Source organism: Bos mutus, chromosome 5 (assembly GCF_027580195.1).
Source record: "Bos mutus isolate GX-2022 chromosome 5, NWIPB_WYAK_1.1, whole genome shotgun sequence".
NCBI lineage: Eukaryota > Metazoa > Chordata > Mammalia > Artiodactyla > Bovidae > Bos > Bos mutus.
In genome coordinates, this window is record NC_091621.1 from 8,038,912 (window position 1) to 8,183,090 (window position 144,179).

Genomic DNA, 144,179 nt, shown 5'->3' on the forward strand with positions numbered 1-144,179 from the left:
TCAAGAAATGAAATGTGGGCTATATCCACATTCTAAAAAGATCACTATGACCACATCTTGGTAGATGATTTTAAAAGTAGCAAGACTGGAGACAGGGAGAGCATTTAGGATTTGTTGTTGCTATGATCTTGATGAGAAATTATGATCTTTTCTATTATTATTCAATGGCTCCAACTAAGAGAAATGGGAATTTTGTACCTCTTCCCCAACTCCCTGCCAAAGGCTAAACCATTTCATCTGGGCAGTCTATTCTGAATGTGGCTGCCTGTCACTGATTAAATTGAGCAATTAGCTGATTAATCCTCTTCTCCACCGAGAGGCTGAGAAAACAGAAGAAACATCAATGGTTCAGCAGTTTCATGGGGGCAAATTAGTTCCTCTATCCCACCCTACCCTAGTTCCTCTATCCCTATCCCACAGAAACAGCACCAGTTCCTCAAAATGAAGACTTATGTTAATTAGACATTTCTGTGACATGGCACAGCCCAGCCAAATATTGAGACATTCGAGTGCCACTAAGGACTGACTTCCCTGCCCAAGAGTATCAGGACCACTCAAAAGATTTTCCCAAAGATGATAACATTTCTGCTGGCAGTGTATTATCAAGAATATCTAGTCTGGTTTGGGCCATAACTTATTTGTTGTTTGCGTTTGTCTTAAAAACATTCATCAACCACCATTTCTTTGGTTCCCAGGAATGCAGAGACCTGTGAAAAATGCAACAGAAAAATAACGCCTGGTTAAGTCACTTTTATGATGGTATTGAAATGAAATCATACCAACATGAGAACATCTAAGAGCCCCAGAAAATTACTGGAATCCTTTGAGATTCAATTCCCTTGAGATTAGAAAGGGAATGGAGGTAGGCGAAGAGGTTTCTATTTTATTAACTACTATCTACACACACATACACACACAACTACAAGTTGCTTGAAAATTTAATTTCTTAAAATATGTTCTAGATGAACATATTTAAAAATTAGACAGTGAGTGCATGTTTCGTGCTAAGTTGCTTCAGTCATGTTCGACAATTTGCAACCCTATGGACTGTATGTAGCCTGCCAGGCTCCTCTGTCCATGGGATTCTCCATGCAAGAATACTGGAGCGGATTGCCATGCCCTCCTCCAAGGGATCTTCCCAACCTAAGGATCAAACCCGAGTCTCGTATGTCTCCTGCATTGGCAGGTAGGTTCTTTACCACTAGTGCCACCTGGGAAGCCCAGACAATACAAAAGATTATAGTAAAAGGAAAAAAAAAAAATATATATATATATATACACATTTCCCTTTCACCTTGTCTGCCTTTTCTTTCATCCCAAATTTCCATGCCAGAGGAATCACTGTTCCAATTTCTTCTTCACCCTCCCAATGGTACTTTCTGCACACATAAGTATATATATTTCTTAGACCCACATCTCAAATCACTTGCCCTCAAATCTTTGTCTCAGAGTTGACTTGCTGGGAAACTCCCTTAAAAGGTACCCTCTACAAAGGTTGTGATAGTTTTCACTTCCACCAACAATTTGTTTCCCGTCCTCACCTCAATCCCACCCCCACTCCAACTCACCAGTAGTTTTGTTGTTTATTTAATCACCTGTTCATTCATTTAGTAGACGCTTGTTGAGCATTTTCTGTGCCAGGCCCACCTGAGAAAATGCTCAACAAGCCTCTACTAAATGGATGCAATACAGAGCCCTGGAGATCAGACATCTCATCTCCATCACCTGCACCCCTCCTCTTTTAAAGTGACATCTAAACATCTTTTTTTTAAAGTTAAGTCCAATATTCTTCTACAACTGGAGCAAAAGCATTGAATGTGCATAATCTTGACTAAAGCAACACGCAAAGTGAAGGGATCCAACAATCTGCAAAGGGCAACAAGCAGAGTGATGATCACATCCTTTCCAGGTTTGCTAGGGGATGGAGTTGAAGAGAATAGGAGATGTCAGACCCTTGAATTAGGTCAAGGGGACCTAGGACAGAGGATATTTTTCAGAGATTTCACATGTTGATCTAGACAAGGGTCTGGTCCAGGACAAAAAGAAGCTGTGTACTGAGCAATTTTGTCATAAGGCTACAAATGTTCTGCCTTTGTGATTTATGGACATGTTTTTGTTTTTCAGGCTGCCTGTTTTCATAGTAAAGAGCTTTATTCCCGGAGCACAAATTAATGGAGGTATTATTGTTTTTAAAAGAACAAGAAGGAAAGTCACCCCTATCCTGGATGAATGCCACAGTCTGCCTCGTCTGCTCCTAAACCAGGGCTGCCAAGCTCTGCTGGGAAGTCCCTCTGTTCTATGATCATGGACTCCAACCACAGCTGGGCCCCTGATGCTCTGAATAAAACTTCTACTTGTCCACAGTCGACTTTTTCTCATTTTTCCCAACAGTTCTTTTAAATCTTCTCCTTCCTCTTTAAACTTCCCGTTCTACTTTTCTCCTTGCTCTAAGCACATTAACCTCTTTTCTATTTTAGAAGGAAAACGAGGCAATCCAAACAGGGATCCTACATCCACAAACCTCTCCACGTCTGCTTCCATCCCCTTTCCTCAGTTACTAGCCTCTCCACCTGAGGACCCCAGCTGTTTCCTCTGGTCCTCTCCAATTCATCACTCTAGGGTTCCCTCCCTGTATCTTCAGCTTGTCCAGGCTTCATTATAACCCTTTGTCCTCAGCAGATAAACACGCCTAAATATCTCCTGTCTTTAAATAAAGAGGCTTTCCCAGCCACTCTCTCTAGCTGTTCCCTTCTCTCATTGCTTTAATAATTTAATGCCTTGAAAAAAACCATCTACTTCACTGCTTCCACTCCTTGCAATCCTAATTCCCCTCACCTTCTAGTGCCTGCCACAATGCAGACACAGTGTTTTCCTTTCCCCTTATCAAATCTTGCCTTATTCAAAATCTCTATAGCAGTGTTATTCAAAGGCGGTCCCTAGACCAGCAAAAGAAATTACCTAGGAACTTGTTAAAGGCTTGAACTCTTGGGCCCCACACAGACTTTATTGAATTAGAAACTCGGGGGTGGTGTTCAGCAATCTGTGCTTTAACAAGCCCTCTATGTGACTCTAGTGTATATGCTGAGTTTGAGCTCAATACTGCTAACGTCTTGTCTTCCTTAAAATTCTTTATTTGGTTTCTGTGAACTTAATACTGCTCTGACATTTCTTTTTAGCCTCCTTCTTCTGTTCACCCATAAATAAGGTGTTTTCAGTGCTCTGTTCTCACACTATCTATTCTGTCCATGTGATGTCATCTATTTACAACACTTCAGTTACAACCTGTATTCATCAGGACTCTTGGTTATAAGTGGCAGAAAATGCAATTCAACTTAAGCAAATCTGAACAAAATCAAACAAAAGATTGAATGTCTAGTCTCAGTGTAATGTGCTTGTCTTGACCCAGGATCTTAAGGAATGTCATCATTTTGCCTCTTAGCACTGCTTCCTTCTGAGTTGACTTTGTAGTCCAGGTTCTTCTGTGAAGCCCCTTGAAGCTCCAAAAGCACACGCTTACAGTTCTGGGGCCATGGTGGTTTATGTGTCCATTCTAAACTAGTCGTTGTCACCAATGAAGTAGAATATGACAACTTTTCTTAAGCTTTAGCTACATCACCACCCCTGAAGGTAGAAGTCAGGTCAACCTTGACCAAATTGGCACTGATTTATTTAACATACATGAAGCACTTACTACTTGCCAAGTGCTGCTCATGGTTCTGGGAATGCAACAGTGGACAACAAAGTCAATAGGCTCATGGAGTTTATATTCCGTAAGAAGACATAAGCAATAAACAAATAAAACAAACAAACAGAGATAAGCATGGGAAGATGAAAGACATGGAGAATGATGAGGCTCCTGGGGTGGGAAAGGGGTAACTTTTCAGAGAAAATCAGAATGCTCTTAATGAATTCTAGGTGGGCAAAAACAATAGATACAACAGCTAGGTCTACATCTTTAATTATTATATCCAGTTACCTATTAACTCTGTCACTTAATAGGGAAATTGAAATGTTCCAAACTGGAAGTAGCATATTCTCTAACTTCCTACTTAGTTTTATTTGAATTGATTTTCTTTCTAAATAAATAATTTTTTAACTAATAGAGGTTAATATCATCTCTCCACCCCTCACACTGAAGACAGTAAATAGTAAAGTGTAGTAGGATAAAAGCGACAAAAATAGGAGTAGAGAGAAGCTACAAAGGCCATTTTTGAGAAGTCTGAAGTAGGATGCTTGTAGAAAGATGGTTAGGGAAGAAAGAAGTGAATGGCCATATTAAAAGTTCCCTTCAATTCCCCAGTGAAGCACTCTGAATAAAGTTCTTAAATTTAAAATGACTTCATTTGTGCATTGCTTCTAATTTCTACCCAATGACTCACGATGTGAACAAAGCTGATTACCTAACTGCCCAAGTTCAGTTTCACTCACCAAATCATGCCAGTTCTACCTCCTAAATATTTCTGGAGAGTATGCTCTGACCTCCATGCCTGTGACCACCTCCTTAGCCCACAGCCCATCATCTCTTCTGAATCTCTCATCCAAATTCTACCCAGTTTTTTGCATGTAGTATTCTCCACATCATTTCTGGAAATGTCATGGATTTCCAGGCAGTTCAGTTCTGAAGGTTGATTTGATGTTTGAGGTCAAAAAAATCTAAGTGAGGCTATTCACCTGATTATGTGTTTTCTTTGGCCACATTCAGCTGCCCAGGTGCAGGTATGGTGCAGTTGACAGAGATTTGGAGTTAGTATTTTGCCAGACAAGTACAATGGGAGGAGAGATGGACAAAGTATATGAACACAAGAGAACGGATTCAAGTGATGTGTCGTGGAATTTAAGTTGCATAAAGAGGGAAGCAAAGGCATGAGGAGACAATAGACAGGAAAGCATGGTAGAATGAAAGGGCTAGAGATCCCAACGGGAGAAACAATGGTTAGAGTAAGAGGACTAAAATAAGTGAGCTGGAAAGGCAGAAAATGTTTCATAGGGAGTGAGGTACTTGGAATGAAGATTTTGGAGACGAATCTTTTTTTCTTCCCTGAGACCATGCTTATCTAGTGTATTCCAAAAATCAATGTAAAATTGAAGTGAACTTTGGGTTAAGGTAGAAGCAAGCACACTTCAGCATTGAGATTTTTATGAGATAATATTTGGTAACCTAAGTAAGGGGCAAAACCACAACTGACTGCCAAACCAGGACTTGAACCCTGGGCCCTCAGATTGAAAGTCTAACATTCTACGGACTGAGTTATCCAGGCTAGAAGAAATTCAGTTAACAATGACTAAGGTATGAACCTGGAGGAAAAGATGATTGGGTGCAAGGAAGTCAAAGACTTCAGAGGCCAAGTTGTCAAATAGTCTGTGCATATGAATGCTGAAGTCCTCAAGAATGGCGTCAGAACAATGGTGGAAAGGAACTCAACAATATAGAGAATAAATCTTCAGCAAAAGAAAGGGAATGATCAGGAAGACTGGATAATAGCAACAAGGTGGGAAAGAAGGTGGCATATTCTGATAGCTTGTGGTCCAGAGGAACTGGAAGTGGAATAGCTTAGGGAAGAGACAGCAAAAATGAAGTATCCATGTTGTGCTGTGCTAAGTCACTCCAGTCATGTCTGACTCTTTGAGACCCTATGGACTGTAGCCCTCCAGTATCCTCTGTCCCTGGGACTTTCCAAGCGATAATACTGGAGTGGGTTGCCATGCCCTCCTCCAGGGCATCTTCCCAACCCTGGGACTGAATCTGAGTCTCATGTCTCCTGCACTGGCGGGCAGGGTCTTCACCACTAGTGCTGCCTGGGAAGCCCAAGGGACACCCAATCCATCACATTGTGTCCCTGTTGTTCATGAAATACATGAAAAAAAGAAAATGGTCCCAAGAGAAGGCTAGGGAAAAAAAAAACACTGTCCTGGTGAGGCAGGTTGGAGTCTGTTAGAACAAAAAGCGGAAGCAGAAGATGATGAAGAAATGGGGGATTTTACTGATGACATGTCATGAGTTTCAGAGGAAACAGCAGAAAAGGCATAGAAGAGTAGTCACATTAAGAGATGTATAGAGAAGTATAGAGACTCCCCATGGTGACACGAGACCTGGAATCAAAAGCATAAGGAAGTCAGTCCGTGTGGTCTTTTAGAAGAAAGTTAGTAGCCTTCTTTCTGACACTGGTCTCTGAAGCAGGTTTCAGTGATGACTTGGGAAGTGTTGAAAAGCAACACTTGTTCTTGCCAAAAAGTATGAGGACCTGCATTAGCCTTATTTGGAACACCAAAGCAATTCCTATTAAGCTCTGGGTAAATGGTAATCTTTCCACGGTTGTTTGTATTTTCAAGGGAAGTTGTTTTCCTCTAGCAGATGAAAAAAAGAGGTTTTGAGCCTCTGCACCTTGACTCCTCTGACCAACCTTTATGCATGCTCCCCACTTCACCTCAGCTAATTGTCTAGAGAGGTAATATGGCAGAACAAAGGTTATAACTGCAACTCTCCCATCATTAAACCACGAAAATCAGATAAATACTTATATCTGATGTCATGTCTCTCGAATTCACAGCTGGTAGATATGACAGAAAGATCAATGTAATTACTTGTAGTTTGAATACACTTTCAGAGTCAGAAATTCTTCTGGGTAGCTATTTAGGTTGAGTTTTTAGATTTGGTTTCCACTATGGCTTGATGAAAGAGGTGGTAAATTTCATAGTAGGTGATACTTCCTAAGAACTTTGCATTATTCATGTTAGCTGGATTATTCCTCAAGTCTTAAATAAATTTGGGACTACCCAAAGCAGTTTGAAACAGGTCACCTTGACCTTGACCCAACTTTTCTTCCAAGGAGAGGTCATTAGACAAACTCTGTATGCAGATAACACAAAATATTTTCCAAGTTGGACAATTTTACAAGCCAATTGTTAATAGTAAATATGTACAAACATCCTCGCACTGATAACATCTAGTCTATTGGCACTTTCTGTGTGCTCAATCTGGGAAGTAGGTATTCATATACCAATTTTATAAGTAAGTAGTAGGCCAAAGAATGAATAATTTGCCCAAGGTCACACATACAATCAGTGATGCTTCTAGGATTCACATCCCAGTCTGTCTCATCCTGGGATTGTAGAAAGGGATGCTCAGGGAGGATGAATAACTTGCCAAGGCCATAGAATTATTCAGTGATATTCCTATGATTTAAACCCAGGTCTTGTCTCAACTTTGGTGACACTTACTTTGGGGGATGTTTATTTACTCTTTCTCACATGATGCTTCTACTCCCCATCTAGACCATCTTTAAGCTTGGCCTATCCATCCAAAAATATGTTTCTAAGCTTCCTTTCTTTTAGTGTTTCCTTTCTTTTCTGAGGCACACAAATCCAGAAGAAATGCTTTTTCCAGGCAGGTGCCCATCGATATGTCCAAGAAGCCTTTCTGTTTACCCTTTGACTTTTCTACAAAGTGCCATATTAGTGAACATGTTTGTTGTTGGTCAGTCACTCAGTCATGTCTGACTCTGTGACCCCATGGGCTGCAGCACGCCAGGCTTCCATGTGCATCTCCAACCCCTGGAGCTGCTCAAACTCACGCCCATCGAGTCGGTGATACCCTCCAACCACCCTGTCCTCTGTCAGCCCCTTCTCCTCCTGCCTTCAATCTTTAGAAAAGACTGATGCCAGCACAAGGGTCTTTTCTAATGAGTCAGCTCTTCACATCAGGTGGCCAACATATTGGAGCTTCAGCTTCAGCATCAGTTCTTCCAATGAGTATTCAGGGTTGATCTCCTTTAGGATGGACTAGTTTGATCTTGCAGTCCAGGGGATTCCCAACAGTCTTCTCCAACACCACAATTCAAAAGCATCAATTCTTCAGTGGTCAGCCTTCTTTATTGTCCAACTCTCACACCCATACATGACTACTTGTGACAGTTGGACATACTAGTGAACATATGTAGCAAAAATACACATTTTTTCATTCTTGTTCTCTTGCCCAGTTTGGATCACTGTACCTCATCATTCTGTACACTATCCCCCCTCAGATCTTACTTTCATTTCAATGAGATATTAAATGAATAAGCAGTTGGACCTGAGATGGTCCCTAAGGTCCCTCCCAATTCTAAAGTTCCATGAGTCTATCAATACTGTACTCCTGATTCTTCTCTTGAAACATGGAACATAAAGCTCTAATGTTCTTGTTGCTCCTCTCCTATCCCTCCCAGCAAAAATATGCATAGTGATTATTTTAAATGTTGGATTTTCATTTCTGTAGTTTCTTCTTTTATGACAAGTAACAAGGTTTGATCTTGAAGGGAGAAGATGGTCATGGTTTTCTGTCGCTGGCCCTTAGAAGTTCTAAGTACTCAGTAGTAAGATGAAAAGATGACATTGATTGCCTTTGTCTTGGAGGCTGATGATAGATATATATTTATCAAGTAGTTCATGTTCATTTAATGTTTACAGATCAACTGTTTTAAAAAATCATCTTGACAGTTTACTAGTTGACCTTTGTCTACTGCAGCTTCTGATTTTCCATGAGTTTTCTTGAATAGCTACCTACCTACATCTACCATAATTTTGGTTCAGTTCTACAGCATAAATTATTCCCTAAAAATAGACTAAAATTATTGTTATAAATCAGTTTCATAGGCACAGTACCTAATTCACCAATAATTTGTGTTCTCAATGTTCATCCACTCCAAGAAGTCTGAGCTGAATGAAGAAATTGAAGTTTAGGGACACTAATCTATTTGCTAGACTATTGGCTATGATGTCTCATTGTGGTACACAAGTCATTGATTTTATCTCAATTTTCCTTTTACTCTACCTAATTTTAAGAGCTGTCTTCTTTTTCCCTAAATGTTTTATTTCTATCCAGTTGGAACCAGACCTTTAGGAATCCTGAGTGCTAATAAACTGTGATTTCCCCTGCTCTCCATGACAATAATTTTTAAAAATTAAGTGGGAAAAAGTTCAACAAAATAATGCTTGTGGTAAAAAGAAGGAGAGAAATGAGGTGGCAACTAGATGGGGAAGTAGAATCAAGATGGGAGAAGGGCCAGAATATTTATGTGCTGATGAGAAGGAGGCAGGAGAGAGAGAGAGAGAAGAAATACAGGAGGGGGCAGGGATTTCTAGAGTGAGGTCCTTGCACAGGCAAGAGGGAATGCAAGCAGAGGTTGGCCTCAACTATAAGCATGGAACTTTATGTCTACTAACAGGAAAGAGAAGAGTATATGACCATGGAACTTTATGTCTACTAACAGGAAAGAAAGGAGTATATGACCATGGAACTTTATGTCTACTAACAGGAAAGAGAAGAGTATATGACCAAAAAAAAAAGAATAGATATTATGGGATGAGCTTGCCAAAATCTCTTATAATTGTTCCTATGTCTTTGATGAAACATGAAGTAAGGTCTTCAACTAAGAGTGAGGAGGTTGTAGAGAATTAGGGTAAGGAGAGACGATCTGACACAGTTACCTACAAAAGGAGGTGAAGGAACAGACAAGAGAAATGGAGTAAGCTCACCAGGGAAGGTCCAGGGTCCATTTTCCTCTCTCTGCCCACCACAGTAACACACATGTAACCATAATCACATAATTTAGAAATTGATCATGTGTTTAACACTTCATGGCCATATCATCTTTGATTTGTGTGTGTGTTTACTGTCTCTAAAGTAAGATAGCAAGCTCCTCAAAGTCATTGATCATATCATGTATTTGTGTCTTTATAGTGACTCCCAAGGGAGTGGGCACAGAGCAGAGGTTTCATGAATACTCACCACATTCAATTAGAACCACATCTGCTACCTATATAGGATCAGAAACTGACATGGTGTGGTAAAGCTTACAATCCTGATGCTAACACAGAAAGGGAATGTGTTTTAGGATGCTTGATTTTGAGCTCCTTGACCTTTATAACATAAGAGATTTTGACTTGGGGTGGTCATTAACTAGGAGGGCATCAACTGGGATACAAATATCCACACTGGAGAGCTGTCTGCTCCACGTGGACTTCAGACCACAGAGGTCGCTTTGGAAGACTTACTTGTGTTTATTATAATGTTGCCAGGCAAGCATGATGAAACCTTAACTGGCTCAAGGCAAATACAGTAAAATCTTTATCTGTAGCATTTAGATGAGTTAACTGAGGTTTATTCTTAATCCATTTGCTTGCTCATTTTTCAAGAACATTTGGATATTTGTTTCCTACCTCTGTGCTTTCAATTTATAGAAACTACAGTTTCAAATGAGGAGAACATTTGATTCAGCTTATAACACTAAGCTTATTCTGCCAGCTAAGAGATTTGAAGCAACTTGAGATGTTAGTTTTTATTATTGCTGCTTTAAACCATGATTGCTGTAACAGGTAATTTTTGCATGCTCATTTTTTTTAAAAAAAGAACAGCCTCTAGATTCTTATATTTCTAGTCTTAGTTCAACATTAAATTAACTACCATCTCTCAAGTCACCCTGCATTAAAAAATTTATTTTGGGCTCATGTTGTTTAGTTAAAGCCCACAATTAGCGCCCACAATACACTCACTTTTTGTGTTTCTAAGAGGCATTTTTTTCAAAGTGGGTCAAGGTCACAATCAATTAATCCAGGTGCTGGGTAGAAGAATACATGTAGAAAATCCATGTAGAAAAACATAGATTGTATTTTTAGATCTTAGCCCGTTGCGTATTATGCTCAGTAACTATTTCATGAATGAAGGAGTAAATATATGAATAAAAATCTTCATATGACAAGTGCATATAAGAGAAAAAAAGATATGGGACAAAAAGATATGGAAGTTAATGGGATGAATCATTACCTCTAGCTGGTGCAGGAGTGGAGGTGCGAAGAGATGGCAGAAAGATTGAGAAAGACGAATGTGCTGAAATTTTCAACTTAAAGAGCTAGCATTGAGGTGAGGGTGAAGATACTTTATCAGGAACTAAAGGTTCAAATGGGGCAAAGCATGTGTAGTAAGAAGGTCTCAATTTGGCCAGAGGGGCAGACGAAGTTACGTGATGATGAGGTACATTTGTTCACAAAGATCAGTTCAAGCTGGATTGTAAAGGGCTTGGGAATTGTACTGACTCCATAATAACTTCAGCCAAAAAGTTAGTGTGATTCAATACACTACCCTCCAGGATAAAGCACACTGTGAGGCAGATAGCTCTGGTCTAAAAGTCTGAACACTTTTTTAAGAGGATGCAGTAGAGCTTGCTTAGAACGAATTCCTTCTGGAGGAGATTCGGACCATGCAGGACACTGAACGGTCTGATTCTTCAAAGGTCAGTTACTCAGTGATCCATTCAAGCTGATCGACATCTGCATCCACTTTCCGTACCCCCTGGACCTTTCCAGCGAAGGCTGTTTGACAGTAGAAATGAGCATAGCCCTGTGAGGCTAACCGAGAAAAGACAGACCTCAGATGGAAAGGTCCTATAGAATTGCCTTGGCTTGCTATTTTTCTTGTTCTCTTTCTTCCCACTCTATTTTACATGTTTGTTTTGTTTTGCACACTTCCATCTATCCAACTGGAACTTGGGATTTAGCCTTATAATTCCAAATGTATCAGATTTCCAGTGTGTCTCTCTCTTAATTACTAAAATCAGACTTCCTGAGCAAGGAGAAAGCCTCTACTTTGCTCCTAGCGAATGATTAGGACATAATGAACATCTGGAATGTATACTTGGCTTCTTTACATGATTACTGATAGACCCAATCCTGTCGCATTCTTCCAGGACTATAAAAACGTGTTAACACGGTTACATCACACACTTCAGCTGGTTTGTATAAGGCAAGATTTTGCCACATGATATGTATTTAAGAAAGTAAATAATAGACCCATTTAAGGTCATGCTTTAGCTCAGGGCACCCATGTTAGCCCAGCCCTGGCATTTCCTGCCCATTTTCTGGACTTAACCAAATTGCTTGACACTGAGCTGTGTAAACTTACTCCCCAGGCAGCGATTTAGTAGTTCTAAGAGAATGATGTTTCCTCTGGTCGAAAGTGACCCCAGGTTTAGCATGGGTAGTTGGACTGCCCCAACTCATGAATTGTATCTTTCAGTCTTGTGTTTCAGGAATGGCTTCCCTTCCTTCACAGAGAAAATTCTCTCTTATGTAGGATCACACAGTCTGGGTTTGGCCTGTTTGGGACATGGTTGCTGCTGAAATTTTTCAAAGGACTCAGTGAAGATCCTGTGGAATTGTTATTTATAAAGCATAAAAGTGCAGATTTATCAGCACTGGTGCTAACTGCTGATGATTGCTATTGTCTGGTTATTCCTGACTGCACTTACTGTCTGTTCTTGGTTCTTCTCTCCCACTGAACAGATTCCTTTCATTCTGCCAGGAGTTTGGGGGTTTATGTTTTGTCTGTTTTGTGTCTGGTTCTTGAGAGTCACTTGGGTTTAGATCACAAGATCCCTGCCCCAACGAGGCTGTCCAGAGGGGCAACACCTGGCAAATTGCCTGCAGTTTGAAAATCTTTGTTTTATTTTCAAAATCCATAAAAGATAGTAGGTCAGAGAAGTTCAGATAGTGGAAGACTTGACCTCTATAGCCCCTTGGGAACAACAGATATCCTCATTTAACAGTCCCAGTCTCTCTCCAAACTTTACAGATGCTATAATTGCCTCTGGATTATCTCTTGCTCTCCAAAGCAGTGGAGTGAGTTTAACAAATTTGGCACCTTGCAGAGAAGTTAGGCAGTCCAGAATGTGGGATTGCTACCTTGATGGGAACCCAAGCTGAAAAGGAGCCTGCCAGTTGAGTTGGCAGTGCTCTAGCCCCAGCAAGGTCCAAATCTGAAGTCACCATTTTCCTTGTGAAGAATCTTGGATGTAAAGCCAGAGAGCAGTTGATTAAAAGGAATTAGTTCAGCAAGCATCCAATAGCCAGGGAAAGAAGGGAGCAGTAAAACAAAACGAATGCAAAGGATGACTGAGAGCAAAAGGCTAAAATACTAGTCAGTGAGAATATAATCTGGTCAAACCATCCTATCTTGAATTGGAGCAAAGTCAGTAAGACTTTAGGAACTGTCCCCAGTCTATCATAGTTCCATTTGGGAATTGCCAGACAGGCAAAGCAATAGCTTTTGAGAACCCCCAAGCTGTACAAGTTCTAAGGCAAATTGAGAGTGGATTTATATGGCATTTCTTCCACAACAACCTGTAGAGTCTTCCCTAACCTGAGGAAGTATAGACACCAAAGACTGAGCTTGCCCTAGCCTCCAGGACTCTAAGAAGTAGAGCATAAATTGTCACAGAGTGGGAAAGGTCAAAGTCTTTATGTCTCATCAGAACAAAGTTTATCTAAATCACAGTGCGGTTCAGTTGATTGATGTTTGCAAAGTGTGAATTGATTTTACTGCCATTGCCCACATCGCAAACTCTAGGAACACTACACCCCAGAAAATCTGTCCTTTGTTCTCACTGTGATTGAAGAGGATAAGTGGCTTTCTGCTTATGAAACAGGCTCTGCCTGCTTCTGGCTTAGACTCTTGTATATCTTGTTTCTGGAGAGTAACTGTCTCTTCCTGCAGCTTTGGTTGCTTACTTTGCTTTATTAAAAGCAGCAAGGTACAGAGAAAAATCTGCAGGGGCTTGATTTCCTCTCTATGTATTCTGAGGTAGTAGTGAAGGCTAGAAATGGTAGGAATGAGGACCAGTAAGTATAGTCTCTCATTGATAGTTCCCCCTAAAATGTTCCTAACATAGCTGCAACCCTAAAATGCTCCAAACATGGCTGTAACCAGACTCCATCCTAAGTGCTCATCTCTGAAATTTTCAGGTTGCCTGTTTTGAAAGTGAACTTCACAATTATTCTAAGCTCATGTTTAGAATTAATCATCCCCTTAGTGAATACAGGTGGAAGTCCAACATTGTACTGTGGGGAATGTTGGAGGGAGTACAACAAAATATTGAAAGAGATTACCCATCTACCATGCAGTGATGTGTATTAGACCAAACTGAATTTGAATCCTGGCTCTGTAATTTACTAACCATCAGACATCAGGTAAATCATTTAACTTTTCCCAGCTCAATTTTCTCTTCATTCACCCAACAAATATTTTTGAGAATCTGACATGCTTCCAAAACAGCAGCAGGCGCTTTAAAACAAAAGTGGAAATTGAGGTATGTGAGAATTAAGTGAAATCATTAAATAATATAAAATAAAGAATTGAATATAATATATACTCAATAATTTGTTGTTGTTCTTCAGTTTCTCAGAGGGGTTTGACTTTTGGGACCCCAGAGACTACAGAACACCAGGCTTCCCTGTCCTTCACCATCTCCCAGAGTTTGTTCAAGCTCATGTCCATTGAGTCAGTGATGCCATCCAACCATCTCATCCTCTGTTGCCCACTTCTCTTCCTGCCCTCAATCTTTCCCAGGATCAGGGTCTTTTCAAATGAGTCGGCTCTTCGCATCAGGTAGCCAAAGTATTGGAGCTTCAGCATCAGTCCTTCCAATGAATATTCAGGACTGATTTCCTTTAGGATTGATTGATTTGATCTCCTTGCAGTCCAAGGCACTCTCAAGTCTTCTCTAGGACCACAATTCGATAGCATCAATTCTTCAGCACTCAGCCTTCTTTATGGTCCAACTTTCACATCCATACATGACTACTGGAAAAATCATAGCTTTAGCTAGATATATCTTTGTCAGCAAAGTGATGTCTTTTCTTTTTAATATGCTGTCTAGGTCTGTCATAGCTTTTCTTCCAAGTAGCAAGTGTCTTTCAATGTCGTGGCTGCAGTCAATGTCTGCAGTAATTTTGGAGCCTAAGAAAATACAGCCTGTCACTGTTTCCATTTATCATTATTAATTAACAAATATTTAGTAAGAACCAGTTAAAGACCAAACACTAGGCTGGGGCAAGGGATGTACAGGTGAACAATCACAGGGCTGTGAAGAAGCCATGATAGGTATTAGCAAGAGAGAAGACTGCTGAGTAAGAATGGCTGAGTTTTGACTGGCAGGAGGGGACTTAGATGTGACCAAGGGACTCTCGGGAGGTGTAACATGAAAGTGGTGTTTGAAGAAGATGATTCTAGCTAACTGAATTGGCTAGATTTCGTCGGTGGCTCAGATGGTAAAGAATCTGCCTACAATGCAGGAGACCAGGGTTCAATTCCTGGGTTGGGAAGATCCCCTGGAGAAGGGAGTGGCAACCCACTCCAGTATTCTTGCCTGGAGAATCCCATGGACAGAGGAGCCTGTCCACAGGGTTGCAAAGAGTAGGACACGACTAAGAGACTATCACTTTCACTTTCTTTCAATGAGGGAAGGCTGGTTAGAAGCCCATGCAATAATCCAGGGATTCATCAATCCAATCTAGAACAATGCTGGGCAAATTGAGAGGAAGAGCTGAACTTCAAAGACAAAGATATGACAAAGGAAAGTGGGGGAAATGAGGGTGAGGTTTGATGAGCAAGTGTGTGCGGATGCCACATAAACAAGCCAAGTCAGAGCTGTTAAGCATAGAGGTTTAAGCTTTGAAGAATAAAGAGGTAACTAAGTCACTAAACATACATCCACATAAACATACATGTATAAGCTACATTTTCAGTTAATACTAAGGACAGATAGCACTATTCAATGATGTTTTTAACAACTGTCGACTATAAAAGTAATACCTGCTAAATAGAAATAATAACTAGAAAATGCAGAAAAGTATGAAATAAAAAGTTAAAATCACTTGTCATCCTGCTACTCAAAGGGTCATGGGACCCCCATTAGACCAGGCATAGAATGGGTCTCTCAGGACAAAAGCATGTGGGAAAGAAACTTCTTCCGTTTGCCAAAAAGCAGGACATCACCCTACTTCAAACACCACCTTATGCCTGAAACTTCTTTCTGTTGATCAAAACTGCAATTTTTCAAGTAAGGGAATGAACACACTTTTTATTATCTGGAGAAGTTAAGCGCAGATGTTCACATGTGTGACTATGCATGTGTTTGAGTGGCAGGAGTGTGGATGTGCACGAGCGTCACGTGCACACTTGTTCCCTAGCGGGAGGGAAAAACAAAACTTGTCACCAATGAACAGGGTCCTCATAAAATATTAATGATATAGTCAAGGCAAGATTGCTGTGACTTCTTTTTGGCAACCACCAAAGAACAGTAAGCTCAAGATCTGAAGTTTAATGTATGGGAGGAAAACTGAGGATTGGGAGATGAAATTGATTGAGTTTTCTTTTCTGTAACTATCCTGATTGCTCAATTTTTGTGAGGGAGGGCTAGTGAGTATACATTTTGAGAACCACTTATGTGATGGTTAACTATATGGGTCTATTTGGCCAGCCCACAGTACCCAGATGTGTGAGCAAACATTCTAGATGTTTCTGTGAAGATGTTTTTAGATAAGATTAACATTTAAATCAGTAGACTTTGAGTAAAGCAAATTATCTTCCATAAAGATGGGCCTCATCTAGTTAGTCACTTTATTAATAGAAAAAGACCAATCACCCTGAAAGAAGAGAGAATTCTGCCAGCAGACCACCTTAGGACTCAAACTGGAATTCTTTCCTGAGTCTCAAGCCTTCTGGCCTATCCTTAAGAGTTTGGACTTGCTAAACCTCCTCAATCACATGAGCCAATTCCTTAAAATATATTGATCAAGAGAAGGGTTAATAAATACACACTATTATACATAAAACAGATAATCAACAAGGACCTACTCTATAGCACAGGAAACTCTATTCAGTATTCCATAATAACCTAAATGGGAAAATAATCTGAAAAACAATGGATATATGTATAACTGAGTCACTTTGCTGTACACCTGGAACTAACACAACTTTGTAAATCAACTCTGTGCTGTGCGGTGCCAAGTTGCTTCAGTTGCGTCTCTTTGCGACCCCATGGACCGTATCCCGGGCCGGGCTCCTTTTGTCCATGGGATTCTCCAGGTAAGAATACTGGAGTGGGTTGCCATACCCTTCTCCAGGGGATCTTCCCAACCCAGGGATCAAACCTGCGTCTCTTATGTCTCCTGCATGGGCAGGCAGGTTCTTTACCATTAGCATCAATAAAAATTAAATTTAAAAAGAGAGAGGAGACAGATAGATATGTAGATAGATCCTATTTATTCTGTTGTTCTGGAGAACTCTGACAAATGTAACTGGGTTTAAAGATTTATTCTGAGCTCTGGAAGAAGCTGAGGGCTTTACCAAGGTGTTATAAAAAGGAGTAAAGTGTGCATTTCTACGGCACTGAACCCTCAAGGGTCTGTGTTGGGCAGAGGATGAGGTACAGTCTCCAAGGATATATGCTCCCCAAATGGGTCATTTCCAAGGGTTCCCCTGGATTCTGTGTCTCCTCCTCAATTGATTACTCACACTTCTGTTTACTCAGGAACACTCACAGAAAGCAATCTGAAACATTTCTCAGCAGCCACCTTCAAGTGAAGAATCGAGGCTGGAGGCTGTGTGGCCTGCTCTCAAAGGGGATGATAAAACTGCCTTAATTGACCCAAAGAGTGGGATGCTCTAATGAACCAGCTTTTCCATGAAGTTCAGGGTTCACCAGAAATAAGATCTTTTTGCCTCAACCTTTCTTGTGGAGAATCTTTATCAAGTGTAATCATTTCATTTTTTCCATTAAAATCTGCTTATCAAAGATAAACACCGCAGTTAAACCATTCAAAATGGAATCTCTGGCAAGACTATTGGGTGATCAGTCTCCACCTTCGTTCCCCTTTACCCAGCACTACTCAGATTGACCTGGGTTATAATGTAACCCGGGTCTGCTGGTGCGTATTTACTTTGAGGCACTGTGCCATTCCCAGAATTAATCACAGATTCAGTTACATACAGATCTTTGTTTACAAGGGAATCATGAGGGAATTAGACTGTTTTCTATTCTTGCGGGTCTGTGAAGGCTACTGATGGGGAAAGGAGAGACCAAAAAGGCCTCCACAACGCAGGAGTCTGAGAGCATACCCTCAGCCTTAGCTCCCACATCACAACACTAGGAGGGTTGTCACTCACGGTCCAGTGACTAATATTTTGCATTCCCAATGCAGGGGGCCCAGGTTCAATCCCTGGTCAGGGAGCTAGAGCCCACATACTGCAGCTAAGAGTTCTCAGGCTGCAACCAAGACCCAGTGCAGTCAAATAAATAAATACATATTTACAACAACACTGAGAATCTCCTCACTTCCATGGAACATGTTTCCTCTGCCTGAAAGAGACTTTACTGTTTTTATTACCTTGGACATGAACTCATACCTCAGGAAACATAATTAATACATTTATAGGGTGGCATGTTTGATATACAGGGTTTCTGTTCCCTGCTTTTTTCACTGTGGCTATGTTGCTTTTTGTTTTTTCCTAATACATAGCACGTTACACAACAATGATGCCCAAACATCAGAATTCAAACACCAAGTACACCATTTTTTATCGTAACTGTCTGCCATTTGTAACATAATTTACTTACTTTAAAAATATCTTTTCTTAACTTGACTTTTTAAGACTTAGAAATACATATTTTAAAACTAAGCTTTAAAATACCTACTTCAAAACCAGCACCACTAGTCCTAAATAGAAAGTATTATTGAAAAGGAATAACATAAAACAAAACAGTATTATTAAATTCTGAATAACACCACTGCATGCAAAGACTTGTGACTTAAGATTCTTTTTTTTGTTTGTTTGTTTTGTCTGTTTGTTGTTTTGTCAAAAAAAAAAAAAAAAAAAGTGATTCGTAACTGTCAGGCACTGAAGACAGATACCTACCAAACTGAGACTTTTCCCTCAGCAAATTCAGGCTAGAAAGAGAACTAAAAAAGGAACCACTTCCACTCTTACGTGATTCTTTAACGCCATGTCTTTAACCATCAGTGTTAAACCCACATTTTGAACTCTGCTTGGAAGAAACAGCGGAGGACAGACTAAGGGGCTGGATTTGAGCTCAGCGTGCAATCTAAATTTGTTACAAGTCTCTTTTCTATTCACCACTCCCCCACCCCTCATTTTTCTTATTTATAAAATGGAGAAATTGGTTATTTCGCTCTCAGAGAGTTTATTGCCTGTTTATGTGAAATAGTTTACCTTCATTATCATTATTTTCCAGACTTGGATTCAACCAACAAATCTTATTTGGAGCCCAAGAGTAAGCACCGGGAGTAGAGTCAAGGAGATGGCATCCGTGCTCTCATAAAGTTTATCATCTTTTCTTCTTCTCTTAGTACCCTTATCTTTTAAAAAACTAGAGTGAATTAAATACCTAGCTTATTTGTTTCAAAAGATTAGTGCAATTTAAAGTATATTTGAACCCAGAACTTTTCAAAACGCCCCAGCCTACCAAACTCCACGCATCAACGGTTAAGATTGCGGTAGCAGTTTCCCCACAGTCCACTAGAGGGCGCGCACATTTTTCGATTCCAAAAGAAAGCGCTCTTTGGGTACTTGCCCCAGAAATTTGGAACTGGTGTCTCCTTTCCTTACTTTCTTTTCAACTTGGGGCAGTTGTGGTGAGCCCTTGGTTCTCTCCCTCCACCAGGCCATCCTCGCCCCATGCAGTGACTCCTCGTCTGCCATTACGGAGAATTCTTTTGCTCCCCAAACCACAGAAGTTTTGCTTCTGACTGTTCTCAGCATTTGCCCTTTTGACATTTTAGAAGAAATAAGATCCAAGTTTGATGTTGAAAAGAAAGCATTGATTTCTCTAGTGGGAGGATTTCTTCTCCCTATTACTGTTTTCCCTAGCTGTGGGGGAAAAGCGCCTCTAAGGATTTAAAGCAGTTCCTTTGAGCTGAAGATTTTTCTGCGGGCTCACAGAGCTGCTTCTGAGCAGTTCTGGTGCTGACATTAGTCCCCTTGTTCAGCAGCATGTTGTATTTTTGAGGCCCAGCCTTTTCCTCGGAGTTTTACATTCTGAATTGACAAGATCTTGATCTCAGAAACTGGACCATACACTCCCAGACCAACCTGCCACACAATCCGTGAGCCAAGAGATAGGTCCAGCAGTTGACCCCAAGTTCTCTGCCTGCTGGATGGCCCCAGAACCTTACACCTCACCCTTTATTTGGTTCCAAAGTCCTCTTACCTCCAGATACCCATCCTGAGCTTTTCTCAGGAGTCAGCACAGACATCCATGAAAAAAGCTGTAAGTCTTCCCCATTGCACGTGGATAGGAGATTACTTTTTGAATGGGCAGCTCTGCAGATGACATGGGGAAGACTGGAAACGTGGCTCAAGCAAAAAGTGTGGAGGGTCCAGCACCTCCCATTTCTGTGAATCTCAGTCAGCCTATGCTTTAAGGAGATGAACAACTTTTTTTTTTTTTAAAGAAAGGTGTCAGAAGTCTTCTGAGATTGCAGCTTTATGCAAATATACTACTCAAGAAGAAGGCTTTAGGGGAGAGTTATTTATAGCCCACAGGCATTGCACAATGCAAAAGGTGAAGCTGTGAATCTCTGCATTTCCAGGAGTGGATGTTCTCATGATATGAGCACATCCTTGCTATTTTGGTGGCACACCATTCCCATATCTAACTGTCAGGTTGTTCCAGGCGGGAGACGACATAATCATTCAGTAATTTTAGAACAACCCTGTATGTTTCTCTCCAGTAGGGCCTCTTGATCTGAACTCTTCCTGAGGATTAGATTTACTCCCGCTTTGGACCCTCTGGTAATAGGTGCCTTCATCTCTTTTTCTCCTAAACAGGTGCAGACTCAGTCGTTAAAGAGTCATCACGTGGCACATTTATTGCCCTTTGGCTTTCAGGTTGACTCCTGGAATTAGCCAAGAAAATGGTCATTTCCTTAGGAATGATTGCTCTGTTGCTGGCTCACCCTACCCAGAAATCTAGACCATTCTCTGCACTGAAGTGTACAATAATCACTTCAGGAAATTGCTTTCCCTATTGGAAACTGAGAGCTCACATCGGAATGTTTCCACAGTACAGCTGATGATAATTACGACTCACTGAAATTTCAGTTTTCTTTTGATTGTGACATAAAAACTAGGACATAAATTAAAACCCAATTATCCTTTAAGGGTAATTGGGGTTATAAAACCAAGAGACTGTGAGTCAGTGTGTCGGTAGTGCAGGAGACCTGTGTCAGATGGAACGGCGTGTGTTCTGTCTCCCGAAGCAGCCTTTCCCACGAAATGGTTGGGGATAAGGTGATCTGTGCACACGGCATTCCAGGATAGCACATCAGACCAGGGGGAAGCCTTGGAGAGGGCAGTGAGCTCCCAGGACACCTTGGAATGATTCAAACAAGTGAAAACTAAATGGGAACGCCATGGCCTTCTACAGGTGAAGATGCCCAGCAGTGGAGCGAGGCACTCGTTGCCAAGACTCTGCAGGCATGGAAATCGGAGATCTTTCAACCTGTGAGGCAATCTGCATCTTCAAAGTCTATGAGAGGAGGCTGGGCTTTTTTCACAAAAGGTGTGATGTGCTAAAGGTGAAGGAAATTAAAAAAATAACCCAAACCCCAGATTTTTAGTGAGCAATTCCTAAGTTAAATGCATGAAGCGGGGCTCATTAAAGGAGGTCTTGGATTCTTCTCAAAGTACAGGACTTGCCCCCACACCTGAAGATTCTCCCCAGCCTACCTCTTGATGATGCATATCTGTAGACTCTTCAGGTCAAAACACATCCCCTGAAACTTCCCAACTTTGCATTTCAAAGCCTCTCATGACACACCCCTCCTCCCCCATCCTGGATCCTCAGTAGTTTCACTTCCCTGTCTTTCCAGAGAGAGTGTGCACTTTTCATATTTTTAAAAGCACACATCCCACCACATGACAGTGCTGTTTTCCTCTCTGTCTCTGCCACTTGGTTGAAAGCCCCTGTGATGTGTGTAACTGGGCACACAGTAGGAACGTACTCACTGAGTGCTGAATATAGTGCATTGAAACGGCATCACTTCTCATGTCTAACTTGTCTTTCTCAAAGGTACACACTGCCCCACGTTTAATCACAGAGAAGGCTTGAGTAAACTCAACCCCCTTTCAAAACCAATCAGGTTTTCCTTTGAGGGCACCCACCTCTGCAAACAACTTCCTGGCCATGGCTATAAAGACCCAGACAAGAGTTTCAAGCAAACCTTTGTTTTTAGTCGAAGTGTCAGGATCACTGTGTCCCCTGAGAATCAAGAGGGAGAAATACAACATCCAGGCTATTCCCACCATTCCAGAAAACCATGCCCCAATAGGCCCCAGGAAAAGTGGGATGTCTAACCTGGGCTTTTGCAATCTTATTTCATAATCCACTTTCTTATCTCCTCCTTCACAAAACTGATGAGAAATTGGTACAAACTCTATCGACAAAAGATCACAACTTGATCCTCAATGGCAAAGGCAAATATACATTATAAATAGCAAAACAGCTGGCTTGGACCATGTTGCTGGCCACTCATCCAGCTGAGAGATTTGAATGACATCATAACCCTTGAGAGGGTATTGCTAGCCAGCTGGTGTTATTTAGAATACACAAAAATGGGGGAAAGAAAATGCACTCATGTGCACACACACACAAATACACACACACACACACACACACACACACACACAGGTTCAAGTTATGCAGAAAAATATGAACAATGGAAAAATCATTTGCCCCTCAGATGCCCTTCCCCTGGGGTGGGGTGGGGGTCGGGGTGGGGGCCAAGCAGCAGAGTAGAAGGAAGGAAGAAAAAGATTTGATTTTATTTTTTCAGTTGGCTTTACAGCTCAGCAAAATCTTTGCCCTGTCGTGGGCAAAAAGCATGAGACAGTGTCCTGAGGGGAGCCAATTACAAAGCTGCCTGCCCCTTTCCAGGTTCTAGGAAATGAGATCATTCCCCTCACTTGGCAACCAGGACGAGGGGTCATCCCAGCGCTGTCTTCCATTCTAGTTTACCCCAGTCGTTTGAGGGTTAAAATCATAGAGTATGCTTGAGATGGTCTTTTTTTCATTTCTTGTTTTTTAAATTTTGTGTTGGCTCTGGAATATAAAATTGCTCGCCCATCCTCCACGAATATTCCTTTCATACGGGTAAGGTGTATTAGCAGATGTGTGTGTCTTCATGCCCGGTAGAAAGTTAATCAGAGGACAGCATCAGTATTTTAATGTCTGCTCCTCTTGTCACTAACACACATTCTTTTAAGGGAAAAAAATGCTTCTGTGCTCTAGTTTTAAAATGCAAAGGTATGATGTTATTTGTCACCATGCCCAAAAAAGTCCTTACTCGATAACTTTGCCAGAAGAGGGAGAGAGAGAGAAGGCAAGCGTTCCCCCAGCTGTTTCCTGTCTACAGTGTCTGTGTTTTGTAGATAAATGTGAGGATTTTCTCTAAATCCCTCTTCTGTTTGCTAAATCTCACTGTCACTGCTAAATTCAGAGCAGATAGAGCCTGCGCAATGGAATAAAGTCCTCAAAATTGAAATGTGACATTGCTCTCAACATCTCCCATCTCCCTGGATTTCTTTTTGCCTCATTATTCCTGCTAACCAATTCATTTCCAGACTTTGCACTTCAGAAGCAATGGGAAAAATCAGCAGTCTTCCAACCCAATTATTTAAGTGCTGCTTTTGTGATTTCTTGAAGGTAAATATTTCTTACTCTTTGAAGTCATTGGGGAATTTTCTTTAAATTGTGTACTGTTTGCTTCTGCTTAGAAATGTTCTTCACTTTAGAATTTTCATTGTTTCGGCACTGGGAGTTATTTATAAATTGCTGAATATGCAATTCTGTGGGATCTGAAAAAATAGCTCCGGGAGATAAATGCCTTTGCACAGATATCTGTATGAGTAAAAACTATTGCAAGGTACTTATGCTAAATCCTCCACTTCTTCAGGGCTTGAGTGGTGTCATTATAGAAGATTCCTTTAAATCCTGTCTATGGTTAAGGGCTATAGGGCATGGATATGAACTTTTGGATTTTTTTTGCAGGTGCAGATGTTTTATTTTTAAGACCATGTTCATGTGTATGTAGGACTGTGTGTGGTTGTGTGTGTGTGTGTGTGTGTGTGTGTAACTTGCCAGGACTTTTGATTACAAGGCATGCCACATACAAAGAGTTACGTTTTAAATGATATTAAAGCTTTTAAATATGCTCTTTGGAGCTAAGGTCCCGGAACTCTCTGCACTTATGCCCAGAGAGTCAAAGTTAGAGTGAAGTTTCATTTGCTCTTCTGAAAAAGAACTCCTTAAGAACTCCTGCTGACCTTGCATATTCGGATAATTTAAACAAATGCACACTGTATATGGAAAGCGGAAACTTTCTAGCAACTGCTATTCCAAGTTTTTTCTTTTGAAGAGGACTCTCAGGGGCGAAGTTTGGACTTGGGGTTTTGTGTTGTAAAACGCGGATTTTGTATTTGGGATTGTAAAGTCTCTTTAGGTAAATTTGGCTAGCGTTGTCAATGCACTGACTTCGCCTTTCCAATAACTGGCCCTAGTTCAAGTTTCCATTCTCAGCAAAATTATATCTTTCAAGACTTGTATTTTTCCAATTTGCAAGCATTTTTAAGCTGCTGTCACTGGCTCCCCGATGCAATTGCCTGTGGGCTCAATTCATGATACGTCCCTACCGCTTAGTCCAGCACCCGTTTGCCGCTTTCAAGTACTCCACCACTACGACTTTTCTTAGTCAAGTCAGTGGCTTAGGAGTTAAGAATACATCCTTGTCGGGCACCTGATCCTGCCGCCCTTGAGATGCCAAGATGCACACTGGCTACCTTGCTTTTAAAAGAAATGAAGTCAGTATACACATATGCTATATTGTCTGACAGCTGGGGATTTTGTCTCCCTACTTAGACGATCCTAAAAGGGGCTGTGTGGTGTTATCTCTGCATTAATTACAAGTTTGGAAAACTCCAAATGAACTTTCCATGCTGTGTATGCTGAACTTTTCAGAAGTAGAGCTAGCTAGCCATAAGTTGTTGCTTTTTCCTGTACTTGGAGCAGGAAGTGGTTTCAGGGAGCTACGTGGTTCTTTCAAATGTAATTCAATGAGTAAAGGTGTCTGCCAGGCAGAGCTCACAAGCTGATTGTACTGTGAGTCTCAAGATATTTCCAAGTGTTTGAGTCAGAGGGAAGAGGGCACAGGGGAGGACTGGAGTTTCGGCCCCTGTCCAGGACGGCTACAATAGGCACACGATGGAAATCGGTGGCTTGATTGGGAAGAGAAGATTGACTCAAATCCCAGCCGTGCAATTTGTTTATTGTCTGAATGGACAAAAGGCAGTTTACCCAGGCTCATAGCATACCTGCCTGGGTGTCCAAATGTAACTAGATGCTTTCACAAACCCCACCCACAAAGCAGCACATGTTTTTAAGTCCTCAGTTTTCTATTCACATCAGTCTCATAATACCCACCCTGACCTGCTGTAAAAGATCTGGAACAAACAAAAATGGTTACACCTACAGTGAGTATTTTCTTATGACTATTGCCCTCAAATTTTGCTGGGCATTTTTATTATAACCCAGACATCTGGAACCAATTGATATTCCATTTATTTAAGATAAAAAGAAAGGTTTTTAAAATTTTGGATTTGTAAATGATTTTTGAGAAAGAGTGCTCTGGAATTTTTTTTCTCTCTCTTCTCTTTCTAGTTCTTCTTTCATTTCTTTCTTTCAGATCTCTCCTTTCTCTCTCTTCATTTCTTTTGTGTTTAGAAAAATAAAAGGCCAAGGAAATGATGAACATATGGGGCCACTCATTTCAAACTTTTTAATTCCTAAGCAAGTTCTTTATTGTTTTCTTTTGGGGGAACATAATGTGATAAATTCTCTGGTTCTCTGTGGGTGTGATGGACTGTTTCCTGAACTAAAAGAAAATGCACTAGAGGTTCTATCTTGTCCTAGAACTATAAGTGCTGATATTTATCTGAGAACATAACTCAGCAAAAAGGAGAAAAAAGGAAGAAACAAAAGAGGGAAATCTGTAAAAAAATAAACCTTAAATTCTTAAATGCTAGAGACTGATAGGTATTGCTGAGTTTAAATGTGTTACACAAAAGAAATAGCTATTAAAAGTATAATGTTGACATCTAACAAAGTTCTCAATTCCCTAAGGCTTTAAGTTGAGTTCCTTTTCCCCTGGATTTCACAACAACTGAAGAACCTGAATGCATCTACAGTTGCAGGTGCTTTGCCTTAAGCTTCACCATTAACTCAGCAGAGAAGGGAGCAATGGAGAAATAGGCTGGCAAAATAACATACGTTCTAGAACTGGCTGGTGGCCAGAGCGTGGGGCATGCTCTGTAAGATCAGTTAGGAGTGTTCTCTTTTGAAAAGGGCAAGGAAGTCCAGTTGGCTTGGACTTGTTGAGATTTCCACTGGAAATACTGAAAGGGAAAACTCCCACCAATTATTTTATAACTAAGAAAGATGAGGATTGGATGACAACTTGTTTCTAGCAGTCCCTGTGGCTTTGGCTATGTGGGGGTGGAGGGTTTCCATGAACAGGTCCTATGGAGAAAATGGAAGAAATTCTCCATCAAGCTTTCACCTCCTCTTCTATTTTATGTCTATTATTTATGATGATTTGCAAATAGAGGACGCTTTTCATCTTCAACTGTTTCACAAGCATTAACTAAATATTTACATTGTGTTAACGAGAATCAGGGGTTTAGGCTTTTCCCCAATTGCTGAACTTAAAGTCTGGCCACAAAAATGGAAATCTTAATTACAGTGATGGAGCAAACTTTGCCACTGATGTAGAGAGCCATTAAGAGTCCAGGGAGGGCAAGGAAGGTGGTCGGAAAATAAATGACTGATCCTGTTTCTTTGAAAGTGATGGAGTTGAATGGACCTGCCACCACTGGGAGTTTCAGAAAAGCCTCTTTTCATAATGATAGTTTCCAGTTTAACTCTATGACCTTTTGATAGGGTCCCTGATTTAACATCCTGTCACTGACTCTGCTGATGCTGCTGAAAGTAAATGCATCTGAGAGGGATAAAGCTACTCACCTTGGGAGGCTTCCTAGAAGAAACCACATCTTTGTGCCACAAGTAGCAATGTGGAAAAACTTAATGATCACCTTTGCATTGTTTCGCTGCTGAGAGCAAGGATGGAGACTTGAGCCACAGGAATCCTGCCTCTGGCAGGGCTGACAGTTGGCTGTCTGTCACTGGCTAAGTCAAGCCAACCAGGGGTCTCTGCTATAAAAAGGATACAGTGACACTTAAGTCCCTCCAACAGATGAAGTCAGAATTCCTGAGACTTAAAAAAAAAAAAAAAAAAAAAAGACTTTTGCAGGTTTTGAGCCCAGTTCCCTGTTCGTGGAAGGCACTGCCTACACGTGTGTTGATCTGACATTGAGCTTGACACAAGGGGCTTTAGAATGCAAAAGGAGTCGGGTTTACTTGCCATACACCAGTTTCATTCTGAAATTCTCAGATGTTTCCTGTTCCTGGTTTTTAACTTTTACTTGTAGTTGTTAACTGCTGATGTTCTTCAGGTAAGAAATCTCTCAGTCTCTCTTTCTCTCCCTCTGATTCTGTCTCTGCCTCTCTTAAGTAGAAAAAAAAAGCTATAATGATATATAGTATTTTCACAAGTTCTTTTTCAGCTGCAGTAAATTCTCTTTAATCAGTAGCTGGGGAATGACGTTCTGGTTAATTTAATATTCTGGTCAGTAATGGATGCACATGCCATCTGTGGATGGCCAATTTGAGAGAATTTAAATTAATAAAACATATCTGGTGCCAAGTCTGGACTGAGCACAAATTAACCTTTGATGATTCCAGCGGTTTACCAGGATCTCTGAGTGGTGTGCAATAAAAGCATCTTTCACCTTCACACATTAAATGTTTCAGGACATTTATCTCATTGAATTGTAATAGGAACCCATAAAGAAAGGGTTCAAGAAGGACTTCCCCAAGGTTTCACAGTAGCAAGAGGATTAAACTCAGATAGCATGATGCCAAGACCTGCTCAGAGGTCACTCACACACCTTGTTGCACTCCTGAGGGCATAGTTTTGATTAATAACAGGAATGCAGAGCTGGGGTAAAGGCACCCTTGACTTGCCCCCACTCCCCTGGCAAGGACCCAGGAGGAAGATGACCCTCCTTCTGCTTTTTCAGCAGGTGAAGATGCCCATCACATCCTCCTCGCATCTCTTCTATCTGGCCCTGTGCTTGCTCGCCTTCACCAGCTCTGCCACGGCGGGACCCGAGACCCTCTGCGGGGCTGAGTTGGTGGATGCTCTCCAGTTCGTGTGCGGAGACAGGGGCTTTTATTTCAGTAAGTAGCCTCCCTCTCGCTGCTCTGTGGATTTACAACTGCCGGGAGTGTGCGAAGAACTGAATGACTGCCTGTGGCTGGCAGCCGTCCTCAGTCTCCGAGATTCCTCACCTTAATGCGAGCCTAGTGTTTCAGCGGGGCCGTGGCACGTTTTGCAGATTTTGGATGGAATTTTCCTCTTTAGCAGTTTGTCTTTTAACTACTTCCCGCTAGGCTTTCCCGCAACTATTCTGCTCTGCCCTCACTATTCCATTCCTTCCGGGGAAAAGACAGGACAAAATGGCCCTGGGGGGTTGAGGTTTTGGTTTTCCAGATCTGTGGGTGCACATAGCAATGTATGTGAACGTGTAGGGATGTTTTAAGTGCCAGGTCACTTGGAGGAAACTAGGAAGGTGGACTTGGCAAAGGGGCACATCCCAGATGTCTCCATGTGATATGAAATCACCCCGAACAGACAGAAGGTGAAAGTCGCTGAAAGGTACATTTGCAAAGACACAGGCTCTTGCTCAATGCAAACTGAAATGCTGAGTTCATTTGCCCTCCGTTCACACTGACCTTGAGGCTTTGTTGTTGCCTTCCTTTGATGTCACCCTTCTCTGGGGCTCTCCAGTGATGTCTCCATCTGGAAAAGGGTTTCTGACAAGTGCAAGGTCACTTATCCCATAAGTAGGTCTCAGGTGATTAAAAAGTCAACAGTCAATAAAAAGTAGACAGCAAGTCCATGCTTGCGGATAAATAATAAACACACACGGGAGTCCCTGCTGCTTGAGGGAATGGATCACTTAGAGAACACACCTCAGAGGCATCTGGCTCATGTATGTTACAGGACACTGAGTGATGGAAAGCCAGATGCTCGTTCTGTTTAATTCTTTGCAAGTTTAGAGAGTTTCAGGAAACTGACACTCAGGTCTTCAGGACCGTGAATCATTCTTAGAGGTTCATGTGGCTTAAGTGTAGACAGCTTACCTCAGTTACCCACTAGGCTTTGAATAGCTCCTGTGATGACTCACACACTTCCAGTCTCTCTCTTCTTCCCAGGAAGGTGTGTGCGTGAGAGAGAGAGACTGGAAGGAGGTGTCTGTGAGTGTAGCAGTCTGGGATGGGTAGGGAGAAATGGAAGGAAGAAGTTGATAGGCATGTTGATGGTCTGTACTCATTGTAGATTCGGTGACAAATGGCTTTTCAACAACTAGTGACAGAGAGTGAGACGTGCTTTCTACTCTTTAAATGGGCAAATTCCCACTCTCTGTTTCCAGCCAACGCTTTGAGTGAGTTCATTTATTTTTCTGGCAATAAAGCAATTCTATCCCATTCTCTGTTTCTGTGCAGACGAATGAGTTCATTTGGTGAGTGCTTTTCGAATAGCAGACCTGTTTTACCTTCAGAATATCTGGCAGAAGGCAAATGTGTCACATCGACATCACCCAGCGATGGCTTGTCACTACTCTTTACTTTGCTACTACTGATCCACATTTTAAAAAATGGATAAGTGGGTCTCAGTTATTATGCCCAAGAGGACCTTTTTTTTTGCTTTGATAATCCATTTGTGCCATTTCCTTTTATCCAGTTCACTAGGTGATGGCCGAGCCCCCAAGTGTCTTGGGTTATGTGCCAGATTGAATTGCCACATTTGATGTGACATGCTCCAGGATTTCCATGCACAGTGCATGGAAACTGGATCTTTCTATGACTGTGATGCTTACAGTTAAATGACAAAAAAATGAGAAAGAAAAAAAAAAATTTGATCCCATGTTACCCTTTGATACTTATATATGTTCACACAAAGAATTAAGGGTATTGGACAACTATGATGGAAACTGATTTCAACTCACTGGAAGGCATTCTATTACTCAAATGATCAGATTTTATAAATGTGTTTTAATTCTATCTTAATAATTTGAAAGGGGAAGGTTCTACATGGCAACTCTTAATGTATAGAATATAACTTTGGATAGAAGGTGGTTTTATAAATTGTGTTTTATTATTGAGAGTCTAGGTTTCCTAAGTTCTGGTTTATAGCACTCTGTGACAATGTAAATTATTTGTCTGACATAAACTGTCATGCACAAAATTATTCTTGTTAATTTTCTAGTCAACTGGACTAGCCTTTTTGCCCAAGAGAAGTTAACCCCTTTAAATCATTTAATTCAGAACATTGATGGAACCTCTGCTATGTGTAAGACACAGTACAGGCATGAGTGAGATACCTAGAAATGAATGAGAGATTAACTTTGCCTTCAAGGAACTCACAGTCTAGTTAGGAGGTTAAAAAAAAAAAAAAAAAAGTATTATCAAGTATCATAGAGGAAAATAATCATGGAAGAAAAATGCAATCCTTATGCTTTTCCTAAATACTTTTCCCATTTTTAAAATCAGGTGACCAAGATCTACCCTCTCAATGGGCTCCTTGATACCAAAGGCCAGATTGTTTACCATTGAATCCCAGGATCTAGCTCAATGCCTGGCTGATACAGCTGCGGCTCAAGTTTGTTGAACTGGCAGGACTGAATTGAATTGAATCCCATTGAATGTAATGGCATGACTTGTTAGGGATCTTAGTCTTTAGAATCATCAAGAATTAAGTTTGTCAGGTACTTTGGACAATCCTTTCTGCCTCATATTTACCCAACTATTCGATAAAACTTTATATCTTTTCAACTGAATACAATGTATACCAACAATGACTTAGACGAGACATTTAGATCCTCCCTAAGCTACATTGATGGTCTGTTTCATGTCTGAGCCAATTATTCTTCAAGGCATTAACTGTTGTCAACAAATTTTATTGAGTTTCCTTTTTGTCCCTTGAGATTTACTGTGTGTGAAGAAGTCAGCTTTAAGCATTTACAGCCTTTGAAATACTTTCTAGAGGAAAGCAGTCTTCCCTACCTCTACCCCTTGTCAGTTGACTCTTATTATTGTTTTTACCCCTTTCAAAGTTTTATTGTGGCTGCGTGCTTCATTTTAAGCTGCTTCAAATCCATTTTGAATGTATGGATTTTTTCTAACTGTGGAAGGGGGTTTCTGATCTTAGTTTGAAATGCAAACATTTAAAAAAATGTTACCTCCAAAACTATCTTTTTTACTGGGCCAGAATATTTAACAAGGGGAATTTTTAACCCTATTAAGAGGCAGAACTGTCCTGAATAACTTTTTCTTTTGGGGAGGGGGGGCGGTAACACTTATTTTGTGTCGATCAACCCAATGTTCTAAATGAGTTCCTATTTCTCTACAAGCCTAAGCTCCACTAGAGCACAGAGCATGCCACCTTCTCAGTTATCTGTTTTGTAAACATCTTCCCAGCATAAGTGCAAAAGTTCCTCTATAATTAACACAGCTTCACCAGACATTACATGCAATGAAAGTTGCAAAGAAGAGCTAAGTACTGATTCTTCCCTATATATCATAGTAAGAGAGCATGTCAACCAGTCTTGTACTTTCATAGTCTTGGGAGAAAAATGGTGGCCTAATGGAGTTGGCACATTGGGAAAGAGCTAGCTATTATCTTTCCAGATTGATGGAGGAGGCTCACAGAGAGCAGTTTGTCACAACCTTGCTGTGCATGGACCAGAGCAAGAGGAAAAGAGCTTCAAGGAAAATAGGAAAAGTTCAGCTTGCCATAGATACTATTTTTGACAGTCATGGTGATTAACCATTTTAACATATGCTTTAGAGGCTTGTGGAATTTCTCTCCTTGAAGATACTTTAAAAATTGACAGACAACCAACCACCTGGAATGGTTTCAATTAAGAGCAACTAAAAGAAAGCGAGTTTCTGGGGTCCTTTTTAGTTTTAAGAGTCTATAAAGAGTCCCTTAAATAAACTGTATATGCTTTATCTCCACGGTCTGGGAAAAAGGAGAAGTAAATCAATTAGAAAGGAAAGTTGGATACCCTTTTGGTTAGTCCAGATTTATAGCTTTTGTAAAATATACTTCCAATGCATACTTATTAAGAACAGGTCTGAATAAATGAATGGCATTCTTCATGTGTTAAAGTATACTGTTTTATAAAGAGTTTAAGTAAAACTTTGCAATGAATTTCATTGTTATTGATTGCAACAACCTTCCTAGATTGAGGTTATTATTATTAACTCAAGCTTCTTTCATTTGAAATATAGTGCTCAGAAAACTGCTCCCAGACCTGTCATTCATTAGCTGTATGACTTTGGCAGGCATTTAAACTTCCTGGGCCAAAATGTCCTTGTCTATAAAACAAGGGGATTTTGTTCAAGTAAATGACCTCTTCTAACTTTTAACAGACTCATAGTCTAGGTTGTAATTAACAAGGATTTGGTACTATTCAAGAAAGGAGAATCTTGGATTCAAATAGTGACCAAAGAACATTTTAGACTCCTTTATCTTCTTCACATAGTTTCTGTTCATCTCCAGATAGGGGACCCCACCTACTTAAAGCAAGAGAAGCCAGTGCCTTTGTTTTATTTTTGTTTTAAGCTGAGTTCCAACCCCTCAGGGATGGAATATAAGCTCAGACATGACCAAATACATGCAAGTCATCTGGCCAAAGAAGCACACACCTCGTGAAAACAGATTGCCATTTTTCTTTGCTAGGAAGGACTAACTGACAGTTCTCATCTTCACATTTTTTCAGTCTCCTGAAAGTAAGGACAGTTAAGTAGGTCAGTTTTTAACTGCTCTTTATAAATTAGAGGTGCAGATTGAATCTATAGTCTTCTAAACCTTGACTAAAAGCCTTTTCCCGGGCTTTTAAGACTGCCTATCCAATTAAAGAAGAGAGTACAGCACTGGGAACACCCAAAGACACACTCAGCCACCATTAGCATTGAGTGGGGCGTTAGCATTAGCTTTGAGTGGGGCTGGATTTGAGCTACACCATTTGCATTCCTTGGCTTGGCACCCCTTAGACCTCCAGCTATGCACTTGTGTGACAGCTGGTCAAAGTTAGAGGTACAGTCACTGGCTGTGACTTTCTCTTTTAAGCTAATTGGAACATGTGGGATTTGACCTTGGCCCTGGGCTTCCCTGGTGGCGCAGAGGTTAAAGCGTTTGCCTGCAATGCGGGAGACCTGGGTTTGATCCCCAGGTCGGGACGGGAAGATCCCCTGGAGAAGGAAATGGCAACCCACTCCAGTATTCTTGCCTGGAGAATCCCATGGTTGGAGGAGCTTGGTGGACTACAGTCCACCGGGTCACAAAGAGTCGGACACGACTGAGCGACTTCACTTTCACCTTCACTGGTCTCATTAGCACCACTAAGCTAACAGGCCACAAATATTCTTAAAGAGAAACAGTGAGTTTTCATATTAACCTTCACTAGTGGCTACTACTCTTTAAATATGCCCAAGAGGACTAGTCTGGGCAACCAAGGGACTTCTAAGAAAGTGATGATTTCTGTGCAAATTTAGAAAATATTGCAATATTGCAAATGCAATAATTTGCATTTTTCTGATATGGTCAAGCACCTCAAGACCATCTTCTCCCTGATGAACAGTTACGAGAAGCAAGAGAGGGAAGGAGTCAAGGCCAAGTGTGGTCTCTACTGTCAAGAATCCAGGATGTGAATTCTAGCTCTGTAACTTACTTGGTGGGTGGCATCGAGCAAGTCACTTAACCTCTTTGTTCTTCAATTTCCTCATCTCCAAAACAAGGACTACCTCACAGAACTGGTTAATCTATTAGAACATATTAAATTAGAATACTGCCTGGCACATGGTGAGCATCATAAACACATTAGCAATTATACTTATTTATTCTCTTCTGGGATCAGTTACAGAGTCTACTGCAAATGTCTGGGCAGCCCAATTCATTACACATTCATTTCTCTTGATGTGTGCTAAGTTGCTTCAGTCATGTCCAACTCTGTGAAATCCTATAGACTGTAGCCTGCCAGACTCCTCTGTCCATGGGATTCTCCAGACAAGAATACTGGGATGCATTGTCATTTCCTCCTCCGGGGGATCTTCCCAACCCAGGGATCAAACCCGGGTCTCCTGCACTGCAGGCAGATTCTTTACCATCTGAGCCACCAGAGAAACCTATTTCTCTCTATAGGGGCAGCCGATAAAACCTGTTGTTAATAGTAACACTTACAGCAGTATCAGTAGCACAAAGGATGTCTTATGCTTGACTAGTATTTGCATTTTTTCAAAATCCAATTGTAGCAGCTCTCTCACTTTGTCTTTACCCCAGTCTTAGATGGTAAAAATCATTGCTTCACTGGACAAGTGAGAAATGTGAGACATAGAGAGTTTGTGGTTTACCTTACTGGGTGGATCCAGAACCAAAGTCAAGGTCTCCTGCGTCCAAGAAGCACGTACATCTGCCCATTCACATTGTTTAAAGGTCCAAAGTGTTGCAAAGTGAGATACGCTTCCAAAAAGCCTTGGCATCTTCTGGGAGAGCAGGAACAGAAACCCCTGGGGGCGCAGTTGATTTTGAACTTCTTTGAAAGGAGACTCAAAGGAGACATCCATGGAATGACCCTACAGTTTACCTTCTAGAAAAACTTAGGAAATACTTATAGAATTTCTTCAGGCTGCACAAGAAAAGTTTCTTTGATTAGAGGCCGCTGCCATTTGAGTCCCTTGCCTTCACAGACTGGACTCCACTCAGATGGCACACTGCAGCTCCCCATTGAGCACATGGATATGTCTTATGATCCAGGGGACTCCTTCCTCTGGCCAACTTCAACTTTTCTTCTTTCTTGGCCACCAGACCTCCAGTGCTTCTTTCCTAGTGGCTATGAGTTCTGCTGTTTTTCCTCAAAGACCTACTGAAGAAGAACTGTTTGTTGGACCAGGCATCTCTCTCTGGGTTTTATAAGAGAGGTGGTAAAGGAGAAGTGGTCATAAGGCAACATAAGCCCGAGAGTGAGCCAGGCAGAAGTGTCTTCCCCAACTTGACCATGAAAGGAGCTGGGGAAGGTTTGGATGGGAGGCTTGCACCAGTGCAGGTGCCTCTCAACCAGTTACTTGAAGACCATCAGTATTGGAAGGTCTCAGATGTTCCTGGCTGGTAGGCTCATAGCTCCATTTTGGATCCAGAAGAGTGTTGGTGTTTTCCAAACAGCTGGGTCTCTGTATACTTAGTCCAGACATCATGGACCATGCCAGTATTTCTCAGGGCCTCTGTAAAGAGCCAACCTCAAGCCTCTAGCTAACTTTCTTCTGATTTCAGAGCCTACACCAAAGAATCAGACACTCTGCAAACAGGCAGGCAATTTTTCCCAAGGAGATTGCTCATTGTTCTTCATAATGGGCTACGAAACCTTTGCCCTTTTATGCAGCCAGAGTCTTTGACAACCATGGTGGCAAAAAATCATTCCTGTACTGAGCTGCTGCCCTGGCAGAGCTCCATCCTACACCTCTCCATGGAACATCAGCAAGCTCTTACATCACAAAGAATTACTTTTGGTTGCCTGGAAAGTTCAAGTCCCCAGGCCTTATTAGCTGTTAGACTAAGGAGATGACAACAGAACATTTCACTTGTCTTTATCTATATGTGAGATCATGTTTAAAACATAGCAAAGAGCTGTTATTTGACGTGTGATTCTTTAAGTGCAGTAAGTTGTATGCTTATTTAATGCATTGTTTAGTCTCACATTGGCTAAAGCCCCTTAAAGAAGCACTTGGCAAGCTCTGGCCTTTCATTCTTGGCATAGCTGCCCCTCTTACTTTTTCACTGAACCTTAAATGCCACGAAAAACCCTTCACTTACTTTACATCTGGCATATTACTTTATGCAATTGGCCAGAACTTTTGCACATGGCCCTCTGCATTTGTCCAAAGGTAATTAATGGCTTTGCAATATTTGATCAGCAGCAGCATGGACACAAAGAGAAGTTGTGCAATCAGCAGAGACCACACAGTCTTTTAAATGAAAATCTTTTTTGCATTAAATGCTCGGGCGTTGTGCAGGGATAAGGGTTTCCATGCCAAAAAAAAGAGAGAGAGAGAATGGGCATGCTGAAGTCCCCGGGAAGATACCCAAGAACCTGATTCTTGATTAAGTATATATCTCTGTAATAAAACTACCAAATTGTTCACAGAAAGTAAAATTGAAGATTGCTGTAAGCTTGGAAGGCCTTGAAAAATAATCTAGTCAAACACGAGAAGTTAAACTCAGAGAGAAGGGACAAGTCCAAGGTCATGCCCCTGCTAATTAGTGCAGAAGTAAGAAGGAGGAGATACTCTTGATTCTGTTTCCTGATTTCATGCTGTGTTCCACCTTTATCTGTGATGGACCATGCTTATGTCTAAGTTACCTGATAAATTTCAATGCCTTCAATCAGTCTCACCCAAATGAACATAGATCTTGGTGATGCTCTCATTCCAATAAATTTCCTGAGATTGAAGTTAGAGAGTTCAGAGAGTGAGAGACTGTTACTCCCTTGCTGTGGAAATGTGTACAAACCAAAGGTATCCCCTGCCTTTTTCCTATACCATACACTTGGCCTTTCAATGTGCCTGGGGCATTCCAAATCCACTTCAGGTCATGATTTAGAGTATTATTATATATTATATTATTCTGACTCTTTGGTCACTCTCTCCAATGTCAACTTGGGTAGAACTGCTTTGGAATGACTTAGCAAAGCTGTGCTCCTGGAAAATCTGAAACAGCCTGACGAGTCATTGGATCAGCTTCTTTTCTGGAGATTTCTCTGACGGCCCTAAGCCAAAAGAAATTTACACCTGATTTTTTTTTTTTTCACATTTCCAAGCAAATCCTCTATGAATCTCTTCAGATTTTTCTTCTTTCACCTGTGGTCTAGCTGAGGTACTAGAAAGGCTGTTGGAAGGGTCTTTTAAGCTTTCAGATGGGTTAGTCATAGAGTCAGTTCTGTGAGTGTTTCTGAGAAGATGGTCCTACCTCTGTGCCATTTACCCTGATGAAATGCGTCTTTCATCAGAGGCAAGTGATGAAGAAAGTCTGTGCTGAGCCAACCTACATGCAACCTACTCTTGATAATCTGTGAAACTAGGGAAAGGAGCACGAAGGGTGGGAATTCTGGATTCAGCTGACTTGGGACACTATATATATTTCAGCCTCCTCACTCCTCCTTCCTTCCTGCCTCCAGCCCCAGCCCTTTTGTAAGACCAAGTGGCATGTCTTAACATGCTACTTTATTCTCCCGCTCCCTACTCACCTCCCCCAGCAGTGCCATGGGCAACAGGATTTCTCAGCCTCAGCACTATTGACATTTTAGGCCAGATAATTTTTTGCTGGTGGAGAGGGACTGTCCTGTGCATTGTAAAATATTTAGCACCATGTTTGATTGACTTCTACCTTCTAGATGCCAGAAGTCCCATCCTCCAAATTGTGATAATCAAAAATCTGTGCAGGTGTTACCAAAATCCCCTGGGGAGGCGGGTGGTGCAAAATTACACCTTGTTGAAGACTACTGGACTAGAGCTGGCTCCAGAAGAAAAGCAGCCAGAGAGATGGGAAAGCCATGAGTGCAAGAGACACACAAACTAATTATCAGTCACTGGCTAATGGGGTCTGTGGTTCATTGCCCAGAGTAGAGCAACAAGAAGAATTACTGGAGTTTTGAAAGCTTCTCTCTGAAAATAAAGCTCTCTTCCTATAGGCTACCAATAAAAAAAGGTGTTTGCAAGCCCTCCTTTTCATCTGATAGCTATGGAACTCATTTATTTTAGTAACAGCAGTATGGGAAGGCAGAAATGAGAAACATTGTGTGCTTAGAAGTTTGAGTATGACAACTTGGAGTAAATGAAAAAAAAAAGTGGTTTTTCTTTGACTTCAGTATTTGTGGCTGTTCCCTTCTTGGTCATAGGCTTTCAATTCAGAGTTTAAAAGCCTGGTTCCTTTTCCCTGCTTTTATCTTTCCTATTTGAGTATCATTATAGTCATTTTATTATCTATAAACAGAACCACCAGAAAGCAGAAACAGATCAATAAAGTATTGCTTTGGAAATCAGAGGTTCCACATTTGGGGCTCACCCAGCCCCCTTACTTAACAGCTGTACGCTCTTGGAGAAGCCACTTAATTTCCTTGGGTCTTATATTCCTCACTTTTAAAATAAGAATAAAAATACTATACCACAGAGTTCTTTCAGGGCTCATCTGTAGAGGAGCTTTGGAAACTGAAAGAGAATCCAAATACGTCACTGTTAGTGGACTGAATTGAATAGTGGTTTGACTTTAGCCTTTAGTGACTTTGAACCATTAGTTCAATGGTTCTGCAATAATTACAGTGGAGAAAAGTTCATTTGGTAGTGTATCTTCTCAACCTAATTAATTAAAAATAAAAGCATGCTGGTATCTTCTATTACCTATCACTTTGAATTTAGACCACCCAAAAGTCTATTAATGGATCTTCAGAATGCTTACTCAGTATTACTGTTTATATCCTTATTGGAGAAAGTATTTAAAAAAACAAACAAAACAAAACAAAAAAACGGGACCTATCACTTTACCACACTGAGCTTGCTCAAAGAGTTAGTTTCCAGATAGTGGTTAGGTAGTCACTGAGGTACCACATGTAAGCAAAAAGATTTCCATTCTCCCAAGTCAGCTACTGGTGATTTTTGCTTACCCTCAAAGAAGCAATGCTCAGCAGAGGGAATATACTCAGTAATCAGAAAAGTATCTTTGTACTCGCAGTATCTTTGTCCACCTCAACTGCTTCCTTATCACAGTCTGACTTAGAAGAATTGGATTTTTTGTTTGAGCATGGCTTTGGTGAAATAAAAGTTCTGAGTCTGATCACCATATGGACCTGTGAACATGTGGTTCTTCTAGCCCAGAGGCTTTACATACAGCCACTCCTAGAGACACAACATTTGATGTAGAAACCCACAGTCAAATACTGGTTACTGCTGCCATGAATTATCCTTTCTTTTGAGTTCTTTCAAAAAAAAAAAAACCCAGAGACTAAGTTTTAAAAGTTTTTTTCTGTCCTTTGCAGCATGCAGGGCACTTAATGAAACTCCTTGACTTGATGTTTAAAAAGGCATTCCAAAAGCTATCTCCTTCTACCAGTCCCCAGGGTATACCCCATGACTTTGCATTTGCTACTGCCGCCATTGTGGATCTGAGACTGAAGGTATAGAAGGAAAAATCTACCTGAGGTGTCACCCCTTGGGATTCCTTAACTGTGGCCCCAGTGGAAACTTCTAGATCAACAGTAAGCTAATTCTAGTCAACAGGGAATTTTTAAGAGCTATCATAGGATTCCGCACAAATAGATTTCACCTATGAGAATGGTTTTGAGAACAGAACCTCCATTCAATTCCTCTTTCTTACTTCAACTGAGGTAAGCATACTAAAAGGAGAAGTGGCAGGCAAGGGAAGATATGTAACAAATGGTATATTCCTGGCAAATAAATCCTAAGGTAGGTATAACAACAAGAGCACCAGCCTTCAGAGAACACAAGTGCTTTCTCCTTACCAAAGTATAACTGAAGAACTGGAGAGCTAGGAAGAACCATATAGAGCAATCTGGTTCAGTGTTCTCACTTCCCGGATGAGGGAAACAAAAATCCAGAAAAAACATGATGTGCATGAGGTCACAAAGCATGCTGATGGGAAAGCCAGGACTGTAATTCAGTCACCTCACCCTTCTGTTTGGGGCTCTTTGCATAGCTGGATGTTTTAAACTTAACCTTGGTAAACCCATATGAAGGTAGCACTAGTAACCACAGTTCATAAACTCAAAGTGAACAGCTATGTCATATTCTTCTGGTGTCACACATCGGAAGAGTCTTTGAAAAGTTAAGCCCTTAACCACTCACAAGAACTTTTCCCCAATTTCTATCACCCATTTGGATAATATTATCAAGTCTTTTTATCCCAAATCTGATCAATCTGACTGTAGGACTATGGATCTTCATAGACTCTAGTAGTTTGATGGTTTGCAGGCTTAAAACAAACAAAAAGGGAAAGAATGAATTTCCGTTTTAGAGGCCATTTTAAAGTCACATTAGCAAGTTGATTGGTTGATGCATTTTGTGTTGCTTGTTAACTCAGAAGCTACCCAAAACAAAAGGTATTCTTGATGCATTATTTCTGTCTCTAAACATTCCTGACTTGCTAGTCTTCCATGAAGGCCTTCCATGAAGAAGCTTAAATTTTCCTACGTATTTTGAGTTTTATGTTTCTTTCCATTAAAGTTTCCAGCCGTTCATAGACATATTTAGTTTGGCAGAAGGTAGTGGTGACTCATGGAATGAAGAAATTTGAAAGCAAAGCTACTGAAATGGATCTAATTTCTTTTTTTGGGTAATTTGGGAGTGAGCAATTGATAATTTGTCTAATTTTTCCTGGTTTCATCAGCTGCCATACTGCCAAATATTTGTTCCATATGGATGCTTTGTTATTCCTGAAACATGTAACAAATTTCAGCTGCAACTATATCTAATATGGTCAAAGGGTAAGACTATTGTTGGCTCATTTTCTCATTGTTTTTGGCTGGACACCCTCAATCAATGGCTATTGAGTGAAAAAGCAGGATCATATTGAAACCATTTTCAGCATGTTCCTTCCTATGGATCCAACCATTTCACTCTGAGTTCGTCAAGCACAGCAAATGTTCTCTATTAAAGGGATGGTTATGTTTTAGGCATAGATGCCACTGCCAGCTAATTTCATTCACCTAATAATTCCACTGTCTCCATTTGGTATAGAGATGCTTTTGGCTCTCCAAAGTGTCCTTCTCTGAGTCTTGCTTCTCACTATAGAACAGATATTTGGGGATAGATTTTGAGAAGATCAATGACCTACTCCCTCTGTAGGCATTATTTCAGGGTTACTTTAAGAGAGACATCCTGAGAGCCCTGAAACATATGAATCATAAGACTTGTAAAAGTATTAGTGCCACAAATCTGGCTGGCATTTCTGCAGATTACCAGTACTTTGCATGCAATTATGGAGATCTCCCTTACCAGAGAAATCAGACAAGGATTCAGTAATGTTGCTCTCAACCACCATCAAAAATGGCTAAAGATACAGAAGGACTTATTTCTGGCTGGTTCTGAAGTAGGCACTGATCACTTAGTGTCTTAAAGTCATTCCATGGGTAATTGGTTTCAATCAATAAAAATGATTTCAATGCTGCCCTGCAAAAATAGCTAACATAATGAACAAAACAGTCTATTTCTTAGAATAAGCCAGACTTCACTGAAGGCCAGGGAAAGTGTTTTGTGACAAGAAATAATCTCTTATTAATGATGGGAAAATTGGGTTTAAGTAACAAATGTTACAGTGTCACATAGTAAAACTACAGGTTAGTGTAGCTAGATCTAGAGTCTTGCTACTCAAAGCCAACTGAGAGCTAGTTAGAAATTCAGAACCAGGGGCCCTACCCTCAACTAATTGAAAGAAAACCTGCATTTTAGCAAATACCCAAGAGATTTTATGCACATAAGGGTTTGAGGAGCCCTGGTCTACCGAATCACAGGAAATAGCAAATACCTGCTGACTGATAGCTCTCTCTCTCGTCTAAGAGAGAGAACACAAAATATTCAGATCTGGACTTTCACTAAGGAGTTGAAGAATGGTGTTGGGGCCAAACTTGCTTGTGATGGTTAGCAATGTATATGCTGATTCGACAGTATCAAGTCCTAATCCTCTGAAGTTGGTGGAGCCTTTCCTCAGAGGAAATATAGAACTGCTCCACGCATAACCCCACGGCCTGACCTTCTGTGAACTGGAAATTGGAACTCCTAATTGCTGTGGCTGCAGTTTCCAAACCCATCACTGGGGCCAGGAACTGAGGTCCAGGCCTTAAGATCTTGCCAGTTTCTTTTTCAATAGTTACATTTTTAAGAACAGCCAAGCAAGAGTCCTTTAAAAAAATATTTCTAATTGCATGGAGGGGAGAAATGTGTGTTTTACTCATATCGTATTGCTGCCTTTGTCATCCTCAGCCAGGTTCTAGCATTATTTCTTCTAACTTCAAGTTGATTAGTTCCATTAGGACTCCCATTGGGATGTAAGAGAAATAGTTTTAAACTAAGAAAAAGTGGGTTTCTGTCACTTACTGAGAGGTGAGGGGTAAACTTTAAATCTGCTTTTCAAAGGGACAGCTGGTTCCCCAGTTGATAGCCTTCACTAGACCCGTTCTGGAGCTGGGCTGTTTCCCCAGGATGAGCCCGTTAGTGAAGGTCTGGTTATTTGAAAGACATGGCTTCCTCAGGAAGACACGATGCCTCAGCTGGGTAGGTAGAAGTGAGAGAAAGCCAGTTTGTAACTTCTCTTCCTTGAATGACACTAAAAGAAAGGGAGTATTTGCACCGAAGAGTCAAGGAATATTGGATTTACTCAGAGCTCTTCCAGGAAATAGCTTGATAAATTTGGTGATTAGTCCCACGAGTCTTCAAACCTGTCTCCACTGGAACAATGATATTAGGATGAACCAAGACAGTCTGCTTCTGAAATGGGATTATTGGGATCTCTTTTCACAATTTTCCAGGAGTGGGGGAGGGGAATAAGCCATGGATTGTTCATATTTTTTCACAAACATTTTTCTTAAAATTTAAGTACCTGCCACGTCTTCACTGTATTCAACTCTAGGATAAGGTGGTATTTGACTTAGCTCACACATATATATTGAATTCATTTAGACTTAAACCCACAGCATTTTAACACAACAGTATTGCTGACTCTTTGGCACTCTACCCATTGAAAGAATGTTGACAAGATAATTTCTAAGACCTTTCCAGAACTGACATGTATTGTTATTTCGTGGAAATGTGTAAAAATCTTTAAGGGATCTAACTGGATGTGAATCATGTATATTGCCTTATTAGCATTCTTCTTTCATTTCTGTTGTTCAGTACTTTAGTAAAATGTATGGATGTAAAATTATAGCACTAACTAATCAATTCCATTATAGCATCATTGGCTAGTCATGTGCTCTGTCCTAAGCAATACCCAGGGGAGGATATAGCCATGCCTTCCAAGAAGTTTCATAATAGCAAATAAGGACTCATTATATATCAAGTAAAAAATATGTACTGGCATCCATTTATAATCACATCCCTCAATGTGGTTCTGCAAAGACTTGCACTGTAATAGTTTTTCTATCATATTCATTGTGCTATCAAATTGGTATCACAGTGGATTCTTTCTGGACTTGGACCTTTATGCATTTTCTCATTCTCATCTCTCATTATCATGGCACCATAACTGGGTCCCTGCAGAATTTCATTGAACTTATTATGAGATACTTAATATCATGACAACTCCAGATTAAATTGCACAGGAAATCAGCATTGTAAAAGGATCTTAAATAAAGTCCTAGTAAGCAACTTAAAAAATTATATCAATCACACAACCCCAAGCTTGACTCAGACAGGAATAATTCTCCCCTATTTTATTCCAGTCCACTTGACTCACTGAGTGCTTTCTAGTTAGCAAAACATGAAATGATGAAAGGAATGAGTAAGCACTGCCTCTACCCTCATAGAGTTAATACTCTAGAACAGATGTCACCAAATGGTCCCAGACCCTACCCCCACCCCACCTGAACCTAGTCAACAAACACGTTCTCTTTGATCTACTTGATACGTTTTTCAAATTTTGAAATTTTAAAAATCAAGAGATTTTAAATAGAGATGAAGATGAACAGCTTCCCTTGAAAAACTGGGTGATCTAACTTTGCTGTCTGGTGTTCCTGAGTGGCAGCTATAGGCTAGAGCCTTCTAAGTGGAGTATGTGCCCCTCCAGCTGATCACAATTCCTTAGGGCAGGGATCCCCAACCTCTGGAATCTACTGCCTGATGATACAGGGTGGAGCCGATGTAATAATAATAGAAATAAAGTGCACAATAAAGGTGACACACTTGAATCATCTCGAAACCATCTCCATCCCCTGGTCCATTGAAAAATGGTCTTCCAGGAAACCAGTTCCTGGTGCCAAAAAGGTTGGGGACCACTGCCTTACAGGCTTGATTTATTCATCTATGTACCCATATGGCCTCAGCATACATCGATCCCTGACACTCATGTTCCGGATATACAAGATTTCCTTGGATACCAATCATATATCCTTCTTTTTATTCAATTCAACACTCAATTCTTGCTTGTATACTGTCACCCAGGCACTAAGATAGCCACTGCCAATGCATATGAATAAGATACACGTCTTATTTTTAACAAACTCTGCAGCTCTCCTCAAACATAGCAAGAGTACAGTTCAGGTAGCATTGAAAAGACAAGAAAATCCTCCTGGTAAAGAAAAAAACCTAAATCTGAAAAACTGGACATTCAATAATTTAGAGATCATCAAAGAGATATTTCTTCAAGAGCAAGTGGAGTTTTTGGTCAGTGACCTTGTAAAGCAGGAAAGGCCAGGTTCCCAGCCAGAGCGATGGACAAGTTGCACAATCACTCGGAGTGTTTAGGACAGTGGAGACCATCAAACCCAACTCTTCAGACAAAGCGAGTTGTAGCATTGTAGTTTGTTTTGCACCAAGATCCAGAACAGCTGTTACCAATTCGCTGGAAGATTACACATGTGTGCCTCCTTCCATTCCCATCACTGTTGAGGTCCCCCTCATCACTCACCAAAACTATTGCAACAGCTTCCTCAGTGATGGCTTTGTGTCCAATAGTGCTTGACACCAGCCATCCCACCCATGAGATTAATCTTCCTAAAGCCCAGTCCTAATCACTTTATCCCTCTTCTAAACAATTTCCAGTGACCATTCGTGGCTAAGTAAATTGAATCCAAACTCCACAGCTTGATGGTAACGCATTTTATACAAGGCCTCTATCTAACTTCCCAAATGTATTTTTGTTTGTAATGTTTTGTTTCTAATGTCTATCTAGTGTTTCCCTACAGCAGTGTTCACAAACTGGCAGTCTGTAAGTGATATCTAGTCTTCAAAAGTATTTTGTGTGGCAAATACAGTGTTTTCATGAAACTGAATTATCTGTCAATATTTACTAGATGACTCTTTCCTCTAGATTGGCACATATTTTCAGCTTTACCAAAATCCTCACCATTCTCTATTACCTTATTCTGGTCCACTTCACTCCTTTATATGACTTGTGTGGCTCTGATAGGCATCTGAGTTTACATATGCCCCCCACATATTCCAACATCCGACCTAGATGATTTACTACCACACGTTTTATTTTCCTGAGATTTCCTTCTGTTCCTGTCTTAAATGTCACCTCCTCTGTAATATTTTCTACCAGATGTTAACTCCCTTTCCTCTGAATAGCAATAATATTCCTCTAACAACACATAATCTAGCCTATGTTGTGTGGGGTTTTTTTATTGAGTATTCATGCTTTATGCCGTCTAGTTAACTAAAAGTGCCTCAAAGGTGAAAGCCACTGAGTCCCACCTACCCCCCTGTACACAGATGGCACAGGCTGCGTTTGCACGGAATTAATTAAGTTGTCCATTTTCCTTTGGCCTGTCAAGCCCGTAGTAGTTGTGTGTACCCATAAGAAGGCAGTAACCCAGTTGACAGGCAGGCATGGCTGAGTTGGAAGACTCCTGTGGACTTTTAGGCATTTTCAAGTAGGGAGTGAGAAACGCTGTCTCTAAGGGGAACTACTGAGGGAATGTAGGTAAACAGAACATGATCCTTTTCATTGGAAGCTGCTGTGATCTTCAAATTAAATCACTATCACATGTCTCACAAGGAACTTCAGCAAACCTTTTGTATGCTCATTTTGTGTCAGAATTATAGGAGTCCATCCATTCCTGGGGGCCTGGCTGAAAGAGTGAATTGAGCCAGCGCCAGGTAGAGAACAAATGCCCCAGGAAAAAAACAGAAAACAACAAAAACGAAATAGAAAGACCTCTGCATACTACACACTGAAATGTCTATTTCTAAAGTTACTGAATGCCTAGAAAGGTGTTCTCAGTCCTGCTTGCCTTGGCAGAAGGGCTGTCAACAAGTTACAAGATTATGAAGTCAAAACTCAGTGACTTCAGCAATGGATCCAACCATTTTGATCAAAATGATCAGTTGTAAACTGTGGACTAAAAAATAAGAAAGCCACTCTTCTTAAGTGTAATTTAATTCAGCAGTGTCTTCTGGACAACTGTGTACCCAAGATAGTGCTAGAAATCAAGAAAACTGAAACAAGGAAGCCAGTAGAGACAACCAATATTAATGGGCTAATAATTAATGGACAACTAATTTTAACTTATGAAATTCTCAAAGTATGACATCAAACCAGCCTTAAGGTTGTCTTCAACCTGCTTAAGAATGTAGCACTTACCCATGTGTAGGAGTCATCATCAAACAAATCTGAAAGCAATAAAATAAATAATAAATACAAACATGGCATTTTTTTTCCTATTCCTCCAGAACATGGCCGATTTCAAATCATGTCTACAAATGAAGACCAAGGATTTTCATTTTCCTCTCCCTATCTACCATCTTATGAGGTTTTCCACTGATATTTAAAAGTAAGGTGGAATTTTTCACTTTTATGTACCTTCTATCTGCCTGGGTTCTTGACTAGGTAGACGTATGAATGAGTTATATTGCCAGAGAGAGGCCAGAAATAAGGGCAAACAAAGTGCTTTGACTTTGAGTTGATGGAAAGCTCATGAAAGAACACTTCCTTTTGTGGAGTTCTTTCCAACTGATGTCCAGTGACAACCCAATGACAGTTCCATTACAAGTTCCACGCAAATTCTACCTGGAGTCATGAGTTTCCCCCTCCCACCTGATCCTCTGTATCCCCTAGTCCAGATAGGATCTGACCTAAAGAACATGGGCATCACTGATTCCTTTTCTTTCAGCACAAGAAATCCTCAAAGCAGGGATTTTCTGAATTAAACAGAAACTCAACTATGAATGCCTGGGTATACTTGAATATTTCTTCTGTTACCAAAGAGATATTAGGTATTAGAAGAAGCTCTGAATTTGAGGTGAAGAGACCCTGAAGAGACTTGGCTTTGTTGAGTATAACCTGGGTACCTTTGGGCAGTTCTCTTGCTTGTAAAATGGGTACAGTCAGCCCTTCCCTGCCTCCCAAAAGGGTTTTTTGTGAGTATCAGTTTAGATAATACCCATGGAGTCATCACAAAATGCTCAGGGAATCAAGGCCAGCTATAAGCTTCCAGAGATAATTTGAAGGAAGTGTTGTTTGAATGGCTTTCCTGATGGCCTGCAGTGTGGAAGACCTAGGTTCAATCCCTGGGTCAGGAAGATCCCCTGGAGAAGGAATGGCAATCCACTCCAGTATTCTTGTTTGGAAAATTCCATGGACAGAGAAGCCTGGCAGGCTACAGTCCATAGGGTCACAAAGAGCTGGACACAGCTGAGCGAAATACCTACCTGATCTAGACTGGAGTACATACTGAGGTTGCAAGTGGGTTAGCCAGGATGGCATTCAATTCCTGCATCCTCCTTGAGAGCTTCCTCTGCAGCCATTCCTTTTTGGGGAATGTGTGCTTTCTGTGCACTGGAATTACAAGGGCAGAAGCAGGAATAGCTGTATTATTGGTCAGTGCTTCTCATAATCCACCATCCCGTGAGTAAGGATAAGAGGTTAATTAAATATATCTCTCGGGCAACAGAAATGATCAAGGCTGTCCCTGGAACACAGTTGCTTCAGAAAGTAGGCTTTTGTTTCAGAGAAAATCTCCCACAGAGAAACATAGAACGCCAAAGAGAACTATAAATAGGACTATCATTTATGTCAATTATAAATAGATTTGCTCCCTTTTGATTAGAAGATTAATGCTAGCTGAAAGTCGGTAGTTGAACAGAAATGAGGGAAAAACTCCTGACAAAATATTATGACACGCTAACAGTTAGATTTGATACCTTTTCCTCCCTGTGGTATTTTCTCTGATTTTCCCTAAATGAAGACTCTCTTCTCATTTGAGTTTAGAATTTAGTTGTTAGTCTTTGAACTACATTTGTTCATACTTTAGCAGCTCCTCAGGATCTCTCCTTACCATCCTGATTAGAACACACACACACACACACATACACACATACACACACACACACACACCTTTTTTAAAAAATGGAAAAATTGACTATCAAAGTTAGGAATTCAAAAAGGGCAAAACTCGTCCCCCAGACACCTCTCAAGAAGGTCACCACGCTTTATTACCAAAGTTCTCCTTTTCACAAAGGAGACTCTTTCCCGAGTTACTGTGTACATGTAGTTCCTCAGCTATTAACATATTAGCAGTGAGCATAATGACTAAAGGGGTAAAGTAAAACATCAGTCTATGAAGGGTCCCAAACCACAGGTTGCAGTTACTGAGCACATGGTCAGATATGCGGTCATTTTCTCTCATTCTGGAGGGAAGAACATGCAGAGGGATCCCAGCTCTGCAGGCCTACTTAGCCAGCTCCTTGTCCTCTGCTTATGTCTATGACTCATCTCTTTCCAGGGCCAGGGAGAGAAATGGCAGCTTCCCATCCAAGCTGTCTGCCAGGTTCATCCTGGGACGAGGGTTTGTGGATGGAGCAGCAGGGTACCTCCATCCTGTACCAGGCGCAGTGGAATGCAATAGACTGCATGTCTCCCGCCTGCTAGGGTGAGGCGATGGAAAAAGTCTTACCTGAGTCCACCCACCTTGCCTCATGCAAGGTCTTGATGCCAGCTACTCCAGACTCAGCATTAAGAAAGAGGCTGCAGGGAACTCTACTTAGTGCTGTGTGGTGACTTAAATGGGAAGAAAATCCAAGAAAGAGGGGATTTATGAATAAGCCTGGCTGATTCACTTTGCTGTACAGTGAAAACTAGCACAACATTGTAAAGCAGTTATACCTGATAAAAAGAAAGAAAGAGGCTATATATAGGTAGAGATAACTGGGAGGAAAGGGCAGATGTAATAAGCAGGGACCAGTCTGGGAGATTCCTCCTCTACTTCAAATGCCCAATTCTGGTTTCACTGTGGCATATTTTAAAGAGAACTTAGCTTGTCAACTGGAAATTCTTTGCCTGACCCAAGATTCAGGGGGAGATTTCTGGAAAAACACTAATCAGGGATTTTGAAAGCCTGGCTTCCAACACATAAAGACATCTATTGAATATTTTTAAAGATATAAAATTCTTAGAACCGTTGGACAGGTTTCTGTGTGTGACCACTCTCTTCCAAGTGGCATTGCTCAACAGCCCAGATCCCATCAGAAGGCTGACATCATGCAGTTGTGCAACTCCCAGGCATCACAATGTCACTTTGCTCACGGCACTTGCTGTGCGTTCACCACTGAGAAGCCAAGCAGCGTTAGGTTGTAAGTCAGAAGTTCTGAGTGGGATCATTCCTGTGAAACCTGAGTCCTCGGTTCTTCTAAAAAGTCAAAATACATTTGGATCTTGCAACTCAAGAGTGTCAGAGCCAATCATTTCTTTCATCAAAACCCAGGAATCGCACGGTGGGTGGCTGGGGCCATGTTCTCCCTTCCTCTAGTTCCCTTCCCCCACCCCTTCAGGCAGGATTCTCCAGGCTGGAGAGAAAGGAATAGAAAAGAAGCTCTCAGTCCTGAACCTCTCTGCTGAGCACTGCATTGTGCTGGATTCTCTGACACAGTGGGATGTGGAAACATGAGACTGAACATCAATTTGTTCCCAGACTGCTAGGTAAACAGAAAATAGGAAAGGCTTCTTCCCACGTATCCTGGCATTCCCCATCGAATATTTGGGGTTCTGTCCAACAGCCCAACTCAATGGCTAATGTTGACCTCTGACTCGGTTGACCCCTTGATGGGAAATGTTTTAACCAGTTGGGTGATTTCTCAGCCTCAACTATGGAACAAATTTCAAAATTGAGAAGGCAAGACTCTTTCCCATTCTAAAATAGGCTGGCCTAGAATGTTCTCAGGAGCATCATGAAGAGCTCTAAGTCCTGGCTTATTTACAAAGGTGGCAGTGGCCTTCAGAATGGGTTAATGAAATGCTGGCACGTGCAGGTGGCCAGCTTTAACTTGCTCCTGCGTGGCTGTCCCCTTTCAGGGAAATCTAGGACTAGCAGAAGAACAAACTGGCCCTTCCCCGAGTACATGCACTCCCCTCTAGGGAGACAGGAGGGAAAACCTTGACATTTCCCAGACCTCAGGAGTCACTCTAGAGGGTCAGTAATAGCCTCGGTTAATGACAAGTTTCAGAAAGGGAGCTTCCAAAAATTGGCCACAGTGCCTGTAAAGTGTAATGAGTTTACTCCCTTTTGTCTGGAAGTCATATCTGGTATTTCACGTAGACCTTGAATAGATAGGGTTTTGATAGATGGGGAAACACTGGGTAGAGAAACCAAGTCAGTGGAAAAGCATATAAACAGAATGTAGAGGATTCTTGCAGGAGCAGACACTATCCAGTTGGGGGTCATGCGCTAGGGGACAGTCACTCAGGATAAGCCCCAAAAGATAGCTTAGAGCAGCATTTGTATTAAAGAATAATAATAGCACTTTCTGAGCTCTTACTGTGTGCACCATTCTATTCTAAGCACTGATATGTATTAACTCTTTTCATCCTCACAGAAACCTGTGAAGTGAATTTTATCATTCTCCTCACTTTACAAGTGAGGCCACTGAGGCACCCAGAGGTATATAACGTATTTAAGGGCACATAGCTTTTTTTTTTTTTTAAGATTTTTTTTTTATGTGGACCATTTTTAAAGTTTTTATTGAATTTTTTACAATATTGCTTCTGTTTTATTTTTTGTTTTTTGGAGGGATTTTTTTGGCTGCAAGGTATGTGAGATCCTAATCCCTTACCAGGAATCGAACCCCCAGCCCCTGAATTAGAAGGTGAAGTCTTAACCACTGGACCACTAGGGAAGGTCCCACATAGCTTTTGAGTAGGACAAAACTGAAGTTTTTTCAGGCAGCTAATTCCAGGACCCATGGTCCATGGCTGCCTTTTCAGCTGCCTACCTACAGCATGCCTTTATTCTTTGCTTTTTCCCCCTCATTCCTTCTTCCCTAGCTGTGGAGATACTGGCTAACCTCTAAGGCCAAGTTCATATATTCCTTCCTTAGTGAGACCTCTTCAAACTTTGTCAGCAAGAATTTATCTTTCCCTATTCCTGGCTTCTCTCTTTTACCTACAATGATTTTTTCCAATCTTTTCTACATTAGAATTCAGGATGTTCTCATTTGTGAACTTCTTCAGGCCAGATTTGACATCTTATTCCCCTTAGAATCCTTAGAACCTGAAACAGTGCTTTGCATGTATCGAGTGCTCAATTCACATTGCCTGAATTGAACTGAGTATCAGAGTCCACTGGCTGAGGCCCCAAATGTCCCCTAATCCCACCACACCTCCTTAAGATCATCTTTCCAAATTCAAAACAATTTTTTAAAAAATCCTAAGACATCTTAGGCCTCACAGGGAACTCTCTCACTCCTGAAAACCTACAACTCATTAAAAAAACATTTGGAAAAGCACGATGTGGACTATCTTAGGCCACAGACCAAGAACACAATTCCAGGTTCAGTCCTGCTTGGCTGCAAAAGAAGGCTAATGGTAACAGAACTTCTAAAGACAAAAACGCAGCCACCCATGGATGAAGTCTCTCACCAAGGGCTGTGGGGTTCCAGGGTTTCTGAGAAGGCTCCCTCTATCCTAATAAAGTTCTCAGCTTCTCAACCCCCCAATCCCAGCTCCCTACAGGAGACTCAAAAACATCCAATTTAATTAAAACCTCTTTTTTTTTCACATTGAAGTCACAAGTTTTCACAGGGTGCAACGTGTTGCTAACCTAGCAATTTCCAAACTAGACTGTTCAGCAAGGCAGGTGCTGTTTTCTTTTTTAGGGCCCATGTCCTTAAATTGCTTTGCTGCTTAGATATACCTGAGGGCCAAACTGCTCTGGCAGATTCTAGCCTATGCTCTTCCTCCTTCACCCAACTCTTCTCTGGCCTGCAAGATGTTGTTCTCCCATAGCCAATAGGAAGAGAAGGTCTTATTGTCTTTTAAAATTATACTTTTAATGTGTGTCCTTAATTACCTTGAAACTCAGATAGTCAGTGACAACAGATACTGAAAGACAGGGAAGCCTGGCATGCTGCAGTCCATGGGGTCACAAAGAGTCGGACACAACTGAGTGACTGAACAACAACAAGCACAGCACTCTGCCTTCTGGAAGGATGTCAAACAAACAAGCACATAGAATGATCTACAATTTTCTAATTGGCAAGAGCATTATGCATATTGAGCATTATATTTCTGCAGAGTTGAGTGCTAAAATAAAATGTGCTCAATGCAGAGATAGTTCCTGAGCAACTATTACACACAAGACTCTGGAGCAGGTTCTAGGAATATAGTGTGGAACCAGACTGTCAGGGCTTCTGCCTTAGGTGCTTAGAGTTTTGCCAGAAAGATACAGGATGCTAGTGCTAAGGGAGAATGAGGCTTGGTGAGATCCTTGTGCCTTGGATTTGTCTGGAGGAGACTCTACAGTACCAAGTTTTCTTTCCTTACCAACTGTAGGACTGTCTTTCTACTCAAGCTCCCATCTTCTCCTTTCCCCTTTTCTTATTTCTCTTGACAGCATGCATTGCCACTGATATAGTCCCTGGTTTTAGATTTCTTCTGTCAAGAAAGTCTCACTGTTTGTTCAGTTTGAGCTCTTAATCTTCCCTCTTAACCCAGCCAACCAAGAGAGGCAACTTGAATTGTGTGACATGTTGGTTTCCATCTGGAGTCAGACTCATTGGTGCCCTCTGTTTTCCTACACGTATTGAGAAATTCCGGGTACACTGCAGTCTCTTGTCCTGGGAAGGTATTAAGGAAAGGACATCATAAAATCTCCATGGGACTATAACTTGGTATCTTGCTCTCAAACTTCCAGAAATTTATTACCAACTCTACAAACAAACAAAATAGAAAATGTTTTTTTTTTTTTTAAAAAAAGGCAGTATTCCAGTTATTTGCTTGAGAAATATACAATTGATCATGTAGAAGGGAAAGCAATGGTCTCTCTGACTCTTGAAGCTCAAGTCTGTAAGGAGCTGTTTTTGATCAAACTTTGTTAATGAACCCAATCCCCTATCTAGGAGCCAACTGGTCTCCCTGAAAGAGTTCTCAGAATATAGAAACTAGACTATGTGTGGGGAACCACTGATCAAATTCCAGATATGAAACTGACTTGATATGGCATTAGGATGTATATTTTGACATTAGCTTATTTTCTTGCCAGTAACATTTCTCATTTTCGAAAATCCTTTTCTTTGCTCTCCTCTAGCACTAGTAGACTAACTTTGTACAAGAAGATGATAGGAAGCTTCTTTTAAGGCTAACCCTCAGCAATTTTGTATCCCTAGGTCCCAAAGCCTGCAATAAATAGGAGATTAGGAGAAATAACCCAAGACCCTTCTTCTGAAAATCTACCCAATTTATTATTACAGCCTTACTCAAATTGGAAATAATGAATCAAAACTAGATCCACAGATAGAATAACATAATACTGACAAGCAGCATGTAGATTCTGAGAAAATGAAATTTAAAATATCAATAGAATTTAAGGGCACCAAAATGAGTTTAAGAGAAAGAAAATGTGTCCTTTATCTGTGTTTGCCAACATATGGTAATAATTATAGTCTCCAAATTAGATGGCACATTCCCTTGACCTTCAAATGAGGGGTGAAAATAGATTGAGGAGTCAAAAAAAAAAAAAAAAGACAGTATTTTATCAGATCTAATTTAGTCCTAGAGCTATCAGGAGTCCATTTGTCTCCAAGTGGAGCATTGCCTGGTGGCTATGTTTCCGCTTATGGTGAAAAGCCGCTGGGGCCATCAGAGCAAGAGGGACTTCACAAAGAAAGCCAGAAAGCAGGGCCAAAAGGCAAATAAGGTTCCTGTCACAACCAAAATGTTTCACTTAGCTTTTTGTGCTACTCCTTTACTGTTTGTAATGGAGCAATTTCTATGAGAATTGTGTAAAAATAAGGAGATTTTTCAGCTTTGAGCAACAAATGAGTGAAACGGGCAAGAAAAGCATGAAATTTGGTGAGGGAAAGAAACAGTGATAGGAGAATAATGTAAAAGCCCTGGGAAAAAGTGCCTCCTCTTTAAAGAATCTACTGTGTAAAACTCACACACAACTGTAACACAGGTATAACATCCAGATATACTCTGGATGGATTTTCTTAGTTCTGAGAATCCATCACTCTACCAAAATGCTTAAGCCTTCATCTCACAACCCCCATTCAATGCTGTTGAACATTTTCTTTTGGGCACCTCTATCTAGTCTACTGGAAGAGATGAAAAAGAGAATTCATGAGGTAGCATCTCTTGGAGGTCTCTGTACTACCCATGTTCATATTTTCCTTCTGCAAAGTACATATAATATGACAAAACCTAGAAACTCTAGGTAGTCCAGACGGTAAGAGTTTCTGTTAAGAATGGAGATAGAAGAACCACGGAATTATAGGGTTGGAAAAGACCTTTCAACTCATAAAATCTCTCTTCTGAGAAAGCAATCCCATCGTCAATGTCCTGACAGAATGCCTCTGCTGAACTCTCGCAATAGTGTGGACATCAGCGTAGAACAACTCCACTGCCTCCTCTATTCTGCAAGCAGAAAACCATAGCAATGGAGTGCTAAAGGAATCCACGAGATAGTCGTCTCTCTCATGAGTGGAGATTCAGCAGAGTTTCTTCTCTGACCTTCATTGTATCTGTACCTGCTATGTCACTTATACGCATTCTGCTTTTTATGATGGGCTATCTCATCCCCCTGCAGAATCAGAAACTCTGTGAAGGCCAGGGCTTTGCCTTACCCAGCCATTGTCACATACTCCACAACACTTAGGACGGTGCCTTAAATATGGTAGGTTATTAACAGTTTTGTTTGCTTTTTAAAGTGATTTGTATTTAAACTGGATTTTAACCTTGCAGAAGACTATTTAGATTATAAATTATTTTGTCACCATAGATTTGAATTTCCTTAATATTTTCTAATATTTAATCCATCAAAAGTACGCCTACCAAATGGTATTCAGTAAATACATCTGTTGCATGAATTTCTGAGTGAATACATCCATGAATAACTACTTACAGAGGCTGCCCTCTTATCCCTGTGAAACTGAGGCAGTGTTGGGAGAACACTTTATTTGTATGACCATAACTCTCCTGTTTCAGTCTGCTGCTGCTGCTGCTAAGTCACTTCAGTCGTGTCCGATTCTGTGTGACCCCATAGACGGCAGCCCACCAGGCACCCCCGTCCCTGGGATTCTCCAGGCAAGAACACTGGAGTGGGTTGCCATCTCCTTCTCCAATGCACGAAAGTGAAAAGTGAAAGTGAATTCGCTCAGTCGTGTCTGACTCTTAGTGACCCCATGGACTGCAGCCTACCAGGCTCCTCTGTCCATAGGATTTTCCAAGCAAGAGTACTGGTGGGGTGCCATTGCCTTCTCCGAGAAGCCCAGTACAAGTATACCTTAATCCAAATGAACAAAGCTATAATGACATTCGAGGCAGCAGGAGTCATTCGGTGACCAGGGAATTTTGTTCATTCAAGAAGTGGTTATCATTAAGATACTCCGCAAGTAACAGAGTTCAAGGATTATACTGGCTTAAACAACATGGAAGTTTATTTGTCTCTCACACAGACATCCCAAGATACATAGATCAGGGCTGTTGAACATCAGCTCTGTTCCCCAAAATCCTAAAGGATCTAGGCTCCTTCTATTAATAGCTTTCTATGTCATCATCCTTACATTTTGGCCCCATCTGTATGGCCCACACTAGCTCCTGGAGCAGCTAGGAATAGCATTCCAGTCAGCAAGATTTTCAAAAGGTAAAAAAAAAAAAATTTGGTTGTCTTTTAAGGAAGGATTCTAGAATCTGTCACATAACACTTTCACTTATGTGCCATTGTCTAGAATTTCAGCAAATGGCCATACATAGCTGCATGGGAGTCTGAGAAACATGGTTAACTGAAAATTCGGATTTCTGTTATTATGGAAAGAGGGAAAATGTGTATTGAGCAATGAGTAGGAATCCCTGCCAGAAGGACCACCCCAAAATACAAGTCATACCGCTAGGTGCTCACGTACGCACCACAGAACCAAAAGTTGATCTAGTATCAGCCAGATCCAGATGCCAGTCGTGGCAGCATTACTTGATGAGCTCTGTGATCTCTGGACTATTTTCCATGCTATCAAGCACAGGTATAGGGACACTCTCTTTGTTCCTATAAGATGATATGAGGTGACCAGTGGTGCTTAGACTAGCACCTGGCACATAGTAGATGCTCAGCTAACATTTATTATTATTTTTATCATTCTGCTTGCATATGAGGCTGGCTTCGCTCCAGATTTTAAACTATTTAAACTTGGGTATAAAGCATCTATCTACAATGTGGGAGACCTGGGTTCGATCCCTGGGTCAGGAAATTCCCTGGAGAAGGAAATGGCAACCCACTGCAGTACTCTTGCCTAGAAAATCCCATGGATGGAGGAGCCAGGTGTCCATGGGGTCGAAAAGAGTCAGACACGACTGAGCGACTTCACTTTCACGTTTCACTTTCAAACTTGGATATAGAAAATATTAACAAAACTCCTGGTGGCCATGTTTCTTGAGCAATTTCATGCCCTATCTATTAACCAGTTGTATTAGAGCAAATGAATGGCTACCCAAGAGAATGACTTTATCCTCAGTTGTCCTTTCCTTTCTGCTTTTGTTAGATGATGTTGAACAAGACAAAAGCAATTAACAAGATTTTCAGCACCTTAAGAGATGACAATTAGGATCAGCAGAACTTAAAAAGGAGCCTAAAATAATAGAGGGAGGAGGTATATTTTTCATAATGCAAAGATCATTTGTTTTCACATAACTTTATTTACTAAGCCAAACAAAATAATGTTAGAAGCACTCTGGAAAAGGGTAAATTAAAATATATCTCTTTTGGTACTATCCATGCTGCTGTATCAAGTAAATGGATTAAGAGGTATACTAGGCTTTATTTTCTAGTGTTTCATATTCAGTGCCTCTTTGAGAATGCTCTAAGATGCTCTAGGCAGGATTACTGTGGTAGAATGATTTAGTGCTTGGACAGACCTGAGTTTGAATTCTGGCTTGGCCACTTAGTAGGTAAATGGTCTTGCTGCTGCTAAGTCGCTTCAGTCATGTCTGACTCTGTGTGACCCCAGAGATGACAGCCCACCAGGCTCCCCATCCCTGGGATTCTCCAGGCAAGAACAGTGGAGTGGGTTGCCATTTCCTTCTCCAATGCAGGAAAGTGAAAAGTGAAAGTGAAGTCGCTCAGTTGTGTCCGACTCTTAGCGACCCCATGGACTGCAGCCTACCAGGCTCCTCCGTCCATGGGATTTTCCAGGCAAGAGTACTGGAGTGGGGTGCCATAAATGGTCTTGAGACAAATCAATAAACTTTTCTAACACTCACTATTTTCACTGGTAAGATGGGAAGAATAGAATTATTACAGAATTATTATCTTATAGAATTGTTTCAAGAATTAAATGATAAACCAGATGTCCCCAAGTTTTCTAGTCTACTTGGGTTACAGTTTTATCTAATATCTATACAAAATGTCTTGTGACCTCCTTTCCACATTCTGTGGGAAATCCATATATTGCCCAACCTCTGAGGATTTGTGGTGCTAAGCTTCTCCCAAGTCAGTTCACACCATAGTCTGTTTTCCAACTATTTCCCACGCCCAGTTATCTCTCTTGACTTCTGAAACTGCAGTCTGCTGTCACCTGCCTCATATGCCCTAGCTCATCTGAAAGATAAACAAAAGCAGAAAAAAGCTGGAGACAGAACAGTCATGAGTGCCTGGAATTTTCCAGGAATAGTGGGTATGGGCAGAAATTGGGAAATCTGTCAGCTATGATAAAGGAAGACTTGATACAAAATGTTGCCTCTCTGGACAAAAGGAAAAAGGAGAGAAAGTAGTCAAAGATGATTGTAGGATTTCAGGTCTGGATAAGCAAGTGGATGATGGTGCAGACACGGGCAAGTCCAGAGGAATATTTGACTTGGGTTGACTTTTGTTAAGGCAAGGAATTTCACTTTGATTCTAGAGATACTGAATAACAATGGGGCATTCAGAAGATAATCCCCAGGCTCATGAGTGGTGGTGGTCCAAAGCTCAGAGAGGATAGTCCAGACGAACAGGTTTGGAAATTTCTTTGCACAGGTGACAGCTGAAGCCTGACCATCCCCACCCCAATGTAAAAATATTGTTATTTTTTAAATAAAAAGAAAGAAAACTGCCATTTTGGAGTCTCAAATAAACTGAGCAGCTATCTGATTACATCACAAATAATCTCCCCCCCCCCAAATTCATTCCTTTAGCCCAGCAACTGAGTTTCAGTTCACTATTATTTTGTAACAAAAATTTTAAATCACATAATCATAACATAGTGTATTGGAATAAGCCTTAAAATATTCCTGGTCCACTGACCTCACTGACAGGAGATGGTGACCTACTAGAGAGTGAGGGTGACTTGTATATACTCATTCCAGTTGAATGATACTCCCAGGTATTCATAACCTGCCAGAGGAGTTTCTGCTCTTCCTTTCCTATCTTTTCACCTACGGTTAAGCTACTGCAGATATGGTTTTAGACATTCTATCTGCATTTAAAATATTCCTTCCAACTAATGTACAAACAATTAGAGTGGAGCCACTGAGGCATAAGGAAAAACAAGGTGTATATTTTAGTCCCAAGCAGAGAGAACTGGCTGCATGACCTGAAGACAGTCATTGCAGCTTTTGAAGTCTCCTCATTTGAGCAGCAGGAGATTAGACTGGATTAGCTCTGAAATGTCTTGCGGCTCTGATGTTCCTTGATTCTTGGAGGTATCAACTGTCTCCAACTGGATGCACATCTTCCAGTCCCACACAAGATGGAGAGCAGACCCGTCCCAGTATTTGGGGAGGCCCATCAGGACAAGAGCTGGCCTCTCTCTGTGGGGGCTGGAGAAGGGAAGCAGCTGAAGCAACACTATCAGTTTCCTTCCTATTCAGAAGAGAACAATTGAGCTCCTCCCGGGGGGAAGCCTTTCGGATTTTGACAGTGTGGGGTCTGTCTTATGACGGGAATGGAGGATTAGTGTAGAATGGGGTGCTTAGTGGCTGGGATTCTTAACACAGAATCAAAGATGGAAGGAAAGCCAAGAGGTCCTTAGGTCCAGTCCCCTGCTTCTATCTAAGCCTTCCAAGGCAGATGGTTGTCATCCTACATTTAAAGATCTCCAGGGCAGCTTCCCACAGCACACTGGGTCAGCGTGTTTCCCCCTTACAATCAAGAAATTCTTCCTGATGCTAAAGTAGAAACATTTTCAAAGCAGCACAAGTCTGTTTACCCCTGTCTAGTCCTCAGTGGAGATGAGAAGGAATACTCCATGTAATAACCCTTATTATACCTGCTGGTGAAGATTAAGTCACCTCTTAGTCTTCCCTTTTTGGGGCTGAATTTTCATTCTATTTTCCACCTAGTTAATCATTTTTTTTACTCCTATCTGGATCCTTTCCAGATTCTCCAAATGAGTCTTAAAATAGGAGAATGAAATCTGAGTTCCCACTCTAATTAAAACCTCAGCAATGCCAAGTTTTGTGGAAAGATTACTCTCCAGGATTTCATTTCATAATCTCGACATACGTCTGCATTATATTACCATTTTGTTGCTGAACTTTCTCACTCAGAGGCCACAGGTATCTTGCCGTAGTACTTGTCTCTGCCAATTGAAGCCCATTTTTGTTCACTTTAAACATCTTCCTGTTTTTAATGACCACCCCCTTCTAAACTATTAAAGGTCACTTTAAATTGTAATCCTACCTCCTAATGCTTGAGAATCTTTCCCTGCCTTCGTGCAATCTGAAAAACATTCTAAGTATATTATTTCAGTCACTGAGAAAGGAATCTCAATTTACATCAATCCTATATGAATCTGAATATCACTCACTTCTCCCAATACCCACAAGCATGGTTTGAGCATGATAAGCAATGCAAACCACTTCTCTCCATCCATTTGACTCAACATCTTTTTGAGCCTTAATGAAAGGCACTGGGGATACAGCAGTGAACAAATCACAATTTCTCTATTCACTTAGTAGCATGCCATACCAGTGTATACCACCAAAATGTATTCATTAAGCTCGCACTGTTTGCAGGCCTGCAGTGGGTGTTGAGGCTACAGCAGTGAACAGAATATTATGGATCTTGCATTCCAGTGGGGGTGGGGAGGAAGGAGACAAGATACAAGTCAGGCAATAAATACACAGAACCCAATCAAATCTTGATAAATGTTCTGAAAGAAACAATGGAATGATAGATGTCCAGATGGTGGCTCTCTTCAGTGTGGTAGATTCCCCAAGGAGAAAGCTTCCCAAGGGGTGGGGGTGGCTCTGAACCTCTTACAATTTAGCTGCTGCTGCTGCTAAGTCGCTTCAGTGGTGTTCGACTCTGTGTGACCCCATAGACGGCAGCCCACCAGGCTCCCCAGTCCCTGGGATTCTCCAGGCAAGAACACTGGAGTGGGTTGCCATTGCCTTCTCCAATGCATGAAAGTGAAAAGTGAAAGTGAAGTCACTCAGTCGTGTCCGACTCTTAGCAACCCCATGGACTGCAGCCTACCAGGCTCCTCCATCTATGGGATTTTCCAGGCAAGAGGACTGGAGTGGGGTGCCATTGCCTTCTCTGTTACAATTTAGCAGGGGTCTGCTATTCTGAACCAATCCCCCTTAGCAAACCAACCCTCTATATAGTCTATTCTCCTAGACCTAGACTTCACTTTTGCTGGGATGTCGATGGCTGATAATGTATTGAAGTGAAGTGAAAGTCACTCAGTCATGTCTGACTCTTTGCAACCCCATGGGTATGGTCCATGGAATTCTCTAAGCCAGAATACTGGAGTGGATAGCCTTTCCCTTTTCCAGGGGATCTTCTCAACTCAGGGATCGAACCCAGGTCTCCTATATTACAGGCGGATTCTTTACCAGCTGAGCCACAAAGGAAGCCTGATAATGCATTATTCCTTAGTAAATTATTGACATTTCCAAAGGACTCTTTCATGTGCTTTAATCAAAAGAAGTGATAAATGGAAGGAATTTCAGGATACAGTTGCCTTAGTTCCCTAGGAATTTGATAGACATTTCTGGAAAATAGGAGTCCAAGGTCCATTAAATATAGGGAGAGTGGACTTCAGTACTATCAGATAGATTTTTTCACTATCGAATCTCTCACAAGCTTGAACAGGCTGGTGAACTTTCAGACTCTCTAAAATGGGATAATACATATAGCTGTTTCCTAAGCTTTTTGCGTGGCTCTTTGGTGAACACTGGGCTGAAGAGGGGTCTTAGATCCTATGGTGTCTTTTGACGTTGACTGTAGCACTTGGTATATGCTGTGCAGGCCAGCTGGATGTTTGTGAAAGGTAAAATAGGAACACGACTGGCTTCTCTGCAAGCCTGGGCCTGTATTTCCCTACTTTCCTCAGATCATGGGACCTTCAGAGTGTCTGAATTTCTACTTTCCAGGAAAATCCACAAACACACATAATTATACACCATGTAGAGGATTCACAGGCTTCTTACCAAAACTCATCTCTGGACTAGAGGATTTCTAAGGACCTGTTTGGTGCTAAAGTTCTACTAAGTTTCTGCTCTCATGTTGACCTGTTGGTTCATGTTTCTTATTAACTTCTGAGTTTCTTGGGGTTAGACCAACTGTTCTCCCTCTTCCCAAGCTCCTTCAGCCTTGATGGAATGCTCAGTACACAAAGGATGCTAATAAGTAACAGCCAGGGAGGGTGGGGAGACCCCTCAACACAGAAGTACCAGCCAACCCTGGGGATACCCAATTGGCTTCCCAATTAGTGAATGAGGTCATTTTCCCTCTGATGTTTTCCAGAAATAGATCTGTGAAGAAGGCGTGCACTGAAATGACCTCGCAAGGCAACGGGAAGGAAGTGACTAGAAAGGGAATCATTAAAAACCCAACTTCTTCTTTAAAGGGAAATGGAAACAGGGACCTGGAGGAAGGTTATAATTGCCAAGCCAGCAGTGGCCCCTGCTTTCCTCCCCCTGCTCCCAATATGGATTTCCTGCCTGCGGGGCAGCATTTGATTTAAAGCTATGGGAGCCTCACAGACGCTCTCATGAGAAGAGCTCGGCAAAGAAATAGAGCAGCGTTTGTCCTCTTCCTGCCACTTCTGCATGGAAGCAGTTGGATTAATTAACCCTGTTTCCTCAGCAGGGTTGATCCTGACACTTGCTCAAGAAATGCTGATGCGTATGTGGAGCCTGACTGACAAATAACAAATTATGATTTTTTCCTTTTTTGCAAAAATGGATGCCCTTTGGTAGATATAACCACCTGGTTCTGTATTTCCCTTGCACACTCCTTTGCCATGAGTTTTGAATGACCCGTGAAAAGAGGTTTTGATGATGTGGTCCTGAGAGTGTGCCAAAAATCCACCCCCCCCTGTTTGGCTTCTCTGCAGTAGCCTGGGAGGTTAAAGGGTGAGGACATAGAAACGATAGATGTGGATCCTTGGGAAGTCTGTTGTCTAGAAATAAGTTTTACAATTGAGCAGACTGGCTTGAATACCCACCTGACAATTTGGAAGTGTAAAAATAAATTGAACCTGGTCCTTAGAAGAGGCAGCTTTCCATATCAGAGGATGTCCCTGTGTTTCCAGCTTTCCACATGGCCAGGGAATTTGTTTAGGCTCTAATTTCCCTCCCTGCAAACTGGCTTGTTGTCTTCAGGTGCTAGCAACAGTCAGAATGACACAGACCATGCAAATAAAAAAGGCAGGGAAGGGAAAAAGGTCAACATGTGTTTTTTGTTTCAGAGTAGTTTCTTACTTTGGAGGGTTATGATTTTTTTTTTCTTCTTGCCGTAAAACTAGATCTGCTACTAGACTAACATATGGTTACCTTTATTGGCCAATTATCAAAAGAGGTAGGAAGTCTTTATGGAGTCTTGAAAGGGTAAGGGGTCCTTCTCTGGATGTCAGTCCTCATTGGCCCTTTCCTCCTAACCAGCGCTCCTCCATTTAGTCATATATGACATCCTTATGTTAGATGCCTGTATCCCACAGAGACCAGAAACACAAGGGCATCATCTGAAGACTTGGAAATGCAGGTTTTCAGGCACCAGCTCACACTTCCTGATACACAAACTGAAGGTGGCCCCCAACAGTGTTGTTTAACCAGAATTCTGGATGACACTGATAGATGCACAGCCTGAGAAGCACTGATACGTATCGCTGTGTAACCACCCACCGCGTGACGTCTGAGTCACCTTGGGCCCAGGTGGCTTCAAGAGTCCCCACAGGCATGTGAACCTGAAGTTGGTCTTTTCAGTGGGGATTAGGAGGCAGTTACGTGGGTGGAGAATGTTTACCATTTGAAATAAAACAGAAAATAAAGACTAATGTATAGATTAAGTGCTAGTTTGTGATGCACAAAATAATCATTTTGCATTTTCAAAGAGGTTAGCGGGAATGAAACCCTCAGACAAGAGTTCTCTCAGGGGCTGGAGGGAAACTCGCTTGCTAGACTCAGACTCCAGCCACTCTGGGCAGTGGTCTTTGAACTGTTGAGGCCAGCATCTCTGCACTACAGCTTCCTTTCAGGTTGTCACAGGAATCAGGGTCATGGAGGGCATGGTGACCTGTGATCCCATTTTCATCTGTTTTGTTCGTGTCTTATCCTCAGGACTGAGAGCAGTGTCTAGAATATAGTAGATGTTCAATGAACATTTGTGATGGAATGATTATAAGCAAGAGAGGAATAACGTAGTAAAGGAGGACAGATGTGGTCAAATCTGGAGTTAGATGGGCTGTCAGAGGTATTACTCCCTGAAAGCAGGTTGAGAGACTCCAGGCTGGGCAGGACAAGGTATTCCAGAGAGGACCTGAGTTCAGAAGGATCATGAGAGCAGAGACTTTGCTATTTAGACCACAAACTCCTCCGCTCCTTATGGGGGTGTGATGCTGTCAGCGGCTATGCTCCTGGGGATCCCCTCCCCCCACCCCAGAGAAGAAAACTCGTAAGTACTTGATGATTTTGAAAACTGAGAACCAAGGTCTCTTGTCATCAATTTCATTTTTCCCGGTATTTCTTCTACTTGGCAAACTTTTGGACGCACTAGGAAACTGCAATTCAATTACTGCACTAGTAATTGAAAACAGAAATTGGTTCTTTTATTCTAATTCACAGGATGCGGGTAAGATTCCTGTTTATGCTCCACCTTGATGGTTTCTTTTCTAATCCTGGGGGAAAATCTGGATATAATTCTCTGCTTTGGTCCTTATAAGAAACTGTGGGCTTTCATCAAATCAGGATTTTCTGATATTATTTGGGAATTTATTCTTACAAATGATCTAGAAGTAGAAAGTTATATGCACAGAGACACTTATTGTTGCATTAGTTAAAACAGTAATAAAACTGGACATAGCCTAAATGTCTAACAACAGGAAAATGGTTTAAAAAATAAATGGTGGCAAATCTACTCAAGCAAATATTCTTCAGCTTTAAAATTATAATTATAAAGATTATATAACAGTAAGAAAAATGCCTACAATATAATGTTAAGTGAAAAAACACAAAAATACTACCTTGAATTTAGGCTGTGACTGTACCTGTGTCAAACTGATGCATGCATCTGGGTGAGAACTAAAAAAAATTTTTTAATTATGATATTTGATTTGTTGGGATAGCAAGAGTCTGGTTAACAATTCTCTTTTCAATTTCTGCTAAAGTTGTTATGACTTTGTGCAATTCAAGGGGATTGGAAATAAGATGGTCTGGCTGCATGACAGAGCTGACTGCCCCTTTTGAAAGTGGAAAGAATCGCAGTGTACTGGGTGAGATGTGAGCACCCAGCCATGCCTTAAACTGCAGGGCTGCCCAGACTTTTTTCTCGAGGGTAAAAGCCATGCATGACATTCCTTCTGGCACTCTCTGGAATACCTGGGCTAAACCTCTGTCTGACACACTAGCTCTAACCCTGGAGTTGGTGGGCTAATTTAGATACCCTTCCCCATAGCCATCATGGATTTTAACATTATGTGCCTTTGAGGATCCCAGTAATGGTATCAGCTTCAGAATTTTTCCTCATCTGAGAATTCTCCCACTTTCAAGGCATCCCCAGTTGAGATGAACTGGCTCGGCAATCTACTAGCTATATAATTTGGGTCAAGTTACTTACCCTTGCTAAATCTCCATTTCCTCCTCTGTAAATGGATACAGTAATAATGCCTACTCCATGCAGATGCTGTAAATGAAATAAGACAAGAAAAGTAACATTTACTATACAATTTTAATAGAAAGCATTCAACAAAGGGAAATTGTTGGTAATATATTATTGCAAAGGCATCCGTCTGTTCTAAATGTGAAATAAATAAGTTTAAACATAAAATGGACAGAAGAATGAAATGCCCCTTTCAATCTCCAGAGAAACTTGCATTTAATGGAAAAGGTTCAAACCTCATTTTATTATACCTTTAGGTCTTAATATAGCTCCTTCTTTCTCACTAGCTAATCAATAGCTTCTAGGTTTTAGTGTTCCCAAGTGTTCTTGCACATGAAGATATTGTCTGCACCACTGTGTTTAAATCAAGGAAAGGAAGCTTAACTGAGCATCAAACCAGGTAGTATGGTCTGCCTAGTAACTCTGACACTTGAAGAAATGCATCATTTCAGGCTAGATAGAAGGCTAGAAGAAAGAACCACAGGTGGTGATGCCACAGATGACTAACCCAGATGGGGGAGATGAGAAGGCTGGAAAGCCAAGAGCCACAGCCAAGGACAAGAGAGGAATTTGGTTTGAAAGGAGAGTGTTAAGACATCAACAGCCTGGAAGAAGAAGTCCAGGGTGATTTGTGGCCTCTTGAGTACCAGGAAAAAAGATGTGGCAAAAGAAGGCACAGATGTTCTGAAGAATGCAAGGAATTTATGATGGTTCATAGTCTGACCGCGGGAAATGCCTGTAGAGGGCAGATCTCAGTGGGCCGCGGGAGCACTGGTTCATTGAGAAGATACAGGAAGACTAGGACTTCACAAACACCTTTCTCAAAGTATCATCCTGAACCAGGAGCAAAGGAGGAGGAAGAGGAAGACAAGAACTTGCTTGAGAAGAAAAATTAACAAATTTAGTAAGTCTTTAGAAGTAGATTAAAATATTTCTAGAGCAACAGCCCTCTTTTTCCTGTCACTCTTTCTTGTGAAAATCGTTATCGAAGACTTGGACTGATATCTCAACAATGAGGATGTTTGTAATGCTCTCTACATTCTCTTATCAGAATTCCTGCTGCTCAGAGTCAAAACGCTTCACTTCTCCTCCCATCCCTATTACACAGAAGGTGCTGCAAGACCTTGACAATCATTTCTTCTCATCAACCTAAAGGTTTATACATGCAGTTATACAATATTATACAATTAATGTTATACAAATAGGTATTTAATTGACATTGTGGTGATTATGGAGACCATACCCATTAAGAGGTCACTGGATTTTATATTCTCCTTTCTCAGACATGTGGGAGGCTAGTTATAGGATTATAAGGAAGCAAGTACTTGCTTGAAGGCTGGAAAGAGAGAATAGAGGCTGCTCTGTTGGACAGCTATGCATTTTGCTCCTGAACTTGGGCCCTGACTTTCTAATAGAGTTAGGTCAGAGCTAATCATGGTGGCTCAGTGGTAAAGAATCTGCCTGCCAATGCAGGAGACACAGGTTTGATCCTTGGGTTGAGAAGATCCTCTGGAGAAGGAAATGGCACCCCCACTCTAGTATTCTTTCTTGGGAGGTCCCATGGCCAGAGGAGCCTGGCGGACTACAGTCTGGGGTTGCAAAAAAGTCGGACATAACTTAGCGACTAAACAACAACAATCATGCCAAATATTAGCATCAGCAGTGCCTTCATGCAGGCTTTCCAAATCCAGACCTGAGCCAAAGCGAGCAGACAGAAGGCAAGTGTTGAGGGAAATAAAATATCCCACAAGCAGTTATCCTGGCCCAGTGTCCCTGCGTGAAGGAGCCTCTGCAGCTGTAGGACACATCAGGCCTCATGTTGCTTGCTTCTAATGAGGCCAACTAATTCTGCAACCACGGACAGGTTTTGTGATAAATTGGGAAATGACTTCTGGGGCAATTGTCTCCAGTTCTCAGAAAGAAAATTCACAGAAGTGGGTGACTGGCTCAAAGGCCAAGAGGCCATTGCCTCTGAGTAGGGTCCCAGAGTAGAGTAATGTGGTCATTCACAAGTGTGTTTGAGTATGTGAGAAAAAATAAAAATGAAAAAGTTTGGTTTCTCCAGCCAAAATTACAAGCTGAAAATGTTTTCCGTTAGTAAAATAAATAAGAGAAGCAGAGATTTTTCTTGATTGATAATAATATTTACTAAAAGCATTGAATGAGGTTTGGAGATAACAGACATGATATTGATCCCAGAAGAAGTAAAGAAGAAAACAGGATTTAGCTTGGAGATGAGCCGCAACCTAGCCACACCTCTCTCTTTATTCATACTTCACTTGTTCAATTCAGAAAAATAATATTTGGGGGTAGGGAAGGAGATTGGGAGGAGTGGGGTGGCTAAAACTGAGTTCTTTGATTGTCAGATGACTAAGATACTTCTTAGTTGACCTTGAAGTCAACGTCAAGGACAGCTATCATATCCAAAGATATATGAACTTCTAAAATACAATAATTTGAGGAAAACTGTTGAAGTCTTAGTCATGTTTAAGCAAGTAAACATTAAGGAGGAGGGAAGAAAATTATGAGAGCAAAATTCTATAGAAAAAAAAAAGAAATACAGAATGGTAGGATGAGTCCAGATTTTAGCTGAAAGTTTCTGAGATAACATAGAAAGAAAGAAAGTGGAAGTGAAAATCACTCAGTCATGTCCAACTCTTTGTGAACCCATGGACTGTACAATCCATGGAGTTCTCCAGGACAGAATACTGGAGTGGGTAGTCTTTCCCTTCTCCAAGGGATCTTCCCAACTGAGGGATCTAACCCAGGTCTCCCTCACTGCACACAGATTCATTACTGGCTGAGTCATCAAGGAAGCCCAAGAATACTGGAGTGAGTAGTCTATCCCTTCTCTAGAGGATCTTCCTGACCCAGAATCTAACCCAGGTCTCCTGCACTGCAAGCAGATTCTTTACCAGCTGAGCTACTAGGGAAGCCCCTAGATAATATAATCACTCTCCAAAGGAAACATTCAGCCTCAGTCTGCATACTTGCTTGATATTCTGATGAATCATATTAATGCTATCACTTGCTTGAGAACTCCCTGTACAGGTTTCAAAATTTTAACAACCTCAGCATTAGTTTATTTTATAAAAAAAAAAGTCTAGCACTTGTAAAACCATGCTTATAATGGTCCTCTTTTTATTTTGTCCTCTGGGCAGATGTTGGATACCAATGACAGAGATGATGACCTGTCTGGATGCCCATTCATGTTACCAGATAAAATAACATGCAATTGTAGATGGAATTTTCTGGGGACTCTGCACCTGTCCCCCCAGGAAGGAATTGAATATCACACAGAGGATTCATATACCATAGACAGACACTCAGGAAGCCAGTGAAATAAAGTGTTACCCATACTGAATACTAGGAAGTTCAGTGCTCTGGTCAACAATATGAACAACCCTTCTAGGACTTATCACTTACCTTTAGAAGATACAGCTTTGTGAAATGTTAAAAGACCATGTCCAGTGATTTCTAGAAAGACTATTCTCATACTCATTCTGATTTCCAAGTGCCCACACAAGCGAGGCCACTTCCTCATGCCTCAAAACCTTTAGGATCTCAGTTTTTGAGATGGAAACTGTTTCTGTTTAAACAGCTCCAGCAGATGACTCTCTGACCTTTCTTAGCCTCCTAATTCACACATGTATCGTGACTTTGATCTGGCTTCTGCATTCCCCCTACATGGTCTTGTCGCCTTCCCTTACTCAAACGCACCTCTATATTGAACATTTCCTCTGCTTTCCTCCATCATACTCAATGCTGATCTCTACTTTTCTTAAATTAATCTGAAATATCAATCTTGTTTTTGTCTAAAATTAAACCTGACAAAGAGGAAAGTCCTAGTTCTTTCATCAAACTTTTCTTCAGTAGATTCTTCTCTATCATTAAGGAAAAGCAGGCTTCCCTCATAGCTCAGTTGGTAAAGAATCTGCCTGCAATACAGGTGACCCTGGTTCGATTCCCTGGGTTGGGAAGATCTGCTGGAAAAGGGATAGGCTACCCACTCCAGTACTCTGGCCTGGAGAATTCCATGGACTGGGCTTGTAAAGAGTTGGACACAACTCAATGACTTTCACTTTCAGGGAAAAACACTTATGCGCCATATATGCATTGTTGATTAAAAAGTGGGCCCCAGGGCCATCTAGATAATCCTTAGAGTCACATTGTTAGGAGTGCTTGATGTTACCCAGTACTTTGTCTACGTGAGAAAACAGAATCTCAGAGAATCTGTGTGACTTGTGAGTTTGCACAAAAAATCTGCGGCTGGAAGCCAATGTTGTTTTCAGTATACCATATTGCCTGCTTTCTTATTTCCTCTCTGCATATGGCACAGTGCTAGGTGCTATAGAAACACTCCCCAGGACTTTTCAATTCAGGAACAACGCTGTTGACACACCAGCATGAAAGGGACATCACATACAACCCAACTGGCACTGAAGTGCACACAGTGCAGTTATTTATATCCCGTAATGCTCTAACCATCTCTCCCTCCCTCTCTCCCTCCCTGCTTCTCTCCTGTGTTCAACCTGTCGCTGACTCTGGCTGTTGCTTCTCTGCAGTGATGCCAAGGGCTGTCTCTGCTGCTGTGGAGGCTATTTTCCAACAGCTCACTCCCTGATGCAGGCCCGGATGCCTCTCCCCACAGGGCCTCCACCTCCCAACACTCTCCCTCAGACACGCCAGACTGCCCTGGCAGCCGTCACCCCTTCACCTGCCATGCTGACCGTGTCACACCCACCCCTGGGAAAATCTCCAGATGTACCCTGAGCAAAACACAGAGGCCTGAGCGAGGAGACGGATGGGGAGTAGGGCCCCTGAGAACACAGGGCAGGTGCCAAACTGAAAAGAAAAGAGAAATGATAGACTTTAGAGTGAAACTAAAAATAAAGAGAATGTGTTTTAGTACCCCTTTGGCTGATTCACCTTCCTGTGGCACGAGAAAGAGGGGTGTCGCCCTCTATTCATGAAAGCCTTATGTTTTGCCTGCGAGGCCTCTCTTCCCACATTTGAAAGGGTAAACTGACTGTAACGTTGTAAGTATGGGAGATAACGTGGTGGTGGCATGGCTACAATCTCTACCTTGGAGCCAGATTCATCTTACAATTTCCGTCAGAGTCTTTCTCAAAAAAGTGAGATAACTCAGGTCCATATATGTGATTCCTCAACATCCCTTCTTATTCCTTCTCTTGTTTTGTCTGTTTTCATCTCATTCAGGCATGGGTCCAAGGTGGAGTAGAGATTAAGTGGGACGGGTGACATTGTATGCTTGCTGGCTGCTTATTTCCAAAGCATGGTTGGCAGGAAAGGGAGCCTTAGATTTCAGTCATTTCAGAGAGGGAACTAAACTCTAATTCTTACCCTACTGTGAACTCAGAATAACATGAGCTTTGGCCCTAAAGTGCACCAGTGAGAAAAAGCATGTCAGTGATTGTCGATAGCAGAAGATGAGAAGATATAGAGGAAGAAGAGAAAAGAAAGAAGGGAGGAACACATACATTGGTTGAAAGTGTTGGGGGGACTTCCCTGGTGGTCCAGTAGCTAAGACTCCCCAATGCAGGGAAGCCTGGATTCAATCTCTGCTCAGGAAATTAGATCCCACATGCCACAACTAAGACCCAGCCCAGCCGAATAAGTAAATTTGTAAAGGTTAAAAAAAAAAAAAAAAAAGAAAGTGATTGGGGAACTACTTCTGACCATATATTTTGTCTACACCTATCCCATGCCTTGCAGCATTGTTTTGAAATAAGTAAATAGTTACAAATGCTGAAAAACCAATTATTTTAGTGAGTGGATTATTTGGGAGAAATCAAAGGTAACAAGAGTTCAAGATAAACCCATATAACTTGTTTGACTCAGTTGGAAGATTTGTTCTTGTAAAGTGCCTATTCCAGATTAAAACTATTCACTTTAATGGAGAACAGTCCTGTCTTATCTGGAAAAGCCATCTCTTCACAAAACTTTGGAAAGACACATTTTTAAGAGGAAGAAAGGAGGAGCATACCTGCCCAGCTAGCCCTGTTGACCAACTCAACTCCATAACAATAGTAATTATAACAGCTAACATTTATGAGAATTCCCTGGTCATCCAGTGGTTAAGATTCTGCACTTTCAGTGCAAGGCGTGCAAGTTCAATCCCTGATTTCACATGCTGTGTCGTGTGGCCATAAATAAATAAACACAAATCAAAAAAACAATTGCTCTGGCTCAGTTCCTCATTAAAAAAAAAAGGAACTAATGGAGTTTATTAGACATTGTACAAAACATTTTATATACATTCTCATTTAGCTTTCATAACAGTCTACCTAGACATTATAGATTACATACATTCTCATTTAACCTTCATAGCAGTCTTTTTTACATAAGAAGATCTGAGTCTTAGAAGATTTGGTGCCTTGCCCAAGGTGAATGATGAATAAGTGGCAGATTCCAGATTTGTCTGACTCCAAAACCTGTGTTTTAGCCACATGTTGCCTCCTTCACTGGTATGACAGATGTCACAGGCAGATCATACTCAAATCCTGCAGTATGTCCTAAATAATGAAAACTATGTAACTGGAAAATGGTAGCTAATTTATATAGCAGGCCCAACTGAAATAATTCAAACATAAAAATGACCTCCTGGCATTTGATTATCTTTTACCTTAGACATTGATAAACCAAACCATTCCCTTAGGACAACATTTCTGTCCAGCAAAGCATTTCTCTTGCCAAAGTATAATTTTGCTGGCTACATCTGTCTCCTCCAAACCCTGGAATCAAACCTAAACTAGTAAATTCTGCTGACCTGGCAAGACGCTCGCCCTCCAGGGCATTGTCTCAGGCTAAAGTAATACATCACGTTGCTTCCCATTCTGTCGGCCCATTTCTCCAAAGAGCCCTAAAACAGTAATGTTTCTTCTTTGAATCTCTAGTTTTCTTGCCCGTAGGCCTTACGCTTTAGCTCCCTGGCCTTTGGGACACAGGCAGACTGAACAATAGTTTCACACCTGCCCTTGAGTTGGAGCTTCCAAAAGAAAAGCAGATTTGGAGAAAGGAGCAACCTCACCAAGCTCTGCTTCATTCCTTTCCTGCCCAGAGATACACAAACATTGACTTGATTGGGTAATGGAAGACTTTGGTCTTTGGGGTTATGGGGATTTAGTAGCTGGGAACGAGTTGCTGAGTTGTGGGGGTGGTGGCAGGTTGAACAGGGCCACAATTCCTAGAAAAGACGATCTCGTCCAATTGAGAAGTAGTGGGACCAGCAAACACTGGCAATTAAAAATTAACACAGGCCAAAGTGAAATCAATGACGAAATTTGATAGGTTTTCAAGAAAAGTTTATGACATGCCGTTCATAGAAAAGAGGACATTTTCTCAGTGTTCACTTTTATAAATGCCAAAGGCCAGACCTACTTGGAAAGACCCGCAGAAATGGCAGAAATGTACAGAGTCCACAAGCAACATATTAGGCAGGCAATAGGTATACATTTTGAAAAATTTCTTCAAAAACAATCTTAATTTTAAAATGTTTGACAGTAGTCTTGATACTGACAGGTAGTTAATTCCCCAATATGTGTTTGAGTATGTATGTGTATGTTGCTGCTGCTGGTAAGTTGCTCCAGTCGTGTCCGACTCTGTGCGACCCCATAGATGGCAGCCCACCAGGCTCCCCAGTCCCTGGGATTCTCCAGGCAAGAACACTGGAGTGAGTTGCCATTTCCTTCTCCAATGCATGAAAGTTGTGTGTGTATAGACCCTTGCTATTCTAAATGCATTATGATGTGGATAGTCTTAACAGCACTGAAGCCATCTTTCCATATCTTTACTAAGTACATGACCACATATATCTCAATGTTTGTTTCAATTCAAATGTAATTTCTATAGAATTTTTAAAGGCAAATATTGACTCATCAAAAGGCTTTAATTTAAATGCAAATCCTATGAACTCAGGAAATACTGACCATTCAATGTATTTCAATTGGGATCTAGGTAATGGCCCTATCACAATTTTCCTTACATTAGGAATTCATGAAAGGAGTTGTTTTCCCACATAAAGCCATAAAACAGGAAAGACTGAGAAGTGAATCTCATGTTTCCACACATGCAAATAGCAGTTAAAATGCTAACATGGAGATAAATTTAAGATTACTCACATTTTACCCAACTTTCCTACTAGCACCCCACGTAGAATTATGTCAACTGGATGAATTTTTATTAGATAAGGTGGTTCCATGGAGCATTGCTGCCTAAGAAACTAATCATTCTGTGTTATTCTAAATTGTATAAATTTAGAATTTTCTAAGTTTTCAAAACATCTAGAAGTTTTGGATAGATAGTTGGTGTAGGAAACCTGTCTGACTTCTACACATATTAACTGTAGTATTTGATTGTGTGATCAAAGTTAAATGCAAATTTGTTTTTTGTTAGTTAATAATCCATGTGTGTTTTCTACCAGACACATAAAGGTGAATTTTCTAGGAATAGCCCTGAAAATACAACTTGTATTACTTCTTTCTTTAAAAAAATTTTTGGAGTATAGTTGCTATACAGTGTTGTGTTATTTTCTGCTGTAGAGCAAAGTGAATCACCTATGTCTTATACATAAATCCCCTCTTTTTTGGCTTTTCTTCCCATTTAGGTCACCACAGAGCACTGAGTGGAGTTCTCTGTGCTATGTAGTAGGTTCTCATTAGTTATCTGTCTTCTACATAGTATCGGTCATGTATATATCTTAATTCCAATCTCCTAATTCATCCCACCCCGACTTTCTCCCTTGGTATACATATGTTTGGAGAAGGCAATGGCACCCCACTCCAGTACTCTTGCCTGGAAAATCCCATGGACAGACGAGCCTGGTAGTCTGCAGTCCATGGGGTTGCTATGAGTCGAACACGACTGAGCGACTTCACTTTCACTTTTCACTCTAATGCATTGGAGAAGGAAATGGCAACCCACTCCAGTGTTCTTGCCTGGAGAATCCCAGGGACGGGGGAGCCTGGTGGGCTGCCGTCTATGGGGTCGCACAGAGTCGGACACGACTGAAGTGACTTAGCAGCAGCAGCAGCATACATACGTTTGTCCTCTATGTCTGTCTCTATTTCTGCCTTGTAACTAAGATCATCTATGCCAATTTTTTTCAGATTCCACATATATGCATTAATATACAATATCTGATTTTCTGATTTGCTTCACTCTGTATGTGAACTGCCTTACTTTTTTTCCTGTTTTCAAAATACAATCAACTTTTCAATTTCCCTCTTTTAGCAGTTTCTAGAGGACAGTTTTAGTCCTTGGAACTCAAAGAGTAACAAGTGTATGTCTTCAGAATTGAATATCTCCCTATTCGGAAAATGTTTGCTTTTTTCATTATTTAAATACTGATTCTTCTAATCAGTGTCTCTTCTTTCCAATGACATAGTTAAAATAATTAAAGGAAAGCTTTCTCAATAACCAAGAGGGGAAGTTTTAAAGGAAATTAAAGTTGAGTACAATGTCCCAACTACAGTCTCAGAAAGCTATAAGAAACACCAATTTATGTAGCACCAATAAAGGCAGTACTGTTTGTTTTTTTTTTAACCAATGATGAATGACCAGAGTTCTTTGTTCCAGAAGTGATGACCCCAGTTTAATCTCAGTATTACCCCTTCTCCTTCCGAGATGGAGGGAAGCATCTTGCATCCATGACTAAATGTGACACTCAGCTAATTGGGAGGGTTTTGATGATGCCGCAATTCTGCCCCAAGCCCTTATAACTAGCAAGTTTGCCCTGAAGATTATTGAATTACTCCACTGACCATGCATTATTTAAAAGGAAGTGCTATAATTATAGGAGCCAGCTGTTTAATCATTGGAATTCTGTCTGTTGGCCAACTTTCAAGATAGAGTAGAGCGCTGTGATGGTACTTTGTGTCAGTTTATGGAGGACTCAGGCCTAGTTAGGTGGTAGCCAACTTGTCTGCTAAGCAGCCTTTGGTCTGCATGCTCTGAAGCAAATCTACTGAAAAATAAATACATAAATATATAGACTTCCAAAGTCAATACTTCATCATCAAGGAAAATTCTGTGAAATTCTATACATACTTGTTCACTCTAACAGTTGAGGAAGTATATGGACCTTTCATAATGTTGGCATAACAGAACTCTGGGAGTATACTTAGTTGTAGAAAATATTTATTATCCCAGTCACCTGTCTTTTGTTACAGTATTGAGTACAGAAAAATGGTTTGAGCATCTTCAGGAACTCAAGTGAGAAATGGAGAACACATTTTAACCTTCTAACTTAGAAAATATTTGGACGTCTTTCTTGAAGACAATGTAAGTGGCTTCCAATCATACTGAACATTTAGTTGGCCTCGATGAGTTTTCTCCATTTCTTTACATATTGCCGAATGTTTGGAATAGAAAGGACCATAGCAGTCAGACACTGTTCAATACAGGAATATGCTCCTAGGATCTCTAACAGGTGTTCATACAGCCTTTACATAACTGATTCCAGCAATGGGACATTCATTACCTTTAAAAGAAGTCAGTCCCATTTTTTAACACTTTTGAGTTTAAATTGTTAAACATTTTTTTCTTATATCAATCCAACATTTGTTTCCTGTTCACCTAACAATTCTGCCCACTGGAGCACAATTATTGATAACAAGTGCTTAATGAGGAGTTTTTAAAGGTAAGGATTCCTTTAAAACAGTTCATTCTGTCTCATTTAAAAATTGCCCATAATGACAATAGGTGCAATTTTGAGATCATTAAAAATCTCTGTTTTTCTCAAAACTGATATTGTTGAAAATTATTTTACTGCTTTCCTGGAAAAACACATTGCATCAGGCTCCCAGTTCTAGCCCATAGCAACAAATATCTTTATTTTGGCTCTGGAAAAATAAGAAATATGAGGCATTTGAAGATAAAGAGAAAAACTTTGACCCTCTAACTCTGGCCTCTCAATTGGTGAGAAATTTTTTGTTGTTGTCATTAAATATCTTAATGTAGAACCAGAAATCAAGCCTATAAGATACTTCAAAGGATCGATTAAACTTTAAAAGGCAAGGTAAACACTTGTTATATTCATATATTTTCAATGAAGTACAATTAGTCCATTGTAGACATTATGAATAGACAAAGCATCTTTCTAGGATTGCGGTGGCTAGAGATAACTGGTAGTTACGTTTATGTCAAAATCCAAGTCTGTAATATTTAAACAATATTAAAAAACAGATATAGACATAAGGTAAACTTTCTTTTTAGAGCATTACAGAAGAGTCCTAAATTTCTCTGTTCCTAAATTCACTGATCTATTGACTAAAAAGCACAGCTATTTTACAGACTGAGCCATGTTGAACTCTGAGCTCATCTAAGAGGTGACAAACCAGATGCCTGGTGTGTACTATTATTTTTTGCTGTGCTGATGATTACCTTCTGTCTCACAAGAGGAAATAAACCTATGGTGAGTTTCATGCCTGTCGACAGTCACAAAGAAAGTAATATGCAATATACACAACGTTTAATGGTTAAAGTCTTCCTCCAGTGGCATGCAAGGAACTCCAGAACCTATGGAGTGTCAGGAGGAAAACAGAAGGGATGCTTAAAACAGAGGTGCAAAGTAGGTCCTGGGATCACAGAGATTATCCTTCCCCATCTTCAACCCATAAGGATAAATTTTGAAATTAGTCATTTCTAAGTTAGCCAAGTTTGAAGTTTTCTGAAACCACTCCTGCCACTTTACCTCTAAACCTCAAATTATCATTCCAAATTCAACAAGTGAATCTCAGTTATATCCCATTAAGAAATGTATTGTTTCAGCAAAAAGCAATTGTTACCTGTGGTGGATGATGGGGACAGTTACCTCAAAGTAGGCTGAGTCACCTTGCCCTCTCTCCCACCCCAAGAGAAAGCCAAAGTGTATCAGCTACTCTCCACTGGCTGACCTCTTCAGTCTCTTGAAATGGCCACTGAGTTAAAAGTATGTAGAAGTCCTTTGTGGGTCACAAAGAACCATGTAAGCCCATTTGTGTCTTTAATTTATAGTTCCAGGAAAATAGTATGTAAACAAACAAAAAACAAAAACAATAGCAAAATGCATTGCTTACATTGCTCAAGGGACCATATGAGTCCTGGTTTGCCCTGGCTGGCGAGCAGAGGCAGAGAGTCTTCTGCACTGGGCAATCCTCCGATGGCAAGTGAAAGCACCATTGAGGTTCCAACTGAACACAGCTGCCCCGTCCCTTCCAAATCCCTCAACCATGAGGAGCCCACAAGGTTTGCCCTGAGCAAAAACAGCACACCCCACCCAGAGAGACCACAATTGAACCCTCCTGAGTTTCTATCCCCAGCTGCCCTAAGAATGACAATAAACCTGCCTTAAAGGGAGGAGGCATCCTCACTTTACAGTGCCAAGCATCAGGAACACATTTGGATTCTTAGAAGATTCAACGAATGGCTGGCCCCTCGGGCTGCAAGGCGGCCAAACTAGTTTGGTAGCAGGCCATGACCATGGGTCTGATCTCCTTCAACTAGGGAGTTCAAAATATATATAGGGATTTTGACTCTCAAAACTCCACCCTGAAGTACAGCATCATTATTACATGAATGTAAGAATTTCTGTTTAAAATATAATGCTGTCTTCTGTGTCAGAAATTGAGATTGAACATACATCACATTGACTAATTGGATCCTTCTGGGTCAATGTTTCACAAATTTTCTTCCACGAAGCCTGGACATCAGTGAAGAAGACTGAGGCCCTCCACCTCCCAAGGGAGGAAAGGGAGGCAGAGAAAGTCAAGATCCATGGCTTTCTTGCATAAGCCATGGCAGTTTCACTTTTGTCTATTTTGTATACTGATGTATAAGTAATATTTGTTGTAACAAAAGTCCTACTATGACAAAAAGTTTACAAAGTATTCAAGTATGTTTTAATTTAGTTTCATATAACTTGTTTTGCCCTCTTTTTAATTCTAGAGCCAGGGAAAGTGTGGCCAAGTCAAAACAAAACAAAATAGAATCAAACTAAAACCTACTTGCCAAGTAAAGAGGCCTAATTGATTTGCAAATATCAAAAGAAATTTGATTCATGGTGTTCCCTCTGGGCAATCAGAATCAAATGAAAGGTGGACATTTAGTTCATTCTTAGTCTAGTGATTATTCTATCAGAAAACAGAGCTGATGGTTCTGGTCCCTCTAAGGTGATAGAAGAAGTCCTATCACATTGGTATTGCTATCAGTTCAAGTTCCAGAGCTTCTGGATGTGGTCAGTAGCAATGCTGTCTCTTCACAGACCCTATATGATCCTAGAAAGTGATGCTCAAAGCAAGCTAACATATATTTAGGATCCACTAGGTGTCAAGTAATGCACTTAGTACTTTTCATACAGTAGGCTATGTAATCCTCAAGCAATCATTAGAAAGAACATATTAACTCTCCTTTACAAATGGGTAAACTGAGGCCCGGGAAACTTAAATGACTTGTCATTTGTGTATGTCACTCCCAACTCTGAGTCGAGGTTTCCACATCAGTTAAGTGATGAGACCTTCCCAGATTTAAAACCTCTTTGATTTTCCGTCTGATGTCATAATGGAAGCAGATAAGACAAAGAACAAACACTGGAGCCATCCTGTGCACAAAAACCATGCAGATTTGCTAAAAAGATTAAGAAAATGGAAAACATGATCTTTTAATTAATTTTCCTAGCAGCCTCCCAATTAAGCCAATATATAAGGAGAGGTGAGGATTGGGCATAGACAAGATCCTTGACTACAGGTGGCTAAGAATTTGAGGACAATTAATACAAATAAATGAATGATGAATGAGCTCTTGCCAATGAGAGTGGCACTGACTGCTGGAGACATACTGGAATCTGGAAAAACCTGGGAGGGTCAGGAGTTGTTGGAGGAGCTTCAAAAGAAGACTAACTTATAAAGGTGTGGGTTGACATGGTGTGGGGAGAGGAGTTTTCAGGGGCTGGGTGGAGCAGTGAACACAGCCTATTATCCCACTCTAAAGCTAGGCCTCTCTCTGTTTGATCTGAACAGACAAGCCCACGGGGTACGGCTCGAGCAGTCGGAGGGCGCCCCAGACAGGAATCGTGGATGAGTGCTGCTTCCGGAGCTGTGATCTGAGGAGGCTGGAGATGTACTGCGCGCCTCTCAAGCCCGCCAAGTCGGCCCGCTCAGTCCGTGCCCAGCGCCACACCGACATGCCCAAGGCTCAGAAGGTAAGCCTGCCAGGGGTGGCGGTGAGGGTCGGCCATCTTCGCGAGATCGGAGTTATGAGGCTGAGCCTGTAGCAACTTAGCAGCAGCAGCATCCGAAGAGTAATTCATACCCTCATAGACTTCTGGTTCGTAGGGTCAAAAGAACTCCATTCTCCCCTGAGAGGTCCATCTTTTCTGTCACTCCACATTGTAAGTTCTCCCTTCCACTACTGTGGCCCATCTGATCACTAGAAGATTACAGAGAAGAGTGACTAAACCTGGGCTTTGGCATCAGACAAAACTGACATCCTAGCTTTGCCAATCACCAGCTGAGAGCCCATGGCCAAGTAGTGCAGCCTCCCAAGCCTTTGCTGATGAAACTATCAGTAAAGATGGGATAGCAGTACCATTTACCTCTTCAGGTCATTAATGTGCATGCAATGCTTTCCACACTGCACAAAGTAACTGTCAGACAAGTGTTAAGTTCTGTCATAACTGTATGAACAAAGCATGTGACCTTTCAAGTCCTGATATTCTGTAAACATGCAAAGAAAAATAACACTCTAAAATTGGAACTAATAGAAATTCACATTTAGTGGCAAATACAAAGAAAAAAAATAGAAATTTCAGTTTGGCTCTGAGAATAGCAAGAAAATTCTAATGATCAAAATCTGCAGGTGTCTGTTACTAAGAGCAAGACTTTAAACAAGCCTTAGAGGTACTGTCTATGCCATCAAAAATATGTAAATCATCTGATCTGATGCACATTGATCACTTGATAAACCTTTGCTGAGTGAGGGAATGAATGGGTGAACAAATGTATGTAGGTGATTACATTTCCTTCACTAAGTAGAAAGAATGAGAACTAAAGAGAAGGTGAAGAAAATGAGGAAGAATGAATAAGGAAAGTTAAATGCTCTCTGGGGACTCTTTTGAAAAAAAAAACAACTACTGGTTTTAATCTTTGGAGTCAAAACTAGCATTGTGCAGAGGGCACATGATAAGCGATCAAGAAGCTCCTAATGACACCTTTGCTGCTTCCTGGTCCTCATTTGCAGCTGAGGCTGGAACAGGCACCTTCGCAGACATGTGACCCCAGGGAGCCACCCTGAGTGATGGAAAGGGACTGGCACAATCTGATTCAGAGAGAACACAGGAGCCAGTCGATGTGTCAGGGAGCAAGCCCTACATACCTTTTAGGTGAATGTGACTGGGAAGTGTGCTCAAGGTGAGCAGAGGCAGGTTAAATCTTTCTCTTTCCAGGTGACCCAATGCCTTTCAATTTCTACTTTGGGAGGGGGTGGGTGGTGTCAGAGATGAGTCCCTAAGTTCTGGAATGGCAGGTTTAATAGTGACTGAGGTCCAGACACCTCTCCAGCACCAGTGCTGTCTTCTGCAGCTATGGAGCCAAGGCATTCAAAGGCTCTGGTCTTCGGGGACACCAAGGGGACCACCTGTTCTCAATGCAATTATTTTTGTGATGTTTACAGTATCAGCCCCCATCTACCAACAAGAAAATGAAGTCTCAGAGGAGAAGGAAAGGTGGGCCAAAGAAACGCCCAGGAGGGGAACAGAAGGAGGGGACGGAAGCAAGTCAGCAGATGCAAGGGAAGATGAAAGAGCAGAGGAGAGAGACTGGAGCTAGAAACTGAACACAGGCAAGAAAGGAACACGGAGGAAAGAAAGACTAAGACAGAGGTGAGGAGGCCGAGAGAGAAGCAGACAGAAAGAGAGGAAATGGGAGATGCCATAAAGGAAAGGAAGAAAAGTAGGCCAGCTGGAGCTAGAGAACGCTTGGGACAGAAGGGGGAGAAGAAACCTGTTGTAGGAAGTGGCCGATAAACATGGAGAAAGGGAAAAGTAACATATAATGCCTGAGAAAATCCAAATAAAGACAGTGGCAAGAATGAAAACATGAACAAAAATTACGAAAGAGGGAAATAAAGCAATATTCCCTTCCCCACGGAAAAACAAGGATTAAAATAAAAATCAAGGTTTTTGTATGCATTTTAATTTTTTCTGTGAATTTTACAAGAATTTCCATGTCAGTAAATGCCCAGAGTTAAATATTAGCCCCAAATTTTCAGCAAGACTGAATTGTGTCATAAACATTCCCAGATTTCCTTCCCTACAGTGTGACTGGAGGCTGCATTTCTTAGTCAAGCTCGGGCCAAAGGGCACCCAATATTTGCCTAAAGGCCCGTGAGGCCTGAGAGCTTACCTATGAAAGGAGGGCACTGAACTTTGTGCGTGTGCACTTTGGAATCAGATATGAAAGATGTATTAATGTGCTAGGGCTGCCAGAATAAAGTACCACGCCACAGACTAGGTGGCTTACACAACAGAAATTCGTTTTCACACATTCCTGGAGGCGGGAAGGCCAAAGTCGGAGTATTGGCAGGATCAGTTCCTTCTGGGAGCTGTGAGCGAAGGATCTGTTTCAGGTCTCTTTCCTCCACTTGGAATTGGCCTTCTTTTCCCTGTGTTTTCACATCATCTTCCCTCTGGACAAATCTCTGTGCCCAGATTTCCTCTTCTTATAAGGACACTAGTTGCTGCTGCTGCTAAGTCACACACTAGTTATATTGGATTAAAATATGATCTGCTAAGTCGCTTCAGTCGTGTCTGAGTCTGTGCGACCCCATAGATGGCAGCCCGCCAGGCTCCCCCCAGTCCCTGGGATTCTCCAGGCAAGAACACTGGAGTGGGTTGCCATTTCATCATGATCTTATTTTCACTTAAGTTATCTGTGTAAAGACCCCATCTCCAAATACAGTAACATTCTGAGGTACTAGGGGTTAGGACTTCAACTTGTGAATTTGGGGCGGGGGCGGGGGGGAGTCAGCCCTAAACCAAAGACTCCTGATGTCTGACTACTGCCCTATGATTCCATCACCTATAAACTTATCTCTCTCACGCATGCACCCCCTCACTCCTCACCCCCCACCCTCCTAGATATTTAGACCTGAAATCCTATGAGTCTATGTTCCATGAAATACCAGGACCATGCTATGTTAGGGCTGCAAAAGGACTCAAAAATTTGCTTCAGTCCCTTCATTTTAAAGATAAGGATACTGAGATCTAGAAATGGCTGAAGGATGGCTGAAATGGCTGAAAATGGCTTGGTTTCTAAGCCACACCCTCTTTCTGGCCAGCAGAGAACAGCACAAAATCAACATGGACTAAGAAAGAATTCGAAAGGCAAAGATGGGAGTGAATGAGAACAAAAGCACTCAATTTTCTTGAGGGTAAAGAAATGCCAGGTAGAATCACAGAATCTGAGTCTTAAAGATTTTCCTCCTTCAGTTTCCTTGATTTAAGCAGTAGGGTTAGTATCTTCATAGATAATAAAGCAAAAAGTCTCAAGATCATTCAAATTGTGAATTAAAAGAGCTAAGGGAGGATGCAAGAGAGACAACACAGGGTAAGAAGATGATAAACCAAGGAGTGAAGCATTTCATCCAAATAGCCCACTTTGAAGATGTCAAAGTATAAAGGAACATCCTTTCTACTTGTCCTTCATGCCCCAGCCATTCTTTCTACTTCAGGATCATCCTTTGTCCATGGTTCACTGAAAACCCAGGATATATGATATATAGATGTGCCCAAGTCTCAAGCCAGGAGGAAAAAGTTTGATCACAAGCTTGTCAGAGTATCGTATGGGAGCCAAGACACTGCTGTTATGGTTGCAAAGTGGGTCCTGGCTTATCAGAACAGATAAAAGCCAGGCTGGAGCCTGAGCCCATCTGGCCAGCCACCTTCTTCAGGAGACTCCCAGTTCTTCTGTTAATACATCTATGGTTTGGAACCAGCCTCAGGTATAAGCCTCAAGCATAAGCCAACACCTACTGTTTCTACCACCTGAGAGTAACCTGCAAACTGAGATGGCTTTTCAAGGGACCACAGTTTGGCAGAAAAGTAACAGTGTCCTGTGGGATTATCCCTTCCCTTTTTCATTGATGATCGGATCAATACCATTATAACACAGGGATAAATGACAATTATACCCAATAATGAACTTCATTCAAGAAAAAAGGCAAAGACTTTAAAAGGAAAAGAAAGCAATAGAACTTTCCAGTTAAAGAATGCTTCACCATCAGACTATTAGTTAAAACCCTGCTTCCTTGGTGGCTCAGACAGTAAAACATCTGCCTGCATTGTGGGAAACTGGGTTCGATCCCTGGGTCAGGAAGATCCCCTGGACAAGGAAATGGCAACCCACTCCAGTACTCTTGCCTGGAAAATTCCATGGATGGAGGAGTCTGGTGGGCTACAGTCCATGGGGCTGCAAAGAGTCGGACACAACTGAGCGACTTCACTTTCTTTCTTTCTTTTTGCAGTGGGTTATATTAACTCTAAAGCAGTCATCTTGAATGCCTACATGTGATTTCTAAATAACATAAATTAAGTAAACAGAAAGAATCTATTGCTGTCTTTCATCCCTTCTACTATGAAAATAAGCACTAGTGATACATGGCACATAATGATGAATGAAAGGATGGATGGACAAATGAGTGAGATGGGGAGGGGAAGAGTGGTAGGGAAATAGACCATAAAAGTTAAGTAGCACTGTGTGTGTGTTAGATGCTCAGTCATGTCTGACTCTTAGCAAACCCGTGGACTGTAGCCCACTAGGCTACATGGAATCTCCGGGAATTCTGTCCATGGAATTCTCCAGGCAAGAATACTGCAGTGGGTAGCCATTCCCTTCTCCAGGGAATCTTCCCAACCCAGGGATGAATCCTAGGGTTCTTGCATTGCAGGTGGATTCTTTACTGTCTGAGCCACCAGGGAAGCACTGCTGAGATGAAATAATTCCTCTTGTCCTTGCCTAAGACAGTGATGCAAGTGCAGAGTCAAAGAGGGAAGGCAGAGGAGTTGTGCTTGCACAAGTTTTGCGTGTTTGGAATTTCCTATACTCGAGCCAAAATTGAATTCGTTCAAGGACTTATTGCTAAAGGTGGAAACCAGTTGAGTATTTTATAGTGAATGTTATGTTCCCTATTCATCCCCTCAATGCTTTCTTGAATGTAGGCAGAGTATTCATAATAATTTAAAAGCCCTCTGTTTCAACTGTTTCTTTTAGGGGAAATTGATGATTGTGTGTAAAACTAAAAGGAATATGTAAGGACTCCTGATCCTTAAATTGTTGAAAAATATTTTTACTGAGTACCCATGATATGTAAACCTCTGTACATGAAGGAGAATGATAAAGATAGGAGAGGCAATACTACATAGTGGTTAAGAGCACAGAATCTAGAATCAGACTGCCTGGTTTCAGACCCTGGCTATCTCACTTAATAGCTGCATGTCCTTGGGAAAATAATGCAATTTACCTGTACCTCAGATTCCTCATCTGCCAAATGGGAGTAATAATTGAATCTACCTCATAAGAGTTGTGAGAACTTATTGAGATTGTGTGTATGTGTACAAATATAAATTATAGTATTTAAAATGGTACCTGGCAAATAGTAAGCACTATTAAAGTTTTAGTTGATATTATTTTTCTTAGTTTTTAAAATTAGAGCCATCTGAAAAAGAAATAGGTCTCACCAAGTGGAAGTGAGTCCCCTATCACCAAAAACTTCAAGCTTAAGCTTACCAACACTTTCCAGTGATGTGGTAGTGTCTTTCAAGCACATGATAAGAGAAAGAGAATTCAGTGACCTAAGACCCCTTCCAACCCAGAGAACCCCAGTTCTATGAATTATTCCAACTTCAGTGGAAGCTCGACTGTCCTGTATGAGGAACTGTTAACTTTTATTCTAAGGTTGTAGAAAAGAACTTTCAGAAAACCACCATTTTTCTCAACCAGTTAAAATCAAATGTAATATGTGTTTTCATTTCATAGTGCCTGAGGAAAATTTAATTGTAGCATGAACTCCAGCCCTTACTAGTTTAAAGTAAAATTGCCAAAATAAATAAAAATGTGGGATATTTCCGGGCTCACACAGCTTCCGGGACATTTCAGTTTCTAGGGCTGCCGATTCAGTGCCTCTCACAAGCATTTGATCTTCTTTCAAACATCTCTTGAAAACAAACAAAACCTCATACAGCTTCTCGTGTGCGTGCTGTTAGGATATAAGGGTGGAAAAGGAGGCAGAGAAAGCAGCTCTGGGAGAGCCCCTCCTCCCTCTCCCTTCCAACTCCTGACCCTCTCCCTCCCACCACTCACCGACAGGAAACAGTGTTTTCCTAACTAATAAGGCTTGCCATTTCTCAAGTCCACTTACACACCATGGAGGAAGATGAAGTCTGTTCTCTTTGCTTGCCTGTATGAAGGGAATAGGGCTTTGAGCAATGTTTATCAGACAACAGAGAGCTGACTTTTAATCCAGGACAAAACTGATAGTCTAGAGGTAAAGTGGAAGCCTTTTGCTGACAATGAAAAGATAAATCATTTACAGTGATCTGTGGTGACCTAAATGGGACGGAAATCTAAAACAGAGGGGGTATATGCATACATATAGCTGATTCACTTGGCTGTACAGTAGAAACTAACACATTATAAAGCAACTATACTCCAATAGAAAATAATTATAAAAAATAAAAATAAAGATAAATTGTTTTAAAAGAAGCAGAGTGCCTTTATGAATTTTTAAATATCCACTATAGAATTCTCCAGTGATTGAAAGCCCAGCTCCTGAATCCTTTGAAAATCAGTGACAATATGTATTGGCCTAGGCAAGATAAGTCTATTTTAAAGAAAGACCAGGCAAGGTTAGGATAAGTTTTTCAGTGGCCATTAAATTTCCAGATCTGCAAGGTCAAAATCAGTTTTTTCATCCTCAGAGCTCTAACTGAAATCTGAGCACCATTCCCTGATACTCATCTATTTAGGACTCCTTCTTTAATGGGACTGCTTTAACCCCCTTAAGGGGGGCTTCCCTGGGGGCTCAGATGGTAAAGAATCTGCCTGCAATACAGGAGACCTAGGTTTGATCCCTGGGTCAGGAAGATCCCTTGGAGGAGGGCATGGCAACCCACTCCAGTATTCTTGCCTGCAGAATTCCATGGACAGAGGAGCTGGTGGGCAACAGTCCATGGGGTCACAAAGAGTCTGACGCAATTGAGTGACTAACACTTTCATACCCTTAGGGCCACCTTGTTTTTATCTTGCAACCAAAAGAGATGGTTTAGAAATATAGACTTACATTTAAACTCAAGTAGAGAGAAATGGAAATTGAGAACAGCAAGGAAATTATGAGAGATGTGGGACAATGGGCATATGAGCTCATGTCTGGTACTAATAGACAGCAGCAAAGAAACTTCTCACCACACTAGGAACTCAGTCATAGCTCAATGGGCTACTGCTCCATCAGTAATAAGAGCTAGAAAACATTTCCAAACATTCCCATCTATATTATTCACTGATGAGATTATAGTTTTAAGATCCATTTGGTCAGAAAACTAAGTCTTTTGAAAAAGTGAAGGTTTGATAGAAATAAGAATGCTGAAGGTCCAATCCAACTTTAATTCCAAATATCCTTGGTGGTAACTTACAATCTGTTGTTAACTACAGCAAATAGTTTTGGGAGAAAGAAGATTATTTTCTCTTCTTTACTTTGTGTGTGTGTGTGTGTGTGTGTGTGTGCGCACACAGTGGGATTCACATGCCAGAATTTCTTACAAAATTCTCTGTAAAATATATAAACATTCACATGGAGCTTTCTGTCTGGCCAGCTCCAAGAGGTCATGTAATCAAAGACCAGCCAGCTCTGCCATCCATGAAAATATGATGTGGTATTTTCACAGCTGTAGATGACAATTATGGCAAGACAAAAATTCTAAATGATTAGGAGTAAGACCATGGCAGGTTGCGGGTTAGATAAAGAATCCTATTGTAGACTTGAGAATATGTAATATTTATGTCACAGTCTGAGTGTGGCAAACTTGAATGATTCATGAGGCATTGGAGGACTAGAGAAAAGTGAAAAATATAAAAGGAATCAATAAATACATAGCATTATTTTGTCAGTATTGATTGACCAAGGCCACTACTGGATGCTCTGGTTTGTCTCTGTCAATAATGATACTTGTTTCCTTCTTCAAAGAACACTAGGATGCAAGTAAAAGTACTTTGGGCACAATTCTGATTTTTTTTTAAACTGTATACACACATGAATTGTTCTTGCGCCGTTTTCTGTCTTGGAAAAGCACTGGCTGGCACCATGCGTGTTTACTTTTATATGCTGAAGACTCACGTCAATCTCAAACAGATGCAAATCACTTTAACTTGTCGTAGTGTTATTTTATTCATCCTAAAAGTTCAGAAAAGCCTTCCAAACTTGCAAAATTTCTCTCAATTCAGAGGAGGAAAATTCAGAACACAGTATTTGAATGTTCTGCCCAGATTTGTCACACACACAAAGCATGAGTGAAAGAGGGTAACACCCTTTCCTACTAATCTCTGAACTCATCACTATTGCATTGAAATGATACCAAAAGGTAACAACCCTGAGCCCCACATGGCCCCAGAACATTGGAATATAAATTACTGCATACATGAGTGTAAGGACTCCAACATATGTTTTATGTCAGATGAAACAATGCTATTTTGGAGGCTAAAGAGAAAAAAATAATCAAATCCAGTTTTTAGGTAAAAATATGCTGAATCTTTAGCACATATCAGTGAAATTGCTAGAATCTGGTGTTTCACTTTTTTAAATACCACAATGGTTGAACCTTTCAGCAATTCCAAAACCAACTCCCTCTGGGAAAGATAGTGTGCTTAAAGTGTAGTTGTTTTTGTTTTTTTTTTTTTATTTAAAATGTAACACAAACAGCTAACAAAACAGGCTGCCCATAAAATCAACAGCCTAAGCAGCCCTGGAGTATTTTACAACATCCTTCAAGACTATTAAAGGCAACATAAATAACTCTTGCCAGTAAGGGAAAATACCCTTCAGCTTTCTTTTCCCTTTCCTTTTTCTTTTTTCAGGCTTTTAAACCATTTTGGTAGTGATTTGTTACATCACAGACAAAAATACTTCAAACAGAGTCAGGTGGTATCCTTTGAAAAGTAAGGAATTGCCAAGACAGGATAATCTGTGAATAATTATAGGATAAACACATTCCCTAAACTGGGGGATTCCTAGGGATGGACCTGTCACTAGAAACAAGAGTTATGCATCTTCTAGTGCAGCAGTCAAGGGTGCCCTGGGCACCCAGTAAGTAACTATTACCCCCCCCCAGTCAGAGAAAGGGCAGTACTCAAGCATGGGGTGTGCTTTCCCAACAGGAACTATTTCTAAAAAGACAATAGTAATAGCTGTTATTTATTAGGCACATGCCCTGAGTTAAAGGCTGCCACAAATCACCTCCTTAATCTTCACTATTAGCCTGAAGGGTAAATGTTATAATTATGCCCCCTCCCACACTGTACAATTAGAAAACCTGGACTAAGGGGGCTAAATGTCTTGCCAAGGTCTTGCCCTAACAAGTGGTCAGACCAGAATCCAAACTCAAGATGGACTCCAGCATGTGAACTATGCGCTGTGCTCTCTCTTCATTTCTTCACTGATATTTACTGTACTGCAATCTGCCCGCTGTAAGTTCCAAGACAGGACAGGGGCTCTGTGCACAGCAAGAAGTAGGAAACCATGTAAGGCTTGCTGTTAACCTGAACTCTATTCCACCATTCCTGCAGGAGATGCAAATCAATTTAACAAGCTTTTCCTGGTTCGCCACTTTGCTCACACATCCAAGGAGGAGATAGAGGTGAAGGGACTATGCTACCTGCCCTCAAGGAGTTTACTTTTTAGTGGGAGAGCAAACACTTAAATAATTTATTCCACAACAAAGGCAGACCCAAAGTGGATTCTGACAGCACAGAAGCCAGGACAGCTCTTGCCATCAAGTTCACAAATGAGAGCTAAACCAAGGGCCCTTGAAACAGCTGGCTCTCTTGCACACAGCTACGGTAGGTAGATGTGTAAGGGTGATCACATGTAATCATCACAACATTATGAGGTGGGTGCTCTTACTCCCCCCTTTCATTTTACAGCAGGAAACTGAGAAGGCGAGGACAATGTAACAATTGCCAAAGGTCACACAGTTCTGTGTTGGAAGCTGGGATCCAAGCTAGGTATATAAATCCAGGTTCTCTGAGAAATGTATATGATACTGGGTTAAAGGAGCAAGGGTTTGATGAGGGGAAATACCCATGTGAAAAGCAATAGGAGAGGATCAGGGAAGCCTGAGCAAGCCAGCAGAATGCAAGTGCAAGTCTGACCTCAGTGAAACCGAGGAGGAGAGATGACTGGGGAGAAGCATCCTAGATGGCTGTACCGTCTAAAGAAAAGTCAGCAAAGCCACTGAGGAGTCCTTGAGCCAAAGATGGCCAATAAAGAAGTCTTGGGTTTCCCAGAAATTGGGTCTGCCCTGATGTCCCCACTACACTCTTGAGCTATGGGAGGGGGCTGTGGGGCCCATCTACCATGCATGGTCAGAGGAGACAATCATGTTGGAAAAAATGTCCTTTCCCACTCTAACCACATAAAAGATAGGGTGAAGTCATTTCCAGAAAAACATAAATAGAACGAGGGCTGGGCAGACCAACACTGTGCCCAGACTGTTACACCTATCTCTTCGCTGAAGAGGCAGTTACTCTACCAGGAGCATACATCTCTTGAAAAGTATACCTTGTCCTTCGGTTTTAAAAGTCACATCCCAGAGCACTGAGTTGATCTCATGACACTCACTCTACTTGGCTCCCAGAGATGAAAGACTGACCTCACTCTCCTGGAATTCGGACTTATAATCCCCCGAAATAATGAGATATCAAAGTTGATATTAGGACATTTAAATCATCATCCAATATTTCACATTTCTCCAGGCTAAGCAAGCAAAATAGCCAGGGCACATCCTTTTCAACAAGTTGACATCTGGGCCATCTCTTCAATCATCCATTGCCTTTTTTTTTTTTCTATTTTGCCCTTTTTAGGAGAAAGTCAATGCTGAGTTAGAACTTTAGGCTGTACAATAGGCTATTAACATTCCATGATGGGCAGTATTTTCCCAGAATTTTTATAGGGTTCCAGGCTTTTCTTAGAGTTTATGTCATACAATTCTTAACTTGTTTGTAGTGGGTGGAGATGGAAACATAGTCTATTGAAAACATCAATGCTTCCTCCCTGAAATTTAAAGGGGCTATTATAATCCTTTTAGATTCTGCCTCTCAGGCAATGTCTTACAAAGATAGGCGGGGAGAAAATAAGGGCTTATCATATTCACATGGTTAGCTTTTGCTAAATGAATATTGTGCTACTAGACCTCCATTAATAGCATACAAATGGGACTCAGCTCACACTGGGATAAGGGAGGGTACCTACTTCCCTAGTTTACAGTCTTGCCTTACCTTCTAAACCAGCATCTGCCACCATCTGGGATCATGGGCAACTCATGACATGATCAATTACTGTTACTGGAAAGAGACTTGGGTTTTGCATCACCAGATACTGGTCTACCTCTTTGGGAGGCACCATGGTCGAGTATCTATCTGGTGAGCTCCAGGATCAGAAGTGACTGATACAAATCCCAAACATGTTCACATCTTCACTGTAAGAAATCAGGCACGTTGTTTTTTATTCATATTTCATGAAGGTAAAATGGCTAAGACAGTAGTACCCATCTCTGAGAGAACTATGAGAATTAAATAAGAAAATGTCTACAATTAGCACTTACAAGACAGTGACCAGCACATACACATGTTCAACTGGTGGAACTGTTATTCTTTTATGAAAATAATGGGTGGTTTTACTATTAGTTCTAGGTCTATCAGTTTGTTCCTATGTGACCTCAAGCAAGTCACTAAATCTTCAGGAGCCTTAGATTGTGAATGATACCAATGCAAACAACGTCATCTCCTGAGGTTGTTGGGAGGATTCATGGAGATTACTGTGTAAACTGTAAAATGTGTGCAAATTTTAATCAAGATAACTATTATTGCCATTGTCGTTAGCTCTCAGGGAACTTAAGTTTGTGGACAGTTTTCCATTGGAAAACTAAGAGCTAGGATCGCCAAGAGAAAAATGGGGGAATGTGAATGATCCCTTCATGGCATTTTCCAGCTTCCTATATATCTGTGTATGGCATACACTGTGTAATAATGTATATCACAAATTAACCCCTATCAAACCTATTCCCTCATGAGTCAGTTAACCCTTCCTTCCGAGGGTATGTTTCCTCAGTCAACCCCAGTGAGCTTGAGGACCAACTTTTTTTTTTTTGGTAAATAATCTTACCTTCTCTGGTGTCAATAGGAAACAGTATTTACTCACTACTGTTTTCCTTTCAAAAATCTGTCTAGTTGCATACTAGACACAGTTTTAGCTGGTTTGTTTGTCTTGGACAGGCTGTTGAAGTGAAAAGTTTTTGCTTGACTGAATGTGGGACAGTTTCATAACCCCTTCAAGAAGTGCACTGAAGGAGGGTGCCAGCTCCGACGGATGCTTCTAGCAGGCCTCCACTTGCCACCCATTGTCAAGGGTGGCCCGCGTCATTAAATTAAAACAATGAGCAAAGCAACAGATGCAACTGAGACTAAATCCCTGAGTGCTTTTGTTTTGTCACTGTCATTGTCTGCAACAAAGAAGTCACATGTGAGAGCCTGGGAAGAGAGCCAAATGCAAACCAGACGACATCCCAGCTGGTTCTGAATGGCCTCCATCATACGCCTGTGTGCATGGGAACCATGCTACTTGGAGCAGTGTCAGCTTTATCAAGTGAGTTTCTGCCCAGGACTTTGCTGTGATGCGGAGACAGTCCCAGAAGAGAGTCCAGAAGATCCCTCCACTCAGACTTTACACCTTACACTTCTGCTTTGAGAGAAAAGAAAGAATCTCTGAATTGGGGAAAGGGATAAGATCTATATGATTGGCCAAACTAACCTCAATTCTTTTTGCTACAGCGATCATGAATGTGAAGAGAGAGGTATAGAAGATACCTGAACTTTTTATCTGGAAACCTGTGATTAATTTGGCTTGAGAAGAAGACTGGAGATTAAATACCTCATGTGCTTTCTTGTTGCTTGTAACCATTTCATTCTGGAGTATTTCCTTAGAATGGGCTTTATTCAGATTCTTTAAAATCCTTTTTCTAAGCTGTCATACCTTGTAAACAGAAAAAGAGGTTAAAACCCAAATTAGGGTATTTTTAGTCCTGTTAACTTGGTTACTAGTTTGATAGAGCAATAGTGTCCTTAATAATAGTGATTAAGGGGGTTTGATGAGCCATATACCATCAGCAGGGTCTGTTGAGAACTGAACAGAAATGTTTCAAAGAGTTTGGGACAATAGTATGTCTACTCTGTAGCTGCATATGTCTTTCTTCCATTTTCCAGAGAACTCCTTTAAGAAGCAGAATAAGGTGTAAGGTTAGAAATAAAAACTTTACCGGTAGCTTAACAGCTGATGCTTTGTAGAGCAACAAATGCATGTCTAGTGAACCTGGTAAAAGTTGTATGATATTAGAGGGGAAAGTGTCAGGATTGTAAACAGATAGCATCTCAAGCTCTCCTACATGAATGCCCATTTTCTTCCCACAAAGATTTTTTCAGTGGCCACTGAGCTAGATATTTTAATAAACATTTTTACACAATGATGTCATCCTCCTTCTTTTCAGGAGGTATAAGATATTTTCACCATCAACGTGCAAAGTACTAACTTTTTATAAAGGACTTGCTTTTATAAAGGACTTGTTGATCACTCTAATGTTCCAGGTAGAGCTGAAAATATGTGTAAGAAAAATGATCAAATCCCTATGGGTCTGAGTCAATAGGTATCATTTCCAGGGATTAGTAGTTGACTCTGCCCCAGCTTCTCACCCTCTCTAGTTCTCAGGTCTGAGTGATCTGCAAGCTCCCTCACAATGGTCTTTAAATATCTTACAGTGATTGTGAGAGTGATCATTTCCTTAGCCAGAAGGAAGGATTTGGAGATTCCAGTGCCCGTGATGAGAACCCTTGGTTTTGGTCTGGATGGAAAATGTTCCTGGGAAAAAGGAATCCTTAAACCTCATTCTGTACCAATAATTATCCATTACATCCTTCTCTAAGGGCCTCCTGACTAGAAGGAAAATCAAGAGAAGCAGCACCTGATGTTTCTGCATGTATATGTCATTTCCTTCTGGATTTTATTTTACAGCTTATTTGTCTAAATAAATGTTTCTATTTAAGTAGGTTCAAGGATAAAATAATAATTACAGAAGAAGTATAATGACTTGATTCTGCACATTATCAGAGGGTTCATTATATTCATTCAATAGGTATTTATTGAGCACCTGAAATGTTTTGGGCATTGCTGTAAACATGGAGCTGTAACAGTGAGCAGAGACATGTCCCTATTATTATAGGGCTTCTATTCTAAGCAAAACTCAGTATTCCTTGGATAACAGAACTGGTTGTTGATGGGTGAATGGTAGCATCAAAACAAGGAACCCAGAATGTTTAATCCAAGAATAGTTCCTTTCCAATAAAGATTGAATAATAATAGTAAATAACAATTGGTAATACTTAGGTAGTGTTCACGGTGTTCCAGGCCTATTATAAGTGATTTTATATCCTAATTTTTTAATCCTTAATCCTAAAAGGTAGAAACTATTATTATCCCAGTTTATGGATGAAATTGAGACACAGGAGATTGTCACTTACACAAGTTCATATGGCTAGAAAACAGAAGAACCAGGATTTGAGCACAGCTCAGAATGTCTGTGATTTTGTAGATTCCAAATCAGCTACAAAACTTCCCAATCTTCTACTTCAAAACCTCTGCCTCTCTCCAGAGGAGAAAAAGAAAAAAATGAAAAGTTATCTCCTTTTTACAGAAACTAAAACAGAACCAAAAGCAATAAAACAATGGAGGATGATCCCAGGATGTGATTTTTTTTTTTTTCCCACTAGGAAAAAGATGTTCCAAGCCAGAAGACTGGATTTTAAGGATCCCCTTCCTATCAAGGAACCTGTGATAGTGGCAGATGAATAAACACATATTTTTGTGTGATTACAAAGCAATTTGTGGTCCCCATGCCATCAAGGGAAAATAGAAGTAGCTTTAGTGAGGTTTGTCTAAATTAAAAACTCATGGTCATCCACTTGTTTATGTCTTTCTCAGAAAGCCCTGGCCCAAGTTGTCTATTAAACTGACTGGTGAGACATAAGGTATGAAGATTGAGATCCAATGTTAGAAAGAGATGGGTTGGATACATAAAAATTCATCAAATTAATGTCACTTTTTCTCGCTTATTTTTAGGAAGTACATTTGAAGAACACAAGTAGAGGGAGTGCAGGAAACAAGAACTACAGAATGTAGGAAGACCTTCCTAAAGAGTGAAGAATGACATGCCACCGGCAGGATCCTTCGCTCTGCACGAGTTACCTGTTAAACACCAGAAGACCTACCAAAAATAAGTTTGATAACATTTCAAAAGATGGGCATTTCCCCCAATGAAATAAGTAAACATTCCAACATTGTCTTTAGGAGTGATTGTTCAAAGCTTTGCACCTTGCAAAAATGACCCTGGAGTTGGTAGATTGCTGTTGATCCTTTATCAATAATGTTCTATAGAGAAAATATATATATAGATCTTAGTCCCTGCCTCTCAAGAGCCACAAATGCATGGGTGTTGTATAGATCCAGTTGCACTAAATTTATCTCTGAATCTTGGCTGCTAGAGACATTCATTCAGCAGGCTTGTCTAAGTGGTTTATTAATTTTTTTATTTGCACTTCTTTCTACGCAACACAGGCTGTTTGTTTTACAGTGTCTGATAATCTTGTTCCTCTATCCCACTCCCTTCTCCATCACCTTTATATTTGCTGAATTTGGCCTCCTAAACAGCAGCAGCAAGCAGTTAAGTAGCACACCAGTTTTTAACCCACAAGATTCCATCTGTGGCATTTGTACCAAATATAAGTTGGATGCATTTATTTTAGACACAAAGCTTTATTTTTTCCACATCTTGCTAAAAGATGCAAGTAGTTACAACTTTGAGGCCAATCATTTTAGGTGTATGTTTTAAGCATAGAAAGTCTCAAACTCTGAATGGTTCCTTCAAGAGATGAGTTAGTGTGTGACCTGATCAGTACTTCTCTCTTTTTATTTCTTCCATATAGAGCACTATGTAAATTTAGCATATCAATAATACAAGATATATCAAACAGTATGTAAAACTCTGTTTTTTTTAGTACAATGGTGCTATTTTGTAGTTTGTTATATGAAAGAGTCTGGCCAAAACGGTAAAAGGTGAAAGCAAAACTAAAGAGGAAGCCTGGAGCCAAAGGTGACACAGAGGGGAAGGGTACTCAAAACTCAAACATTTGGGAAAGAAAAGCTCCCCAATTATGCCTTCCAAGAAAAATAAGACACAAAGTCCACTGATACAAATTTGTTTGGCGAGTCCAGAGAGGAGTAGAAAAAAGCAGAAGGCTAGGAATTTAATAATCCTGGTTTCTTATTCTCGCTGAAGAAACAAACATCTGACGACTCTGCCACGGACTCACCACTGTGTGACCTTGGGCAAGTCACTTCACCTCTCTGTGCCTCAGTTTCCTCATCTGCAAAATGGGGGCAATATGTAATCTACCTACCTCACAGGGGTGGTATGAGGATTAAAAAGATAAAGCTCCAGATTTTTATCCTGAGTTGCTATGAGGGCATCAAGATCAGAGCCCTTGAGTTGCTAGGATGCAAAGAATTCTATAAACAACCCATTCACAGTATAGCTAGAAAATTGATAAGCTGAATGCTCTTGACATGCCAGTTCTTGTCAGTGAGGCTATCCAACTAACTATCTGTTAAAAGCTAACAGTTCAATCTCTTTTAAAACACCTTTCAAAATAACTTAGAAACATTTGAATCTACAATTTGATTTTGAATTCTGCATTTGGATTTATAAATATAAAGTGAAAGCAGAGAAAGGAAAAGAAAGGAGAAAAACAAAGATTTCTACAAGTGAAAGGATGGTTACTCCTTTTGTTAGCACGTTCTGACTCTTCCAGGCATTTACTAATAATCGAATAATTTGTTGTTGTTTAGTCGCTCAATCAGTCCTACTCTTTAGCGACCCCATGGACCATAGCCGACCAAGCTTCTCTGTCCATGGGATTTCCCAGGCAAGAATACTGGAGTGGGTTTGCCACTACCTCCTCCAGGGGATCTTCCCAACCCAGGGATCGAACCCACATCTTCTGCTTGGCAGGCAGATTCTTTACCACAGAGCCACCTGGGAAACCAAATCTAATAATACTTATTTTAATATCATAAATGAGACTATTCACTTTGAAAGCACAGTTATTTCCTCTCTTTAAGCCCAAGATTTCAAATGCTGAAATAATAACTAATAAAAAGTCACAAATTTACTTTCCTGAATATATTTTGTTCTATCCTTGGAAGTATATCCATAAACATATATTTTTAAATTTTTTGACAAAAATATGCTTAACTAGAGTTGCAAATTGAGAGGCAAAAGTTCCTTTCACAGCTAGAAATTTTCTAGCTCATAACTCATGTCTGCTTAGAAGAGTGGCTTCTAGTCCTCCGTGGATGTATCTTATCCATTCAATTGAAAATTGGTATCAAGAAAACCCAATGATAAGAACAAGTCCATGCTGACCTAGAAAAATATTTCCTGTCTATATATCAAGGTTTTCTTATTAAAACAACAAATCATTCATCATTCATATCTTTTTATCTGCCTTAGAATTTTTTGGTAAAAAGCAAGCAGACTTGATTATTTCATGTAAATTATATCCCTTTTATTCTTGGAGAGTATTCATGCAAAACAAAAATAGCATCTTTAGTTTTCATCCCTCTGGTTCACCTCAAGGTTCAGAGGCCAGAAAAAAACAGATTTCTTGTATCTCCAAACTTATGCAAAAAGAGGCCTCTTTAATGGATGTCCCTTTCAGCCAACCGGTATTTTAACATCAGTCCACAGTGTTATTTGAATTCAGCACCTCCAGCATGCTGAGCTATGTTCTGATCACTGTGGACAATGTAAAAGAAACCATAGGTGGTTTTGCTCTTCATCTGTTTTCTAGACATATGGGTTCTGTGGGTTGAGATAATGGATCCATTTTCCCAAAATGGCACTTTTGATTTTTATTTCTTATTCCTAATGTATATCTTTTAAAATTACTGGCTACCAATAACATGTTACATGCAACCTTCTACAGACTTATATGTTTCCAGACATAGGTGAATATGTTAATTCTAAGAGTGTCTGTTGACTTATTTGATTCACTAATAATTCTATTCATAACCAAAAATATCCCAGTGAGGAAAGTTTAAATATGGAAAGTCATATTACTTTTCTTAATTTTTTCTAACACATAGTCCTATTCAACTGTATCATAAATCAGCTAATTAAAAATTAGCTAATTATGCTAACCCTCTATCTTATTTTCAAATGATTTAAAACTAGAAGTCAAATTGCTGTCAACTCCAAAAGCCAGCTGATCACTATATAGTACAGCAGAATGACCCAGTATTGACAGAAGGAAGCACATAAAATCTTACAACTCAATCTGTAAGCTTTACTTTAGAATTTTAAGATGAGGCAATATCAAGATATTTACAAAAGAACTATAAATACGTGTAAGAGTGAGCTTTCAATTTATGGGTTGATTTCCAGTTTAATTGACAACACTGAAAACCTAGGTCAAATGTCCATTCCCAATTCCTCAAATAGTATAATTGTATTATTAGAACATTTTAAAATGAGGAAGACCCACTAAAAAAGTGAAAGCATCTTTCCATCAGAATCCACTCATTTAGAGATAAGGAAAAACTCTCCCAATACTCACCCTACTCACACACACACACACACACACACACACACTCATCCTAATAGTCCAATGGAATATTGAGAAGAAATCACTTCCTTGAAAAATCTTTGGAAAAAAAAAAAAAAAAAGCCTGGTGTCCCTTGAGGATCCTTCCCCTCCTTGGAATGTCAATGTTTGTGTAGATGAAACCATCTCATGCACTGTGGCTTCAGGGTTTCTGTTACTAGTTTATGCACTTGGGAGAATGCTTTAAAATGGAAGATGTAGCACATTTTGCTTTCCCATTTATTGTTTGGCCAGCTATGCCAATGTGGTGCTAATGTTTCTTTAAGAAAGTACTTGACTAAAAAAAAAAGAAAAAAAGAAAAAAAAGAAAGCATAGACATATTTTTTTAAAGTATGAAAACAAACAACAATTCTATAGCTAGATGGCATAAGAAAATAGCATTAGGTCTAGTCACCACCACCTTTCAACTTTTTATCACTTGCAAGTAGTGTACTGTTCACCAAATTGTGAGTTTGGGGGTGCAAAGGCAGAAGATGAAAATTGTTTTAAGTTAGAAGGCTCCATTGTTTTGTTGGCTCTCAAACTCAACAAAATTAGCAATATATTATCCAATCTGAACACTTTGATTCAGGAGCATGGAGCATAAAAGGGAAAGAAAAAAGAAAAAAGACCTTATAGGCAAATGGCAGAATTGAAAAGATGATTGAGTTACTCATTGCTTTTGTGTGTGTGTGTGTGTGTGTGTGTGTGTGCTCTCTGCTCTAAAACATACTCAGCAAGTGGAGAAAATAAAAACAAAGAGAAAAATGCATAGATTCACCTGCTAAAAATAGCTTCTGCCACATCCCCCTTGAGTAGTTATTTGGCGTCGACTGGTTTAATAGAAGATATTCTCCCTTTACCTAAACATCTCAAAGAGCAGTAGCTCTTATAAAAGCAATCACTGATCTCATTGGGAAGTGTTGGAAAGTATTTCCTTCTGAGATGGGGGTTATCTACTGATAAGGACAGAGAAGAATTTATGAGAAATCGTTGAAAGAGATGGCTAACAATCTGTGAAGATTTTTTTGTTTTTGTTTTTTACTTTATACAGTCTTTATGAATATCTTAATGTTCAAAAATGACTTGTTTTTTTCTTCTTTTTTTATATTGGAATAAGGGATGATAAGTTAAACCCACATAGACTGACTTTTTAAAACTATAGGCTAGATAGAAATGTATGTTTGACTTGTTGAAGCTATAATCAGACTATTTAAAAATGTGTTTGCTATTTTTAATCTTAAAAGATTGTACTAATTTATTAGAGACAGATCCTATTTGGCTCTCTTCATTAGAAAGAGCATTTCCCTTCAAATCACCTGGGCTTTCCCATCGATGTTTTTGAAAGAATAATCTGATTTATACATCATTATGGCATCATTTATTTTAAAATTTTAAAATAAAATAAGTGATTCTTCATGCCCCTCTCCTGCAATGCTCATAAACTCCAAAATCTGAAAGGGGCAAAAAACAAGAGAAAATTTTGTTGGTTCTTTGTTTTGGGTTTGTTTGTTTTTGATGCTAGTGTTTAATCCTATAGTACATATTTGCTTATTGCTATGTTAATATTTTAAAAGACTTTTCTGTTAGGTATTAGAAACTGATACATAGATATCTTTTTTGTGTGATTTCTATTTAAAAAAAAAAAGGAGATGAGATGACTGTCTGAGCTTTAAGTGCGTGTGGTACAGGATAAAGATACAAATTTAAACAATCAAATCCTATCTGGAGCAATACTTTTTGTAGAGAACCTCTCATAGATGAGACAGAGGCCCAGGGAAGTTTTGAAACTCTTTTTTTCCTCTTAGTCCTTATTCATTTAGTATCTGTCTCAAAATTTTGTAGAGGACTGACCAAACTGAAACCCTGAAATGAAAGGGACCTCTTTCAAAATATACATTTCACCTGTTTTCTTAATTTATGAAGCCACATTGATCTTAAACATGGTCCCTATTTCTCCCCATTCTTCAACTGTCATTGATAAGGTCTTTCAAGAAAAAAACCACTTAAAAAGAGAACACAAAATTTCGTATGTCACTGCCCAATTGAAACGTAAATTAAGATATAGTTTCTCCTATTTAACCCCTGCTGAATCTCACCTGTCACCTTCAAATGGCCTTCACTCTCCTTAGGATATGCCTTTTTTTTTAATTGCCCAGGCCTAAATGCACTGATGTAAAAGTAGGAAAAATGAAAGAAGAACTCAAAAATCCCTTCCAAACCACCCACTGGCCCTGCTCACTTACCCATAGCAAAATCACTACTGTTAATCCCTTAATCTGATTTTTTTGGATATTTATCTTGTACCTGCTGCTAAACACACTGCAGGAGGGACTCTGAAACCTCAAGCCACCTACTCACATCTCTTATCTGTGTCTGTGTATTATTAAAATGTCTATTCAAATATCAAAAACTTTCAAACATCATGCAGCTTGTATTCAGTTTATACAAAGGCCCCAAGTACTATGTCTGATCTCTTTTTGCTGAAAGAGCTAATGAAGCTGAAACCTGGGATTACTTCATGTGTTTTGCTTCATTTGTTTTTATCACATTTATAGGCCAAGTGTGATAAGGAAACTTATAGACACTGAATTAATCTTCCCTGCTACTCTGAAACCAGAAAATGATTGGTTATTATTCATTATATCTGTCTTAGTTCAAAACATATTTTTTATTAAATTAACTCTGTATTTGAAATTATTATTCAATTCATTTATGGCAGAGGAATATCGATCCTAATGACTTCTAAAAATGTAACTAACTGAATCATTATCTGACATTTACTGTTTAATAAGCATATTTTGAAAATGTATGGCTAGAGCGTCATAATAAAATGATATATCTTTCTTTAGTAATTACATTAAAATTAATCATGTTTGATTAATTAGTTCTTTTGGACAATGTTGGTGTAATGTGTCATTCCTTAAGAACTATATTGTAATGTAGCGTTTTTATTAAGATCATTGCAGCAAATAAAACATGAAAACTTACCCAGAAAATAAAACTAATCATACACCCAGAATGGAGATATCTTACAAAATTTACAGGTTATATTTAAAAATAAATGTTTCAAAGAACTTGTACAAACTATGTCAGAGATGTATGAATTGTACGATAGATGCATTAACAATAAAGCAGTTTAAGTAAGCCATCCCACTCACTGGAATCCAACAGTGAGTTATAAATACCAAGCATTTGGGGAAAACTTCTCTATCACGCAGGGTACATAATATACAAGCAGCATTTAATACACTCCCATATGGAGAGATGTTATAAGAATGTGATCTCTCAACACTGAATTTTTGTTTCAATAAATCTCATTCTTCACTGAATAGACGCTGTGAATATCAAGCTCACAGTAGCATTTGTGGAAGCACCAGGTGGAAATTAGTATTGATAATTTCCCTCTTGTTGTTTGAAAGCATCTCATTCTGTTTTCCTTTACTTAAACCCTCCATGAATTATTGGGAAATTTACCTAAATGTAAAAAAGGCTCACAAGTTTTACACTTGATTTTAAGAAACTAATAATATTACTAAAGTTTCCTGTATCATTTTCCCACATGGGGCTCACCTTTACACCCAATTTCATTCACTCAGAGTCTCCATGGTTCTTCCTAGGACCAAAGCGAAGACTAAACTTCCTCATTCTGCTTGTGCTCAGAACTGTGCCTCCTGTGACCATAAGCGTCTAAGTGCATTGTGTACAGCATGTGACGTGTGTGGCTCATCTGGGTACAGCCTTTTCATTAGAAGTTTTGTGGATGGTGAAGTAAGAGGGCAGAAAGACGTCAAACATAACTGTCATCTTAGTAAGTTCCCTTCCTCTCTTCTGCAAACTCTCCCAGAAATTACTTCCTTTCCAACCCTTCATCTTCTCCCCTTGAAAGAACTTGCAAGAAAATTCTACTACAGTTCTCCACCACAGCTTTGCCCATAGTGGGAACTGGGGCAGGCCAGCTCACCTTTTATCACTGCATATGCCCCAAAGTTGTTTCTTTCCTAAACAAAAGAGCAATTCTGTCCCCAAAGAATTGTCTTCTTTCAAGATCATCAAGGTCAAATTATAGTCTCTTTTTAAAAATTATATTTTTCCTTCCTATAAGATCTGTGTGAGTGATAAATTATCACCACCCCAACAATGGTTAATATTTTCTGAGCACTAACTATGGATCAGTCACTACACTAAGTAGTTCACCTATATTTTATCATTAGCCTTTACAAAAACCCTATGAGTCTGGCACTATTATGAGCCCTATTATACACACGAGGAAATGGAGGTTCAAAGACATTATTTAACTTGCTGAAAGTCAGAGACAGGCAGAGCAGCCTCGAAGCTGGGTTTGAAGACCTCAAAACATGTGCTTTCACTACTTCATCATTCATGCCCCAATCCAGATGCAAAGACAATTCTATACACTGATGCATTTTTGTTCATATTTGGTTTTATGAGGCAGAAATAGAGCTAATTGGATGTTTGAGAGATAAACTATTTTTGAATATGAACTTAAGATGAATCAGCATTTCTGCTCAATAATCAATATATCTAACCGGGCTTTTAACCTTTACGGCCATTCCTCTACAGTCCACGTCCCAGTGTCGTTTTGTGATAGCCCTTCCCATCATGCATGTAATACCCAAGGGTAAATCAGTCTCAGCCAGGAAAGGTATGTCTTGAGTCCTTACATAATTCAGAAATAAACTCTTTCTAAGAAAGTAAAACTAGAAACTGATCACAAAGAATCTTGCCAAGAGCTCTGGCAACAATACACCTATTGTTCTCGTGACAGATTGTCAAAGTCAGTGAGGTCTCAAGAAACATGGTTGAAGCAAGGCTTCCACAGACAAAAATATGGATTCCCAGAGTCCATGTTCCTAATTTCTATATCCCTGGCCTTCTAAAAGGCCTTGGTTATCCCACTCTAGGGATTCCCAGTGGGTATAGTTCTAGCCCTACATGGCATTTGGGAAATGTTGAGGGACATTTGGGGTTGTCAATCACAATGATTAGGGGTATTATGGATATTTATTGGGCAGAGGTTAGAGTTCCAGACACTTCATGCGGATGATAAACCTGTTTATAATTACCTAAGCATGATTTTAACATAAATTGAATTTTCCAGGAATGCTACCATTGTAAACTAAGTGGAAGGTGGTAACTTATCTCATTTGTAACTTTATCAAGCATTGTCCACTGTTCCAGAAAAAGCATCATTGATGGCAATGCTAACTGTGCTATTTGAATCTCTTCATTCTCTACCTGTATCAGTCCTCTTACAGCTGTCATGTTCATAATTTTCCACATGGGGTGAATATCTGACCACTCACTATGTTTTCTAATAGAGTTGAGCCTTAGCATTTCTATTTTGCAGTGCATGTTATTTTGCTACAAACTGTTTTCACTCTACTTTATATTACAGTTCAGGCATCACTTTTATTTTTGTTGAACTTGTGTATGTATTATCTATGAATTTCCTTTTGGGATATTAAAGAGTATATCATAAAATGTTTGCTATAAAAAGGGGAGCTTTGGGTATGATACGGCTGAATACAACAATTATGATCCTACCTGAGTCATGATGACAGATGGATGGCAGAGCCTTTGCCTTCTTCCCAGGGAGGCATTTAAAGTGTAGAGCTGAGCTGAAAGCTTGTATCTCCCTCACCTGTTTATGGATAGAGATAAACCTCTTTGGGATCCAATAAAGGATAATGGTTATGGTTAATACAACATCTGTTTTCTAAATGTTCTTTCCTTCACCCTGTGATGGGATGAGATGATTTGGAAAAGAATAAAGCAATCAGTGAAAACAGAAACATATGTAAATTGGATTTGAGACAATAGCAGCAATACATCAGAAGTAAAATTTGACCTTGGATTTCAAGCAAGGTCGGAAATGTGGCCTAGGAGGGAGGTTTCTCTTTATAATGGTTACTACCAGGTAAGTTAAGAGTAAGTAACTGTCCTATGACTTTCTAACTCTACTGCATTTATTGAAGTCAGTGGCTCCCACTAGTCCCCAAACTCCCCCACTTGAGGGAACACTGGGGAGAGGCTCTCCAAGTGGAAATTTGGGGGATTCATAGTCTGTAATCACAGCAACTTCTCTACATAAGTGCTGTGGCTGAATCCTCCATTCTATCCTACAAACACAGAACTCGAGTCTAAGTGTCTAAAGGATGTGATAGACAAACAGAGATGGAGATAGTGCCCCCCTAGAGAGGGAAGGAGACAGCAGTAAGAGAGGCAGAAATCATAGTCAGGATTGTACAGATCTTCTAATTCAGCCACTCTTCTAGAATCTAAAATATTCAGATAGGGTTACTCCAGGACCAATATTCTCTCCCTATTTTTTTGTTTTTTCTGTCTGTCTCTCCTTTAAAGATCTTTTGGAAATGGAAACATTTCCATTCCTTTCCTGAAGTGAAAGTGAAAGTATTAGTTGCTGAGTCAGGTCTGACTCTTTGCGACCCCATGGACAGTAGCCCGCCAGGCTCCTCTGTCCGTGGAATTCTCCAGGCAAGAATACTGAAGTGGGTAACCATTTCCTTCTCCAGAGAATCTTCCCGACCCAGAGACTGAACTTGGGTCTCTTGCATTGCAGGCAGATTCTTTACCATCTGAGCCATTCTCTTAGTTAATATTGAAAAGTTTTTTTCTGGTATCTCTAGTCTTCCTTGCAGTAGTAAAAGATACAGTGAAATAATTTAATATATATTTATGCTAGAATGTACTGGATGTTCATCTATTTGCTCTCATATCCATTTCCCAACATTCTATTTATCTGCTCTGTTTCACAAGGAGCTACATTTTCTAGCTCCTGTTTCTCTGATTTCCAGGTAGGTTTGGCTAACAGGAGGCACTAACAGCAAGAGAGATCAGGAAGAAGGAAGAAGCCAGGGTGTTTCCTCCCTTTTTCTCTGCTTCAAGTAGCATCTTCAGCAGTAATTGCAGGCTCTGCCTCCCACTTGGAGCAGCACACTGTCCCCCAGGTAGACCTAAATCCATCCACGGCTTTTCTCAGATGGGTACATGACTTCCTCTCTGTGTCTCTCCAGTTCTAGAGATGGTAGTGACTTCCTGATGATGTTGATCTCTGGATTGACTCCCTTCTCTTATTTAACTACTTGTTTCTCCCATCACCTGTATTAAATATCCTCTGATTAAAATACCTAGAATCATTTCTGCTTCCTTCTCTGGACCTTAACTAATCAGTTCAGTTCAGTTCATTTGCTCAGTCATGTCTGACTCTGCGACCCCATGAACCGCAGCACACCAGGCCTCCCTGTCCATCACCAACTCCCAGAGTTCACCTAAACCCATGTTCATTGAGTCGGTGATGCCATCCAGTCATCTCATCTTCTGTCGTCCCCTTCTCCTCCTGCCCTCAGTCTTTCCCAGCATCAGGGTCTTTTCCAACAAGTCAGTTCTTCACACCAGGTGGCCAAAATATTGGAGTTTCAGCTTCCAAATCACTCTTACCAATGAACACCCAGGACTGATCTCCTTTAGGATGGACTGGTTGGATCTCCTTGCAGTCCAGGGGACTCTCAAGAGTCTTCTCCAACACCACAGATCAAAAGCATCAATTCTTCAACCCTCAGCTTTCTTTATAGTCCAACTCTCACATCCATACATGACCACTGGAAAAACCATAGCCTTGACTAGACGGACCTCTGTTGGCAAAGTAATGTCTTTGCTCTTTAATATGCTGTCTAGGTTGGTCATAACTTTCCTTCTAAGGAGTAGCCATCTTTTAATTTCATGACTGCAATCAACATCCACAGTGATTTTGGAGCCCAGAAAAATAAAGTCTCTCACTGTTTCCACTGTCTCCCCATCTATCTGCCATGAAGTGATGGGACTGGATGCCACGATCTTAGTTTTCTGAATGTTGAGCTTTAAACCAACTTTTTCACTCTCCTCTTTCACTTTCATCAAGAGACTCTTTAGTTCTTCTTCACTTTCTGCCATAAGGGTGGTGTCATCTGCATATCTGACGTTACTGATATTTCTCCTGGCAATCTTGATTCCAGCTTGTGCTTCTTCCAGCCCAGCGTTTCTCATTATGTACTCTGCATATAAGTTAAATAAGCAGGGTGACAATATACAGCCTTGACGTACTCCTTTTCCTATTTGGAACTAGTCTGTTCTTCCATGTCCAGTTCTAACTGTTGCTTCCTGACCTGCATGTAGGTTTCTCAAGAGGCAGGTCAAATGGTCTGGTATTCCCATCTCTTTCAGAATTTTCCAGCTTATTGTGATCCACAGAGTCAAAGGCTTTGGCATAGTCAATAAAGCAGAAATAGATGTTTTCTTGGAACTCTTGCTTTTTTGATGATCCAGCGGATGTTGGCAATTTGATCTCTGGTTCCTCTGCCTTTTCTAAAACCAGCTTGAACATCTGGAAGTTCATGGTTCACATATTGCTGAAGCCTGGCTTGGAGAATTTTGAGCATTACTTTGCTAGTGTGTGAGATGAGTGCAATTGTGTGGTAGTTTGAGCATTCTTTGGCATTGCCTTTCTTTGGGATTGGAATGAAAACTGAACTTTTCCAGTCCTGTGGCCACTGCTGAGTTTTCCAAATTTGCTGGCATATTGAGTGCAGAACTTTCACAGCATCATCTTTCAGGATTTGAAATAGTGCAACTGGAATTCCATCACCTCCACTAACTTTGTTCGTAGTGATGCTTCCTAAGACCCACTTGACTTCACATTCCAGGATGTCTGGCTCTAGGTCAGTGATCACACCATCGTGGTTATTTGGGTTATGAAGCTCTTTTTTTGTACAGTTCTGTGTATTCTTGCCACCTCTTAATATCTTCTGCTTCTGTTAGGTCCCTACCATTTCTGTCCTTTATTGAGCCTATCTTTGCATGAAATGGTCCCTTGGTATCTCTAATTATCTTGAAGAGACCTCTAGTCTTTCCCATTTTATTGTTTTCCTCTATTTCTTTGCACTGATCACTGAGGAAGGCTTTCTTATCTCTCCTTACTTTCTTTGGAACTCTGCATTCAGATGTTTATATCTTTCCTCTTCTCCTTTGCTTTTCGCTTCTCTTCTTTTCACAGCTATTTGTAAGGCCTCCCCAGACAGCCATTTTGCTTTTTTGCATCTCTTTGTCTTTTGGGGATGGTCTTGATTCCTGTCTCCTGTACAATGTCACAAACCTCCATCCATAGTTCATCAGGCACTCTGTCTGTCAGATCTAGTCCCTTAAATCTATTTCTCACTTCCACTGTATAGTCATAAGGGATTTGATTTAGGTCATACCTGAATGGTGTAGTGGTTTTCCTTACTTTCTTCAATTTCAGTCTGAATTTGGTAATAAGGAGTTCATGATCTGAGCCACAGTCAGCTCCTGGTCTTGTTTTTGCTGACTGTATAGAGCTTCTCCATCTTTGGCTGCAAAGAATATAATCAATCGGATTTCAGTGTTGACCATCTGGTGATGTCCATGTGTAGAGTCTTCTCTTGTGTTGTTGGAAGAGGGTGTTTGCTATGACCAGTGCATTTTCTTGGCAAAACTCTATTAGCCTTTGCCCTGCTTCATTCTTTACTCCAAGGCACAGGAAAAACATAGAGGTAAGAAGCATGAGTGCTAAAATCAGGCAGATGTGGGTGTGTGTTGTGGCTCTGACCCTTCTAGCTGAGTTCTCTAGACAAACAACTTCTGTGAGGCTCAGTTTCCTCTTTTGTAAAATGGTATTAATAATAACAACAACAACAGCATTATCTACCTCCTACTGGTATTTGAGGATTAAACACTATCATGCAACCGTTCCTCAGTTTCTAGGTTTCTCAAAATTGTAAAATTTCCAAAAATAAGAGTAGAATTTTCAAGAAACTGAAATAGGATGGCAAAGTCTTTATTTGGTTAAAGTAAGGACATTTAAAAAAACCAATCATTATCACCATGTGATTCAGAGGGAATCATTTGAAAACATGACATGAATATAATCTTAGGCTAAAGAGCAGTCTCCTAAATGTAATAAAATAATCTTTATGGTAAACTCATCACATCGTCTCAATGGATCCGTTTCGTCTTTTTGGTTTCTCTATGGCTGAAAACACTGGCGCAGTCCAGCACAGTCAGCTCCTCAGTTCTTGTTGATACTTTTGTTGTCACTACTTCTATTATTATTATTCGGAATGACAGTACTTATTAAGGATATAAGTTATTCAAGGCACAGTTCTCTCCATTGGCTTTGTCACACCCTTTTCCATGTACACTCTGACTCATGGCCCCAAGTATTCTGAACAAGTGACCACCTCCTCCCCTAATTTTACTCTGACTTAGCATTTCAGGGGGAAAGTAATGTTTGAGCCAAAAAAAAAAAAAAAAAAAAAATCCTTATACTACAAAAGCAAATGTAAAAGTTCAAGTCTAGCATTTTCTTGCTGTGTCACTTTAATCCTTTCTTGTCATTTTAATCCTTTGTCTTTCCTCTCCCTAGCCCAGCCCATCCCAGTCAGCAGAGCTACAAATTTTCCATATAATGATTTTTAACTATTATATGATATTTTCAGGCCCTTCCTAAATAATACCAAAACATTTAATATAAGTAATTCAAAGAAACAATGCAAATAAGTCAGTTACTTGTCATCATGCAAAATCTCCATTGGCTTTGTATTTTTCAATAATTTCTCAACCAGTTTTACTGGCTTTTTCAGCACATACCTTCAATTATTCTGCCTTTTAGTTTTAGTCATATTTGTTCCAATCCATATTCTTCTAAGTCATCACGATTGTTCTTAGCAATTGCTATTAAATGATGTTTGATGGTCTGGTCTCTTCTCAGTTTTTTTCAGTTTTCCATAATATCAAATAATAGAAATATCCCTCATGAGGCAAACACATCCCTGAAAGAGAAGAGAATATATTTTTAAGTTCTTCTTAAGTTGTAAGAATTTACTTTTTATCTTTCATTGTGTGTGTAACATTATTCCGAATCCTCTTTGGGGTTACTCCTGCAGGACCCAAGGGGTGTATCAGTCACTGGAAAAGCAACTTGAGAATCTCTGGGATTGATTTTTGAAAATGCAGTATCCACAGAAACAGACCTCAGATGCTATCCCAGCAAATGCTGGCAACCCTACACTTCTGTGGAAGATGCCTTCTGTGGGTTTGCCCAACGGCTGTCTGTGGAGACCATCACTCTTTTAAACACAGCACATTCTATGCTGTATCCTTGTATGACCATTGCAAGAATTCTGAGTGTAGAGTTGTATTTCCCAGAAAGAGTACATGGCAAGCTAAAAGCAGCTGAATAAGATAAGGAAAATCAGTCAGTGAAAGGTTTGCTTAGAGGCTCTGGGGCATGTTTAAGCCCTCCAGGGTTTATTTGTATAGTGTTAATAAGCCAATTCTAAAAGTCAAACAGATAAAACTCTAAAACTCATAAGTAAACTCTTGCACTGAAGTACCACATATCCCTGGATCAGTACACTGCTTTTCACCTAAGAAGTCAATGAATGTGGGAACCGGATGTGGGTGGCCATCAACAGGACAGTTTCATGTGCATTTGGTCAGGCTATTGCCTCTGAAAACTTGGTCTCTGTCCCATGAGCTGAGGGAGGAAGGAAGACTAAGCTTTTTGAAGAAGCACCCCAGGTAAACCCACGTGGAGCCATTCTTCTAGTAGTTTTAATGACTTGCAAACAACCACTCACACTTTCTCACTGGGCCCCCTGGGGACCCATGCTACATAGTTTAGAGACGGGCAAACAGGATTAAGGGTAAGGTCTGTGAACCATGGAACACAATTTTCCTCTCCATGAAATGAACTGGCCCTTCTGGGGATCAAACCTATGACCTTGTGCTCATTAGCACTCCACTCCAACCATGCCCAAAACAAATACAAGTTTGAAGCCAGAGGAACTTCAAACCACACTTAAGAATGTAATCAACAGAGCCACAGGGAAACACATAAAGTAAACACTTTGTATATAGGCAAAAAGAACAGACGTTTTGGAAAGTGCCTACATTTTCTGAATCCCTTAGTCATCTGATGGCTTACTGGAAATTTCCACTTGGATATCTTCCATCATTTTGACTTCAACCATTTTCCTTCCTCAGCCCCCACCCCTGAAAGGAATTTACCATTTGGAACTTTCAGTTTATGGCACCATCACTCAGTCAACCAAGTTCAGAAACTTGGAGCTGTCCTTAGCAACACATTTGATCATCCAATGCATATTTAGTCCAAAACAAAATTCATTAAGGCCTTTATTTAAACATCTCTCATATCTCTTCTCCTGCCTATCCCCAGAAGCATCACCACAATGCAAACCTCATCACCTTCTGGATATTATAACTGCCTACCAGCTGTTGCTTCCCTGATCCATTTTATATACCATTTGTAAAATTCTGCTTTGTACGCCTTCTCAGAAACTTCAGTGGCTACTGTTCCAACTTGATATCTTATATTTTCCCAAAATCTATTACAACTAAACTATTTCTATTCATCCCCATCTTTGCATATGCCCCTCTTTTCTAAGTATCCAAAGGCTAGCCACCATTAAAGACACAGTGCATATTTCACTTCTGGCTTTCTAGGCTACTTGAAACCCTATAGATCTATCTCTTTTGAACTCTTGGACCCTACATTAGCAGTACTATTCATTAGGACTTTAATTCTCTAATAATCTATCATGATGTTATTTCTTCTTCTATGGAACACTTGTCTATCAATCATATTGTAAATCTCTGAAAGCAGGGATTTGGCTTTTAACCCACAGGTATTTACTGAGCCTTAATGTATGAGCAATACTATCTTGGGAATATAATAATGAACAAAAGAGACTTACACTATAAGAGGAAGATGGACAGTAGACAAATATATGAAAAAGATACTTTCAAATAGTAGAGAAAACTAGAGAGCAATTCAAGAAAACATGGATTGAATCAGTATTACTAATTCATCTATTTTCTGGGGCCAAGCAATTCAATGGAGAAGTCGAATTCTTACAAAACAAATTACTATCCCCTTTTGCTTTGGGTTCACTTTTCTTCTAGCATTCTCTCCATTAACAAAGTCCATCCTGTCATCTGGTTTTCTCCACCATGAAGATGATGCTAGACTGATCTCTTTCCTGGAATTCAGTCATTATAATCCACTGCCTGACAATCACCTCCACCTAGAACTGTCCAGTACAGCAGCCACTGGAGAGCAGGTTGAAATTGGGATATGCTGTAGGTATAAAATATGTACTAGACTTCAAAGAGCATGAAAATATACTAGTATTTTTGGCATTTTTATATTAACTAAGTATTGGCACAATAATATTTTGGCATTAAGTAAAATATGTTATCAGAATTAGTTTCATCTGTTTCTCTTTACTTTTTTAAATGTGACTGCTAGAAAATGTTTTAATGACACATGGCTTACATTTGTGTCTTTCATCGTATTTCTATCAGACAGTGCTTACCCAGAAGATCTATGAAACATTCAAAAGATATTGAGCACTTACTGTATACTAGGCATGATTCTATTTGATACCTAACTTCTAGTATTGCTAGTACTTCAGTTCAAACTAAAGGTGTCTTTTCCTTTCCCCAAGGTACTCTGTATGTTGGCTTTCCTGTGTATTATATGTGTTTTGTATCGCAGGCTCATGGACTGTAGCCTGCCAGGCTCCTCTGCTCTTGGAATTTTCCAGGCAAGGAGAATACTGGAGTGGGTCGCCATTTCCTTCTCCAGGGGATCTTGCCTACCCAGAGATTGAACTCTCATTTCTTGCATCTTCTGCAGTGGCAGGTGGATTCTTTACCACTAGTGCCACCTGGGAAGCTGATATGTTGGCCTTCCTACCTTTGTTAATGATTCTGTCCCAACTTTTCCAAGTTAGGAAGTCAGGTATCTTTATCCTTTTTTTTCACAGCTCATCATTTGCCAAATCTTGTCATGTTTCCTCTTTAGCACAGTCTCTATTTCCTCCCTCCCTTCTGTTCTCATACCACTGTTGTTGATGCCTCTCAAAGAATAATTTAGTAAGATTTCTGCTCCTGTTGGGCTTCCCTTGTGGCTCAGAAGTAAAGAATCTGCCTGCAATGCAGGAGATGCAGGAGACATGGGTTCGATCCTCTGGACGAGGGCATGGAAACCCACTCCAGTATTTTTCCTGGAGAACCCTATGGACAGAGGAGCCTGGTGGGCTACAGTCCATAGGGTCACAAAGAGTTAGACACGACTGAAGCAACTTAGCTTGCACGCTGCTCATGTTACTGAAACACAAGTCCGTGTGCCCGACGAACAATGAGGCCAAGCAATACCAAAACATCCGACTTTGGGGCAGAGAAAGTTTACAACAAGGCCCTGCAAGGAGGTTTGTAGCTCATGCCTTAGAAACCCCTGAACTCCCCACAAGCTTTCAGCAAAGCCCTTTTCTAGGAAAGGTGAGGGAGGCACATGGGTTGTAAACTTCTGCCTGTCAGATCCTTTGTTTTTGAGGTCAGGTCATGATCAGGTAATGATGTTCCTGTAAACCTCCACCAAACAAATGTTATTCTGTTCTAACAAGAAAGGGCAAGGTTCCAAGGAACAGCTTTCACCCCACAATGTCCCAGTCCTAAGAGAAGGCAGATCTCAATTGGCAGCTTCCTCAGGGCCAGGTCCCCAGACCCTGCCCAACTGTAACAGTGCCTAGGACCCAACTGGCCCTCAGACTCCACAGGCCACCCCACAGGGAGGGGAGGTGGGGGATGGCCAGATCCCACAGACTGCGACCGAGGCAGACTACTGCTGCCCTTAGGTCACAGAGACAGGGATGGAAGAGAAGTTCACCGCTCCCTCAAGACCTGGGCCAAGGCCAGTGGGCTGCCTGCTGCTGGAACATGCAGTCCCCAGCCTGCTCCCTGAAACACCAGTTCACCTGCTGGCCCAGGGCCCAGGGAGCTGGGGGCCCCAGGGGAGAAAGTCGGGATCTGCCTCTTACCTCACTCTCTGCTTGAGGACCACTATTCCACCAACAAATGGGACCACTAATGGTCGCTCACTGACAGTTGGTTGCTTGTGGGAGGGGCCCACTATGGCAGTGATCAGCGGCTGAAGAGGACCGCTAATGGTTGCTCATTGAAGTTGGTTGCTTGTGGGAGGGGTCTTCTGACAGGCATGGACCAATGGCAGAGCAGGACTACTAATGGTACTGGGTAACTGTTGCCGGGTAACGGGTGAGGGGTCGGTAACGGTGAACAGCCACAGCCGTGTGCTAAGGGCTTCCATCTCTCCCCATTTCTGACTCACTGGAAAAGGCCTGATGCTGGGAAAGATTGAAAGCAAAAGAAGGGGATGGCAGGTAAGATGGTTACATAGCATCATGGACTCAATGGACATAAATTTGAGCAAACTCTAGGAGATACTGGAGGACAGAGGAGCCTGGTGTGCTGCAGTCCATGGGGTCACAAAGAGTGACACACTTATCAGAGCACACTTAGCAAATAAACAACAACAAATCTCCCCATTCCCATCTAACCTGTACATGGATACTATATCAGTTTTCCAAATCTAACACACTGATAACAGAATCAAAGAATGTTACAATTGAAGGAACACTGGGCATCCTTGTGGGATCCTTTCAAAATAATGAATAGATAAGTGTTATAGAGGGAGTACTGCCTATTTGCCATGAACGCTTAAGTACCTCACATGTATTAGTGAGTTCAGTTCAGTTCAGTCACTCAGTCATGTCTGACTCTTTGCAAACCCATGGACTGCAGCACACCAGGCTTCCCTGTTCATCACCAACACCTGGAGCTTGCTCAAACTCATGTCCATTGAGTCGGTACATGTACAGTCACATTTAATCATTTCAACAACCTTATGTGGGAGATATTATTAATACACCCATTTCGCAGATAGGGATCCCAAGGTCCAGAGACATGAAGTAAATGCTTCAAAACACAGCACCAGTTGTGAGCCCAGGCCTATCTGACCCCAGAGGCCTTGCTCTTAATTTCTATGCTGTATTATCAGAGTGAATAGGGAAAGTCTTCATAATCCTGTTCCCCTAAACTTGTTATTCACTCCATATCAGGAAATGATACCACTACTAACCCAGGGGCTCAGGTAAAAAAACTTAAGTCCTTTTTTATATCTGTCTCACACGCTCCAATCAAATTCATCAGCAAACCCCATTACCTCTCCAATACAAATATATCCCAAGTTCGCTTTCTCACTATCTGCATATATATATCCTCATGTTGTAGTTGTGGTTGTGGTTTAGTCACTAAGTTGTGTCCAACTCTTGCAACCCCATGGGCTTCTCTGGTAGCTCAGATGGTAACAAGTCTGCCTGCAATGCAGGATATGTGGGTTCAATCCCTGGGTCAGGAAGATTCCCTAAATAAGAAAATAACAACCAATTCCAGTATTCTTGCTGGAAATTTCCATGGACAGAGGGGCCTGGCCGGCTACAGTCCATGGGGTCACAAAGAGTCGGACATGACTGAGCAACTAACACACATACACACACCTGGTCTGTAGCTGGCCAGGCTCCTCTGTCCATGGGATTTCACAGGAAAAATACTAGAGTGCGTTGCCATTTCCTTCTCCAGGGAATCTTCTTGACCAAGGGATCGAACCCATATCTCCTGCATTGGCAGGTAGATTCTCTACCACTGAGCCACCAGGGAAGCCCCATATATCTTTATATATGTTTTAAAATATAAAACAGCTTGTGCAGCTCAGTATTAAAAAATAAACAATCCAACTGAAAAATGGACAGAAGACCTAAATAGACATTTCTCCAAAGAAGACATACAGATGGCCAACAAATACATGAAAAGATGCTCAATATCATTAATTATTAGAGAACTGAAAATCAAAACTATGAAGAAGTATCATCTCACACCAGTCAGAATGGACATCATCTAAAAATCTACAAATAATCAACACTGGAGAGGCGTGGAGAAAAGGGAACCCTCCTACACTGTTGGTGGGAATGTAAATTGGTACCATTATGAAGAACAGTATGGAGATTCCTTAAAAACTAAAAGTAGAGCCATCATATGGCCCAGTAATTCCACTCCTGGGCATATATCTGGAGAAAACCAGAATTCCAAAGGATGCATGCACCCCGATCATTGCAGCACTATTTACAATAGTCAGGACATGGAAGCAACCTAAATGTCCATCAACAGAGGAATGGATAACAAAGATGTGATACATATAAACAGTGGAATATTACTCAGCCATAAAAAAGAAGGAAATAATGTCATTTGCAGAGATGTTGGTGGACTTAGAGCTCATCATACAGAATGAAGCAAGTCAGAGGAGAAAAACAAATGTTGAATAATATCACTCATACGTGGAATCTAGAAAAATGGTACAGATGAACATATTCACAAAGCAGAAATAGAGTCACAGATGCAGAGAACTTATGGTTACCAAGGGAGGAAGAAGAGGGTGGGATAAATTGGGAGACTAGGACTAACATATTAATATATACACTACTATATATAAACCTACTGTATAGCACAGGGAACTCTACTCAGTGCTCTATGGTTACATAAATGGGAAGCAAATCCAAAAAAGAATGTATTCTTATATGTATATCTGATTCACTTTGCTGCACAACAGAAATGAACAAAACATTGTAAAGCAACAATACACCAATAAAATTAATTTTAAAAATAAGTAAATAAAATATGAAATGTAAAAAAGTAGAAGTATCCAGTATCTATATAAAATTCCTGGAAGTCAATATAAAAATACAAATAACCTAGTAGAAAAATGGGCAAAAGATATAAACATAGAACTCATGGAAATAAACATACAAATGGCTGTCTTTTCTGTGTTGAAAAAAAAGTGCTCAATTTCATTTATAAGCAGAAAAATAAAAAATTAAGAAATGAAATAGAATTTTTACTCATATTGACAAAATTTTTAAGTTTGGTAATACCAAGTATTGACTAGAGTATGGGAAAACAGATATTCTCATGAGTGTCCTGCTTATGGATGGTATAAGCTGGTTCATTGAAGGGCAAGTGGGTAATAATAATTAAGATTTTAAATGCCCATATCCTGTGATCCATCGATTTTACTTCTGCCCTAGAGAAGTCCTCTCACCCGTATGTACATGAAGGAAAGAACAAGGATATTCACTGAAGTGTTGTCTGTTAGAGCGAAAATCTGTAAATAATATCAGTGTCCACAGTAGGAGGAACAATTACATAACAGTGAATGTATTCATGGTCATGAACACTATGAAACCGTTAAAATAATAAGGTAGATCTCTATGAAATATATGATCAGATTTTCAAGACATAATGCTAAATAAAAAAGCAAGATTTAGAAAGATATGTGTAATAACATATCATGTATACAATAGCAAAAAATACATTTTCTATGGAAATGATTGATGGACGTTAGATGTTAAAGTTGGTACAAATGTAATTGCAGCTTCATACCATGAATTTTAAATCATTATAACTAGGCTCAAACACATCTTTATTAATCAAAATAGGAACCATTACAATCAACACATTTTTACCAATGAGAAATAAATTTGCTTATTCCTATAGCAAAAAATCCATGTTTCAGGATTCAGTGAACTCTTGGAAAGCACTTTCTGCATCCTGTTGGTTGTGGAAGCGTTTTCCCTACAAAAAGTTGTTGAGATGCTTGAAGAAGTGGTAGTCAGTTGGCGAGAGGTCAAGTGACCATGGCAGAAGAAGGCAAACTTCGTAGCCCAATTTGTTCAACTTCTGAAGCCTTGGCTGTGCAATGTGCAGTTGTGCATTGTCATGGAAAAGAATTGGGCCCTTTCTGTTGACCAGTGCTGGCTGCAGGCGTTGCAGTTTTCAGTGCGTCTCATCGATTTGCTGAGCATACTTCTCAGGTATAAAGATTTTGCTGGGATTCAGAAAGCTGTAATGGATCAGACACACCAAATAGTGACTATGACCTTTCTTTGGAGCAAGTTTTGCTTTGGGAAGTTCTTTGGAGCTTCCTCTAAGTCCAGTCACTGAGCTGGTCATCGCTGGTTGTCGTATACAATCCACTTTTCATTGCACATCACAATCTGATAGAGAAATGGTTCATTGTTGTTGAATAGAATAAGACAAGACACTTCAGAATGATGATGTGTTTGATTTTTGGTCAGCTCATGAGGCATCCACTTATCAAGCTTTTTCACCTTTCCAATTTGCTTCAAATGCCAAATGACCAAAGAATGGTCAACCCTGAGTTCTTCAACAACTTCTCATGTAGTTGCAAGAGCATCAGCTTCGATGACTGCTCTCAGTTTGTCATTGTCAGGTTCTGGTGGCTGGTGACCACACTCCTCATCTTCAGGGTTCTCATTTCCTTTGCAAAACTTCTTGAATCACCACTGCACTGTACATTCATTAGAAGTTCCTAGGCCAAATGCGTTGTATGTATGCGTTATCTCCACTGCTTTATGACCCATTTTGAACTCGAATAAAAAAAATTACTCAAATTTGCTTTTTGCCTAACATCATTTCCATAGTCTAAATTACATATAGAACAAACAGCAAGTAATGTCATCAGAAAAAAACATAAAGCAAGAAATGTGCATTAAATTGATGTATAATATAACCACATTTATTTAAGAATATATTCCAATATTGAACAGTGAAGTTCAGCAATGCAAAATTGCAATTACTTTTGCAACAACCTGAGAGACAGATAGATAGACAGACAGATATCTGAGTTCATTTGAGCTGCTATAAGAAAGTGCCATAGACTGAGTGGCTTTCAAACAACAGAAATTTGTTTCTGATAGTCTTAGAAGTTGGAAGTCTGAGATAAGAGTGCCAGCATGGTCAAGTGCGGGATCTCTTCCATATTGCACACTGTGTCCTCACATGGCATAAGAGAGTAGGGAGCCTTGTGGAGTCTCTTTGATAAAAGCACTAATGCCATGCATGAGGGCTTCATGACCTAAGCCCTTCCCAAAGGCCCCAATTCCTAATACCATCATATTGGCATTAAGATTTCATCATATGAATTTGAGGCAGCCATATGGAAATGACCCAGTAAAAAAGGTAAAAGTAAAAAAAAAGAGACCAAAGGGAAAACATGAAGATGAGATCCAGACCCCAACAGATTAAAATTAAAAAATGGTCTTTGACTGGAGAAAGGATACTTCCTCAATGATAACAATACAGGGAAACAATGTGGGGAAAAAGAAAAAAAGAAGTCGAGCTGCAGGCAGGTTTAAAAATTTGTAGGAAAAAAAAAAAAGGTGTGCCTATGTGATGATGTTTACATTCTCCATGAAGTAGGATTCAAGATCATCATTTAAATTGAGGGCAGTGTGGGATGGGGAGAAGGGGCAGGGGAGGTAGAAGTCTGAGGTGGGAATAAAAGGTAAAAAATATATTCATTGTGGTGGGTAATTAGGAGATATCTATCTGTTGCAGAGGGTAGAAGGTCATACAGGAGAGAAACGCATTAGCAGACAATGTCTATTTGAGGGTGAGGATTGCAAATATATAGCGATACCAGTGTGACCACTTGTCTGTGGCTATCAGTTGCATATACTAGAGGAAAAGGTCAAATTCTTTGTTAAATACAGCATTAAATTTTACTTTCTTCAACCACCAGTAAACCCCTTACAGTCAGTCAAAAATGTGTATTCTATACTTCAATTAATAGTAAATTCTTCTTAAAAAGTGTGCATTCTAACTGGTATTTTGTTTTTGAGATCAAAGAATTACATGCGGAATGCTCCTTGGTAGGGTTTCATTAAAACTGCTCTGGAAGCTTCTCCATCTCTTAAATGAGAAGCACTCTTTTGTTTTTATAAATGAACTGAGGACAATATGTATAAAGGCTCTTCTCTCTTCTTCACCCCCTTCACCACCTGTAAGCGTCAAGCCCTCCCATTCATTCTACCTTCTAGGACCATCCTTTCGCAATGTGTCCTCTTGTTCCATAACCACTTCTATTGCTTTGGCCCTACACAGTACAGGGACCAAAGCCAGCTATACATAAGAATTCTCAGAGCTCTACCTAAACTGGTTCAGAACTTCTGAAAATTAGGATCCTACAATCCCCATTTTTAACAAGTTCCTCAAGTGGCACTTTTTCAGTCAACATCAGCCCACATGTGGAACATACACTGCCACATGCAAGGTGTATTTTGGTGTTTCCTGACTTTTGAAAGACGCACTCCGCCACCACCACCACATGACAGAGAAAGAAATCTGAGGAAGTGAAATGAGATTCCCATTTCTGAACCAATACCTGATCTTCAGAGGTGACTGCTTGCATCTGAAGAATACAAGGCCATATTGTGTGTAAGAATTAATGTTTATGGGAAAAATAAATGAATGGATAACAACTGAACCCAAGGAAGGGCTGAGGAGATGCTGCCTTGAGTAGCCATCTACAGGACTGGACAAGAACTTTGCACATTCTGTGTTGAAGAGCTGCCAGGGAGAAGAAATGCCAGGCAAAGGAAAAGTTGTGTAAGAGGAAAACTTAAAGAGGAGTACGGAAGCTTGGAAGGAATCACATATGAAATAAAATGTCATTTATTCTTTTCTAATCACAACTCAGTTTAATGAGGAGATTTGGCAGCAAGGGGACCCTCATTGGAATAAAGATGCTCTGTTAACCGAAGAAGCCAGTGGAGGCCACAAAGCCAAATAAATTATACTGGCCTTCCTTAATTTACCAGCTGTTTCCTTTCTGTTGAGTGGAAATAGAAAAATTAAACCTTCTAAACTCAATATGAAAATAATTCCTTCAGACTCTAGAGAGCATGATCAGGTTCTTACAAGAGAAACTATTTAGTGGTGACTTAATAATACATCTCCAGAATACAAATTCAAGGGACCAGACATGGAATGTTCATCAGCCTTTCTAATGACATTCACAGAGTTATTTTTATGCTTAATCAAATGAGTCTCAGACAGCTTTTGAATATGGAAAGGATGATACACAAATGTTTGTGCCAATTTCTGGTTATGCACTTTGCTTGAAAATTGACTTGGACTAGCTGAAATTTTGGCTGAAGGCTTTTCTTGGTGAGAACGCAGTAAAATATGTGGGCATTTCATCTGAGTTGGGGAGGGTGTCACATCACTGTGGGTCTCAGCATTGTAAAAGGTCAGTTAGGTGACAAAGTGACAAATTCTCTTTATACTACTTAACGAGATTTTATAGATTACACCTGGAAGTAGGCAATTTCCATTACCATTTCCTGGATGGGGACTACATTGAAACCTTCTATTAAAAGGGTAATAAATGACTTGAAACATAAAAATTAAAGCATGTTCTCTTCACTCACTTTTGCCTTAAAAACACAAATTCATAATATAAGATAATTTGGAACTAAAAGAGACATAAGAGAGCGTCTAACTCAAAACATTTGTTTCACAAAGTGAGAGAAGCTGTCAGATGTAGTTCAAAATTCGAGCACCTAACAGTTGACTGGGCTTATGCTAGCACTGCCAACTTAGAGCTTAGTTCAACGAAGAATCCTGCTTCAATCTTCCTATCTACAAATGCACTGGAAATAAAACCAGGGTTCCTGTGAATGGATGGTGGTCATTTCCCTCTAAATCCCGTCTTTGTATATTTCCCACAGTGAGTTGGTTTCTAGGAAATATCTGGTGGAATAAAGCAAAAAGGGGAAGGGAGACCCCAGCAAAATCTTACCAAAACGACTAATTCATGCGAGGAGAAAAAAAATCATTTTTTCCTTGGCTAAAGTAATTTGGTTTGGCTTTCCACATGACCCAAATTCACCAGATAATTACCAGTTCTCTGTTTCTCTTCGTGCCGTTTTGGTCTGGCCTTTGAATCCTGAGTGTACCCACAGTCCAAGGGATTAACTGAAAATTTCCCTTGACATTATTAAACCCATATACCATGCATTTTATGGCCTGTTGCAGGACCCCAGATTGCCAGCACTAGGGACTGTGCTCAAGAAACTTGCCCTGGCCCCCAGATCAGATGACGGAAAAAGGGTTACTGAAAGAGAATAGTTGGGGTTACAAATTACAGGACAAGGATATGTGAAGGATACATCATTTTATCCTTAGCACCTTCATAGTGCCTGACAGGCATATAGAAAGGGCTCAATAAATATTGGATTGGATAAAAAGTGCCTTGGGGTTTTTCCATACCATCTTACAGAAAAAACCCGAATGAACTTTTTGGCCAACCCAATATTTCTTGAAAGCATATACAATGAATGCATAGAAAATCAAGTGAACAACCCGATAAAGTCAAGAGAGTTAAAATGTAACTTCTCTCTTGATTATTATAAAATGCTGTCAGAGTTTGCCAGCTCTTTAACACACGCACACACACGTACACACGCACACACACATTTGCCCTGGTGTGGCTAAACATGGACAGTGAGAACAACTGTCAGTGACAATTATTGAACCCTACTATGTATCAGACATTGTTCTAACCAAGTCTTCCGTGTGTGTTAATTCATTTGATCACTGCAGACCTATGTAGCAGACATTGTGATTATGTCCTCTAGCAGATGAGGAAGCCAAGAGTTGCATAAATTTCTTCAAAATTTCCCAACTAATCAGGGAATTGAACCAGGAAATAAGGCAATCAGCCTAACTCCAGAGACCACAATCCTAATAACTGAGGTGTCCCTGGTGGCTCAGATGGTGAAGGATATACGTGCAATGGAGGAGATCCAGGTTTGATCCCTAGGTTGAGAAGATCCCCTAGAGAAGGGAGTGGCTACTCATTCTAGTATTCTTGCCTGGAGAATTCCATGGACAGAAATTAAATCTAACAAAGATGGCTGGGGATGAGTGCTCGGGGTTTCCCCACCACATCTCCATCCATCTTCTGGGGACTATGCCTGTGTTTCACAGCCTTTTATTAGTATCCTTGGTCTTTAAAGAGAGTCATGTCCAAATAGGTAGCTCATATGGAGTTTAGCAAAATCTTGGGAGATCGTGGGGTATCACTTCTGATGACAATACATAAGTGCCGTGCAAGCAGCTGTTTATACAGAAGGTCCTCAACAGAAAAGACTTAAAGAAACAGCCAACATGGCCCTCCCTTAAATGGCCATGCACAGTCTGGAGGACACCCCACCCATGTGTGCCCACCAGCTCCCTTTTACCTGGTCCCCTCAGGTACAGCTGGCTCTTCCCAACCCTCAGCCCCCCACATCACCTCTCCCTTTCCTAATCAGCTAACCGGACCACCACCTGCCAGTTCAGAGCAGGGGCTCAGGGCCCAGTAACCTGGTTCTTTCCCTATTCTCTATGTCAGCAAATTTTATGTCATGGATTCAATAGTCTGTTTCCTTAAGAACCTTTATCTCAGATTCTCAGTGACTCTTTCCTCTCTCAAAACCTGATTCTTCAAAATCAAAAGTTCTGGCACTGAAATCCACACTTGTGTTATAAGCTGTGCAGCCCACTAGAAACCTACCAGTTTCTTCCTTTTTGCTTTCCTGATCTAAGAATCCTAGCTCTCCTCAAAGTAATACAGATTACTGGCTGTATTAGGGAAAACATACTGAAACTTAAAGAGAGATTAGTATTTCAAAAACAAAACCAAAAACTTCTCTTTCAAGACAGTCAACTACAGGCCACTAAGTTTAAGAAATCACCAAAGCTTCATAACTCACCTCATTAAAGTGTATTTCATTCCATTTTGTTTTGTTTTGTTTTGTCTTCTCCCCAAACCTGCAGAAGCAATTCTTGGACATGGCCCCCTTTGCTCTGGAGTGGAAAAGAGCCTTAGCTCCTGTCCTGTGCCCGCCATTAATTTACTGCAAAACTTGGGCTGGCCACTTCTGTGTCCTGGGTGACAGTCTCAGAAGCAACATTTACAGAAAACTCATCTCAACCACCGTTTATGAGACAATTACTATGGACCAGACCTCTCTGGGAAGCTGTACATGCATTGCCTCCTTTGACATCACAAGAATCCTGGAAACAAGGGAAGTATTTTTATCCCCATTTCACAGATAAGGCAGCCAAGGCCTATCATCGGGTGTAATGAGAAGTTCAGGATCCAAACCAAGGTTTTCTAGACTCTGAGATCCTTTACACTCTACAACTTTGTCCAACTCTTTGAAACTCCATGGGCCATAGCCCATCAGGGTCCTCTGTCCATGGAATTCTCCAGGCAAGAATACTGGAGTGGGTAGCCATTTCCTTCTCCAAGGGATCTTCCTGATCCATGGTTCGAACCCAGGTCTCCTGCCTTGCAGTTGGATTCTTTGCCATCTGATCCACCAGGAAAGACCCCCACAACTATAGTATCTTTTAACTTTTTACTTTGTATTAAGTATAGCCAATTAACAATGTTGTGATAGTTTCAGGTGGACAGCAAAGGGACTAAGCCATACTTACACATGTATCCATTTTCCTTCAAACTCCCCTCCCATCCAAGCTGCCACATAACATTGAGCAGAGTTCCCTTTTTATACAGTAAGACCTTTTTGATTATCCATTTTAAGTATAGCAGTGTGTTTGACTACAGTATTTAGATTAGGGGTGTGTGTGTGTATGTTACTACAGAGCTGCTAAATCCATCACAGGGGAAATGTTCATGGGCAAATACAAAGTCTGAAACACATCTGTGCATGATACTGGAAAGAGAATACCAACAGTTAGACACCCCAGTTGAGGGGCAGAGCTCAGGGACCACCTGGTCCAAGAAGATACAGGCAGCACTTGTGAACAAATAACCGCATTCCCTTTGGTTGACCAATCTGGGCTGATTACGTTGTTGGGATGATTTCCCGCCCTGCTAAGGCAAAACCAGAGTTGCAAAATATTTTTCAAAAGGGCAAGGCAGAGACCACAAGCATTCTGGTAAAATTCTGGTTTGCTATCACCTCTCACACCGACTTATTTCTGCTGAAAAGATAAGGATCCAAGGTAGGCTCTCTGGGTAGGAAACTCCAGTGCTCAGGGAGGGAGCCTAATCGAGAAACGGACAATGAACCATATGCAGACTGCCATATCCCTGACACAGCAAAACACTGCCTTTGCTCTGAATGGCAAAGTTGTTTCCCACTGTGAGCGTGGGAGAGAGATGACGCATGCTGTGACAGTAACTGTGAACAGGTGGGGGGAAAACAAGGGCCGCTTCCAAGAGGTCTGTTAAAACTTTCCCTTTTCAAAGTCTGAGGAAATAATAATGTGGCTGCCCAAGTGAAAATCTATCTGTTGCTATGCGTTCCATGTACACCTTGCTTATCCTCTCAGAACTCTCCATTAAAATCACAGCTGTTATTTGTGTGTTGGGTTCAGACATTCTCCCATGGCCATGGCAAAGGAACAAAGAAAAATACTCGTGTTGGTCATTACACCTGCAACTGGGATGAATGGCGGTTGATGTCAGCTGCGTTCATATTGTATCTGGGAATAATAATAATGCCTTTCATTCGCAGAAAGCTTTACAGTTTATGAAGCCTTTTATGTGCATTTCATGCATTCATTAACATTAAACACGGTGTCTCCCTTACAGAAAACAATACAAAAGGATTTTATTTTTTTTTAACAAATCAGCCTCTGCAGCATGTAGATAACAAATGTTTCTGAGTGTCTAAACAATTTTTACATCATCATAGCACCTCAAGATTTCCCATTCAACAAATTTCTCCTCCATTGTAACAACAGTAACACACACACACACACACACACACATACACACACAGCATATTTCCTGTTCTTAGTTGAGTTGTATATCTTTTTTGCTTACTGATTTATAGGAGTCCCTTATATGTCCTTTAATTTATTTATTTTTAATTGAAGGATAATTACAATATTGTCTTGGTTTCTGCCATACATCAGCATGGATCAGCCATGCTGCTAAGTTGCTTCAGTCGTGTCCGATTCTGTGCGACCCCATAGACGGCAGCCCACCAGGCTCCCCCATCCCTGGGATTTTCCAGACAAGAACACTGGAGTGGGCTGCCATTTAGGTATACATATATTCCTTGCCTCCCTCCTACCTCTCGCCCTATCCTTATACATTGCTGTTATGACTTCCTTGACAGATATAAGATTGTTACTCTCTTCCAATTGCTTATTGAGTGTGATTAGTACATTATTTGTTGAACTTTAGGTTGGAAAAATGGCTTTAGTTCAACTTCTTCATCCACAAATGAGAAAAACTGGTCCAGAAAGTTCACTTAGCCACTTAGTGGTAGCTTGATTAGAACTCTAGTCTTCTGACTTTTTCTCTTCAGTTCAGTTCAGTTTAGGCACTCAGCCATGTCCAACTCTTTGCGACCCCATGGACTGCAGCACACCAGGCCTCCCTGTCCATCACCAACTCCTGGAGCTCACTCAAACTCATGTCCATTGAGTCAGTGATGCCATCCAACCACCTCATCCTCCTGCCTTCGATCTTTCCCAGCATCAGGGTCTTTTCAAATTAGTCAGTTCTTCACATCGGGTGGCCAAAGTATTGGAGTTTCAGCTTCAACATCAGTCCTTTCAATGAACATTCAGAACTGATCTCCTTTAGGATGGACTGGTTGGATCTCCTTGCAGTCCAAGGGACTCTCAAAGGTCTTCTCCAACACCACAGTTCAAGAGCATCAATTCTTTGGAACTCAGCTTTCTTTGTAGTCCAACTCTCACATCTATACATGACTACTGGAAAAACCATAGCCTTGACTAGATGGACCTTTGTTGGCAAAGTAATGTCTCTGCTTTTTAATATGCTGTCTAGGTTGGTCATACCTTTCCTTCCAAGGAGTAAGCATCTTTTAATTTCATGGCTGCAGTCACCATCTGCAGTCACTTTGGAGCCCCAAAAAATAAAGTCTGCCACTATTTCCCCATCTATTTGCCATGAAGTGATGGGATCAGATGCCATGATCTTAGTTTTCTGAATGTTGAGCTTTAAGTCAACTTTTCACTCTCCTCTTTCACTTTCATCATGAGGCTCTTTTTCTGCCATAAGGGTGGTGTCATCTGCATATATGAGGTTATTGATATTTCTCCCGACTTTTCCTCCTAGGATATAGCTAATATTCTGCACTGGTGAATTCTCAAGTTGTCATAGTTATACAGTGTGATGTGCTGTGTTGTGCTTAGTTGCTCAGTCGTGTCTGACTCTTTGCGACCCCATGGACTGTAGACTGCCAGGCTCCTCTGTCCATGGGGAGTCTCCAGGCAAGAATACTGGAGTGGGTTGCCATGTCCTCCTCCAGGGGATCTTCTCAACCCAGGGATCAAACCCACGTCTCATGTCTCCCACATTGCTGGTGGATTCTTTACCATCTGAGCCACCAGGGAAGCCCAAGAATACTAGAGTGGGTAGCCTATCCCTTATCCAGGGGAACTTCCTGAACCAGGAATTGAACTGGGGTCTCCTGCATTGCAGGCAGATTCTTTACCAGCTGAGCTACTAGGGAAGCCCATATAGTGTGATACACTCATACAATTCACATATAGCAATTAAAAATAAAAAGCATCTACTGGCATATGAAACAACATGGATGAATCTCAGATAAAATGTTAAGTGAAAGGGTCAGACATAATAAGCTATAATTATGTGATTCTGTTCACATGAAGTTCAAAACTAGGCAAAACCAAACTATGGTGGTAGAAACTAGATCTTTATTCCTTAGGAAAGGGTTTGACTGAAAGGGGGCATGAGGAAGTTTCTCTGGGTGTTGAAATGTTCTATGTCTTGATGAGGGAGGTAGTTGCATGGATGGATACCTATGTAAAAGATTCATTGAGCTGTACGTTTAAGATCTGTGCTTTTTGCTGTAAGTTATACAGTAATAAAAAATAAAGAAGAAAACCAAAGCAGAGATTTAACTATTTCTCATTGACTTGATGGATATTGAGCAAAAGAGAATAATTCTGGCCCTCAAATGATTTTTAATCTGAATTATTCTTCCTGGCTGACTTTCACTATTACACAAACCACAGAGTTGCCAAATCTCTCCTTCTTTGAATAGTCTGGCTCTGCCTTGAACAACTGTGGGTTGAGCTAATTGACCTTCAAAGTCACTCCTAGGTCCAAATTTCTGGGATTTTTTGAAAAAGGGATGCCAAAACATATCTCTGAGTGGGAAGGAACATCAGAGGTTGTCTGGTTCTTGTCTGTTATTTTATAGGAGAAAAGAATGAGCTTAGAGGATGGAAATGACTTGCCTAAGGTTGCCCTGATAGTAATTCAGTGCAGCTCCTCTGACTTCATCTCAACTCAGGTCAACAAATATCCCTTGAGTGTTTGCTATGTGCCAGGTACTGAGTCAGACACCACATTGGGCTCCCTGGTTCTATAAAGCCAAAGGTGTCATTGTATTGCTTGGTGAGGGAAGTAGTGAGCTCATTTCCCACAACCTAGTGTGAGAGCACCAGCAGACAAAGTCAGAAGACTCAAAAAAGGGAGCAAGACAAAGTTCAAAGTGCCAAAGTAACATAACCACTTAATGTCTTTTCCCGCACTTGACCACAGAACTATCAAAGTCTCTCCTCATCCCAGGGTGGGGTTTCTGGGACTCTAAATCATGATAATGGTAAGCTGTAATTCTGGAATCTACTATATGAAAATTCTGATCATATGACTTAACAGCATGTGAACCTGAAATTCCCTATTTTATAAACTTCTACTTCCTTTCTGAAAAAACTTGTGTCTTTAAGCAAAGTTCTGTTCTCCTTCAGTTGATTCAGCAAACATGAGGAACTAATCTATAGACTTCTTACAAAGTGGCTGTAGGAACTAAGCATGATGAATGTGAAATTCACCACTCAAGGCATGCAGAAACACAAGAATTCACCACTGTGACAACAGCTTAGTCAAGTAGACACAGGCTCAGAGAGTAAGCCAGGAATACGAGTCTGTCGTAATTTTACCACTGACTAGCTATGTGATCTTTGTCTCTCTGGGCAGTCACTTCGCCTCTCCAAGCCTCTGTTTCTTCATTTACAAATTGAAACGGTTGGACCAAAGAACTGCCCACATTTTTCTCAGCTCACTCTGGGATTCAACAAGGGCTGTGACTCACAGGCTCGTGAAAAAAACTTTGGAGTGTTGTGAATTTTGGTGGTTGTCCCCAGGAGTACTGTTGATAATACTGAAGATGCAGAGGGTTAAAGAAGAGCGGAAAGAGATGAAGAAGAGAAAAAAGAGAAGAAAATGGAGATTATAAGAGGGAGAGACTTTCATTGAGTGTCTGCATGACCGCTTGCTAGGTAGGACCCTCAGGTGGTTCCTGACTTGACTTCTGACCTCCTTTGATTTTTCTTCATGCCTTTGCTCACAAAACATCTGATTCTATTTTGATCAAATTGGTCCACTAAGGTCCCTGGACCTCAGCCTGGGGTGGTAACTGGCTGTTTTCCTAAAGTTTCTCTCTCACCTGGGACCTCTCCCTCTTCTATGCTATTGCGATCCATTGCAAGCTTCTCCTCTACACACTAAAGGCTTGATTAACTAACTTGATTAACTAACCCACACAACGTACTTCTTTCCATTCATGAAACTCAGGGACTTGGTTGAGGTTTTTACCTCTAACTTCTGAGCCTAACCGAGACTATGTGGATGTGTAATCCCTACTACCCATCTGCCTGTAGTCTTGCCTCCTTGAATTTGTCATGGCTCAGAATTTGCCAGTGGTACAGATGGGGATTTTTCAACCATAGGCACAGGATAGGTGTCTAATGCATCTCTGAAGAAAGTAACAGGAATACTCAGTGCCCAGATATCAGGAAAGATCAGTTTTCCTGAGGGGTCAGCTGAGACACTTTATGCAGACAAGCTCCCTGGAGAATATCTCTTCCCGAACATAAAGGAAGTACAAAGCAGATCGGGCCTTGTTTCCAAAAACTACCATTTCGTAAGAGCTAAACAGAAGTATGAGCTTGTAGGCGCCACCACACCCATTCTCTCTCCATCTCCTACAAAATCAAAACCAAACTCCTCAGCCTGGCATGGGAAGCCCTTCATAAACTTTTTGCATCTTCATCATAATTTGTAGCTGTTCATGTGCCTGCTTGACTGTCTGAAGCTCTGGTTCTGTGGTTCTGTGGTTCTCAAGCTGGGTACAGGAGTTCTCCAATTAGAATCACCAGGGAACTTTAAAAATTCAGATGCTCAGGCCACATCCCAGGCCCATTATATAAGACTCTCTGAGGGTGATACTCAGGCATCAGGAATTTTTAAGCTTCCCCTCCCTGCCCCGTGATTATAGTGTACCAAAGTAAAGAATCACTGCTTTCATTGGTTTAAGAATCATCTTTTGGGAACTTCCCTAGTGATCTAATGGTTAAGTATCTGCCTTCCAATGCAGGGAATGTGGGTTCAATCCCTGGTCAGGGAACTGAGATCCCACAGGCAACTCAGGTGGCACAGCACAACTACTGAGCCCACACACCGCAAGAAGAACCCCCCACACCACAGCTAGAGGAAAACCCACCCCCACCCCCCATACACACACAATGAAGATCCAGCAGATCTTAAAAAAAAACACCATGTGCAATAGCGTCTTTTCACCTATTTGATTAGCAAGCAGCAAAATTTTAAAAATAAAATCATCTAGTGGGGCTGTTAAGAGTAAAGATTGCTTAGGCCCCCACCCCTAAGACTCTAAATCACTAACTGTGAGATGGGGTCCTTGAAATGTGCGTTTTCAATAGGCTTGTAGGGGAATTACAGGGCAGATGGCCTGAGAACGGAAAAAACACGGCTCTTGGTCCATGAAACTACTTCATCCAAGCTGCCTGAGTACAGCGAGCAGTCTCACTCTCCTTGGCTTTGATTTGGCTTCACTCTCTGCCTGGAATGCCCTCCCCTCTCCCTGACCTCTGAGAGAACTTTCGGTCACCTTCCAAATGTAAACTCTTCCCTGTGACTTTTCCTGACCCTTCCCAGGAGGAATTAATTACTCCCCCGTCTGAGTTTCCATAGCACTTGGTACATGCTTCTGCTGAAGCATTTATCACATGATATTATGGCTGTTTCTTTATGTGTCTGTCACACCCTTTAAACTATGAGTATTTTCCTTTTTTCATCTTGCCAGGACCTAGCACAGTGCCTGGGACATAACTCAAGTCAGTAAATGTTTATTGAGTTAAATGAAGCTGTTTGTAGAGCTGGTCATCATATTAGATATCCATCCATCTATGTGTGGCAAGACTACAGACACTGGGATAGGGCACAGGAAAGATCCTAGCGCCAGAGAGGAGAGCCGGCCATAACAACGCCAGGTAGGAGAAATGCCAGCCCTGGGGCCAGGACGAAGGCATGACTCCTCCAGCACAGAGGGCATGCATACAGACAGGCTCAGGTTTGCTTCCCTACCTTAGTAGGGACAGGAAAATGCTTTTGGTGGTCCTTGAAAGTTAAAAGTAGACATGAAGCAGAAGTCCAAGCTCATGGATAAGGTTGGTGATCATGAAGAATAACTAGGTACTTATTTATATTGGGCTTCCGTAGTAGCTCAGCTGGTAAAGAACCCGCCTGCAATGCAGGAGACCTGGGTTTGATCCCTGGGTTGGGGAGATCTGCTGGAAAAGGGGATAACAACCCACTCCAGTATTCTTGCCTGGAAAATCCTTGGACAGAGAAGCCTGGAGGTATATTAAAATCAGAACACAGAATCTGAGTCAAAGTTCAGACCTACGATTGAAATCTCCATGAGATACACAGAGAACATGAACATTTAACAAGAACCTTAGGATCACTTGGGTTTATGAAACACCTGGTTAAGCAACTTTAGGAAGTACTGAAAATGGGTAGAAAAAGTTTTTAATGCAAAAGAAAGCCAGTGTCCCCAGACACAGAATGACCTTCTGTGGTGGCACAAAGTCCATATCTGATGTAGAGAAGGGAAAATTTGAAGTTTGAAAAGCACTGGCCAAGGGTCATCACTGGGTTCCAGGAGGCCAGAGACCTTTAGAGTACCTTAATGTGGGCTGCCCCAGCTGAGAAGTGGCTGTTCCTCTCTAGTCCACCTTTCTTCCTGAAGTCTTGGAGTTGGGTAAGGTTGAGTACATGGTGAGGGACATTAGGAAGAGAGAAACTAAAAGTTGAAAAAGGCTGTAGAAATGAAGCCAGCAGAGTAGGCAGAAAAATAAATCAGAACACAAGCAAAGGTCAGCTCTGTCTCTCCTAAACTGCGATAATATAAAATTATGATTCCAATCATGTTTCAAGCTCTTGAAAGAGGAGGAATGAGGGGTGTCATTACCAGAGTCAGCCAAACTGCAGTGTCAAGGCACAGTCTCCCCAGCTGCCCTTACTTCTCATACTAGCTGCTGGTTTGGGGGATTTCCCAAATCACCCCAGGTTTAACCATTCACTGGGAAGACTCACAGAACTCACTGAAAGCTATTATATATATGGTCATGATTTACTATAGGGAAGGGTTAGAAGCAACAAAAGGAAAATTCACAAGGGGCAGTGTTTAGGAGGATTCCAAATGCAAAGCTTCTGTTGTCCTGAGGATTCAGAAACACCCCCTCCCCCTGGCATTAGTGTGACAATACAGAATATTGCCAACTTGGGGAACTTAGCCTTGGAGTCCAGAGTTTTTATTCGAGCATCATTACATAGATGTAATTGGTTGATTGATTGCCCACATTATTGAACTGTCTCTGGTGGCACCTCCCCTTCCACAGAGGTTGGGCTAGAAGAGGCCTGAAGAGGACAGAGGGTCTGCTCTTTGCCTTCTTTGAAATGGAGTTGAAGTTGCAGAATCAAAAGTGGATTTTCCGTGAAGCTGTAAGACACTCATCCACACTGCAGACTCATAGGATCAATCAAAGAAAAGATTAGAACTAGTCTCACAGAGTCCGACAAGACTGAAGTGACTTAGCAGCAGCAGCAGCAGCAGCTTTACTAAAAGTTTCAAATAGAGGTAAAGATATTCAGATACATACACATACTGACTCACCTAAATTTCGGTAAAAGCCTCAATTAGGCATCAATCAAAAATCTGTCAATCAATTGCTTTTTGTTTTTTAAAACTGTACTTACTCTGCACCCAACACTGAGATATTAAACTACTATTTGGGGAGCACTATAAACATGAGATAAAATCAAGGATCCCAGACATTACAAGCTTTGGAGGTTTCCTTTATGTTCTTGCAAGTAGAGATACTTCCTGCTTTTTTCATGTCCATTCTCAAACCATGACTTGAAGGCCACAGTGAAGGTTTATTATTTCCACTCTCCACTCCTTATCCTATGCTTGCTTTAATTTCTCTTCAGATGGCCAGTGTTCCAACCGTGGAGTGACCCAAAACTTTATTCCAGAGAGATCTGAGCTTCCAGGGCTCCCTGGTTATAAAGAATTTCTATAGACCCCCCGCCCCTCTTAATTTATGCCTGGATAGGGCAGACCTAGGAGGTTTCTCTGAATTTTATTCATATTCCCCTCTGACTATGCTATGTATCAGAATCTTTGATAACCAGGATGGACTATAGCCTATATTTTCCCCGAAAGTGAAAGCATTAGTCGCTCAGTCACGTCCAACTTTTTGCAGCACTGTGGATTATAGCCCACCAGACTCCTCTGTCCATGGAATTTTCCAAGCGGGAATAATGGAGTGGATAGCTATTTCCTTCTCCAGGGGATCTTTCTGGCTCAGGGATCGAACCCAAGTCTCCTGTGTTGTAGGCAGATTCTTTACTGTCTGAGCCACCAAGAAAGCCCAACCTGGTATTAAAAAGAACCTGGAGTGGCAGAGTAGCAGTCTCTGTTGTTGCCCTTGGTGGAAGCATTTCTTCTCCAAGTATTAAAGCCCATATATGAGCATTACCCAAAGTCAAAAGTATAATATAAAATGTAACTGTGAGAAGTGACATTCCCATTTCTCACCTTGGTCTCTGGATCCACTTTTTCTGCAAGAGCCTGCACCATCTATCAAACACAAGTAGATATCAGTGTCAGCTCTAAGGCAGCACTCCAATCCTTCAAGACATTGAGTTTCAGTTGGCACCATGACTGTTTCTTACTTCAGTCATTCCACTGTTTTATACAGCCAGCTGCTTCCAAAACAGAGTTTAAGACTGCAAATTTCCATGGGCATCAGCACATTGTCTTCCTCTCCTAACAGGTAAAGTTCTTATTGAGAAGCAACATTGAGTAAGATACTGTGACAGTGAAAAAGGCGTTCAGAATACCTACAGGTTATGGTTTTGGCAGAAGCATTAAGGGAAGAGAAGTAAATTCAAATCTTGTCTATTTTAGTAAGGACATATTGCTTCTCTCTCCACAAAGGAAGGAATCAAATGCTATGAACCTACCATCAAGTGAATGACTAGCCTCCTTGGAGTGCTATCACTTGGGAAGGTCATGGTTGGTCACTTGAGCTGGCAAGCTGGTGATACTGGGAGAGCCTTGGTGAAGAAGTTCATATAATTGAGCTAGTATATCAATTCCTGCCACCATGGCCACTTAACTACTGAGCCCACTGAGTTCAGCTGAGGATAAAGAGCTATTAGCTTTCAAAGAACGGATCTTATTGATCATCTAAGTACTCCAGGACTTTTTGTGAATATTTACTATTCACAAATATTTACTATTTACTAATGAAACTCAGACCTTGTGGACCTATTTTGAGAGCATATCAAATTAGAGTGCGCCTGAACACAGCTAAATGCATGATTTGGTGAATCAGAAAACATTGTGCATGGTTCCAATGTCTATACCTATTATTTAGTTATACGCATCAGAAACAAATGTTTAAGGATTTAGAGGGGAAAAATTATATTGGGTAGCTCACAAAATCTCTAGGAAAGTCAGAGAACCAAGTTCAGAAGCTACCCATTCAGGGATCATGTTCAAATTTTGCTGCAGAGCCCGGTTGGGAAAGACATCATGCCTCCAGCAATCATAGCAGACCCATACTCCCATCACTAGACACTGCTGACAGCCCTGGACCATTGCTGTCCCTAGGAACTGGATACAGCTGCCAGTCACTTTAATGGATGGATCTCCAGGGTCCTCAATGCTTGTTAGCTTGGTTTGGTGTTTGTGTTCATTTTATTAAAGGCTTGTCTCCCAACAGTAAAGTCTAGGAGGACAACATAGAGTTTATATCATAAACCAAAGAAAGGGGGAGAAGAGATGGTGAACTTACAGCCATTTTTGGACTCTAAAAGAAATTAGTTTAACCAGTGAGTGGGGTGCCAAAGACAATCTGAAGCAATTTGACTGGTGTTTATATCAAATAGGTCACCAAGATATGAAAAATACTCTGTCTCCTTCGTGGGTTCAAAAGCCCACAGAAGTAAGTGAAATCCGGGATATGTTCAGGGAAACATAAGAGCTGAAGAAACCATTGCCCAGTTTCCCAGTGGATGGCCTGCGAGAGGAGAGACCTTACATGAGAGACTTAGGTTCAACATGAAGGTAAAATAGTGCTGACTGAAGGAGGTGGAGCAATGAGAAACTCATCAGGAAAACAGACCCTCCCCATGGCATTTTAAATAGAATCAACTTAACATGGGGAATTGGTAACATAGGTAATGAAAGAGCTAAAAAGCCAAAGGGAGGATGGTGAAGCAACTCAGATATTAGCAAGGGCAGAAAGCTGCCACCATCCCTAGGGCTGAAGGGACACAGGGAGGATGTATATTACTAGAGCCAGAACCAGAAGGCATTGGGTGAGAGTTAGCACTGTGGCAGGGTCTGTTCTGCAGGAGCTGGGAACCCAGAGGATGGGCTTGAAACTGCATAAACAAGCAAGCAGCCAGTGCTGGAAGCTTCTTTGGAAGCAAAAATGAGGAGAAATGCTCTGGTTTGTCCTGCCCTCCAGTCTTCCACCATTGGTCAAATCTACTTAAAGCCAGTTGTCAAGGGAATGTGGGAAATGCAGTTGCCTGCAATGCAGATGGCATAAGCTCTTCAGGGATCCCACTGGAAGGTACAGGAGTTCACACATGCGAACCCCTGAGCTCCAAGCTCTGGCAGTACTAACACTGCAGGCCTGGGAAGGTCAGAGCCAGGCAGGAGGTGTTCAGTCTCTCCTAGGCTTTATGACTGGAATGTGAGATATTATTATAGATGCACTCATGTGACTACTAATGATTATTTTATAGCCATGGCTAAAACAGCAGTGCAATGCTACTGCAACCATGAAGTAACCATACTGAGTTCTGGGTTGATGTGGTTGAGGGTCAGGAAGGTAGATAAAAGTGTTTTTCATTAGGATATGTGGGTTTCTGAGAAGCCATGCCAGGAAAATACTCCTGTCTGATACCATCCTTAGGCTTGCTGAGACCTGTTCCCTGCAAGTTGACCTTCAGTAAAGTAGAACTCACATAACATGTATGCATGAAATGAAAAGTGAAACTGTTAGTCACTCAGCCGAGTCCAACTCTTTGTGACCCTATGGACTGTAGCCCTCCAGGCTCCTCTGTCCATGGGATTCTCTAGACAAGAATACTGGAGTGGGTTGCCATTCCCTTCTCGAGGGGATCTTCCCAACCTAGGGATCAAACCCAGGTCTCCTGCACTGCAGGCAGATTCTTTACTGCTTGAGCTACATGTACATGTACTGGTACTCATTTTTACCAGTTCTCAAACCTGTTCTCTGATGGATTTAAGGAGGAGTTAGTGGCTCCACCCTTCAAGCAGCCAGTGTTCCAATAACAGGTCTACAGCTGGGGGATGAAAGTAACAGTGGATTGTCTGTTGCTCAAGCTCATTTGGCTAAGAGGAAACTCATTTTCTTGAAGCAGTTTTTAAGATTCTCACACAAATTTGGCTTGCTTTTTTCTGGGGCAAGATCCCCCAAGATTACTTGGGCAAAGATGATGTACTAGATGCCCAGCATTTTGAGAGAAAAAAAGGGAAAGCATCTATTGGAGAACTTCTGTACACCACATCCAACCTTGGTGGTGGTTTAGTCACTAAGTTGTGTCCAACTCTTGAGACCCCATGGATGTAACCCACCAGACTCCTCTGTCCATGGGATTTTCCAGGCAAGAATACTGGAGTGCGTTGCCATTTCCCTTCTCCAAGGGATCTTCCCAACCCAGGAATTGAACCCAGGTCTCCTGCATTGCAGGCAGATTCTTTACCATCTGAGCTACAATGAAAGCCCACATCCAGCCTTGGAACCTTTCCAATGTACCATGTCATCGGTTTATACAACCCCCCATGTGGTAGCGGTGGAGAAGGAAATGGCACCCACTCTAGTATTCTTGCCTAGAGAATCCCATGAACAGAGGAGCGTGGTGGGCTGCTGTCCATAGGGTCGCACAGAGTCAGACACGACTGAAGCAATTTAGCATGCGTGCATGCATGCATTGGAGAAGGAACTGGAAACCCACCCCAGTGTTCTTGCCTGGAGAATCTCAGGGATAGAGTAGCCTGGTGGGCTGCCATCTATGGGATCACACAGAGTCGGACATGACTAAAGCGACTTAGCAGCAGCAGCATGTGGTAGTGGTGGTTCTCCAATTCATAGATGAGGAAACTGAAGCTCAGGTAAGCAAGGCAGACTCCTAAAGACATAAAACTAATGAGTGGAGAACCAAGGTCATCCTCCCAGAAGACATTTGAGAAGCCCCCTCAGGAGAAGTGAGGTGAGGCAAGGGACACTTGGGCTCTAGTTACCCAAAGTGGGGAGACCAAATTCCCTAAGACTAACTCACGTGTGATTTGCTTGGGATTCATAGAGATTGCAAGGGAAAAGTAGGTTGGCATTCATGACACTGAATTGACAGAGGATCCTGGAGCCTTGTCTAGCATTGGTTGTTTTCAAAATGCTTCCTGTATCTGATTTGGATTATCAGTGACCCCCTAATGTAGACTAAACAATTTAAATGTTTCAGTGAATTACACAACACAACTTAGTGTGATGGATTTACCAGGGTTCCACATTATTCACCTAATCTGAGAGAGGCAGGAAAGAAAAAGAGGGAACTCCCTCGTTTGCACTCACTTTCCAGCCAGGATACCATACCTCTTCTGCCCCTTCTCTGCAGCCCCGCCCACATCTGACTCAGCTTCAGTGTTGTCTCCCTCAGTGTCCGATGGGCACCAAATCCAGGCAAGGCATTTTACCACCTGGGAGGGAATTTCAGGATCTCAGCTTTTAAGAGTTGAAGTTGAATGCCATACGGCTGGTTAGCCTGGCTCAAGTTCACCACTTTCCACTCCACACATTCATTTATTTGATAAAAGAATACTTTGCCAAGGGGGATGAATGGGGGAAAAGATTAGTTAAGGAGTTTGGGATGGACATGTACACACTGCTATATTTAAAATAGATAACCTCCCCTGGTGGTTCAGTCAGTAAAGAATCTGCCTGCAATGCGGAAGACCTGGGTTCGATCTCTGGGTTGCAAAGATTCCCTGGAGGAGGGCATGGCAACCCACTCCAGTATTCTTGCCTGGAGAATCCCCATGGACAGAGGAGCCTGGTGGGCTACAGTCCCAGTCTGAGGTCGCAAAGAGTCGGACACAACCGAGCGAGTAAGCACAAACAAATACTTATTGTATAGCACATTGAACTCTGCTCAGTGTTATGTGGCATCCTGGATGGGAGAGGAGCGTGGGAGAGATAGGATACATGTGTATGTATGGCTGAGTCCCTTCATTGTCTGCCTGAAACTACCACAACATTGTTAATCAGTTATACCTCAACACAAAATAAAAAGTTTAAACAGCACTGTTAATTCTAATAATATATAAATGTTTACAGACAGTGGCATATATTATCTAACCAAATAAACTGGTTTTTTTAAAGAGCCACCATAGAGCTTCCTCTCTTTTTCTTTCTTTCTCCCTCTCCTTCCTTTTTCCCCTCCTTTCCTCCTTCTTCCTTCCCCATCACAAAATAAATAAACAAAATGGATAACCAACAAGGACCTACTGTATAGCACAAGGAATTCTGTTCAATGTTATGTGGCAGTCTGGATGGGAGTGGAGTTTAGGAAAGAATGGATATATATGGCTGAATCCCTTTTCTGTCCACTTAAAAGTATCACAACATTGTTAATCAGCTACACACCAATACAAAATTAAAAGTTAAAAAAATAGCATGAGACGGCCTGTCACTGAGGGATGCATCAGTATCCTGTTAGGACTTCCTAACAGGCCTTCTCTCGCAGTCTCCTGCCTCAAGGACTTGGTTCTATCTCCTTTCAGATAGTTTGTCCCATTTGTCTCAAGTCAAGCTATTATATTATCCTATGAGAAAGGTTGGGCTTCCCTGGTGACTCAGATGATAATGAATCTGCCTGTAATGTAAGAGACCCCAGTTCAATCCCTGGGTCAGGAAGATCCCCTGGAGAAGAAAATGGCTACCTTCTCCAGTATTCTTGCCAGGAGAATCCCATGGACAAAGGAGCCTGGCAGGCTACAGTCCAGGGGTTGCAAAGAGTCAGACATGACCGAACAACACATACACACACACACACACACACACACACACACACATACGAGAAGAGTTTGGGCAGGGATGAAGGGGTGGGTGGGGAGTGGCGGAGGGAAGGAGGGACAGGCCTTGCTCTTCGGGTCCCTAGAGAAGCCTGGTTCTTTCCTGTTATCTATCTCTCCCATCCAGTCCCGTAACCTAGGTCCTTTGAGAGGATGTCCTTTTTCCTGTCTCTTCACTAAACAAACTGGGATTCTCTCTGGCATTTGCTCCTGAGGGCTTTGTCTGCTGCCCTGCCTTTATTATGCATCCTCTCTGATCTCGTCCCTCTTCCTGCCTCGGATTTTCCCCCTCCTCCATCCTCAGGCTCACTTTTCCTGCCTCTACTCTTTCCAGTCCCTGACTTCTCGGGCTATTGTCCCAGGAATTCAGCCACCCTCCCACCATTATCTTTTCTACAAATAATCTTGGCATTACCTGCAACTACATGTGGCACTGGTCTAGGCTTTTCCCTCACCTAGACAATGCCATTTTCTTTGCACATTCCCGGCTTCACCACCCACATCTGCATTTCAAAGCAATAGTCATTGATCCCAACCACACTAACAAAATACTTAAGACTGTACTTTTATATTTGACAAAACAGTTTTAGCTAATGATGACTAGTTTTTCAGGGGATAATCTATTCTTTCCTAGAGAGAACACTGGTAAATAAACATAGTAAATCAGAAATACTATTGCAAATATGTGTATATAAAATGTTTTGACACATTTTAGGTGTGTAAGTGAATAACAAGTTTATCCTCACATCAAAAACTGGCCTGATCTCTTGGGGAAACTTCCCTGATATAGTCCTGATCTTATTTACTATATACATGGGCAAACCAATTAAAAGAAAAATTTATGTTGTCCAGTGTCAAAAGCCAAAAAGAAAAATATACTTCAGAATGAGAAAGAAGCAGAAAACTACAAAGTCAAACAGAATTCTGGGACAACTTTAAGGATGATGAAGCAGAAGAAGGAAGAGAAAGCTGCAGCATAATAAATTGATTTTTTGTAGATTTTTTGTAGAGTTCTCACTAAGCCAGAGGAACTCTGATACCATCAGTTCATTTAGGCACCACAAAACTCAAACCACAACTAAAGCTACTCTAAGGAAAGGTAGGGACCATAAAGCATATTTTAGAGCTGGAAGGGGCTTTCACAATCAGTTATCCAGACAATTAGACTGAAAAAGATAGGCTCCATAAAGTCATTGTCAAGTGTACTAGATAATAATAGAATGCTAGCTAACATTTATTCTTTATTATTGGAGAAAGAATACTTAGCATGAGATCTACCCTCTTAATAAATGTCTCTGTGTACAATGTATTATTAGGTGCAATGTTGTACAGCAGATCATTCATCTGGTCGACTGAAAGTTTATGCCTGTTCATTAGGAACTCTCACATCCCCCTCCTCTCAAGACCTGACAAAGCACTATTCCCCACGCTAAGTGTTGTGTGTATGTGTGTGTGTGTGTGTGTGTGTGTATGTATGCTCAGTTGCATCTGACTCTTTGCAACCCCATGAATTGTAGCCTGCCAGGCTCTTCTATCCATGGAATTTCTAGGCAAAAATACTGGAGTGGGTTGCCATTTCCTACACCAGGGGATCTTCCTGACCCAGGCTTCAAAACCAAGTCTTCTGCATCTCCTACATTGGCAGGCAGATTCTTTACCACTGAGCCACCCGAAAAGCCAAATGTTTTCTATACATTATTTTATTTCATCTCACAATAATTCTATAAGGTAGGTATTACTACTAGCCACATTTTCCAAACAAGGAAATTGACACTCAAAGAGATTAAGTAACTCATTTAAATCTTTCCAGCAAGAAAGCAGCAGGGCCAGTATCTGAACAGAAGCAGCCTGACGGCACAGACCTCTTAATGTCTATGCCATTTAATCATTCCAAGGGTCTGGTAGATTCAAACCTCTGGTTTAATAATGAAAAAAGGTACATTTAGGAAGGACTTTTTGGGTCTCTACTTTCTGGATGAATGGTGCCTACATTAGTTCAAATAGGTTGTGCTATTGTAACAAACAGTCCCCAAGTCTCAATGTCTTATAACAAAATTTAATTTCTCACTCATGCTATAAGAAGTCAGTAATGAATTTGGTGGGGCTTCCCTCGTGGCTCAGATGGTAAAAGAATCCGCCCACAATGTGGGACTCAGGTTTGATCCCTGCGTCAGGAAGATCCCCTGGAGAAGGGAATGACTACCCACTCCAGTATTCTTGCCTGGAGAATTTCATGGACACAGGAGCCTCGAGGGCTACAGTCCCTGGGAACACAAATAATTGGACATGACTGAGCGTCTAACACATACACACACAAACATACAAACAATGAATTTGGCATCACATGATCTTCACACAGGACTCAGACTGGCAGACCCTCACCATCTGAAATAGTGTTGGTCATTATGGCTGGAGAATGGGAAGATAGCGACTCATGCACTGGCCATACAAGCTTTTATCTGAAGATGATGGCTCAGTGTAAAAGAATCTGCCTGCCAAAGCAGGAGATGCAGGAGACATGGATTCAGTTACTGGGTGGGGAAGATCCCCTGGAGGAGGAAATGGCAACCCAACTCCAACATTCTTACCTGGATAATCCCATGGACAGGGGAACCTCGTGGGTTACAGACCATGGGATCGCAGAGACACAACTGAGCAACTGAGCGCCCACACACACTGTTCATCAATTCTGCTCACATTTCTTTGGCTGAAGCAAGTTACATGGCCACATATAATTTTAAAGATGTGGATCAATGCAGTCTAATTATATGGGTTGATTGTTCTTATATGGCACAAGAGCACTGCCTGGAAATATTGAGGCATAGTCCTAATGACTACCATAGTACCAAATTCACGAAACTGCCCTGTGAACTTACTTCACTCTTATTGTGTTAACCAGTCTTGATTCTGTAATTTACATTTGTTGTACTTTGAATTTATTTGTGTATGTTATGAACAAGTTTAATTCCAAATTATATACAACTACCAGTGCTCTTCTAGAACACTAACTATATTTTCCCTCAAGCACAAAACTACACAGGTAACATTTCATACCAGAGTAATAAAAATAAGATTTGAATAAAACCAAATAAAATCTATATTCCAATTATAATCATCCTCCATATCTGTAGGTTCCACCTCCATGGATTAAGTCAACTGCAGATCGGAAACATTCCCCTCCAAATTCCAGAAATTTCCAAAAAGCAAAACTTGAATTTGCCACACATAGGCAACTATTTACATAACAATTTAAATTGAATTTATAACTATTTATACAGTATTTATATCTTATTAGGTATTATAAGTAATCTAGAGATGATTTAAAGTGTATGAGGATTATATGTAGATTGTATGCAAATATTATGCCATTTTATACAAGGGACTTGAGCATCTGCAGATTTTAGTGGGGAAAGTGGAGGTCCTGAAACCATCCCCTACAGACACCAGAGGATGACTGGAATAAACAGAAAATTTGAGAATTTATGACATGAGATAATATGTGCAAAAATTCTAAACATTGCCTGGCACAAAATAAGTACTCAATAATCATTAGCTTCCTTAAACATATCAGACTTCAATTAATTTTTCTTCAGGAGATACATCTACTTCAGTATCCACTGAAGACTCCTGAAGGCTCAGTGCTTCTGGCTCTAATGCTGATTACTAGATACCAGTACCATTCTCTGGAGAAGGCAATGGCACCCCACTCCAGTACTCTTGCCTGGAAAATCCCATGGGCGGAGGAGCCTGGTAGGCTGCAGTCCATGGGGTCGCTAAGAGTCAGACAGGACTGAGCGACTTCACTTTCACTTTTTCTCTTTCATGCACTGGAGATGGAAATGGCAACCCACTCCAGTGTTCTTGCCTGGAGAATCCCAGGGGCAGGAGAGCCTGGTGGGCTGATGTCTATGGGGTCACACAGAGTCGGACACGACTGAAGTAACTTAGCAGCAGCAGCAGTACCATTCTCAGTCACTCAGTCATGTCCGACTCTTTGCAACCCCATGAACTATAACCCTCTAAACTCCTCTGTCCATGGGATTTCCAGGCAAGAATACTGAAATGGGTTGCCATTTCCTACTCCAGACTAGACACTGGGCATACTAATAAATTAAAAGATAAAAATGAATGATCTTGAGCAATGTTGTCCCAAAGCTCTTATTCTCAAAGGGAGAAAATGTTGAAGAGAAGTTAGATCTCTGGGCCACGTTGTTTTCACTTGAGCTCAATCTCCTAAACCATAGCTCTTTCTAATTATCCAGAACAGTTTTCAAATGTTTCTGACATATGCTGGTCATCATCACCACCCTCTTTGACATGCAATTACGTATTAGTGCAGATGGCTGGAGGTAAAAGCAGGTGGAGGACAATAGAGGTTATTTTCACAGGAAAGAAGAGCAAAGCTATACTCGGCACAATGGAATTTTCCTATTAACTGCTGGGAAGAGAAATATGGGTGTTCACAGGCAAAACAGAAAACTCTGCATAAAACTGAACCATGGAAATCAGAAACGTAGATCTTGAGGGAAACCCATGGTATGAGAGCAATTCTCTCTGAGAATTTGGAAAACAAACAAGGGCAGTGCCAATCGCATAATTCTGCTCATCCTTTTTCTGATTAAACCCGGGGTCAAAGGAATGCCAGCCTACTAGAAGAAAGAGCAGATTTTTTTTTACTGCTCTCACCCATGAAGAAGACACCGTGGTGATAGAAGAGCTCCCCAACTTTCCTCTACCTTACTTGACCCCAGATATGAATACCTCCAACTGAAACCTTGCTTCTTCATTTTGCAATATGAAGAAGTGCTTGCTGGGGGAACTTTCTAGCCGGATACCCTTGAATGCACTTCCTGATGAAGTGGGAGATGTGCCAGCTGCCACTACAGATGCTGAAAGCCCTGGGAACAAGTAAAGCTGATTGTAATAATATGTTGCATGAGGCTGAAGGCGCTATGGTGGTGGAGAGCCCCAGTTCAGGGGTAGGCACCTTCCAGCTAAACAAAGGCCAAGGCAAAATTTGGCCCTTTACTCTAGCAAAACTATTATGATATCTTGCTACTATATTACAAGGCACATGAGGGCTACAGACTATCCCTCAAAAAGAAAAAAAAAAAGATAGTAGCATCAGGGGAAACTGAAAGTTTCTTGTTCCTAGAGATGCTGATTGGCAATAGAAGCTATATAGCTGTGATTTCAGAAACATGGAGAAGGCTGTCAACCAAGAAATATATTACTTTATTACTTGCAAATTCTTTAATTTCCATTATTACAGATGCATTTCTTCAATCTGTTTTGCTCTTTTGTTTAAAAAAAATTCAGGCTGTAATAAATTAGCATCAAATCATTTATACCTTCTTATGAATTAATTCCGGAGAAGGCAATGGCACCCCACTCCAGTACTCTTGTATGGAAAATCCCATGGACGGAGGAGCCTAGAGGGCTGCAGTCCATGGGGTCGCTGAGGGTCAGACACGACTGAGCGACTTCACTTTCACTTTTCACTTTTCACTTTCATGCATTGGAGAAGGAAATGGCAACCCGCTCCAGTG

At 40.9% G+C, this 144,179-nt stretch overlaps 1 protein-coding gene across 5 annotated transcripts; it reads left to right on the forward strand.

Moving 5' to 3' along the window:
• The first annotated feature begins 23,233 nt into the window (after window positions 1–23,233).
• On the forward strand, window positions 23,234–99,091 carry IGF1 (insulin like growth factor 1). 5 transcript variants are annotated; one of them, XM_070370249.1, is made up of 5 exons: window positions 23,234–23,531; window positions 28,022–28,178; window positions 79,300–79,481; window positions 80,951–81,158; window positions 94,709–99,091. In XM_070370249.1, the coding sequence occupies exons 1-4, from the start codon at window positions 23,469–23,471 to the stop codon at window positions 81,110–81,112; spliced, it is 564 nt and encodes a 187-aa protein (XP_070226350.1). In that variant the 5' UTR covers window positions 23,234–23,468; the 3' UTR covers window positions 81,113–81,158; window positions 94,709–99,091. The 5 variants fall into 5 exon arrangements, with proteins under 5 accessions (XP_070226350.1, XP_070226349.1, XP_005898674.1 ...); XM_070370248.1 differs by having other exon boundaries at window positions 23,243–23,531; window positions 28,019–28,178; XM_005898612.3 differs by lacking the exon at window positions 80,951–81,158 and having other exon boundaries at window positions 23,247–23,531.
• The last annotated feature ends 45,088 nt before the right edge of the window (window positions 99,092–144,179 follow it).

Coding starts and splice junctions, on each gene's coding strand:
- IGF1 (XM_070370248.1), top strand. CDS start 23,469: ATGGGAAAAATCAGCAGTCTTCCAACCCAATTATTTAAGTGCTGCTTT. Junction 23,532..28,018: donor GCTTTTGTGATTTCTTGAAG/GTAAATATTTCT, acceptor CTGCTTTTTCAG/CAGGTGAAGATGCCCATCAC. Junction 79,482..80,950: donor ACATGCCCAAGGCTCAGAAG/GTAAGCCTGCCA, acceptor TGATGTTTACAG/TATCAGCCCCCATCTACCAA.